At 38.4% G+C, this 125,583-nt stretch overlaps 2 protein-coding genes and 3 long non-coding RNA genes across 10 annotated transcripts; all 5 read left to right on the forward strand.

Moving 5' to 3' along the window:
* Window positions 1–9,935: 9,935 nt before the first annotated feature.
* LOC130255631 (uncharacterized) lies at window positions 9,936–23,134 on the forward strand. The gene is made up of 4 exons (XR_008840957.1): window positions 9,936–10,935; window positions 14,607–14,886; window positions 16,745–16,829; window positions 23,047–23,134. It is a non-coding gene; the product is annotated as an uncharacterized LOC130255631 (long non-coding RNA).
* Window positions 23,135–24,756: 1,622 nt separating this feature from the next.
* Window positions 24,757–41,824, forward strand: LOC130255634 (uncharacterized). Of its 2 annotated transcripts, XR_008840960.1 has the most exons (4): window positions 24,757–24,846; window positions 36,707–36,784; window positions 39,998–40,222; window positions 41,173–41,824. It is a non-coding gene; the product is annotated as an uncharacterized LOC130255634 (long non-coding RNA). The 2 variants fall into 2 exon arrangements; XR_008840961.1 differs by lacking the exons at window positions 24,757–24,846; window positions 36,707–36,784 and adding an exon at window positions 37,321–37,417.
* A 710-nt stretch (window positions 41,825–42,534) lies between these two features.
* On the forward strand, window positions 42,535–60,960 carry LOC130255354 (uncharacterized). Its single transcript, XR_008840918.1, has 4 exons — window positions 42,535–42,759; window positions 45,099–45,154; window positions 58,814–59,001; window positions 60,648–60,960. It is a non-coding gene; the product is annotated as an uncharacterized LOC130255354 (long non-coding RNA).
* A 651-nt stretch (window positions 60,961–61,611) lies between these two features.
* On the forward strand, window positions 61,612–65,657 carry ATP5MC3 (ATP synthase membrane subunit c locus 3). 2 transcript variants are annotated; one of them, XM_056495923.1, is made up of 5 exons: window positions 61,612–62,372; window positions 62,454–62,531; window positions 63,448–63,525; window positions 63,876–64,069; window positions 65,413–65,657. In XM_056495923.1, the coding sequence occupies exons 1-5, from the start codon at window positions 62,253–62,255 to the stop codon at window positions 65,525–65,527; spliced, it is 585 nt and encodes a 194-aa protein (XP_056351898.1). In that variant the 5' UTR covers window positions 61,612–62,252; the 3' UTR covers window positions 65,528–65,657. The 2 variants fall into 2 exon arrangements, with proteins under 2 accessions (XP_056351898.1, XP_056351897.1); XM_056495922.1 differs by having other exon boundaries at window positions 62,239–62,531.
* A 3,885-nt stretch (window positions 65,658–69,542) lies between these two features.
* Window positions 69,543–111,531, forward strand: ATF2 (activating transcription factor 2). 4 transcript variants are annotated; one of them, XM_056496838.1, is made up of 14 exons: window positions 69,543–69,631; window positions 73,200–73,230; window positions 78,524–78,598; window positions 79,234–79,303; window positions 81,672–81,768; window positions 83,335–83,453; window positions 84,683–84,811; window positions 89,482–89,660; window positions 89,975–90,089; window positions 90,268–90,354; window positions 99,196–99,345; window positions 101,085–101,291; window positions 105,370–105,475; window positions 108,881–111,531. In XM_056496838.1, the coding sequence occupies exons 4-14, from the start codon at window positions 79,256–79,258 to the stop codon at window positions 109,105–109,107; spliced, it is 1,464 nt and encodes a 487-aa protein (XP_056352813.1). In that variant the 5' UTR covers window positions 69,543–69,631; window positions 73,200–73,230; window positions 78,524–78,598; window positions 79,234–79,255; the 3' UTR covers window positions 109,108–111,531. The 4 variants fall into 4 exon arrangements, with proteins under 4 accessions (XP_056352813.1, XP_056352815.1, XP_056352814.1 ...); XM_056496837.1 differs by lacking the exon at window positions 69,543–69,631 and adding an exon at window positions 69,686–69,892; XM_056496840.1 differs by lacking the exon at window positions 90,268–90,354.
* Window positions 111,532–125,583: the final 14,052 nt, after the last annotated feature.

The raw sequence follows: 125,583 nt of genomic DNA on the forward strand, positions 1-125,583 counted from the left end.
GAAGTCAAAGTATTTGAATGGTAAGAGGAGCAAAGCTGACTAATTATTTTTTCAGGGGAGTTTTTTAATTTTAGTACAGTTTCATGTTTTTTTATTTTTCTCCAGCATTTTTAAAAGTTAATAATAGTTGATTGTTAAATAAAAATAGGTAATAAATGCAAGCCTTGGAAGCTAAATTTGCTTCTTCCAAAGAAGCAAAGAGAAAGACTCTAAAAACACATAAGTGATGGAGAATGTCATCAATATGCAGTAACATGCTCTCCAAATCATTCTTCAATATGTGTCACGAAGAAAACTAACAATCCACATCCAGTATTCCTCGATCAATGAACAGTTGAAGATGAAAATTAATATTATAGAGTAGAATAACCAATTATAAGCCAATTCCAATGTCTATTCATCATGGACTCATTTTTGCAATGGGTGGATGAGACTTGAAAGGGAGAGAAAGTGAGTGAGTAAGCAGCACTGAGCCAACTCACCAGCTTCCCAAAAGCACAGAGCTTTTGTCTCCCCAAAACAGAGTTTATGGCTGATGAACAGTGAAATATTTGGGCTCAGCCCATCTCCCCAACTCCAAGGAGTCAGCTAAGAGTCGCCTCTCATGCAGAGGTAGGCTCAGGTTCCCCATTAGATCAACAAAATTTTGTTCCAGCTTTAATTTTCTCCCAGAGTAGCTGCCAGGATATCCTTGAACACATAAACCCAATTAAGCCAAGCTAAACTGATCATTAGGCTTTCAAGTATGTGTCTGCTGAAATTTTATAAGGCTGTAGTCTGCTTAAAGTTTCACCTCCTGCAGCCACTCGCAGTTGACCCTGGGAGTCCACTGAAACAATAGACAGAGGCTCCTAAATTTCTGGGAGAGTCTTTGAGTTGTCTCAGAATTAGAGAGACTGCCCAGATCACTGTGGCTCACAGAATTGAACCAAGTTTCTCTTTTACTCCTTTACTCCTTCCAGTTGCTGAGGTGGCACCCACTCAGAATAGCTGGTGTGAATCTGACCTGACCTACTGCTGAGGGCAGCCTAAGAGTGTGCAAGTGGAAAACACATGAAGCAGATGTAGGAGACACGTATGTGCTTCTTCAGGCACCATTTGTCACCTTGTGGACTTGTTTAAATTTTATGATTTATTCTCCCTTTGCAGAAAAGATCATGACTAGGCTGTGACCATGGAGATTTCATTCAGCAAGCCCAGTACCCAGTGGAAAGTAAACAGAACTTAGTGCTTAGTGTCCCCCTTCATCTCCCCACCCCAGTTCCAGCTTATATAAGAAACTCAGTTCACACAAACACCTCTAGTTCTCCAGAACATGCTGGCCAAGTAACCAGTAACACCAATAAACTGAATTTGTTGAATGAAGAGGGTATGCATGGCTCCCTAATTCTGCTGCTTTCCACTGACCTTACTCAGCTTTATGATCATGTTGTCAGAAGCCAGTTTCACTGACCCCAGCTAAGAAATCAACATCAGTTCTGCTCCCTTTGTTTTTTGGCAAAGTTATTTTAATACTTAATAGGCGGCAGGGTTAGGTGAGCAGACATTCCAGAGAACACCTAGAGGGATTTTATACACAGCCAAGGGCCAACCCCAAGGCCACAACGAGTCTCTGTGCATCCTCATGTTCACTTTTCCCTGTCTTATTAGACCTTGTGAGCATCCTCTCTCTTTAAGTGCTGTGTTTCTTCATGCATGATGGTAAGTATCTCAAGTACAGTTTTGCTTTAGAGGTGTTTGCTACCCTTAATTCCCTTCTGAGAGTACTCAACAGCCATCTGGCTTAAGTCCTGTTTTCTTAAATTTGGGGATGTGCTAACTAAACTATGACGAGCCAAATGCAGTCAAAAACATGCAAGAACTTTATTTAACATATCTCACTAGGGGGAAAAAAAAAGATTTTTACATGCAAAAATTCATGTATTTATGGTAGAGGAACGTAATAACATAATCTTTTGTGGATCAGTAGGACTTTCAGGCCATCATTATCAATGCTATTGTGCTGTCATTGCTTAGGACTGTATGGCCTCTACAGCTTCATATGCTGAATAAGCAATTCCCAATATTTAAAGATATCCTTTGCCTATTTGGAATCCTTCTGCTTGTTCTATTTTTTTTCTGAAAGGCGCTGTCTCCTTTTTCCCTGCAATTTTGATTTTTGTATTTCTAAAAGAATCTCCTCTATGATTTCTGCAACATTGCAGACAACCCAACTGAACGGAACCCAAGGTCTGCTGCCAGTGACAGCTGAGAACACAGGAGGATGAAGGAGGACAAAACTCCAGCTAAATCTTGCATAATTCCAGCTGCTGAAAGAAATACATACAGAGGGCTGAAATCAGATAGTAGCGTAAGTCAGGGTAAGTACCTGTACCATAACTAGTCTGAATTAAACTATGAAAACTAAAGATGGGATCATGTTTAATGAAAAGGGAAATTATAGTAAAAAATAGATTCCTATTGCTTTTTGACTTTTAATTATCAGAAAATATGTACCTCAGAATGAACCTGACCAACCTCATATATACTAGGTGGTTACATTATGATTTCTGTCACTGCACCATGGCAGGGGTTGAAAAAACAGGAAGGAAGTTTTCCAAATGTATATTTTTGTATTTTAAAAACAATTCATAATGATCTTTACAAAAGTCTAAAATTTAAAGATAATTTTAAATAATTATATGGAGGTTATATGTGTATATTTATAATATGACTGTAGTTCATAACAATGCCTACAGTACTACACTTAGCTATTAATTCCTTGGCTTCCTTCCTTAAAGTGAAGCCAACTTGGTGGTTTGTACCATTCCAGCAGCCAACAGGAAAGAGCAGTGAACATCCCATCACAGTACTGGCACTAACTGCCTTTGCTGAAACCCTGCATGATTGCACTGTCCTGGTTGCATTGTCCAGAGGGCCACGACAAATTTCCCTTCTCAGTCTCTGTTCTCCAAACACTCCCAGGTCATGCTGGCAGGGAACAGTGACTTCCAGGAAAATCAGAATGTTGTGCCAGTGATGAATTTGGTCGTTTGTAGAAAGGGACTGATACCCTTCTTTTCCCTCCCTCTCTGGCAGGAAATTCTTCTTTCCAATCCAATGATTCATACAAATCTCTTCATCTTTTTGTGTGAAGCTCTCAGTCTCACAATGAAGAACAAAAGCTAAATCCTACAAAACAACATAAGGGAGATGCCAGTTATGATTAGGCTAAATTTAACACACTCTCCCATGTATGTTAATGTTCTGTTTATATCATGCATGCAGCTAAAGGGGTAGATAGAAAGATAGGCTGGGAAATGGAAGAAAATGAAGTTTATAGCAAAGACTGTTTCCTCAAACAGAAAGACTGGGAATTGCTTCTTCCTTTTAGTCTAAAAGAGTTGCCCTCCCCAACTCTATCTGACAACTTCCTGCTACCTCTCACTCTATTAGTTATCAGCTTGCTTTTGTCACCTGTTCATAGGAAAAGAAAGCAAGCAGATAAGACTGGAAAGCAGTTAGATGAGTATCTGGCAGTGTTTCATGAGAAGCATATCCTAGAGAGCAACAACAATCTAGATAAGGTTCAACTTTTCTTTGTGATTGTTTCAAGGACAGTTTGGTGGTTCCATACCTCCTGTGTATACTTTGCAGTTTATGCATAAATGTAAACTTCCTCCCCTGGGTATCATCCCAGAAAGAAACTAATAATAATGGAAAAAAAGTTTGAGGGAGATGCTTGTAAATTATAAAAATCATATGTGTATCAAATACACAGTGACATGTTTTATATAAAGCTTTTTGAAGCCGCCTTTTTACCCTCACGTGTGAGAAAGGCAAACTGCTCTTTTTCATAACCAGTAACTATACAGATAGTTATGCTGGAATGGGGAGGGACAAACAAACCTAACGATGACAGATCTGTACAGAAAGCTGTTAGTATGCCAGATCTTATTACAGAGCAGTGGGAGGCCTTGTACGCTACGTACCAGCTCTATAGGGACCTCCATATTTAAAATGATGAAAAAAATGTGATTTGAAAAACCCCTCATGGGCAGCCTTCAAAGGCACAGACAGGTTCTGACTGGATTAACATTTATTGACTGTTTAAGCCTGCTTTTTTGCTTCAGGACAGAGATACACGGGTTTAATTGCAAGGGCTGTTCTGCCAACTGATCACTAGAGTGGCAACCAAAGCTTTACTAATCGGTCCTTCATTAAAGAAAAGTCTCTATTACAAAACAAATTAAGCATGCTCTGATCCCAACCCGCAGGTCCAATGGCACTACAGCAAAGTTTAGGCTGCTAGAGCACTGAAAAACTTATTAAGGTTTAGCGCTGAGATAGCACTTTTGTATTGATTTTACAATACACAGGTATTATGATTTATGGAGTGCTAGTGTCACTCTAACAAGCTGAAGGACACACAATATCATCTCCAACATCATTAAAATTCAGAAGCCTCTAGAACTAACTCATCAACCACTGTGCATTGTCACAGGCTATAGAGCTGTATTCCAGTTGGAAAATGCTGTGAGTTTCCCGGACAGTTGTCTTCCGAAGTCATTAAATTTATAAAAAAGTGGGAGAAGAGAAGAGAGAGAATTCAACCGCCTGCGTGTGTTTTTAAACCCTTCCGTGAATGTGTAGTTCTGTAGCAGCAGTCTCTGTTCTTTACTATCTCCAGTTCGAACCGGGCTGCTCCGGCTCCTGCCGCCCGCTCTAAGGCCGCAGAGCGCCGTGGGCGATGCAAACCCAGCGGGGATCGCTCGGGGACAGCTGGCCGCTGTTCTGCCTCGGTCTGTATCCCGAATGTTTTATTTCCCCGAAGTTTGGGTGCGCACCGCATCCCAGCCTTCTCGCCCTTTTCACGGAAAAAGCCAAAACCCGGCGGTTCCGCATCGCGCTCCTTTCCGCCCGGTGTAAACAGAACGCAGCGCCGCCACCTGCAGCTGCTCAGCACCCCCAGCCCGTCACCGCCGGCCCGGCCGCGGCTGCAGCGGGAGCGGGAGCGGGATCGAGAGCGGCGGCTCCGGCCCGGCCCGGCCCGGCGGCCCCTCAGGCTCCTCAGCGCCGCCGTTCCGCGGTGCGCGCGCGCCCCCTGTCGGCGGCCGCGCGCCAGGGCGGGCCGGGGCTGCGGGCGCCGTCCTTGCCGGGCGCCATCCCCGCTGGGCGCCATCCCCGCTGGTCACCATCCCGGCCGAACACCATCCCCGCCGGGCGCCGTCCCGGCCGAACACCATCCCCGCCGGGCGCCGTCCCCGCCGGCCGGGCTGCCCCTCACACGGGCCGCCCCTCACACGGGCTCCGCTCCGCCGGGCGCTCCCGCCGCTCCCTGCCCCTGTGCCCCGCTCCTGAGCTCCTAACGCCAGCTTGGGGTGTCACAGCTGACGGGCAGCGCAGAAAAGGCACAATTCTGCCCCTCTTCTAGTGATTGCCAGCGCCCGCAGTTTTGTAACTGGGATGGCAATAGTACCTATAGCATTGAGCGTGACTGGGCTGGCTGAAGGAATTTGTCTTGGCAAAATCCCGTTTTCCTGTGCCACGCTGCACTAAGTAGTCACAGTTTGTGAATCCTCGAGCCCGGTTCTCTTATGTGCTGCTCTTCATACACCAGTGACATTTTACATCAGCGCTACCACATCACTTAAAAGTAGGAACAACCGTATGAACCACCTGGGTACAAAACCCAGTTGTTTTTAATGAGGCAGTGTACAGTGCCAGGTATCATATCATAAATATTTCCATTCTTTACTCAATGATCACTGGGTAGCTGTAATTTCCTACCTCAATTCATGAGAAGTGTTATATTGCTATTACATTTGCTATATGACTATAATCAAGTATAGAACATACATTGTACCACCACGTTTGTGCAGCTCCCCTTACAAGCTGTGTGAGTGTTTCATGTGAAAGGACTCCAAAGTCAGGCAATTGGGTAGCTAAACTTATTGGAAAGCAGCCTTATCTGAGGAGTTCCAAGGTTCTAAATTGACAGAGCCTCGAGACATGCCCCATGTCTCTGTTTGGCATATACTTACTGCTTTTCTCCCAAATTCTGAAATATCTAAGTATTTTTATCTTTCAATATGCTTGAAAATGTCATTTAAAGTTCTAAAACACTTCCTAAATTATTTTTATTGCTAACAGTAAACTGGAGCTTATTGCTCACTTTCATCTTAAATTATCCCTTAAGATCTTCATATTTGCATCTTATATCGATATGAGCCTTAGTTCAGTTGGGATAGTCTCTTGATCTCAAATTTCAGAAGTATCATCAGCATAAACAAGATCAGGATCAGCCCATAATACGTAAGTAATTAATGTAAATGACTGAATCAAAACCCACACAAAAGTATATATTAGCATTTCTGTCTGCTGAGAATTCAATACCCTCCTTTTTAGGATTGCTTACAAATCTATTAAAACTCAAGTAGTTCTGCAAAATGATACTCCAGTACAGCTGAGTAACAGCTAAAAGAATAAATTATTTTAAGTCTTCTTAAAATCATTATAATGTTTATATCAAAGATTAGATGTTTTCAAAACTTGTGTAAATATGTATTAGACAAAGACACATTAGTGTGGTATAAGTTGTTTCTGTTTTTGTTGCTTATGTTTTTAATAGCATATTATTTCTAAGGAAGCAAGAAAAGGCTTTTCTTTCCAGTATAGCCAAAGATGCCTGATTGCAAAATTCAATCAGTTCTAAAATTAAAATAAGGAGGCTGGATCAGCATGAAAGCAATTGTGTTATAAGTCAGTGTTAAGATGTTATTGATAGAAAAGCTAATGCAATACATTTTCTTCTGTCACACGTTTCTGGCCCAAAGCAATTTGCCAACCAGCAAACCACCTCAGCATAAACACCGGGGAGCCCCCGCTGAGTCCTGGAAATCCCTCTTGTCTGCAAGTGCACAATATACAAGGCAAATCTCCATAAAGCTCAGTGCCACAGTTGAATACAAACACTCCTCAGGTCCTGCTGTGACTTGGCATACCCCGCTGGACAGCTGGAAACTGAGAGGAAAGGAGCTGCTGCCAATAACGGGTTACAGGGGATTGTCGGTGCAAACTTTCCTGGAAGCAGGCAGTCACTGACATTATTATTTTGTTGGAGGATACCGATGTGATATATAAGATCTATTCTATGATACACAGTTGCATTTGATAAATATTTGATAGGATATACAGTAAAACAGTGCCTTTTTTATATGATCTGTGTGCTTCAGCTAGGAATTAAACCCTTAGAAAAACAAACAGGACTTGTCCCAACCTTATGTTTTACCTAGCATAATTCTGGATATCAGATATTGCCCTAAATGTCATTTTATTATGTGCATCAAAAAGATTTAGTATGCTAAGGGTCATGAATGTGTATCTAACACCTCTGCAGCTGCAGTTTACTGTAGATAGATTACATACAGTCACTCTTTCATTTTTTTTCCTTGGAGCCACTTGCAATGAATTGCTACCAGTGATCATAAAAAAAAGATTGCTCTTTTTATGTAGCTTGAATATGTGAAATGCTACTTATCTGCATTCTGATGGGAAGAATGCTTCAAAGAAAATTCAAAAATATAAATTAAACAGCTAAACTGGGGATTGGCATACATGATTATCTTTAGTCTGATGTAATATAATCTTTAACGTAAAGAAACTACATTTTCTAAACCTGAATAAAAACCCAGCATTTTCTACGTGTTATAATAAATTAATGCAATAAAAACAGGTACACTTATCCAGTAAAGAAGCTTATTAAGCAGACTGCTAGTGCTGCAAAATTCAGTATACGGTAAACAATACTTTTTTTGTTAGAATAATGACTTACGGTTTATTCTTTTATACTGTGCAGCACTTGGGGACCACATCCATTTACCAAAATAATACCAAATTAGTACTGCAAATATTGAAATCAGACCTTTCAGACTAACCAGTGGCCTAATTTTCTCTTCAATCTGCTCTTAATCTCAATTCATCAATAACACTGCCTTATTATAGGACTTTGACAGTGAGCTAGAGCTTTTGATAAATTATACATCTCAAGCCAGATTTAAAATTTGAAGCTCAAGTGCTAATTATCTGTACAGGCCTAGTTAATAACGAGATTTCTTGTTAAGTATCTGATCACAGCATGGGCATCATTTGTCAAGAACCTCAAGTCTACCTTGGAGACTAGCTCTTCGAATTCTCCCTTGCCTACCATATGTAAAATTGGGATCTTTGTTTCTATAATAACCTTTTATTAGGAAGCTGACATAATGATTAAGTTCGCTGTAGACACATACAATGAGTTAGACAATTACCCTTGCTGCTTTAAACTACTCAGGCTCCTAGCAAGACAAAATAATTAATATTGAATTTTAATTTGATGTGTTCCACATTTAAACCCCAATTTGCAAAGTACACCTGGAAGGCTGCCGCTGTTTCCTTGCAGTTTGTGCTGATGAAATAAAAGCTCCTGCAGTTTGAATGTAAAAGCACAGAAGGCATGATGCACCACAATCACTTCTCAGTGGAGCAAAGAATTTTCAAGCATTAATGGGAAAGGTAATTACCTAGGTCTAACTTTATAGCCTTTTCTCTAATGAAACTATAATCTCCCAGGCCTACATGGTTTAAGTATTTACATGATTTTAACGATTTCACTGCCATAACAGTTGTCACACATGGTAATTTAAAAACTCAGTGCCTTGAAACAAAGATGCTAATTATATTTCTATATTTTTATTATTGAAGTAAAGCTAGACTATGTGCAGTGACAGAACTGTAATAAAAACAGCCATGCTCTGTGTTGCCTAAGTGGGAGGGGGTGAGGGGATGTATTTGTTTGCCAAAAAAAGGTGCCTAAGAGCCTTCCCAACTGTACCTGTTAACTACTGAGCAGCTTAGCTCCCCTGAGCTTTGGCTATGGGGCAGAGCACACCCTGTGCTCTGAGGACCTTCGGTCTCTCAGACTTCAGGCAAACTCCCACTGTGCCAACTTGTGTAGCCCTTTCCTAATTAAAATACAGATGTTTCTTAACTGTAATCATCTAAAGACCTATCCCATCCAGGCAGTACTGGCCTTGTAGGGAGGGGTCCTGGAGCCCTTCCCCTATGTGAGCCCAGTGCTCCCATGCTAGCATTAGGCAGTCCTGATGGCAAGAACTTCCTCCCACATATAGATGAATTGAGCCTAAAACGTGGGGAAATGGGCTCTTTGCCTGAAGGACTGGACAGTGCAGCTGTTTGCAGAGTGTATCCTATAATGTGGTTCCAATTTTTCAGAATGGTGCCTGGAGTGTCTGCTGGACTGGGATGGGGCTCCCCCCAGCTCACACCATTCTGCTGTTCACAGCCTTTGCAGTCCCCACTGCATCTCTCTCTGGCCTCTGCTGTCACTGTGCTGGGTGGCTTGGCTGTCACCTCACCTCTGGGTCAGACGTGTAGGCAGGCAGGGCTGTTACTCAACAGCACTAGGAAAGTCAGCTTTCCCAATGATCTCAGCTCTGGGGTTGGGACCCCTGCCTTTACTCAGCTCTAGCTAGGCTGGATGACTTCCTCCAGCCTTGGCTTTTGTCTGTGCTTGAGAACCTTTAAACAAGCTGAAGTCATCACTGCTACAATTTCCAGGACAATCTAATTTGATGCTCATTGTTACAGCACTGCTTAATTTTCTAAAACTTGCTCACATTTCCTAGCTGTGGGCCTCAGGTGCAAAGTTTGGGTCCATATCAAAATATGAACTTCCCAAAAAGACATGTATGGAGATGCCTAATACAGATACCTTCTGATGATGATCATGAGGATGATGATGATTATTATTATTATTACTGTCAGTTTGTGACACAAAATGACACAAAGTGAGACACAAACAGAAAAGTCAAAAGCCACTTTGCTTATAGAAAATTTAGATATTTAACTTATTTTTTTTTTCAGTTCTTTACTGGAATGAGAAGATAAAAAAAAAAAAAATTATTTTTCTGGCTGATGGAAGCTACTGGTCTTCAGATGTCAAGCCTGTAAGTAGTGCCTGTTTGGTTATAAATTTAAGTGAAAGATGCTGTAAGAAGACATCAGAACAATCTCAGGTAAGCTCTGCAAACCCATGTGGAGTATCGGGTCTGAGGGGTGAAACCATGGACAAAAACAGATTAACAATTTAATATGGTGACCAAACACTGATTTCTGCTTTGGCCCCTGTAACAACTGTGTTGTAAGAAAGGTCAGACAAGACCCTTGGATGAAATGTGTGGATCCTCTTAGCCTGGGGGAACAAGTATCATTAGTTAACCTGGCACCAAACCAAGAAGCAAAGGCACTGCCAGGCTGGGGAGGGACAAGAGCACAGTGCTGGGCTGTGGCTTTCTCTTTTTTTCTTGAGAAAAATAAAGAATTGTAATCATCTTTTCTGCCTTAGCTCAAGGTGCACACTGCAGACCAGGAGGGAGATCATGTAGCATAACAATGTGTGATGACAGCAGCTAAAAGCTTCTTTTGACATGTTTCCAGCTCATAAACTGGGCTATATAATTCAGGGGAAAGACCTATTAGTCTTCTAATTTCTTGAGTCTTTGAAGGAATACACCAGGTTGCTGGATACTGAGGGAGAAGCTTTGTACCCCAGTTTTAAGGATATCAGCACTGGGAATATGAAATACTGTATCTGTTTCAACATTAGCTGAGATTTTACATAATAGGATTTCTTTTTCATTTGAAAGCATAGACTTACAGAAACAGACAGATGCTAGAAAAGATAAGAAGGTGCATTATTAAGACAGTTAAAAATGACAGACATCTTTTTTCAGCTACTCCAGTGTAGCCACTCAATAGCAAGGTTTCCTAATTAGCCTCCACCTCTTACCCCAGGGAGGGGAAGCTCTAAGAGCTGCTGCTTTCCTGCTCTTCCTCTTCATTGTGACAAACAAAAGCAGCCAAAGCAGCTGCTCTGAGCCACTGGCTCCTTCAAAGGTGAGAACAGAGTGAACACCTTCTACTGCTTGCTTACTCCTAGCTTGCATATAAAATAGTTTATATTTTATGATATATGTAATTTTGTCCTTTGTCTCTGAAACATCTCAATTACCATTGTTACTGAGTACTTTAAGGTACACATCCAGGCCTTTTGAAGAGGCTTTGGAAGCCTTATGTTTTATGGTATGAGAAATATGAAAACTTCATAGTAGATTAATGACCATTTCTTTCTAGAAGTTTTATAGAAAGAAGAAAATTATTATTCTACTACTAATTAATTTCTGAATGGGTTATTCAGATTAGGAAATTTCTAAAAAAAATTTCTCATTAGTTTTAGAAGGAGGTCCTTTCAGGGGTTCCCATCACAGGACAGATTTGCAGGACAGATTTTGCTGAACCATGAATTTTTAGGTATGTAAAAATGATGTAATACTCAAGATGTAATACAATGCTAGGATAAAGTTTGTTTTAACTATATGATAAAACATTATAATTCGAAAACACTTTGCAGCAATATAGAAAATTTACAAATATTTACAAATGCAAACAGGCAACACAAATCAGACATCCCCTTTTTAATTTAGACATACATTGGGTTTTTTTAGACATCATATTACCATGCACTAAAGCAGCCCAAATGACTCATCAAAAACAGTGCCAATGGAAAAAACCCAGGTTTGTCACTTTGCTGGTGGTCTTAGCAGATAAAGCAAAATTGCCACTATACATCATCCTTAAAAGAAAGACAATACCAAAGGGGAAGCTGCCAGAAGGTGCCATTTTCAGATGTCAAGATAAGGGATGGACATCTGGATTAATGCAAGACTTGTTGCATGTTTTCTGTAACAGACAACCTGGTGCTCTCCTAAAGCAGACAGTGATGCTTGTGCTTGGGTGCATTTCTAGGGTGTATAACTGAGGGAATCTAAAGGAACCTTAAGAAAACAAGTACTAGTCATAGTATTCCTGGAGGTAACTGCTATGGGTTCTTAATGGTGCTGTAAGCAATTATTTTAAAGCTGTATGGAGAAACAAAGCAGAGATTGAATTCTGGGGGTAACAATCCCTTGGAAAAAACCATTGAGAAGCCACCCTTGGCCCTTCTAGAACAAGGCCTTCTAGGAAAGCATAACTAGTGTCTGTGTTGTGCAGACTGTGTAAGTGCTGTGTGTCAGGTACTGAGGGTGGGAATGCTGGTGCCATTAGCAGAACAACCAGGTTAGCAGGCATTGCAAGAAGCAATGACAATATTGACAGTAATGTAAGAACTACAGTGAATCCTAGGGATGAGTAAGTGTTTTCTTGGCAAAACAAGTGCCCACTAGGGCTGAGGTGGGTTTCTGCACATCAGGAAGCACAGGTTTGGAGGTTTTGTTCTATGAGGCATAAATGTGGTAAGTGTCAAGATTACAAGCAGCAGTTTTCTACAAAACTACCTCTGCTCTTGGAAGTAAGGAAAGGACCTTTGTGGAAGCTGCAACGCAAACTTAGGTTTACCTGGGCTCGCAGGTAACATCTTTCTGAATCTTTCTGTATGTGGCTAGTGCTTGAGTTTGCTGAACTTAAATACATTAATCAAGACAGTATAAAACCTCAGCTGTGTTTGAGGGTAGATTTGCACCTATTATGAAGTTCTGAAAATGGATGGAGATCAATCAGTTTCATTTTGATGGGAAGATATGCTTCTCTGAGTGCCAGAGGAATTAGAGCTAATATCATTTTGGCCATGAACTTTTCAAAAAAGTTACTGTCCAACAGTCTAAAGCCTCTTGAATGTATAATTCTTAAACTGAAAAAGTCTGTCTGTACTACTTTGCTTTCCTATGTCTCTACCTTGTTATATTTTCAAATTGTTACTCTGTCTTTGGCTACCAGAATTTTATTTCTGGCACAAACAAAAACCTGATGCCAGCTAATCCTTTTTGCTGGAGTGTCCTCGTGGCAGAGCCATAGGAACATGGAGTCTCACAGATTTCTCTGTTAACTTCATCTTATTTAGAGAGATGAAGGGTCCAGGGGTATGTGTGAGCTCAGACCTGCTTCACCACAGCACTGCAGAGCCAGCAGCAATGGGACAGTCAGTCCTGTGACTCTCCTGCCAATGTTAAGGCTGGTATTTCTACAAAGCCATAATAATTAAAAAAAAAAAAAAATTAATCTAAAGAATTACCATCTATTCACTAAAACAAGTGTAAATCCTGAAAACTCCTCTGATACCAGGAGTTGTGGCTGAGTTTGTCTGTACTGAGAGAACTGAAAGCAGAATTTAAATGTTAGTCATATTCCTTCACCTATAACCATGCTTCAATTGGCCCTAGAGTCAGCTTCAAGAAAAGAGTGTTGTAGTGTTAAATATATTTAACTGCTGAATCTTTGAATTTCCACTGCTCATGTACAAAGCCAGAGTAATACCTGAATTACATTTCTACTGACTTACACTCTTCACAAATGAAAGCTGGTGAGATGACTTGCTAACTCATGCAGTAATTAATCTTCAAGAGGGTAGAAGTACAGCATTAAATTGGAGTTCAGGTTACAGAGATGAAATCAAATGAACAAGTTCAGTATCTCTAACATCTTACCACTTATTCCACAAGCTGTCTAAGTACATCAAGAGATTTAATTAATTCAGAGATTCCCTGATCAGTTGCAGGAAAAAAAGACAAAACACAGAATATGGCAAAAGAGTTCTAATCAGACCCTCTAAGTGGCACCAGAATTATCAGCATACCCTGTATACATGTTGCAGATGATAACACTGTCTCTGTATCAGACCGTGCTGAGATTCAGACCTTCTCCACAAGTTCCAGTATTCAGAAGGGTGTTTGGAAGAACTTGAGAACACCTTAACTGACCAATTTATTAAGTAAGAAAATATTTGCTGTGAGAGTTTAAATATAAACCAAGTTTCTCCCAAAATGCAAGACACTCCCAGCAAGTACAAGCTCTTTCTATGGATTAACTAAAATTTCTGTGCAGGCCACTCTTTTTCCCTGTATAAACCCTGTAAAAGCCAAGCCCTGCAGACCTCAGGCCTCTGTGGAGGAATGAGTGAGGCTTGAAACTGCCCCAAGTGGGAAGGGAAGACCTCCTCCCCACCATTGTCTCTGACTAGACAGAAGGGTTTGCCAAGAGCTCAGCAGAGAGCAGTGTCACCCGGGGTCTGTGCCTGTCCTGCCCCCGGGGAAGCTGCCTGAGCACCATGGGAGCAGCATGCCTGGCCTGGGCTGGTTCACCACCTTCAGGTTCTGGTCTAATTGCCTGCTCCTTTGACTTCTGCAAAAGAATGGAAGCCTTTTTTTGAAATGTGGCAGGTTCAGAGAGAAATCATAGTGTGCTAGGGGGTTTAAGTGGAGCATGGCTTATTTAATTTCCTTTTCTCCACATAGCAGCTGGGCTTTGTATTCCAACTAATTTAGGTAGGAAGCTTGTTTTTATTTCATTAACTTGCAACATGAATGTCACCAAGCATAGCTGATAACAGTGACCACTGCCAGAAAGTCACCAACACATTTATGTTTTTGGATTCACAGTACTCCTTATTATGCCTGTAAAACACATAGCAGTGAATCTATACTATTTATTCTAAACAGGAACTACCTAATGCTCAACTATGTTAAAAATGCAAAAGTGAAAGAAACCTGATCTTGCCTCCATCTCTCCAACAGCTGCCATCACTGGGGAAGAACCAGCTTCAGAGCCTGTGACAGTGTTTTCTGATGAGCTATTGGCACATTAGAGACCGACACGTTCACGTGGGGAGGAGCACACCTGTTCAGTCAGCCCGTGTGCATGATAACGTATGATAATTGTGCATCAGTGCTTCTGGGGGCTCTGTCATTGCACCCAGACTGCTGAGAGATCCTCCCATCTGTAATGTCAATGCAAGGTCCTACACACAGGATAATATTGGAGCTTGTTTGTTACTCTTTTCACATACTAGTTTTGGTAAGGAAAGTCAATAAGGTCAAAATCTAAACTCTCAATGGTCTTTTGATTTCAGAAGAGCTTTAGCAATCTACAGGAGCTGAGAATTTGGCTAGCTTTCTACATCATGTTGGTTGCTTAAGGACTACGCAGAATAATGTTTTTCTTTAGAGGCTGATAAGTTCAGTCTTCTGAAGAAGCTGTTGACTACCATTAGTGGTGGGTTCATTTGTTCTTCTGGACACTGTCGGCCAGCAGGGGTTTAGGCTGTTGTGCAGCTCCCAGCTCAATTATTTCTCAGGGCTCTTTGTTTAATATAATGGGGTCAAATTCAGACTGTAGGTGGCTGATGATTTCTTGTCCAATTTACAATAGCCTGTCTGCAAGCCCACCTTGAATCCAGTTAATCTCTTTCATAAAATGAAGTGAAAAACTCTGCAAAGTGTTCAGTGTTTTGGTCCAATATTTAGTTTTAATAATGTGAGCTGCTTATCCATTTTTCCCGTTCAGAGTGGTTCTGACATGTTTATACAGCTGTGTTGATAGAGGGATTACATTTATTTCCCATATGATAATGCACTGTAATGGGAAATTCTTCTGCTGAAAGATCAAGAAATAGGAAGAGGTTGACTACCAATATCTGTTTTGTAAACCTCAAGTTTACAATTAATCATATGCTCCTGATCACTGTTAAGAGTGCAATTTGATTTTTAGGAGGCCACAGTACTCTGGTTTGTGAGTATATAGGCATTGTACCAGGCCAGTTGGCTTTTTAGAAAAGGTATTAAGTTGCCACCTTGGCTGACTTACAAACATTGAAAAGGTCTGTGAGTCTTAGCTGCTCCAGCTCAGCCCAAGTCTTTAAGGCTGAAACATTACTGCAGGGAGTAGGTGTGATACTTACCCCAGGGATGATGCAGAAAGCTCTGGGAATTCAAGGATCTTTGCAGAATAAACTGCTCCATTTATTTCTGTGTTTTATGGAAGGGTTGAAACAAAAGGTCTCAATCTCACACTGTCTAAACAGAGCAGCAATGAGACTACTTATCATCTTCTGGATTCAGGCTCTAATCCAGACTGTAACTCAATGCACAGAGATGCAGAGAACACTTGACATTTCATGATTTTTGCAATGAGGCAGATGGATAAGACCTTCAGAAAGCTTTAGCGGTGGTGATCCAGAATGAAGGCTACCCTCCTGTATCAGGCTATTTCTACAAGGAGGTACAGAGTCTCACTTGGCCCTGATGCAGTGTGTTACAAATCTTCATTTTGCAAAAGCAGTGATATATAACTGCAGAGACAATTCAGACAGTGGCAGATTTTGTGTGTAGACCTAGTGATCGACATTACTGCCTGCTTGCAAAAGCAGTGTAAGGAAGGCTTTGCAGTTTTATGGCACATAACACCTTTTTCTCTTAAACAAGTCTTTTCTATAGCAGTCAAAGCAGTAGAAACAACACTGTATCACAGCAGCATTTTTGTTTAATCTGAACTAGGTGTCATGTTACCCACTCTCTTGCAATCACTTCAATCTATGGATGTTTATTTCTTTGATACATATGCAGGCCTGAGCACTTGCTATTCTTTGTTGGGCAGAAAAAAGAGGCAGATATTTTGCTTATATTGCAGTTACCTGGTTTTACTTGTTTACAAATAGAAAGGCTTAATTTTTACAGTTGTATCAAGAACCTGCAGCTTAGACATGCTTTCCAAATGTAGCAAAACAGTTACCAGAATGACTTAAAATGTAAACTAAAGTAAGTATAGAATTCTAAATATATTTGACTTTTTGATAAAATAAAGTAAGACCTATTTGCTGATTCCACAGCTGGTGAGAAAAGATAGAAAACCAATTCCCCTTTATTTCCTTTTGTAGGTAAACACATGAACGTTAATTCTCTGCCCATGAGATAAACCTGCATGGTGGCAGTAATGGATGCAGCTTGCAAACAGGAAAGGACGTAAGTAGGGAAAAACCCACAAAGCTTACATATTCAGAAGGAAAACTAAAACAGATATTTTATCTTTGAAAGTTATCTCAGTATTGAGTAAATAAGATGTCAAAACTAAATGTAATCTTGGCTCAGCTTCTGTTCAGTTCTTCCTTAGGAACATTGAATAAAAAGTTTGGAACTCATTAAAGCCTATAACGACATGAACAGAGGGAAACAATATTGGAAAGGCACTGAAGAGGTTTTTAGACGACTCAAGATTTAATACTTCTGTTTTACATTTCTTCATATCTTAATTGTTATTCCTTATTTCTACACTTTACTTTGAGCATTTGTATTCAAGTTAAGTTCTAAAAACTTTCAGAATTTTGAAGAAAGAGTAAATATTTCCTGACTTCTTTTTCCTAAATGAGTGTGCTTTTGTTGCCCTTTCACTCTCCTTCTAAGAAGCAGAATACAGTCTTATGAAAAGTTGAGAACACTGAAGGTAAAAAGTAGAATGTAGTATTATGAGTAAAAGGTGTTGAAGCAGCCGTTCATCTAAGGTTTTGGTGAAGTGTCTCAGAGATGTCAATAAAACATTGGAAAAATAATAAGATGAACAAGAAACTGGCTAAAGAGTAGATATTTAGCTGAGCTGAAAGAGGAAGTTCTTGGAAAGAGGGTATTGGTTCAAAGGCTGAAAGGACTGAAAAAATGTTTTGATAACTACCTTGACACAAAATAGATGTATTAATTTGCATCACATTTGCAAATGTTGAAGGTACTGATGGTTTGCAACATGTTTGGACTATTATATAGCCAGAACTTAGGGAAATAAAAGTTTGAAAAAAACCTAAATGCAGCATTAAAGAACTCTAGCTGTAATCTGGAATTCCATCAGAAACATCAGATGAAGTGAAAGGACCCTTTAATCAGTCAGCATGTACAAGTTTAAGCCACAAATGCAAGAGATATGTGAAGATGTAAATGTTTAGGGCTCCCTCTATGTTTCTGTATGTTGTTGTATTTCAGAACATGGGTGTGCTCCAGGTGTGCAAGGTTTCTCTAGTCTACTAACAATAAAGCTGAGGAGGATATATGATTCCAACTTTCCATACAGCAAAAAAATAAAAACAGAGAGAAATAAGATTCCATTAAAAATTATGCTAAATAGAAAAATATTAATTTCAGGCCAATTTAAAATTTTAATGGAAAATGAGAAGAAGGTCCATCCAGCTCACCAGAAACTTGAATTTTAAGGAAATCAGAATGTGTGGAATGTGATTGTTAAGGTGGATCACTTACAAAGACATGATTATTTAGGGCTTCAAAGCCCTCTGAGTGGTATTTTTTTCATCTGACAGTTTGGCTAAATTGCAGTAGCACCTTTGGATGCATCTTCAGCTCTTCTCAGAAATCAAAACTGGCCATTAAACTCAGTATCCAGAAAAGATTGTCAAAACCCTTTTGTCTGCACATTGTGTTGACAACTTTCTGCAAACTCACAGTCTTGCAAATGCAGTTCTTGATATCTTGAGATATCAGTTTTACCTTTTGAATCCTTTATTTGCATATCTGTGTGGTGAAAAGTGGTTTTTCTTGACTTCTAGACCTTGGGCATACTTTTCATGACTGTTTAGGCAAACCAACTGCAAGAATGACATGGTTGAGGAAGAGAGAGCACAAGCATCCCTGTGGAAGGGATGAGGTGTCACTGTTTTGCTGCTTTATCAGTAGATACCCACAGCTGCCAGACTTTCCTGCGGGGAGCTCTTCCTGGCAGGCACCCAAGAAAGGCATGCTGTGGCTGTACACCATGGTTTTCAGACTCAAGGGAGGAAGACATTCCCCTGAGATGTCACATGTTTTCTACAGATTTAATTCTAGCTGATTTTCCAGTGGCAATGCCAAACAGCCTGGGCTGCTCTTGATTCTCCAGGGTGACTGTGCAGTAGGCTGCACAAGGTGCCTTCTGCTCAGTAGAACCTTCATGCCACATAACTGCTGGGCATCCCCTTAGAGAAATATGCTTGGAAAGATGTTGTATCAACCTCTTTTCTTTCTCTTTCCAAATTGTCAGCTACCTCTGAAGTATTTTGTATGTGTGAGTCACCCTTTAGGCACTTGGTGGAGATAAACTTCCCAACTGTCAGAAAGTCAGAAAAACTGCTGGACCTTTTGGTACAGAAGATCATCCTCTTAAGGATATTTAATGGCTGTGTAGCAGTCTCCTGTGTGAGTGTACCCAAGCAATTATAGCTTAAAGTTGTGCTAATCACTCCTAATAGAGATGGACTCTTACCCCTGCTGTGTCCCTCACTGCTCCCAGATGAGAACTATCCCAACAACTTGGGATTAGCAAAAACACTTGTTATACTATTATCTTTATAACTTTATTAACATCTTTGATTATAGAACAGATGGATGAATGCTAATCATTCTATAATGGCAGATTAAATAGCTTACACTATATCAATCATGTTTAAGTCTTTGCTTAATAAAACAATAATTTAAGTTGGGTCATGCGTAGTGTTTGAACTCCAGGCCCTCAGATTAGCTGCCGACTTCTTCCATTAAAAGAGTAAACCCATTAGCTGCTTGCAGTTGTACACTTATGCCTGTGTACACTAGGCATTAAAATATATGACTCATGCTGTGCTGGTGGATTACACATTCAATTTTGAGATTAAGAATTCCTAGGCTCCTTTTGTGCCTCTCAGAAGGAGTTTTGCCCCCTGAAAAGAGTAGGCCATGAGAAATGGGTCAGCTAGTGATAGTGTTGTTATGTTTTTACATAAAACTGATATAAGCATGCAGGTATCAAAAGACTTTATAAAAATATCTGGTGTGGTTACCATTGGTTCAGAGATACTTAAGAGGCCATTGAGCGTATTTGGTGTGTGGACTTTGAAATCCAGACAAAAAGAGAGTTACTGAATTCCCATCCTGTCATTATGAGCAGAATATAACTATGAGACTACAGTAAAAACTGCAGGGAATTCTTGCAGTATACTTTTTATCATCTATTTCAGGTTAACTGGTTCACTGTAAACAAAAGTTCTTAGTGGTTTTTTTCCCCCTTTATGCCATTTTTTGCTGTGCTACTTAAACCTTAGGTAACCTTAGACACTCTTCATGACCTCCCCCAGTGTCTATTCTGGTTTGCACTGACTCAGAATTCTGAGTGCTGCTTATTAAAGCCCTTTATCTGCTGCTTTTCCAGAAACAGCTCATCAAACTTTACTGAAGGTGACAAATCACGCCACTGACTGGAGTTAAGTTGTGTAATTCTCTGAACATTGAATGGAAGAACCAGTGGGGAGAGGCTTAACAAATCTAATGTGAATAAGAGGTCTTCAATCTTCACTGTAAATTTGAATGCAGTGTGATTACAATGCCAGTCTTCAGCAAGCTTTGGTTTCATGGCTATGTGCAGAGAACTGACTAGCTCATTTTAGTAAATAAACAGACAATCTGTGACTGTTGCTTGACACTGTTAACACAGAGCTGCACTACCAAAACTGAAGGCAAAGTGTGGTAAATTAAAGATTAGCCACTAATACAGAGTTTGAGAATATCACCTTTGACAGCTAAAAGCTCAAAAGCACACTTAGTAGGAACAGAAACTACTAATTCTTCTAATTCTTCATAAAAAAAACCCCACTTCCTGTGGCATCATTTGGCTTCATTGGGAGGGGGGAGGATCTAAAAGCAGGTCAAACTCTTTAACTGTTAACTTTGGAAAGTTCGCAGTAAAAAGTACAATTGCATAGCAGCTCCATAGCTGTATATTAAGTCCTATAATTCTGCAAACTTTGCAAGTTTGCCCATCAGCCTTCCTCAAAACTCTACATACATACTTAAGATTAAAATTTTATTTGGAGATGTCATTTCACTTTACTGCGAATCAGTACATCAGCTCTTCTATAAGTGCACTCAGTTACTCCCTGAAGAGAGAAACTTAGCAGTGGTATATATATTTCCTGCTCATTACACTGTAAAAACCCTTGGAGAACTGATACATTGATTAGCACAAGTCAGAAGTGCATCTTTGCCTTGATCAATACATTTGTGTGTTGTGGGCTGGCTAATGGCAAGTGTCAGAGTGCCCACCTGTTTGGAATAATTGCAGGATACAAGCATTAGCCTATTGAAAGAATGCATTTATTGGGCACAAAGAAAAATTTATGATCTCCAACTATACAACCTGTGCAATAACAGTGACTGCCAAGTAGAGAAAAGATAGTTCAGCTATATTAAAATAGCAGGTAAATCTGGAGTCTGGGGTTTGCTCCAGGTATTTAAAGACCTGAGCAGAGCATAATGAAGGAACAGATGTATCACTTCAAGCCAGTCTGGTACATGAGTAGCCTCAGAGGAGCATTGGAACACAAAACGAGAAAAGAGACAACTCTGATCAAAAATATGTATCAAAAGGCTAGGAAATACTGATGCTTACAGAGCTCCTCTATAATATGGATCCTTCCAATTTGGATATAGATATGTTGTAACTGTAATTCATGTAATTCGTGTCACTCCCTCAGGGGAAGGTATTTTTTTATGGTCTTGTAAATTATTTTATTTCTTAAAGTAGATTTTCCAGGTGAACTGAAACACTCTGCTCTGTGGTGCTTTTAAGTCCTCTGATTCTTCCAACTGGCCATGTTTTTGAAACTCACAAAATGGAGGAGGAGCTTTTCTTTTTTTTTTTTTTTTTTTTGTTAATCCTATAAACCAGGAGATACAAAGTTCTCACTGGAGATTAAGTTAGGTTGTGTTGTTGGAATGCAAGAATTAAATATTTCCTGGGAAAGCATCAAACCACAACAGTAAGGTTATTCTAAGATGACCTGCTTTCAGTATTTTCTGCTGCTACTCCATTCCATACACAGCAGGAGATAACTATTGTCTGATTCCACATCTCACTTGGTATTCTAATTTTGAGTACTCCAAAGCACAAAGAGGCATGAATTTCCAAGCAGAGCAGCGGGGACTCACAGCAGCTGAGCTGCCAAGAGCCCTGGATCAGCCCAGCCCTCTTGTCTTTCTTGGAGTGTACAAGAGATGGCTCAACACATTCTGATGTAAAAGATAGAAAGTGATGAACTTCCAATGAGAGGCAGAATATATTGGACTGAGCTACCCTAGATATTTCACACAGTTCCAGGGATGAGCCCTGAAACTCCACAGCTGCCAAAGCTGAATTGTTATGCCCAGGGAAACATGAATTGCAGGAAACAGTCGTGAGGAAAGCACATGGTCAAGTGGTGGTACCCTAAGTGAGTGTCCTGACTTCCCTCAAAAGAGCCTGACACAGAAATGAAGAGTCATTTGATCTGAAAAATGTGTGTTGTTGCAAGAGGATCTCTTTCCAGGTTAGAGCAGCTAAACAAATACATTTTCCCAGTTTGTTTAATGCAAACTGTTTCCACTGCTCTGTCTCAGAGGCTGTAGCACTGTGGCCTTCTCCTGTCCAGTCACCTGGACCACCTCATCAGGTCAGAGCAAGAACACTGGGGCTTGTACATCCGTCTGGTTTTAGTGTGATTAGGGCTCAGGACCTGTACTAAGCATCAAGCATGGCTGTTTGAGATTGTTCTCTGAAACCAGATGCACTGAGATTTTGTACAAGTTCCATGGAGATAAAGATACAACCTTAATCCTTTTAATTACAGGTTGAGAGCTGACACCTGAAATCAGACTCAGCACCTTGGACTTAGTTCTTGAAATAAACCCAAATGGGTGCTACTAACTCAGGAAGCTCGTGTTTGAGAACTTAGTGGGGTAAATGCTCCGCATATTAAAGTAATAAAATAATTATTAGAAAGTGTAATGTCAGGCTTTTTCTGCTCCTTTAGTGCTAAGTTTGTAGGAGAGAAAATTTACACTTCTTGGGTATCTGGGAAGTGCTTTTAAGTGTATCTAACATGTCTGGGAGAGTCTGAGAATGCTTTACTTACAAAGAACTAAAACTGGTAAGGTTTTTGTTTTCTTGTTTTTTAAACTTCTGCTAGTAATCTGATACTTTTTTTTCCTGATCTTTTTAGTTCTGTCTAGCCACATTGAGGTTAGTTATATAGATAACAGAAATGTATGCTCATGTATGTCTGGACTTACTATATGAAATTGGAAGTTCACATTGCACTGCAAATGTGAGCCTTGTTCAGTCTATAACAGGTGATAGAGTCATCCATTATACTACATTTCATTACATTTTCTTACACGCCTTTAACACAACCCCCAGATTTCACTGGGTGGATGATTTCCAAGAAGCAAGAAAACTTCTCAGCATGGCTTTTAGTTCTCTTCACCATGTGAGTTCATGCCAGTCTGCCTGATGTTCACCTTTGAAAGGTAAGGAAACATTGCCATAGGGATTTTATAAAGTTATAACTTCTTACTGATAATTTATTCATATTCAAATCCCTTTTGGGATATGTATGTAACAGAATCTTCCATTACATTATCTTACCTAATTTTTACATGAAACTCCAATCCCACTGGATGTTTCCCAAGACCTGGGACAAGTGCTTAATGATGTAATTATTGCCATAAGGGTTTTTCAGAGTTACAGCTTGGTGTTGTTATCACATTCAGTTTGGAAATTGCCTTTATACTGTATAGACAGGCAAACTGAAAAAAGGAGATTAAATCTCAAGTAATTTTGGATGCTTCTAAAATACTGTGCTTTGGAAATGCAGAACACTTTTAGGAAATCTTTGGAAAGATTGAGACTGAGTTTATAGAACTGCTTGAGCATCAGTTGTTTAAGTTGCATGATGACTCTGAAGCACAGATTCATAAGCCTTATTTTCATCAATTTATACATGAAGAATATAAAGAAAAGAAAATTATATACTGAGAGGAGTACATAGTCCAAAAACCCCAAATCAAACTCAATTTTAAATTTGGGGCTTCCTGTTCTTGGCACACCATACCCTTCTTTTTACTAAATTTATTACTGCAATGGCATGTGTGTTTAATAAGTTTGAAATATGCATGGTTGTCAAACTGTGTTTAGCAAATAGACGATAGTGAATGTTCTCCAGGATAACCTTGGTCAGGGATGCAAGTTACCAGTGCTGTTCATGTGGATGGGTTTTCAGGTTGGTGCTAGCTTTTGCTGGATATTTCCTTCCCTGCCATATTCCAGATTTACACTTCATGCAGTGGTACAGCTCTCAGTTGCACTACTGTTTCCATTTCTCCTCAGCATGAGGGAAACAACTCGAATCCAGGCTTGCAATCTGTCTCACTAATGCTTAAGCTGGTGTTCACAGCCCTAAGGGCTTGTAGGCAATCTAATTACATTCATTTCATAATTTCAAGTGATGGTATTTTGTAAACATTTTTAATGTATCATCATTAATATGCTAAGGAAAGAAATCTATTTCTGCCAAGAAAGAGGAAATAAATCTTCACTATCTCTTTAGTCCACTAGTTTATGTTTAGAATAGAACACCTTTTCTGAAAAGCTGTTGGAGACATATGCTCCCATTATTATCTCACAGTGATTTATCACTAACTCTAAAATAAACATTATATCTAACTTACTTGCTTCCTACTGCCCTTGCTATGCCATTTCAGAATATCTTAAAGACCCAGCACATGAACACTGATACGGGTTTGTTGGGTTTGGGGGTTTTTTGCCTGCATTCTGTTTTAGTATTGTTGCCACATTTAATTTTTCAAGTTTTATGTTATTATGCCAGAGCTGAGTAAACCGACAATAATTAACTTACAACTTACCTTGAATTGATATTCAGGAAGAGAGCATAACAAGGGAGAGGGTGGGTTGGGGGAAGCTATACTTCTGTGGCTACATTTTTAAAGAGGAAGATGACTGGTAGCTACTGGAGTACTTCCTGGTGGTTAATATTTTTTATTTTGATTTTAAATGTTTTATCTACATTACAAATCTAATTCTCACACTCTGTACAGAATGAGAGATCAATTAAGGCATTGACCACAGGATGCATCATTGTTCCAACTTGAAAAACAAGGCAAAGGAGGGAGGAAGGTCACTACTCATCCCTTTGTTACTGTACCATTTTCTCCTTTGTTTTGGTGATCGTTGTTAATAGCTATGTGAGGGAAGCTAGCCAAGATGAAACATCTCTGCTCTTTCACTAAAATCTTCAGCCAGTGTCAGTAATTCTTCATTTAAGCCTTTTTGTTAAATGTTTTGGGCAGTTGGATTAAGCCTGAGCATTTAGGATATTTGTCTCCCTTTTGGAAAGGCTGGTTAAGGCTCATAAAGGTCTTTCACTGCAGGAAACATAGTGACCTGTGCTGTTCTCTGCTTCCAGTTTGTTCTGAGGTTGTGCAGTGGCAAAACTGCTCTGCAGAAATTCTGGTTATTTGAAAAAATAACAAATAATTGCCATTGGGTAGAAAACTGAGTGCAGTGGAGACTACTGCTTTAGGATTTCTAGAATATCACTTCATGGTTTTAAAGCATTGAGAAGAATTGTCTTGTTACCACATTTAAATGGTAAAAACTGATGTGTGCAAATTCGAAACCTGAAGGATTGCCAATCGCTATTTACAAGATACAGTGTAAATAATGCTATGAGGTCCTAGAGCAATGTTGCAACTTACCCTGTGGAGGCAAGCTCTGTGTTGCATCTTTTACTTCAAATGTTTCCTATTTTTCAACATCATCGCTCTAGTTATTTAATCGGGTAGGTCTTTAGTATAAAATACAGGCATACAGCACAGAATGCCACAGTGAGTTTTTCTGGCAAAAATGCATGTAGCCTCCTAGAAGACAGGAGCTGAGCTTAAAAATAGTTAGTATGTGGCAATGCAAGGTGGGGATTTGGGAGTTTAAGACACCCTAATTATTCACTAGCCCAGACTGCTGTCATCTTCACCAATTCAGAATAACACTTGGAAAAAACAAGTGACCCTCACTATCATACATAATGTGGCAGCTTAATTGGCAAGAAGAGGGTGAAAAGTAGGCTAGGAAAACCCTTTGAGACTGATAGAACATATTTCAGTGGCTTCATCAAGATAATGTCCCCCAGGTGATTGAAAGCAGCATATATTTCATCAGGAAAAAAATATAAAGGTGCTTCAACTGCAGAACCCCAAACATATTATTACAACTCCTTTTTTTTTTCCAGAGGCTTTTCATATCCTACATATCTAGAGGAAGAGTAGAATTAAATGATTAATACCCATAAATTATGGTGGTAGTGTACCTAAAGATACATTGCATTTGCAGTGAGATTTCACTCAGCTAGGCTCTGTGACCATGAAATTAAGGGTACTTCAGTGTTATTTCTGTTCTGGACATGTGTGCTAAAGGGCATGCTATGCAGAAATCTGCACAAAAATGAAAGCAAATATGTATTACAACTGGAAATCTATCAAGAGCCATTAGGCTTATGAAAGCTCACATTTCTTCAATATCCAGTTTACAGGCAGATTCTATAAATAGTCTTTAAAATGTAAATAATGTAGACCACAAATCACAATGTAAATGAAGACTTCTTTGTTGTTGTTATGACTTTCTAGATAGCACAATAAAACTACAGAGAAAGGAGCTTCTGGAATTTCCTGGACAAGTACCCTGGTTCTGTTAAACACAGATTTAAATGAATAGTCAACTTTAAATATCTATTTTAAACAAAATTCATAGTCCCATTATTAGAAGAGGTATATGTCCCCACATCAATGTAAAGCTAATATTTACTGTCAAAAATACACCATTATGTGATTTTGCTTCTTTAACGTTACTAACATGGCAACTACAATAAGCAACAGATTTGACCCAACAAAACGCACAGGAAAATGGAAAACATTCTTCTGTCATTACCTGTGCACTGGTGGAAGTTGCTACCACTGAAGGTGCCATGTTCATATGAGCAGACTTAGTGCTCTAGAAAGTCTGGATTAATTTGGGTACAGCTTTAAATCACTTAATCATGTTTGAAATGGAAATGTGTTAGCCAGTTGTTATTTGCCAGTTAAAATAATTCCTAAAAGTATTTGAGAGTAATAGTGTTAACCCCAGTTTTTTGGACTATGTGTTTGCATCCCAGGATCACACATCCACATATATGCTCTATGCAGAGGGAATGAGTCAAGTAGCTGGATGGGCCTGCCTGGAGCATCTTCTTGGCTTAAGATATGTTCACAGATGGTCTGAGCATGGATGTTGTTTATGCTACTGGAAAAAGAAAAAATGTATTTCACAACCAGAAAATATATGAAACGGGAATTTTGTCTGATACTGCAAGTACAGATATTTATGACCACCACACTCAGTGCTAAGATACAATCAGGGATATTATATTTATATTTTACTGGTTCACTGATACCTACAGCTTTGTCCTGAAAGCAGACAGTGTCTTTACAGACCATACAGAATCAGAGATGGCTCTTTCCAGCCCTATTTCTTATAGCAATTTTCAAGGCTGATAAAATTTTCATTCCTGAATCCAATAAGTAAAGAAAAAGTACAAAGGGATGTTTCAATTACACAAGTCTGTCAACTCATACAAAGAACTAAACATTTCTTAAATTGACTGATGTGTGGCATCGTAATTAGTCATCACCAGAGAATGAAGGACTCCATTAGCAGGCAGGTGCATGTGAGATGATGTTAAAGGAATATATATGCCTGAAGCCTCAAATCTAACCATCTTATTTGCAATCTGTTACTGAGCTAGAATTTAGTTAAACATCTTGAAGATGTACAAAATCTCTTGTAGAGGAGGCACTGGCCCTTAAGTAATTGGCAGCAGTGCTACTCATTAGAATAGCATCTCATCTGAGGTGCCAAATGTGCCCTGTGTTGAACTGTTCAATAATCAGCAACCAATTGTTTCTCTTCTCACATCACTCAGCATGACAAATCAGTGATATTAACCACATGGGTTAAGGCAAATGCCAGTCATTGTTTACATCTCAGGTTAGCCAGTTCTCTTTCAATCAATATAAGGTCTCTAAAAATACAATACAAATAGACTGGTGGTGTAGTCTTCATAAAAAATCACATTACTTCCCCACATTTCAAAAACAAAACAATAAATTGTGGAAGTGCAATAGAAATGGTGGTATGAAACTGGATATTTAACTTGAAGTATATAGGGACTGCACTCCTGAAAGGAATTGGTTGCTGCATTTGCCAGGTTGTAGGAGATACCAAAATCTGGAGTTTCAGAGTAAGACAGTTTAAAATGTCCATGTGGAGGAAGCCCCTTAGCTTTTCTCACAGAGTCAACCTGTCAGTGGTACATTCACCCAGACAGTGCCTAAGCCTTCCTCCAAAGCAATTGAAGTTAAAAGATGAGAAGTCTGGAATGTTCTTTCTTGCATGTGTTACTTCCCCTTGGTTGGCAGTGGATTTCCAACACTGTTGCACATCTTTTATTTTGCTTAGTTAAGTTCCTCTCAAGCTCACAGCCTTCCCTAAGATTTACGTAACCGAATAATTTAGTGTGTTTTGTCTGTGTAATCTGTGCCTTTTATCACCTCAGTGTCCAGCTGTGGTCGAAGATCACTGATAAATAAGGGAAGTGATAGAATTTGTAATTCAGCAGTACTATCTGCTGCCTTACTGTGCCAGCATTAGCCATGAGGGCAAGCGTCTGTTCACTCTTATCCCCAGCATATTGCTGACCATCCCTCAGTTCTGGCATAGAACAGCGCTGTGCTTTCCACTCTTTCACTTCCTGGCTGGAGCAACAGCGCCTCATGGAAATGAGCAATGAATCAGGGACTGAAATATTTACTTGACAACAATTAAATCCCATACTCTTCTTATCTCAGCACTAGTTTTGTAAGTAACAGTGATGGAAATCCACAAAGTACTGTGATTATTCCAAATTTAAAATGCAGATAATATGCTTGTGTATGCATACCAAATCTGGCTGATTCTGTCAGTTTGGAAAGAGCTGCAGGCTAAGTGGAGCAGGGTGATGTGCTCTGAAGTTAACTGAAAGGACATGGATCATAATTCTAAAGAGAGAGGCTGGAGAGAAGGACAATGAAAAGTAGCCAGTAATATCAGAAATTTCTTGAGCTCTCTGTTCCTAAACAATGTGTAAGGTCTGACAAAGAGACATTCCCCTTGTTCTGCACATGATGTTTTGCATCTGTTGTATCTTGTCCCTGCAGCCAAGGACACAGTAACATTTCAGCTCACTACTTCAGTCTCCAGCTGTCCACTTTCAGCCAAAGTCCTGCAGGTGGTTGCCTTCTGAAATGGCATCATCTTTTCTCCAGCTTTGCTTTCACTGATAACAATAAGAAAACAGCAACAGAGGGCTCCTCAAGTAGTGCCTGTCTTGGGGTCTGGCTGCAGGCTGAGCAGTAACACAGCACTAGTTACCTGGTGGTGATATCTCAGTGTGGCTCCTTGTTTCTCTCTTTTCCCCCTTCCCTCTCTTACTCCCTGCATTACGTATAAACACAGTCATTTGATTTCAAAAATTTTGATAACATTGGTTTTTGTCTGAATTTTGAATTTATTTCATTTCTGTTGCACAAAGATTTTGTTGTACTGCTTTTGGTTACTTTCTCTACATAAAGGGAGTAAAAATCTATATGCCACATTTAAGTATGTATTTCTTATTTCTGTTAAGTAATATAGATACTAGAGAAAATAAAAGGCAGAATGTGATGCTCAAAAACATTCAGCAAATATACATAGGGGCTGTTAGTAAAAGTACATTCATGCAGAATGACAGTGGTCTCCCTAGGCATAACTCCCTGGTGCAGTAAACGAAGCACTGCTCTGGGAAAATGCAATGTGGAGGGAATTTTTTTGCTTATGATGGGAATAACATAAGAAATACATTCTGAGATGATCAAGATAGCTATTACTGTGCTGTGGCAAGCTTGGGCCTTTAAATGCCTAGCCATTTTTCTTTTTTTAATGGCTGGTTTTATATACGGTTCGTCATTGTACCACTGACCTTTTCTCTTCTGACTTGCGCTGATGACATCATGGAAATGACAAGATTTCCAGGAGCGATGGAAATAGGTGCTTATCATTGTACAAATTAGCAAAGAGCTGGCAGCAACGGGAGCATGATAGGCTGCTACGTCTGCTCTGGTGCAGATGAGAAAGCCACGTCTCAACTATCTAAAATTGGCAGTCAGAAATCAGCTGGGGACAAAAGTTCCTGTTTGTCCAGGAGCTTCTTTCAGTGTAGGAGCATCCAGATGAAAATGCGTGATTATCATCTATTACAACATGAAGTTAAGCTATTTTTCAGCTTCTATAGATAAATAGCACAATTCCTTGTCAATGTCTTCTATTTAAATGTGGAGCTTAAACATATTTTCTGGGCAGGATTTCAGTAATTACTTCCATGTAAGTACCTCCCCACTCTTTTTAATTCCTTTATTCAGTTTTACAGTTACAGTAAGCACTGACATGCTTTACCTGTATTTCATGGTGGTTTTAAAGTTTTCATAAGAATATAGGATTCCTGTGCTATCATTTGAAATGCATTGACATTCCAAGACATTAGCCTAGACTCAGTACAGTAATATTATTAGGCTTGTAGCAGAGCTTTATTAGTAGATTCATACTCATGGTAAAAGTTAAGAATGGTCTTAGTACTATATTGAACTGGGGCCTTGGAAATATGACAGTTGATTTACTAGGATAGTGCTGCAGAATGGTTAAACAGATGTCAGCTAGGTAAGAGGATCACACAGAACCAAATTCTTGTGTACTCACACTCTGGCCATGATGGGAATGAAAATAACATTTTGAGTTGCATTACCTAACTGATCTGCTGTTCTAACAGACCTCCTCTGGCTTCTGTCCTTGTCACTACCATCCCTCCAAAAAATCCAAACAGAAGACAAGACAAACAAAACTGGATGCTGTTTTCTGTTTACAAGTTTGTTTTCTGTGCATTATCAGAAGTTGCAGGTAACTATGGAATAGATGAGGTGAGAATTAGGCTGCCGTGGGTTGTTCCAAGGCCATTCAGGTGCAGCCGGTATTGAGTGCAGTGATGACTGCAGGCATAAAAGGAGATTCCAGTTTTCTTAATAGCATTACAGTGTTTTTTGTGATGGTCTCAGCACCTCCTGAGAATGTTTGCTTTTTTATCATTCACAAACAGTCTTTTCCTTTATGCTCAGGAGTATAATAGTTTTACTATCCCAAGACCCAGACTAAGGGAGAAAGTGAAACCACAATCAAATATACAGGGAAAAGACTGTTTTCCTGGGAAGGTCATGAAGTAATAAGAAATGTCCTTCAATAGTTTTTGTGATTGTAAGGGAAATAATTATGTAGTACCTTCTGCCTTTGCTTTGTCAGAATTCCCCATAGCATTCTTCTGTCCCATGTTTGCACTGCTCCTGTGGATCCTGTGTGTGGTGTTAGTGAGATTGAATGAGCTGTACTGGGTAGCCCAGTGCTCTATGACTTTGTCAACAGAAAAAGGTGGCAGAACAGCACCTGTTTCCCTGACTGCAGGCGTTCTGTTACTTTATCCATATGTGCATAGCTGGAGGCTGTACTAGATCTCTTTGCTCTTGTGGTTTGGTAATTCCAGCAGCAGGTAGCTTTGGCAGCATTTCATATCCATAATTGTCTCTGTGACTGGCTCTCAGTGGAGTGGATGTGCTCATTTCTACCCATGATTCTGTTCTCCTAATTGAATAACTGGAGCTCACTGATATCCAGCATGACTCAAACTGCAGACTGGGTGATGGCCTTCATACCACTGTGCCATGTCATGGTTTTCCTTTGGCTTTTAGATCTCCCTGTGAATAGCAAAAGAAACCTCTGGGCTCCCTGCCTGGGTTGTCACCTCCCTGGGAAGTGGCTCTGTGCAGCTACTCAAATTAATTAGTATACATAGGGAGGGAGAAAGCAAGGAGTTTGGGGGAAAATAGGAGCTTTAATGTAGGCAGGCTCATCTTCCTCTGCAGTCAGTGAAATGGAAAAGGTCTCCTCCATAAACAGTTCCTGTTTTTCAAAATATTAAGTGACTGTGCCAGGCACCACAATTCCCCTTGAGTTTTCAAATTTTTTTTTAGCCAGCAGCTAAAAATTACCTATCACTGACTATGTGAACAATAATGAATATCAGCGGTCTTAGTTCAAATAAGGATTACCAAAAATAATCAGATTACAGTCATTAAATGCAAGGTAATCCTCAAATTCACCAATATATGAAAGTCAGTAACTTTCAGAAAATGTGTCCAAGTCCCTGGCCCACTCACAACTTTCTGAACTCAGTCAAATATGCTGTTGGTTGAAGTGCTTAGAATAGCACATGAGTAAAGTTTAATGTCGAGCCTTTCAGCCTTTCATTCTATGTGTGACAGGAGATGCTTCCATTGGGGGTCTTCATTTGTCTCACAGAAGTGTGGGTGGGAGTCTCTTCCCATCATACTCCATACAAGCAGTCTTGCTTCCCAGGATAGCATTAGGCTTTTGGAGATCCCTCAGTGTATTTATTTCTTGTAAAGATCCTATTGCACTGTCAGCACTTAGCACCAGGTAATAATTCTGGAGCCAGACGCTCCCATCACAGGCCACAAGTCACTTCTATTGATTTCAAATACAATGCTGCTTTTATCTCCATTCCATTCAGGAAGGAATGTGGTTGGGCCACCCTCACTATATACATAATAAGAGTAACACAAGGAACATGTTGGAGGAACCTAGAGGCAATGCTGCTTTATCTTAATTTCTAGGATGGGACACATACAAATCAGGTTTTTTCTTTTTTATTTGAAAGTGAGATATTAATTCAAATAAAATCATGGGAGTATTGTTTCTGCCTTCAATATACATGGGATATGATAAATTTTCCTCTCCAACTTGTAAGTCTTTTGAGAAGCTGGTTAATAGTTATTAGCCTTCATAAGTGGCAAGAAAGAAAAAGTTAGGTCTTAACCCCAAACTAACTGTGTAAAAGCCAAACCATTTCAGTGAACAAGATACTCTTTAAGAAGTCTAGTTTGATCATGTTCCTTCACTATAATCAGAAGAAGGAGAAAAATGTACATGAAATGAGCACAGGTACCACTCTACCACGTGAGTGAGGGGGGGTTGTTTCAGAACTTAGCATGTGTTTTGCTTTGCAGTCAATCTGAATGACTAATGGTGGGGAAGAGGGATTAGAAGGGAATCTTTATCTATGCACATTACCAAAAAAATAAAAGCTGTTATTAAGGCACCAGTAAAATCTGAAGTTACAGACAGTCATTAGACATGGCTGCTCATAGCAGGACCCAGGTGCCAAACTAGAAAAGATACATAATGCTTCCCATAGCAGCATCTGGCTTTTTGGCAGAGTCTACACACTTGGGCATTGATGACTCTGGATTTGCTTTGTAGTCTCTCAAACAGTTGCATTGCAGTGGCCCTGGGCAAAACTGCAGAACCTTTTCCTCCATAGCACATCATTTCACATAGCATTTCACAAAAGAATTAGCACTGAAAATGAACATAGTCTGTGCAATTAGTCTGATAATTAAGACTTAAGTACTGGACAGAGATCAAAGTGCTTGTAATCTGCAATAAAGTTCCCAGAGTTGTAAGGATTTTCAAAATGTTAGCTCGTGCTTTATTGCACCTTCCATTTATTGTGTACCCATGATAGCAGCAAACACATTTTCCCAGTGGATATCAGCATGTATAACTGCAACACCTGTTACTACAGCAGCCTGGTATTTCTCACAATATGATTACTCTGTCAACGACTGCCATAAAAGGTGGCATCTGTATTCATCAAAAAGAGTTATCAGTAAATGTAAAGCCATACCACAATTAGAGATCTCCAAGGAAGAACAAATCCAGCCAAAAAAAATGTCAACGACAGTATTTAATTACTACGATTGTTAATCAATAAAATGCCTTCATAACTTTTAATTAAATTTTTATTTGAACGGGATGTTTAGAAAATCTGATTCTTTGTTTTTGTTTCATTTAACAGTTGCACTACTAAAGTACTGGTGGCATCTGTGAACAACCTACCTCGAGGGGACACTTTATGTCTGTAACTGCATTTTGTCACCTACAGAGGGTGTTAAGAATCTTGTTAAAAATAAAGGAAATAGTTAGGAGACATCTCACTGTAGCCATTATTATAGTGCAAATTACCTGGTAGAGTAATCCAGAAGCTGTCACAAAAGGTTAGTAAGAAACAGTGTCAGGAAATCAACCATACAGCAATTCATCATGGCCTATCACTAGCTCTAAACTGAAAGCTTTTAAAAGGCATTGTTTTATGAAGTATAGGACATTATCTTTTTTTTTTTTTTTTTTTTTTTTTTTACAGCACTGAATAAAGATAACTAGGAGAGTGGTTCTCTCATGAAAGATATAAAGACATAATGATGAAAAATGTCAATTATTTTACTGCACAAATCTGCAGGCAAGGTAAAAAACAGAGAGAGGTTGCTACAAATGAAGAAGGCCATTGCAATATAATACCTCACCTTTATTTTCATTTTAATTTTGAAATATGCTGCCTGATTTTTGCAATCCTTATTCAGACAACAAATGACAGCTTTCTGGATTACCAGTCCACCCCCTAGAGGTTCTGTAAGATATCATGAAAACACAAAATTTGCCTTTCAGGAAGTTTTTACAAGTGCAGTCTTGATACAGACTATAACACAGATTGCCATTGTTCTATTAAGGGATATTAGAATAGTTTATTGCCAGTTGTCTTGTGGATAAATAAATGCTATCTGCCTCTTCCTTTAACTTTCAGGTTTAGCTCAGGAGAGAGTGCCTTCTGATGATGGTTAAGTCATGGCTCTCCACTGCTGCAGTGCCACTGAGGAGGCCACAGCTGCTCTCTTTGATGTGAGATGTCCATGGGACACTGGCTGAGGAATGCCATTGCTGCTGTTTAGGAGTTTGTTAGCTCACCTTCAGAATTATGTCAGAGCACTGGACACAAAACTTGGTCTTTTGTAAAGCACTACAATTGTACTTTGGGTTAGGGGTGGAGCCAAGCACAAAAACTCTCCAAACAGCCGAAGTACTGAACCAGTCAGAACCCAATAGTTTGTACTGACCAGTAGTGTTTTCCTGGTTAATCACGGCTGGGTGAAGTGTTAGGAAGGCAGTAGAGTTTGCTGGAGGTAGCCACGCTCAAAATTTCCCTTTTAAAAAGAGAAAAAGTAGACAAATATTTACAGAAAACCTGATGTTCAGAGGCTTGGTTAGTTGCCAGCACCTCCAGGGCTCTAATATAGCTTTGTAATACTTAAGAAGCAGAACTCTGTCAGAAAAGATGACCAAAACCCTCTTTTTATATTCCATATGAAAATGTCTTAAGAAGTACCAGTAACCAGGGATTGCACTGGCATTAATAAATATCTAAGTGTTAAAAGACAGTTGGCTCAGATTGAAAGCATCCTATAAGTTTAAGGGATAGCTGGAAGAGATGAGAAGATGATAAACAGAAATAGTAATGAGCAGAAGATTGTATAGGATGGCAAGTTTGATCATACCTCACTTTACTGAAGCCTCTGAAAGGTCTTGGTAATCTATACAGCTCTATGTAATACCATGGAGAAGAATAATGCAATTATCAATTAAGATTTCTTTTAATGGGGCTGACTGATGCTTAGATGGCAGAAAGTTTAATTACAAGCACAAACTTACATCAAGTTTGCATTGCTGGCAAAAGCTTATATTTATATCCAGCCCCAGTGTGCTACCAAAGACTAGCCTTCATTTGCAATGTTAGTGGTATTTTCTGAGTACTTGTCAGAATGGAGCACTCACTTCTCATGGATATAAAAATACCCTTATGAACAGATAATAGCATCAATCACTTTTAGTATTTGAATGTCAGATATGTATGAAAACCCTGCTAACTACCTTCAATAAAGAACTTTAAAAATTGCTCCTCAAAATACATATACATGTATTTTAATTCACAGGAGAACAGATTAAGAGAACTCTCCTTCCATGGCACATTGGATGAGAATCTGTCTTGTTGGAATGCTAAAAATTCTCAATCCATCAACTAAATGCAGATTCAGGGCACCATCTCGTATTTCCTTGTCAAATAAATTATGCCTTATATCAAAGACCACACAGATTCCTACTTAACAAAACAGGGGTATGTCGAATGTATCATAAATGTGAAATATGAAAGAAAGCAAAATGAGACAGCCAATAAAACGTAAGATTTGTAAGTCAGATAGCATATACCTTAGAAATAATGTTACCAATACTCAGAATCTGTGATTAAAGAAATATTCATAATCTGTCATTAATTTTCCACAGAGATTGAAATTTTTTATAATACTAACCTGAAAATGTCTGAGGGAAATTAAAAGAAGAAAAGTAGTAGTTGAAATTATGTTTAAATGTACATTTTTCTGTATTTGCATCTCTATAAAGATATTTCCCTTTATTTCTCTCTTTTTTTTTTTCAATTAACAACTAAGCTGGGAAAAGGATGCATATTATCCAAGGACAAAGTTTGAAGATATACAGTTATTGAGAATAGTCAAATGTAAAGCCATAAATAGAAATTGCCTACAGCTGTCATAATAACGGTGGGCAATAAAATGTAGCTAAAATTCAATAAGGGCAAAAAACCATGGTAAAGCATATGAAGTATATGAAGAAATCAGCTCTGAGAAAACAACTGCCACTCAAGGAAGACATCTTGGATTGGGTTGCTTCATAAAACCATGAACTCGTTATTCCTTAGTTTTCATAAAGCAAACTCTGTCAAGAAAAATTTGTAAAGGGCTTTCAAAGAAAATACTGAACTGATTAGACTTCTGATGTCCTTGTCTTGGATATAGCTTATTGTTCTGGTCATAGAATAATAAAAAGTTATAGCAGAACTGATCTCTAATCAATATAAAACTACATTTATAATGTGTGCTTTCCTGAAAGAATTAATGTTCTTCATTTTGTTTCCATTTATTAGGAGCTTTGCATACTGAAACAGCTTTTACAGATGAAGACTCTAAAGAAGCTCTGGCTAAACCAGAAAACCAGCTACAAGGTAGGAATTCTAAAGTATGTATATAATTAGGTAATTATTTTTTAGTGGTTTAGGTAATATGCTGTACTTTATGGACAATTGGCTCCTGTCAATAGACTTTCACACTGATATTGCAAAAAAATTATCATATACCTTTGTTTTCTGATTAAAAATGAAGTTTTTGTGGTATATAACTAAACAACAGCTCATTCAGCCAAAACAATAAACAACTTCAAAAATCTCTTATTTAATCTTTATATGACTAGGCAGACATACTCATTCTCCAAGAGCTCACACAGCAATGATCTGTATTGCTCTTTTTAATCCTTCATCAACCCTGCATTCATCTGATAGTACCTGGCCTCCTGCTTGGCAAGGTAGTCTGCCTCTTCAGACTGACGTTAAACTTCATATAAAATCTTCAGATGAAGATGAATCTGCCATGTGGAAATAGTTCCAGTGTTTAAGTACCCTTTGCACTTTATTCTTCCTTCATGCTTCACTGTCTTTTCTCCAGTCATTCAATTTTCCTGTACTTGTGTCTGTTTATTGTATCAGATGTCTTCATCTGTAGATAATTGTGGCCCATGATCAAATTATCTCTTAATTAACTGAACTAAGTAGACTGAGCTTATTCCAAATCTCTACAGAAAGGTAGGTTCCCACTTTTCAGGGTTTTTTTTTTCCCTCAGAGTTTTTCTGATATGCCAACATACTTCCCAAGGGTGGATACCTCCCATGCCAAACATGCTGCCTCAGAGATAGATTTGATGTCACATGTATCACTATTATTACCAGCCTCCACATGTTTCCCAGTATTTCCATCTACATCTTGAAGAACCACATTAGGTCCTTCTGTGACATGTGCTGCTTTTCAGCAATGACTTCCAAATTGCCACAGCCCCTACTTTCTAAGCATTGTTTTCTGTCCTTCTAACGACTCGAGCATCACCCACAGCTCTTCATTATTTACTTTGTTTCACTTTTCTATTACTCCTATACCCAGAAAATAATATATTAAAAAGCCAACCCCTCCTGAAAATTAAAATAAACCAATATATGAATATATATCTGCCCTAAGTTGTTGAAATGCAACCACTCACCACTACAACAAGATCTTCCAGTTGAGAAGGAAGTGCGATACAAGGAAAGTATGGGATGGAAAAAATACTTTGTTTCTTGATTACACTGTGAACATTTTCTGTTTTGACAATTTCCCTTACATTTCGTCCTAAGTAGATGAGCAAGTACAGCATACACATATTTTCCAACACAAAAGAAGCACATGAATTGTGCTAATGATAGGGGTGGTGGGAATAGAAAGGAGATGGCAGTTCATGACTTAGGTTCATTAATCAAAACTGTTTGAGCTCCCGTCCATGGGATCTTGCAGGTCTCTTTGGGCAACATGACCTGGCTTTACTACAAGGGTCTTGTAAGAAATGGGTGATTATTTTTTTCCCCTAATTTGAGATCAGACAACAGTGATAAGGATTGCACCAGCTTTGGATAATATTATTAAATTGATAGCAGTAATATCATGTCTCATATTCGTAAAAGTGAGTGAAATTGGCTAAATTGTTCAACAGTGTGCTCCACCATCTTGGTATTTTCAATGATATCAAGGTCAACAATTTTTGCTCAGAGAGGCAGCAATATATGCACCTACATGGTGGAGATGAAGGTGGTGGGTACATGGGTATGTAACTCCCAATTTAGTTTATGGTATAATGCACACGTACAGTTTTAGGAGCTGTCTGTCTGCTGTTCGGTCAGCTGCAGCCGATTACAGGAAGGAGGGAAGCACCATGCTCCTTCACAGAGGCTTCATTTTTGCTCTTTCACTTCAATCTGGAGTTACAGTGCTTTGGCTGACAGTGAGAGGTGTTTTGCCTCTGTGGGGAAAAGTATGACTGAGATCTTAAGAACCTTATTGTGACTCAGTGAAAGATCCATCTCATCAGCTCAAGTGAAGTTAAGCTGCTAAAGAACATGTATATAAAAGAAACTTTTCTCTGGCTACATAAAATATCACTTTAAATAATATCAGATTCTGTATTCAGCAGCTGCAGTAAAGCTCTGAAAGCATTTTCACTCTCTCCATCTTTGTGACCATTCCTACCAGAAGTAGGTCTTGCATCAAAAACAGCCATCTCCCCTCTTTCTGCTCATCCTTTTATTGCAAAATGTTATATTAATGCAGATCATTCCAATAAAGTCTTAACTACAGAAATAACAGAAAAATTAGAAAAGCAGGCCAAACGCTTTCTCTTTTATTTCATCCAATGTCTTCGTTCTTACAACATATGTTTCGTCATCTTAATATACGGGTGAAGAAATACCAATTTTCACAAAAATCTGCTGAAATTCTAGCCCAGAACTCTCCCAGTGGAGGACCTGTCTAAGTCAAAGACATGACTACAGTCTTCCATGGCATTCTCTCTTCCTCTCAATTATCTAAGTTCTCTGAAAAGCTAAGCATCTGATATAAACATGTGAAGGTGAGAAGTGATACCAAAAAAAGTGGGTATCTTTCTTGCTCAGTAAGCCTGTATAAAAGTGCACATTTAGATTTAGAAATCCTTTTATATTTGTTTGTTTTTCCTACTCTGTGTTTCTTTAAGATTGCAAGTGAAAATATGTAATAGGGACTTTCCCAAATATATTGCTGAATTTTAGAAGCAGGAATGGGAATGGAATATTTGGATCATCCCCGCTGTTACTTCTGAGTCTTGACTACTGCTGTTCACTTCCTTATCATTAATAAAAGATCACAGAGACTGTGGTGAGAAACAGCAAGTCTGTTTTGACATGAATTTCCCAGAATAATTCTCTTTCTGTACTGATGCTAGAGTCTCACACAGGGAGGTTTTCTATTGGTTGAGTATGCACCAAAAATATTAATAAGGGAGATGGTTGAGTTAGTAATTCTCTTCCAGAAGTGCTCTGGGAGTGTGCACCATTGGGGTTTTTTGGAGTGATATGTATAGTACAGGCATGATGGACACTGATTATCTGCATTTCTGCAAAGCAGCTGACATTATAGATCATATGCCACTGTGCCACATGCACAGTGAAGTATGAGTGCACCCAGTGTGCAAGATATCCATGTGCTCCCTTCGTCTCTACCAGTGGGTGGGAAACTAAAAATTGAAGAGAATAAGGAGTAACAACTATAGGACTGAGAATTTCCTGAGTATTAATAAAAGGAATCGGTATCCCATTTTCACCCAGAGATCTTGAAGGGACCTATATGATCCAGTGACTCTAAAATTTAGATGTACAAAGAACTTGAATGCCTAGCTCTTTGTGGCTGTTTGGAAAATTCAAGGAAAAGGTGCAGTGTCCATTTCTTGGTGTTTCTGTGAATTGCACATGCATGGTTCCTTACCTGATTGGATGATCTGGGAAATGCGGACATACACACACAGCACAGTGGAATGTTCATCAATAAAACAGGTAAGTGTTATTTAAATTTTAAGCAGCCATGAATAAAAATACAGCAGAAGGCTCTCACAGGCTATTGCAATCTACTGAACTAATCGCTTCCTAATTAAATTTTCCATAGATTGTCTTTGGACTACCCAGAAGCATCCTTCAGCATTTGCTCAAGGCACATTTTTTTGATAAGGGGTTTACATGGGATTTTAAGAAAATTAATATCAATTAATAAATAATAACATTATAAATTTAATATCAAGTGGAGAGTATGTACCAATTATATACCAATAATAGAAATTACAAAGGAGCTTTCTCATATTACTCAACCTTATTGTTACAGAGCTGTTTTCATAACATTTTGTGTTAGCTTTTTTCTGTTAGGATTTATCTGCATGTTGAGAATTGATGACAGCATGTTTGTTACCCAAGTAGAACATTTTAAGTAGTTTAGAATCTCTGACATTTTATCCATGTTAACCAGAAATGATGATACATTAAAGAAACTCCCTCACCTGTGGATTCACTGTAGATCACTGTCCCCACAGTCTAAGAGGACAGTGAGCCACAAAACCAATAATAATAATTAGGACTCCTAGCTGAGGTGAAAAGCTATTGCCTCATGGAACTATTTTCCAATCCTCCTCCTTCCAGCTGAGCTGGACTAGCAATGCTATAAAATAGCAATTAAAAGACTCAAGTTTAAAAATACCTTCAGCTTCCCAGGTCCCACAATGGCAAAGGTTAAGTGGATTATGTGGAGATAATTCACTCAGCTCCAGGGGGAGGGTGCTGATTGCCAGGCCTGTTGGTTACCTCCCTCTCCCCTCCTCACTTGCCAAAGCAGTGATTGTTACAGTAGTGTCAGTTTTGCCAACCTAAAAGAAGAAAAGGCCTGGAAAACTTTCCCAATGGGCCCTGCAGTTACTAATGGGCACTGAGTGGTACTTGCAAATTTCTCTTTGATACAGCCTTAAAAGCTGAGCATGGAAGTGGTCCCTTGTCCTCAGCTAACATCTTAATGCTATTGACCATTCATGCAAGTCTTCCAGTGAAAACACCCTGTTTCTTGAAGGGAAAATGAATATGAAAAAGATTGCTGGCCTTACATGAACAGCTACTCTCCATCGTGCTCCAACTGAATTAAAACCACCAATTACACCTCTAGTTGTGTGGCAACACCTACACTGTGTTTCCAATTAACTTTGTAAGTTTTTAATCAGTGACAAATGCATTTTTGTAAATTCAATTTGCCTTTTATTGCAGCACCTATAAAATGTCTTGCAGCATTCCGGAACTTTGTGAAGGTTTTACTTGCTACTGACATAACGCAGCTGTCGGACCTACAACAAAGGCTGAGGTTTATGGGCAACTTGAATTAGGATGTAGGTTAAGCAATTAAAGTTCAAGGAGGGGGAGGGGGAAATGGTTTCCCAAAATTTGCACTTGCCAATTTAGAAAAACACACCAAAAACTTGCTGTACACAAGGATGGGAGAAGCCAAAGCAGCTAAGGAGACCATACTCAGCTTTAGAATTGCTATTTTGAGAGTATTCCATATGTGAAAAGGTCACCCAGATTTCATTAATAAATCCGCTCTGCTGTTTGTTTTCTTTTTTAATCAAACTCAAATGCATCCTGTTAAAGGGCTGAGTGATTAGATCATAAATCTGGATGTCCTTGAAGATGATGAAGAAAATGCTTATCTGTAAAGCAATCATCATACTGCCAGTTCTATCATTTGCACATTTTTACATGTGCTGGAAAAATGGTTTAATTTTAAATAATTTGCTTGAATTTTTAGGTAAGAAAAGAGATGTTGCAGAATTTACAGTTAAAAGAGCAACTGGATTACTTGTGACATATGGAAAGAATCCATTACATCTAATCTTCTGTATCTAAATTCAGAGTATTAAAACGATCAACATTCATAATAAACATGAACTAATATTTCATCTTAGTAAAACTCAACTATCAGTACATTAATTTCTGGTTCCACTTATAGGATTCAATTCTTCTAAATTCAACAACTCTGACATTATTCAGTTTTAATGGGGCCTGAGTATAAATTTGCTTTGCTTTTATTTGGGCTAGTAGAGGCAATCCAAATGAAGTTACCAACTCTATTTTTGTTACATTAATGCATGGAAATCCTTATTCTGTGGGGTCCAGACAGTACACATTGTGCTAGATTTCTCATTTCTTCTTGTTTTCCCTAATTTTTATTTTCCTTGCATCTTGATTTTTCCTTTGTTTGCAAAGTATTTATTCAGTACTTCTGGCAGTATATTTTTCTGTTGTAAGCATAATTAGGATATTGCTGCAACTTCTTCTGTGTGTATTTGGATCTTACAACTTATTTGTCACTTTGCCTGAACCCAGCTGTGGACATGACTATGGCCAGCACCAGCAGCATATTTAGCTATTGCAGTGCTAGCAGGAAGTTGGGAAATGAATGTCTCTTTGGAACTTTATTAAAACAATGGATCTGGAAAATAATTCTTGTGGATTTATAAACATTCTTACAAAAAGAATGAGATATGGAGCGATATTTTGAGGTGGGTAAACACATGTTGCAATTTTTTAGCTGACTGCATGACCTTTTACTTTAATGTAAACCCCATCTAGTCTGATTCAGTGAAGCCATTTTGATTTCTGGAGACTTGATGCATAGAAGTAAAAGTTACAAGGTAAGCCTGTTTGGCACTGATGCTAGTGCCAAAATGTGGCTCTGTGGAATTTAGCACAGTGCACGTTATCTGATGACAGTGGAAGTGTTGCATTATTTAGAGCCCAGAATGTCCACCCTGCAAAGATTTATGTGTTTGTTTAACTTTGTTCTGTCTGGTTAATTACTCAGAGTCACAGAAGATCCTTACATGCATAGAGTGAAACATCAATGTGCTTTATTGTCAAAATATTTTTTAAATTACTTGCTTAATTGTTTACTAGTTGAAAAGGCACTATAGTAAAAGCTTATTGTACTTACCAAAGGTCTGAGTTTTCTAAATTGTATTTTCCTTGCAGATCATGGAGCAGAGGGAGTAAAAGCATCATTCTAAAATTTGTACGGATGCACTCATATGCACCTAACTTTACTTCACACAATTTTCTTTAACTGACATTTATAAACATTATTTTTATTTGGTTTGTTGTAGACCCTGCAATCCTCTCCTCATAAACGCAAACGCTAACTTAAATTGAGTTCAGCAAGCCAGTTTTGAGCTGCATGCAGAGAAGATTAAAAGAAATAGTACAAAATCCTCTCCTGGGAAAGATCAAATGGTTACTGAAATGAAAGCAGCCTAAAACTGTAGGGTTTAGCCCAGAGGGGGGGAGGGGAATTGGGCATTTAGCTATAATTAACACCTTCTACTTACACTCTCCAGTGTTTCAAACAGATTGTTTTTTATTATAGGTAGCTGCTCAGAAACCTGAAAACACTTTATTAAAAAAATAAAAATTGAATCAGAAAAAAATATTAGCAACTAAGGCTAAATTCGAGTGTTCACTTTTCATGCAATGGTTCTATAGTCCTCAGACTTCTATAGTCAGCCATAAAGTCATCAAGCATTAGTTACATATAAAAAGACACTATTTCTGTGTGAATATGTGATTGCAGAAAAAAATCACACTTTTTTTTCTGCTTTCTACAGAACTTGCATTGAAATGTTTCTTGGATGAGCATTGTATTAGTTTATTTGATGCTTAAGATTAGCAACTTTATCCAGGTTAAATGTCTTATGTATTCTTAATGCTGCTTCTTTGATCTTCCTTTGTTTCTGACAGTGTTTCTTAAAAATATCTCAGACAGGTACCTAGAAAATATTAAATGAAGATATTGTAACTCTTCTTTTTTTCAGTTTGTTTTGATAGATAAAGTGCCCAAAGAAACAGAAAAGCTGACAAGCTTCTTTACTTGGCTTTAGAAACCTTCCTCAGTGTTTTTGGTATGTTGCTTGCTGGAATCTGAGATACAACTTATTTTCTCTCCCTTTCTCCTATCATGAATCAATCATTGTCAGGTCACTGCCTACTGATGACTCAGTCCCCCAGTCTGCTGCCACAAAAGTACCTGTTTTTCCATAAACATAGTTATTTTGCTACCTTGCATCAGCTGATCTTAAAGTAAGATTTTCTGGCTTTCTGAACTTTGATTTACATGTTGCTACTACTACTACACTCCTTTGGCATTTATAAATTCATATCCTGTGTAGGTTCATATCCTGCCCCTGTAATGCTTTGCAGGCTTTTAGCATACTTCTTCAACTGGTGGAGATAAACGCCAGTAGTACATCGTAAAAATAAATTCTGGTTCACATGTGTATTAAAGAAAATATAATCTGTATATTCTGAGATAACAAGACAGTGGAATTTGTTGTGGAATTCTTCCATAACTGCAGAAGTGCCTCAAAATCATCACCTCTCCTTTTTCCCTCTCCTGCTGAGCTGTACAAGGAACCCAAGAAGTGTGAACAGAGTGCAGATGTGTCCTGCAGAGTTCACTGTTCACCACGGATCTACCCCTAAGCAACATACCTGGTGATTCTGATAAATTTATGCACATAGCCTTATTAAAAGACTAGCAATGTTTTCTCTGTGTGAAGCCAAGATCCCCAATACCAGGAGTTTTGGGGGGATACATTGGGTAGGGAGATGACAGATAGCAGTTATTGGTGTCAGTGACCCATAGTAGTGCATATTGAATTATTTCAGTGTGTAAGAGGAGATATGATGTTTAAGAAAGAAGCTCATAAAACTAAGATTGTAATGTTGGTTCCTTTCTTCTGTGGCTGAAGTCTATGAGATATGTAGATTTGTTCCCCATTTTTGTTTTGTTCCTTAAGAAAGACTATGTTGACTATTAACTTACTTGAAGTAATTTCTTCTTCTGCAGATAAAGCTAATGCTTTTGAGCTTGCTCTTCCATGCCTAGGGGGTGTAACACATATGGTAAGTAACAATAAAATACTGATCTGATTGTACAACTTTATGTAAGGCATGTGTGACTAAAACCCGAGGAATAAAATTTCCTTTCCTGCTCAGACAGAATTGTATATGCCTGTCATATTTTATGGGTTGTTAAATGGCATGTGCACTTATGGATCACAACTGAAACCAGACAGCCAATGGTATAATTGCATTTTGTCATCTTCAATGAAAACAGTGCAGCAGATTTCTGTATACTTGGGCAAATTAAGCTATAGGAAAGAAACAATCATGTTGCTGATGAATATGTATGCACTTAAAGCATACGTGGAAAGTTTAGCCATTCAGTACTAGTATGGCAATATTTTTTAAAGATAAATAGACACCTTTATCAGATGCAGACAAAAATAGCTTATAGATTCAACAAATTAGACCCATTTTAGCTGCATTGGTAATCATCATTAAATGCTTTTGATGTTTGGAGAAAATATGGGAGAATAAGCTTAAGTGACAATAGTATATAGGTGTTCATATTTGGTGACAACTGAAATGAGTAAAATGTCAAAGCCAACTAAAATATTCACTGGTATATTAGGACTCAATTAGGAGTTGTGTAACAGAGGGTCTCTCTACTGCTTTATCCCAGCAGAAATGTTCAAACTTAGAGCCTTCAAGATGGGCTCCACTGCATTAGATTCAATCTTCTCATATGTGTTTGTTTTTGGATTTTTTTTAACAGCTATGAATTTCCTTTTTTTTTTGCTAGATTAGTTGCATGAAAATGCTAAAACATCTGTTGAGGACTTATTTAAAGATTCTGACACTTTTAAACACTGTCTGAAAGTAAACTGCAACAACTGACAATTTTGAAATGCATTCCAACATCTTTCAACATCTTATGCTTTGAGTAACTATAGTTTTTGTATTTGAAACGTGTCTTCCCACAGAAATGAGGTTTAAGTTGCAAAATCAGAAGCAGAGTTTGCTAAACATTTTTGAAGCATGATTTTAGCTTATGAGAAGTGACAGCCATGGTCTGTGTATTAAGGTCTCAGTTATTCCAAATACCACTTGTATGCCATGTATTTTTCACTAAGCTGTAAATGTGATGCTACTCTTTTAATTGAGGGCTGCACAAGAGTTTATTTTGAAGAAAATAGAAATATTTATACATATTCAAGGATCACTCCTATCCTCAGACATTATTCCTCGGTTCCTGCTGGTAGCACTATTTTCAGAGTGTTTGCAGAGGGAATTTGGCTGGAGTGGATGAAACCCCCACGGTTTATGCAGCTCAGTCACTGCTGCTCCCTCTGCTGGTGGTGAAAGATGAAATTACATTTAACATCATGGAGTTGTAACTGTTCCAGAATACAAAACAAAATATTCACGGTTTATATGTGTAAATTAGATAATATCCACAATTTTTGTGTCAGACTGAGCTCTTTTTTTTATCTGATGTGTTCCATGTGGCATACCTACTGCAATATCATGTATTTTCAACCATGATTCTTCTTATAAAGTGATGAATTATCTCATGTAAAAAATCCTCATTTCAAAGCAGTCATTAGATAAAAATCAGGATGCAAGCTAGCATCAGGATGCAATCCAGAATGGATTCTGCCCAAAACTCTGTGAATGTATGGCCAATACCCCGTTGCCAACAGAAATTATTAAGAAGTACAGTAACTGAAACATTAAGCATTTTACTCAGGAGATGTATGTGCATAATAGTCACATGATTTCCCAGCCAAGCCACTCCTTCTACTAAATCTTTGTTTAACACTATGTGTATGAAAGGTATTCTTATTTTTATAATATGAACATGGTAAAGGGCTAAAGGACTAAATTACAGTAAGTTGATAATACTTTCAACCTAATTTCTCATCTGAGGTGAATAGATGCCACATCACTTTACTTTAGAATTTAATCTGTGTACCCAGTTTTCACTCACTGCTACAGAATTTGCACATGTGCACCTGTCAGAAGAATCTGAGCCTGACATTCGTGTTTAGCACACAGTTTGTACCCTCACACAAGCAGGAAAGCACATGGCAATGCAAGTGTTGATCAGTCAGACACAAGGCATGTATATTTCCCACGCATTATTCCCTAAACTGAAGGCAAGTGCCTTTAAGTCACAAGAAAATGTGTCTCCTCTCTTTATTTTTAATGAAAGGGAGCTTTCAAGGAATTGTAATAGCACAGCTAAAACTAAAGATCCAACTCTACTTAAGGCACCTTAGTGAAATAGGTTTGTTGGTCTCACATCAGTGCATATTGCAAAAACATTTCAACTCAGCTGATAGTTGAGCTTTTTGGACTGAAATAATAGGGAGATCTACATAACTAAGTTACTTTCACCTCAGGAGATATTTTTGTCTGTGAGGGTACACTTGGAAGCAGTGACATGATAATAGGAGTGCTGACCACACATTTGCATGCAGGTACACAAGGAGACAGGCTTAGCTTAGTGATCTGAGCTATTAACATTAAAATACAGTTTTATGATAAATACAGAAAAGCTTTTGAATTACTCATAATTCTTACACTGGCTGTCCAGCAAAAAAAGCACCACCAGTGGCAGCAACAGCATCTTTGAGAGGAATGCAATGAAAACTATAGATAGCTCCAATTTCTTGACTTAGTCTCTTATAGGAGTGAGTTACTTTAACCTAATTCCAATGCATGTTTCCATGTGGGCATCCAAGGAAGCACCACATTTTTCACAATCAAGAAAAATAACCGACATTCAAGGCAAAAAATGAGGTTTAAAACATGAGGTTTAAAATTTAGTATAATGAACATTACTCAACATGTTTTTCCAGATGAATATATTTATTCAAGACCATGACCCTGATACCAGTTTTAAAGAAAAATAAAAGCTAAAGGACTGTTAGCTTTCTACACAGTATTTATGAGTGGAATAAATGACATTCTTGTTCAGTTTGATTTCTTGTGAAACAGAAAGAAAGGATACTACAAAAATTATGTTTTTTCTAGTGCCCTCTGGACTAAGACACTCCTTTACTGCAATTCCTGCTAAGTAGAGTTTGTATTTTTGTCAATCCATTGTTTTATCTCACAAGGTAAGAAATTTCCATAGTATATTTAAAGCACCAAGAGAAAAAGCTCCCCAAACTTCTTCATGTCATGCAGCTTTGCATGCTTCAATTAGTGCCCTTTCTGGATATTTTTATTTTTTGTAAATAAGTAAATAAAAACAACTTCTTTTTCTCACCGCACTGAACAGTCCACTTCATGGTAGGAGACCATTTTTTCTTGTATCTCTGCATGTAGGTTATCACATCTTACAGGGAGGCCATAAATAACTGCATGGAATCTTCTTCCATAAAGACAAAAAGTGAAATATTTTGATATTGGAGACAGGATTTTGAAGTGTGTGTAGAGAAATTCCATTTTTCAATGAAAACTTAATTCCTTGGACTCTTAACCCTTACTTGATATAAAATTAGTATTTTACACAGTTCTTGAATAGCAAAATGACTCACAAGTAAATTGAAGTTTATGATATGCAGAAATATGAGTTATAAACAGAGAAGCTGTTCTAGGACTGGGAGGTACAGGATATTTTGCGCTCCAAGAATTATGTTTCTGAAGATGAATCCTTAAGGTTGAAAATGTTCCAGCTCTAATCCTACTGAGTAATGCTTCCTGAGTGAAGTCATGGTATTACTTCTGGGAATAATCCAGCCCTGGAACCTGGTCATTTTACTATCTTAGATTAGATGAGCCAATTTCTTTAACACAATTCTGCTATGACTGCTGATTACTTTTTTCCAAACTTTTTGTATCTCATTACCTCTGGCATTTACTGAATGCCTGGAATTAAAAACAAATTTTATGTTTACTCTGTGTCAAGTTATCATGGGAACACAAGGGAAAAATGAGAGAAAAACTCAAGAATGTAGACTCTGAGAAGAAAGAATAGTTGCATTCAATTGAAAAGGGAAGGCTGGCTCTTTCTAGCCCCTTCAGAAAGGCTGGCTTGCCTTGGCAGTGCTTCTCTGGTGCTGCTGGGCAGGGGAAGCCACCAGCTGTACCTGCTGCATGGTGACAGGTCTCCCTGCACAGCCCGTGCCTGGCTGTGCTCACACGTCCTGCATGCTGGGGGCTCCTGTGTCAACAGCAGCACTCTTCCTGCACACGGTGGAGACTCATTGCTCAAAATGAAGAAACACCCGGCTTCCCCTAGGCCAGCACTTGGTCCAAAGGTAGTAATTGCTTTAGAAATCTGGTCATTAAATGCAAGATGATTCTGTTGTATGATACTCGGTTTAACGACTTCAGCTCTTTCCATGATGCATGGATACTTTGGTGAAGATTTTTAAACACTAACAGCTTCTGCTAAGCATTAAAAATGCAAAGCGTAATATAACAGGTGCAAAAGCAGTTCTTTAATGTTCTTGTGCTTTCCTCATGAGTTAGGTGGATATAGTATATTTCAAAAGGATAATATACCAGCCTAACTTGCACTTAGGAATTCTGGAGCAGTGATATATTATACAGCTACTAATTTTTCTTTACATTGTTTCTTCTGAGAAAGATGAATTTTCAGCTATAATTTTGGTTTCTGTTTCTCAGAAAAGCCTTCTGCATTAAATCAGTTGTAAATGTCCTGTTAAGCTCTCTCTTACTGTTACCAAAAGATAAAAAGACAGTAGGTAATATGGAAGATTCTTTTATATTAGATTTGTCGGTCTATTTCCACTAGTAGCTAAAGTATAATTTAGTATTATCTCCTTTTTCTTCTTTCTTTATGGTGTTTTGGTTTTTTATTCTACCAATCTCCTTGTTTTGTACAATTCATAGGATGCCTTACTGATAAACTATGAAATGAACTATGTGATGCTCTTCAGCAGTTACAGACAGCCAGAGGGGAGGACTTTTCCATGATTTGAAATAGAAAAATAGAAATAGTGTTTTTAATGTTACTTAGTAAGCGTATGTCTTCCCAGTGAAAAATCAGCCGTAGCAAACAGAGGCCAGTTTACTTCATCCTTGCAGCTGTGTAATCAAGTGTAGTGCTTTTCCCAGTCTGGTTTTCAATGATCCAATTACAGGAGGTTTCCACTGTTTTCTATTTGCGGAAAAATCTACTGTTTTTAATTTTTTTCAGTTTCAAACTAATTTAACAGCTCCTCCCTTTCACTATAGTCCATCACTGAACTTCCAAAGGAAAAAAAAAAACTATCAGCAAACAACGTTGGTATTATAGTTTTCTGTAAACCTGCAGATTCTCTGCAGCTCCAATAATTATTTTGCTTATATTTCTGATTTTTCAGTTAAATAGTCAGTGCTTTCAGGTTTACTACTCTCTCTTTAAAAGTCTCTGGATGTTTTTCCCAAATGGACATTTCTGAAGGATGCTTCTGAATTCAGATATCCCATATGAATAGAATAAAAAAATAATTTGATTATGTAGGAACCACACAATTCCACCAGATCTCCTTTTAAAAGGAAAAGCAAGTCTTGGTCCTAGAGAGATTGTAACTGAAGTAAAAATGGATGAAGAGTGTGGAAGGCCAGGAAAGCCAAGTGACTGCTACATGCACTTCAATGAGATTGCCAAGTCAGTCTCTGATTTTTCAGTCTAACTATTTTCTCAAGTATAGATTATCCTTTAAAAATATTTAAAGGCTGGCAACTGAAGACATAGAAAGAAATTTTCAGCATCACAGTGTAGCTACCAGTTCCTTTAAATTCAATATTGTAGAGAAGGAACTCACTAAAAGCTAAAATCTGTTATCCAGGAATAAGATTACAGTGTCTATAATCACTCCTTGTCTATGAATACATTAGAATCTGGTTAAAGAAAAATAAATAGTGTATTGGTAAAATTGATGGAAAGTATAGACTAAGGGAGAATACTCCTGGAAGGCTATTATTTAATTTATTTTTTCCATACAGAAATATTTTTAAATGTATATTCTAATAAATGCAACAAAGATACTTCAATGTACATTTCATTATATGTTCTAATAACATAAATATGTAAACATACATACAGTTTTCTAGTCATCTTGGAGCACACATAAAAATCACTTTCGAAATTAAATCAAAATCTCACTTAGGAATTTCACTTTCTTTGAAAACTATTAAGAATACTCATGAGTCACATCCATGCTTGCTTCTAGCACAGAGCTATAATGTAAAGGAAGTTTCCTTTACTCTGTAGGGATTGATTCTCCCTTGGAGCCTGGATAAAATCCTTTCAATGCTACCTGAAGGATCAGTAGAGGATAGCACTTCAATTACAAGGAAGAGCCTGGGCCAAAAAGGAGCTCTTGGTAATTCTCACAGTGCTCATTACCTTTGGCTTTCTGCCTTCACAACTGGCATGTACTATACCAGGTGTATAAATGTTCTGCGTGGTTGTTGTGTGTTCTCCACACCTGACCTCACTTGGCAGAGCTCTGTCTCCTCCTCTGCTGCCTTTCACCTTGGGAAATCATTATATCTTTTACATTTCCGTGAGGCTGATCCAAACCACTTCTGAATTACAAGCCTTTAAATGGCACCCTCTTTGCAAAGGTGTGAGTGGCCCCACAAGGGATGAGGAAACAAAATGCCTTGCCCAGAATCCAGACTTCTGTGCTGTGCTTGCCTTGATTTTAATAGTAAGAATTCCTTAACAGAAGTTGTGTAGCTGAAACAAACCTGGAAATCTTTCCAATTCACTCTTTATATGAGCTCATAAAAATGACCTTTGTGTGAATTTGCCAGGGAAGAGTGTTTCTATCTATAAGAGGTACAGATCTGGAGATGTCGAGAATATAAACTCAAACAATTTTCTGGTTGTGCATCTGGCTTATATTAGTCAGTAGTATATGATGTGATAGTATAACAGAAGTAAAGAGCACATGGAGGGATTCGAACGCTCAGTTACCACATCTGTCTCTCTGCATTATCATCATTAGAGTGTTTAAATGCAATTTATCTCCCTTTCCATTTGGAAGATTCATGTTCCCTCCTATGAACCGGGCATCAGCCCAACCATGATGGGTTGTGTCCACAGGGGAATGCCTTCATTTTGACACCTGCTAGTAGCCATCATCTGCCCAGCAAGCTCTGCTTGGCTTGTTTATGTTTGCAATATTTAGCCAACCAGGGAACGAACCAGTGTCTGTTTGGCTGATATGAAAAGAGGAGAGGAAAGGAGAGGAAAGAAAGATAAAGGTATGTCCTCTCTTCCACAGCTGACAGATTTTACAACTCTGACATATCAAAATTAACAAAGCCGGGCTCTGCTTTTAATTAGTTAAGTAGAGAATTAGTTAATTAGTTTTAATTAGTTAAGTAGAGAAGAAGGATGCTGCTGGGTTTAAGGCTATTGGCTAAGGCACAAGAGATGAAGAAAGGGTCATTGGCAATGGCCACAATCTGACAAATCAACCTCTCCATCCCAAAGTTACCAAAGAACTTGATAATGCTCTTTTGCACAAGGATTGACTTTTACTGTTTCTGCCAGAATCCAGTACCCTGAGGCTCTGATCTCAGGTCATCTGGTTATTATCATAATGCAAACTGTCCCATCCATGTCTCTGCCCTCAGGCCTAGATCTTACCAAAAAAACCTGCATGTAGAAAGGAACTGAGGAAAAATACCTAGATGGGGGACAGAAAATTTTTCCTTTCAGTCAAAATTTCTACTATGTTAGAAGCAAATTGCTTATTGCTAGGCTTAATGCCTTAATTGGAGCTGGAGTGATTCCCTTTGTCCAGCTCCCTGGAATTGATGGTAAAAATCAAAAATCACTAAGTGATTAGAAGGTTCGGAGTACTGTTGTGGCACATGTTGTCATATCTGAAAACTTCTTCTGGAGATGGTTGTTAAAATATGCTTTCAAGGAAGGTACAAGTATCCCCATTTTCTCAGCCTTCCACTAGGGAGGAGAATGTAGGAGTGTCTGCATTTCTGCTAAATCTCATCTCACTGGATGTGTAAGTGGGTGTGATTCCTGCAGTCTGCGTAGGAGTTACCCTGCGAGCTTTAATCTGGAAGCTGGCCTGTGCAGGCTGTGATGACACAGCCAGTTGCAGCATACACAGATGTTAGATACAAAAGAAGTCTAATTTGAATCAGGAGATCTGGATTCTGTTAGTGACTCTGCCATATATTTCCTGTATTGCTCTAGGCAAGGCATTCAGAGCCTGATCAAGTCTCCATTTAATTCCACAGCACCCCTTTCTCTGGTAGTACTCTGAGCTGGATTAGACTCCTATCTTATCACTTTCCCAGGCTGTCCATATTCCTCAGGGGTATAATCTTACCTGCTCACTCCATAGGTGTCTGACATAGCTTAAACCATTTAAACTATATCCGAAGTGATTTGCTACTTAGGCATAGCATGAATATGCAATTGAATTAAATTCTCAATTCAGCCAAAGCCTAAATCTTTAATAAACTTCAATCAAGTAAACACATATTGGAGAATTTCAGGTTCTGCGTCATTAGGTGTCTATACATACTCTTAAAAATTCAAGAAGGTAAATTATTTCCTTGGAACTGCTTAGAGGCCTAAGATGAAGCATATGTCAAAGTACATTGCTCAAGGCCCTATTACCTGTCATTACTCATAGACAGGTACTTAAAGTTAAGCATATACTTAAGTGTATTGCTCAATTCATCCCTAAAAGCATAATACTGATATGATTTCTAGCACAGAAAATGCATTTGAGCCTAGAAAATACTAAAAATAATCTACCTTTGATTATATGAAATGTTACAAATTATTAGTTCAATTTTTTAAATAAATCTAAAGAAACAATGAAAATGCAAGGTCATGTAGCCCATACTACTTTCCAGGAATCTTGGTTACACTATAACCCTTCACTTTTACGTAATGCTGAAATCACAATATGGATGTGTATTTTGAAGTAATTGTGTTGGTGGTCCCTTCGTGCTTTCTGAACATCTAACAGTTAGCTAAGCAAACACACATGACTGATTAAAAGAAGAAAGGGAACTATTTTTACAGGGACCATTAAACTTTAACTGCCATCTGGCAGGGAATGATTAGAGAAGATCAAAATTAAGGCAGTCAACACAAATACTGTGTGGATACCTCAGGGAATTAATGTGGATAGAAGACGGTGGACTTGTGGCTGTGTTAAGAGACAGACAGAGAAGGAAGTGGTGAACACATCCTTTATGACTGCTGCCCTAATGGCCACATTCACAGCAACAGAAGCAGAGAAAGAAGAAATCAAAACCACCTGGGAATAATCAGACGCTTGCTGTCATAAAAAAAGAAAGTTAAAGCATTATACAAGAGCCACACCATCCTTGTTCCCCAACAAGCCAGGAAGGAAATTTTTATTGTGGAGGTGTGTTGCAGTTGGCAGGTTATCTACTATCTTTACATAGGCATTTTAAATAGAGTCTGTAATAAATCTTTTAATTGAAAGGCTTTGCAGAACACAGACCTGTGGTTGATCTAACTGAACACTGGATGTCACTATTTATACACACTATTAGTCATTTTAGAGGCATTAAAAACACAGTCCAGCCATAAACTAGAGCAATCCAGACATGTTTTTTTTTAAATCAGCTATCTTTAATTTTTGTTGTTCTAGAGATAGCAGTTTCCATGAGCCAAAGCTCCCAAGCTGCCTAGACATACACTCATCATTTTTTACAACTACTCAGCTGTGTGCCCCAGCAATGGTGCTGGTAGGTATTTCCTAACAAGTGTACCACATCTGATTTCATATGTTAGGGGAAAGATTTGAGGTTTGTATAGAGAGATAATGGACTGACTGTTCACTGCAACATCTCTGGCCTTTAGGTGGTTTTTGCTAGTAAAGAGGACAACTGAAAATACCTTTCCTGATTTGCAAAAAATACATTTCTATGCACAACATGTGTACCGGGGTCTTCCTAGTGCTATTCAGCCAAAACACTATGAGTGCCAAGGGGGTTGCATGTTTTGGTCTATTTTCCACAGATCCTGGCTGCACAATGGAATATGTAAGAGCCAGAAATTATGACTAGAAACACGTGGCTGGAAATTATGTACCCTGAATCTTATTTTATTCCAAATAGTATTTTCTGAGATACATGCTGGGCAAAATATTCTTTTGCTTAACTGCAACATTATATTTTAAAATTTGAGCATAGTGGGCTGTTTAGTTGAGGCTTATGAAAAGATTTTGCTTTTTCCTGAGCTATTTCTAGCCTTTATACAGTACAGTGGAATTCTGCTAGCACAAGTAATCTGTTCAGGGGGCAATACAGGAGTCAAGTGCAGTTACAATATACTACTATGATACTAATGTGATATGTATAATATAAAAATACAATATACCTTATATAGAGCATTATATAGACTAGTAACTTTAATAAGCAGCATTAATGTTGTTGTACTTATGTGCCATTTTACAAATGGGTAGGGGGAGATTATGCCCTATACAAAAATCTGTTAAGTACCTGGAAAGGAAAAAGCTGTGGACCAAAAGGCAATGCTCTATCATTCTCTCCTCAGAATATACTACAGACACAAAGCAGTGAAAAGGCACCTGAAAAAAAAGCAGCACAGCTCTGGTGAACTTCTGCAATTTGTTGTCCCAGCTTTGATGCAGTAACCTGTTAAGACTGCTCAGAATATTTAACAGTCTATGGCTCACTCCTGTGAACAAGGTGCAGAACATTAATTCTCCACGTGCAAAATTCCAAGCACTGAGCCAAACTGTAAGAGAAATACAGTAGACATTTGTTGATTTTTTTTTTTAATAATACCCATAAGCATCTACAGATGTGAGCCCATGTAATGAAGCATGTGGCCTTAAGCTGGAATTATTTGCAAACAGCAGGATCTCCTGGCAAAAGAGATGGCACTTGCTGTGTTATGAAAGCTGTCCCTCTAAAACCATGTTTGGTTAGCACCTATGCCCTGTTGAAATTGGCATCGATAATTCTGAGTGGGAACAGTGCCAGCACGACAGATGGGAATGAATACAGACATGCCAGAGAACCAGGATGTTCATTGAGTCTGAGTATTAGGGACAGAGTCCTTTCCAAGAATTTAGGAATGGCAGGCTGTCAAGAGTTTCTCTGCTTTAGGTATGACACGTGAGAATATATGATCTCCTTTGTAACTGTGAGCAAAATCAAGGATAGTAATTTAAAAATAGCTCATCTGAGCCACACAAAGCATGACAGTAGGCAGCTGAATTGGAGCAATTTTTTCTCTGGATTCAGACTAGCACCAGGTCCTAGAGGGCAGAACCTGTGCACTGGAGTCAAAAGGATTCCACAGGTTTTCTGCTAAGTGGTTCAGACTGAAAAGCTTTCGGATTATAATGAATATTGTCCCTTTGAACACTGCCTTTCAGGCTGTGAGCCCAAAGCAATTTGCAGGGGTATGAGAATCTAAACTCATAGCTGGGAGGTGTCATTTATAATTAAGCAGTTGAATCTTGCATGTATTAATGGGCTGTAGTCCTATCTCCCCTCCAAGCAGGGATCATCACCTGGAAGTACAGCCTCTGTGAAGAAGATGGAGGAAGGCAAAATCCTTCTGCCACAGTCCTGTGTACCCTGCTTTTGCTCTTTACATGGCACAAACAGCCATAACAGAGCAGTTATCCAAAAACTAACTTAGTGTCTAAACAAGATTTACTAATTCCTGTGGGGTTTTTTGAGCACTGAACAGCTACATTTCCTATTTCTCTTTTCAGATTATGAATGGCCAAAATGTATTGCCAAAAAGACTTGTCCAGCATCATTTCTGTAATTCTGGGAAACAGGAAAAAGAACAACAAATTTTAAGAAAAATGCTTATGTATATCTGTTTAAAAACTAAAAATCTGGTGCAGTTTTCCCTGCACAAAACCCCTGTATTTCCAGAAGTGCCCACTGGAAAACATTCATCCATTTTGGATTTCTTCAACTTCAGCTATGAAAATTTATGGATACTTCTGACAAAAAATGTCTCTAATTTGGGCAAAGTCTTGGCTGTCTGTACTGTGTATTATAAAATTGGATTGCTGATGTTGTGCCCTAACCAGTGCAGCCAATAGTGTCAGCTTAGAGCTGAACTTGGTTTTTGGTTCAAAAGGCATTTAGTACTGTTAGTAGCATAAAAAGCATTGCTGAATTTAATTTCATTTAATCCAGTGATATTTTGTAACCTAGAAATCCCCATGTGTGTTACCCAGTGAACTGACTGATCATTTCAGGTATTGGCTGTTTTTTGCAACACAGACTTGAGGAATATCATGAGTCATCTGAGTAAGAAAACTTAGTTAATCTTTAGTTAAAGGAGTTTATGTTCTAAAGTAATACATGAAGAGGTATGTTCATTCTAAATGTTCCGAATCTTCTGTGCATTTATAAAAAATAATTTGATTTAATATGAGTGGATTGTTTTATTACAGCTTTTCCTCAAAAATCAATTTCCAAAAAATATTGGGCAGATAGGCAATAATAGTAATAATAATTTTTACACACATGAGATTTCACCCAGAATGTGGCAATCCTGACATAAACAGTGTAATAGATATGAAGCATAAAGTGGAACAATTCATGAACCTGAGATTTCCTTCCACTATAAGTTACATTGCAAAGGTTCATGGTTGGACTCTATAATCTCTGAGGTATTTTCCAACTTTAAAGATTCTATTATTGTATGAAATACAAATAAAAGTTGCATTAAAATAGGGAATCATAATTTTATAGTCAAATTATGATTTTTGCTGACATATAAAATTAATTTTAGAAGTGCAGGATTGTCTCCCACCATGTAACATTCTGGATTTTACAAAAGGCTGGGTGTATTTTTAATGTTTATACTGTTGTACAGCATTGCAAAAATAACCTGTAGAACCTGAATGCTAGACAATAGGACTTGTTATCCAGGGGGAAAGCAGCTCTACCAGTCTTTTCTGGCAAGGTTCCTTGGAGCCCTGATGTCACTTGTCACCAGAATCCAACAGCTAGGATGAAGATGAGTATTCTGCTGAAGCAGAATATTTTTCCTCTTGACAACATCCCATTTCTATGGTGCAGCAGACCCTACTTATATAGTCATTGTGATATTTAAAGCAGATCTTAAAGACCCAAAAATTACATTATAAGGATTACAATGATTTCCCATTCAAATTGCATGAATGCTCTCAAGAGTATTAGCACACATTCCAAATCTTGCCTAGTATGAATATGGTATGATGTTTGTGGCTAATGTCTAGCACTCAGGTGTTAAAATGGTCTGTTGAGCAGAATTCTCTACAGCCTAAATTAGCTCTACTTTCTTAATTACCTCCTGCTCTCCACTGAAAGAAGCCGCTGAGACTATAAAAAACCAAATTTTTAAAAAAATTGCTTGAGTAAGTACTCTTGGGGACAAAGATCACTGAAGAGAGAGTTTCTCCCTTTCCCTTGTAAAGGAGAACTTTAGAATTTAGAGAAAAAACTTTTATTATCTGTATTCCTATGAAGAATCTCTTATGATCCAGCCAACTCTGCAATTAAAACAACATTACTTATGTCAAAATTGGAAAACTACTACTAATCAGTAAGCAGGTAAACAGGTATTAAGAGAGTGCTACCAAGAGAATTTCTACTTAGAGCCATCTAATAATGGCTTCTTCCCAGAGCAAACATGGTTTCAATACTCTGGAGCATATTAATTCTGCTCTCTAAATATCTTCTTTCCACAAGCCATTGCTCCAGCTCTGTAAGTCCTGAATGGGAAGATTCAACCCCACAGCTGTGAATGGAAGAGGTAGAACTGAAACATGGCCCAGGCTGTGGAAAACACTGAAAACCCCTGACTTTGTAAATCAATATCAATCAATGCCCTGCAAAGTACATCATAAATCTGGATGTTCAAGAGAGATAACCCTGAGGTAATACACCTTAAGTTTTAAAATATTTCACAAACATTAGGAGAATCTCAGGAGGCCTTTGATCCAATTTCATCCTTTGGGGGTCTTCCAACAATTAAGAGTTATTGGAATATATTGGTTTTCCAGACACATCTCCTCTTCAAAACAGATTTAAAAAAAAAGACTAGTGTGAATGTGTGACATGTTTTGAGTTAATAATCCTCTGCTGGGAGATAAAATTTAACCTGAAGGAATAGGTTTCGATCTAGCAGCAGAACATTTTGTTTAGGCTTTGGACAATGGGATTTCTCCTAACTAGCCAAGGTTTCTCCTTCAGCAAATAGAGAACATTCAGATATAGACATTCATCTTTTATAAGTTATTAATAATAAATGTTGAATTCTGGAAGACCCTCCAGTGCAAAGCACGCTGGTCATGCTCATTTATTCAGCATTGCACAGGATTGTACTTGTTCAACCTAACCAGTATGCAACTACCATCATTTGTCTGTACCTGAAGAAAAACCAAACCATGTCTATCAGGCAGGCATTCCAGTTTATGGGTACTGTGCCCAGTTGCCTTGTTACCTGCTTGATATAAGGCTTGATAGCACTCTAAGAAGTCACAAGAAATATGTCATTTGCAACATCCATTCTGCTGATACTTGCGTGTAGTATAACATTCAGAGCCTGATATGTGTAGGTATTTTCATTCATTTCATGGTTATAAAGTGAAAGTTCACATCACTGTAGGACTGATCCACGGCATAATGAACCTAGGAAATGAGCTGCTTGGCAGTGAGGGTGAAACAGATGTTGCTTTTCCAAAAACAAGGACAAAAAAGACTGGGAGAAGATTTACGGTTCCAGGAGAGGTTTTCAGAAAGCTTGGAAAATTTGGGATGACCTCCTCTCTTTCCTTTCTGAGAAAGGAGAAGGCCATACTGGTGGAACCACAGCTAGTGGTCACTTGTGGACACAAACCTGGCTAAGCAGCAGGGAATTGTGAAGCCACAGGAGCTGTGGGAGAGGACTGAACTGGCTCTTCAGGCGCCATGTACTGCTCAATCATCTGCACTCTATCTTCCTTGCCAGAGGCAAAATGGGGAGAAAACCTCCTCTGGCATCCTTGGCTACTGCCCATGTGCATAACTGGTCCCGACAGGGAGAGACAATTGGAAAACTGGGAACCTGCTCGAAAAGACTTTCAGAAATGTGGTGAGCAACTAGAAATTACATTGTCTTTACTGCACTGATGCCCTTCCTAGGGGACCTACCCGCAGGTCAGGCATAGGGTAGGAAACGGTGTGAGATTAACAAGTGTTCCTTTATGAAGATCTGCTTGAATTAAACTCAGCCTGGCCCCCAGAGAGCAGTAACAGCTCTTCAAAATCCTCCTGAAACGAATAGCTGAGTCACATTCAAAATACAGTATCAGATGTTATGCCTTAAAAGCAACAATAAAACAGTGTTTAATAGTGGTTTTGTTCACAACAAATGGCTTGTGAATGCATTTTTTGAAACATTCTGGGGAGGGAATTGTGAGAGAAGAGAGTACTTCTTTCGTGAAAGAAGAGAGATTCCATTTAATACAGTTTTGAATACACGGGACTTTGTGCTGTGTGTACACAGGAGTGTAATTTCCACTTATTTCTCCATTCTTGACAGCTGGGGGAAGATTTGTTTCATGGCTGGAGACCCAGACCTCCAGTTTCCCAAGGAGAAAGCAGGTCTCTAACTGCTGTGCTTCCTTCCATGAAGAAGTGAATTTCTTTGTTGCAGACACCCTGCTGCTGCTGCACTTCCTAAGGTGAAGTCCCCGTTCTCAGAAATGGGGTGCTCTGAATGCCACTGTACAGCAGCATTCACATTGAAGTCCTTCCAACACTACAGCATTCACCTTTGCTTTATGGTTTTATTCATGGTGATGGAAACACTTAATTCCACAATAGCATATGGATTGACTTTTTTTTTTTTTTTTTTTTTTTTTTTTTTTGAGTGAAAAGTTCTGCCTAACTATTAAAAGGTTTTGCCATTGATGCTTATTTCTTAGTGTTTGTCTATGGAAGAACCACGTTGCAGACACTGCAAATCTGCCCAGTTCTCAAAAAAATGTGTGTATGCTGTGAAAAGAAAAAAAAAAAAAATAAAAAAATTAAAACCACTGGCTTACAACATCTCTTGCTGCCCTTTCCAAACTGGCTTTTTACTGCTCTGTTACTTAGACTCTGGATGCACACTGGAACCAAATCGAGCTTGCTGCTGGATTGAGGCAGGGAGCAGAAAGCTGAGAAATTCGAATTGTACTGATGTCTCACCTTCAGACCTAACTGAGTACACCTCCCCTGTACCGAAGGATCAGAAGATACTCCGTTGTAAGTTGTAAAAGCAACATTACGATTAACATTGGTATGCAGCTGTCGAAAGCATCTGTTGATCATGTTTGTTGGGGTGTTCAAGCTGCTGATACGGAGCCTGTCTCAGCTTTGTGGCACCTGTGGTTTAACCAGTGACACAACAGCAATCGTCCTGGAAGTTTGCAGGAGCCCAGCACCCATCCTGAGACTGCTCCCATCCCTAAATACAGCACACACGGCCCCTCACTTGGTCCATTGGAGACCGTTTGAAGCACACGATTTTAGAATTTATTTTTATGGCACATATTCTATCAAATGAAAATCGTACAACTTCAATGAATGTTTCCCGGTGTTTTACTCACAACGTCGACTTTTCAGCATCTTTACTAGTTGCCACTAGTACCACTTACTACAGTAAATGACCATTAAAATAATGATCCCGTTATCAAATGAAAAACATGAAAGCACATGTAAGTGATTAAAGCGGGAATCTCGGGAACACATGCTCAGCTCAGTGAAGATAATCCTATTTCGGTTAATCTTGATTAAAAAGGATTCTTTCGTTACTTGGGTGTGAATCTGCTCATCGTGCAGAAATGACTAATTGAGCAGTACAGGCTTTCTGCACACAGCAGGGGTCCTCGGGCGCGCCCTTTTCCCCGCCGCGACCCGAGCTCTGGGGAGGGGGCGCAACACCGAGACTGCGACAGCGACATTGGCACCGCCCTTGGCAGCGCCACCCTTGCGGTGACCCCTCACGGGACAGACACCCTCACGGTGCCACCCTCTCGGTGACAGACACCCTCACGGTGCCACCCTCACGGCGGAACCGCCCCCGCGCGCAGCGGGCGCGCTGTGACTGTGACTGCGGCTGCGCGGGGAAGCGGCGCGCGCCCCACACCCCCCGCGGCCGCCAATGGCGCCGGCACAAAGTGACCTTGGCCGCGCCCCGCCCCTTCCGCCGCCCGGCCCCGCCGCGCCTGCGCACAGCCGGCCCAGCCCGCCCGCCCGTCGGCCCGAGCGCGGCACCGCAGCGGTGAGAGCCGCGCCACTCGCGCCATCCGCGCCCATCGCCGCCCCCTCCCGCCGCACCCTCACCCTCTCCCTCTCTCCGCAGAGACACCGCATCGTGACCCCCGGGACGCCGCCCGCTAAGATGTTCGCTTGCGCCAAGCTCGCCGCCTCGCCCTCCCTGGTGAGTGGGTGCGCGGGGGGCGCCTGCGCCTCCTCACGGGCCCCGTCCCCGTCGGCGGCGGGGTCGGTGGCGGCCGCGGGGCGATGGCGGGTTGGGCGGGTCTCCGAGCCCCGCGGCAGCGCCCTGGGCCGGGAGCGCGGCGCGGGGCGGGGGTCGGGCCGGGCCGCTGCGGCAGGGCCGCGGTCTCCTTGCCGCCTCCTTGGCGGGCCGGGCGCGCTGCCAGGTGAGGGGCCTTCGCACACGGCGGCGGAGAGGGGGAGGTCAGCGCAGCCGACGGCTCCTGGGCCTACTGCGCCCTGTCCCTCGCTGTAGGTCAAACTCCAGCCTGTTGCTTGTCCTCTGCAAGGCCGCGATTTTTTTGCCCTTGCAGAGATAAGAGGCCGTCCTGCATGAAAATGCCCTTTCTGGCCTGCAGAAAGTCTCGCTTTGCATGGCCCAGGCCTAGGTTTCCCCTGCAGGAAGAGCTTTGTGCAAGAGCCGATATGACCTTAGGCTGCTGAGAGCCCAAGGACACATGCAGGCCGCTTGTGAAAAAGGATTCATTCATTTGTGCCTCGCTAAATTCAAAAGTCTAAGTTACACCTGTGCATTTAACAACTTCGAAATTCATTTTAATGGCTTTTATTTATTAATTTCAAAATGTGTTTCACTTCGTCAGGCTTTTTTGTCGCTGTTTTGCTCTCATTTCTTTCGGCATAATGCATGTATATATTCACTGAATGATACGGCTGTTTGCAGTATATCTCCTAAAAACAGGGCTGTCAGATTGCATGGCAGTGCTTGCTTCTGTGTAATTTATTTTCTATCCAGCTGTTTAGAGATTGCTGTCTTTCAAGAAAGACAAGTGGCTTAGTAGCTGATAGTCTTATTATCTTTTAGACTATTGTGTGGAACAGTTTTTTTTCTCCTCTTACAGATCCGTGCTGGATCAAGAGTCTTGTACAGACCAATTTCGGCGTCTGTGTTGTCTAGGCCAGAGGTCAAGAATGGAGAGGTACCTTATAAACAAAATTCTGTATCTTCCTAAATTACCTGGTGAGCCTAAATGTCCTCAACCTAGAGTTCCCTTGTACTAACTCAAATACCTATAGTTTGCAACTTGCTTTAAGTCAAACACCTAATAATACTTGTTGCTGTCTTGCTGTTTCCCCTGAGAAGCCTTTCACATTTAAAGTTGATGCTTTCAGGTGGAACAGGTAACATTCTGAAGTTTGTGACTTACGGTCTCATCACTCTGAAGAATAAGTAGACATTGGATCTAATACAATTTTTAAAACTGCACAATAACACTGTCACATGATCTTTTGTCTGATTATAATGCTTTCTCATGTTTTGTTTTCTTAGGGCAAGTCAACAGTTAACGGGGCCCAAAATACTGTCTCCCAGCTAGCACTTAGAGAATTCCAGACTAGTGCTATCAGCAGGGACATTGACACTGCTGCCAAATTCATTGGTGCTGGTGCAGCCACAGTAGGTGTGGCTGGTTCTGGTGCTGGTATCGGAACAGTCTTCGGTAGTCTAATCATTGGTTATGCCAGGTAATCAGTCTCTCTCCTTTAAACCTTTTTAATTGTATTTAGATGTATCTTGAGACTGCTGAACTGTAGAAAAGAAAATGGCACTGTAATAAATTCTGTTAATGATTACTGTTACTGCTACACGTGGCTGAAGAGAATAGTATGAAACTGTACCATATTCATCAGGATGGCTCTGTTGTTAAATTCAGAACTTTGTACACTCTTCCTGGAGGAGAGCCATGAAAGAAGTTGCATCATTAGACTTGGTCCGTGTTTCAATCACTGAAGTCCAAGTGTTCGAGCATTCAGTTCCAGAGCTGAATTAAAAATCCAGCCTGTGTCTTTTCCCATGTAAGAGGAAAAGTCCCAATGAAAAACAGTCTGAGAACTGGTAATAAGGAATGAGAATCCAGATGCTTTAGTCTTCATAGTCAGAACTGTTTAATAATGGATGCCTGATTTTCTTTTCTAACACATTTCAGCTTTGCATCTCAGACTATGCAGTTATTTTAGCAAATGAGTTAATCATTCCTTCTAGAAATCTGAAGGGGGCAAGGGTGAGGATTTTGTAGTAGGGATGCATTTTCAGGTAATTTTATGACATTCCTGTAGTAGAAGTAGTTCACATGGTATCATGGAAGAGCAAAACTTGATACAGGCATAAAAGAGGTTTCATGTACTTCACTACTTTTTCAGCCAGTTAAGTCTTAGTTCTTAATAAAGATTTTTAAGCCTTATTGAAGACAAAGAAGTTCACTTTTCACTTGAAGAAACAAGTGTTTTCAGTACAAAATTAATACATCAGATTTTGAATTTGGCATGAACATGTCAATAAGAGGTTGTAGAACATTGATTCATAATTTTATGTAGGAGGTTTTCTCCTCTCACTTCTTAAAGGCATATTCATTACATTTTTGCAACAACTGCTGCATTTTTTTCTGGGTTTGTTTTTTTTTTCCTGATCTTAAGTAGTTTCAGTCCCCATATTTGCCTTGAGAGCTGCTTGAAACATGATACACAAGAAATTCCTTGGAGCACAGTTCTCATGTCACAGACTTGAAATAAATTTCCAAAGGCTAGTGCTGATAGTTTCTGCAAGGGAAGATGTAGAGAAGTCACATTCAAAAGTTACATGAGTGTAATCAGAAAAACTGTGCTCATTTGGAAAACTCTCACACCATCTACATAACCTGAGTATAGTATTTGCCAACTAATATGTCTTAAGTGAAATCCTTGCAAAAAATTGCTTGGATTTATTGGATTTTCTGTTACAGAATCTATAGCAAGGAAGTATGAGGTTACACTGAATGAAAAACATCTTAATTGTAAGAATAAAAAGGTCTTACACCTTCTCTTTTTTGTAGAAATCCTTCTCTGAAGCAGCAGCTGTTCTCATATGCTATCCTGGGATTCGCCCTGTCTGAAGCTATGGGTCTCTTCTGTCTGATGGTTGCTTTCTTGATCCTGTTTGCCATGTGAATGGAGATCTGCCTGTACTATTGGCATTGGAATGTAACTGCATTTTATGGGACTCCCAAAATGTTGGTGTCATGGAAATTGATGCTATTTCCAAAGTCATTTCATTAAAGATAACACCTTTAACTGTCAACTTGTTGCCTTTATTTATTGTGTTTCTCACTAGGATATCTAGCATTTTGTAATGTGGTCTCCATGGATTACTCCTGATAATGACATACTGCATAGAACCCTTCCAGTCCAACATTTTATTTATTAAAATTAATGTGGCACATACTTGAAAGATCAGAGGATGCAGGTATTAAGTGTGAAAGGCTGTACTGTTGGCCTTGTGGTTTTGTTTTATCTTAAGCTAGCTGACATACACATTCTGGCACCTCTCCATAGAAGGAGCCAAACACAAATCCCTGAAAGTGATAGGAAATTTCTCTTTGTATCAGTTCTCAGGTACACTACATAGTTTGATTACCATGGTAGGTTCTCCACTTGGATCTGACCAGTGTCCCCATTGAGTTAAATAACCAGCTGCTTTAGTGTGGTCCAAGGCATTTAGTTGTGATACATGGACATTATATTTTATATAGTTACTGCACTCTTGGCATCACCTAATTAAAAGAGCGCTTCCAGCTTTCCACTTTTGTAGTCTTGCGTTATCTCTTGCACATTCTTTTAAGAGCATCAGGATTAAAGCATTTTGGTTAAAAAAAAAACAAAAAAACCTACCTTTGCTCCTCTTGTAGCAGTCTAAATGCATTTATGGTGTCATCTATACTTTGAGGAAAACAGTGTGCTACTATACTTAACTGGTGGGGAAGTTGATAGCATCTCAAACTTTATCCAGAATATTAAATAATCTGATCATATAACAAATAAAAGCTGAACTTTGTAAGAATGTAAGCCAAGCTTGTTAAATGTTTTTGTCATCTTGGTGTTAATTACTGAATTAAATACACAAAACTTTCTTGGAGGAAATGAGAAATTAAGTGCAAGGAGTGGGTAAGATCTTGTTTTAATCTGAAATAAAAAGTACCAAGTGGGTATTCAAAGAGATACGGTTTAGTGGACTTTAGTTTATGGTGGACTTTGCAGTGTTAACAGTTGGACTTAATGATGTTAAAGGTCTAAAACACCTTTCCTTAAAGGTGTTTCCCAACCTAACTGATGGCAGAATTTGTATAGCAAAATTCTAGAACCTAGCATGACAAAGAACTTTCTTTATCCACATGTTCTTAGAAAACAGTAAACTAATACAGAGAATGTTCTTTTATGTACGTGGATTTTAGGAGTGTAGTGTATGAAGCATCTTAAATTAGTAGCTTTAGAACAATATTAGTAGTGTCTTACATTACTAGATCAGGAAGTGGAGGTTTTGAGGAGTTTGAGGGGGTAGGAGGTGAAGCAAGTACCTTCCATGTGGTCTATGCTTATGCAGAGATTTTAGGGACTTGCCATTACCCATTCTTGGAAGCTGTTGATTTGCAAAGCTGACAGTGCATTTGTCCTGGCTGAAAGGTATTCTACACTCTAAAGCTCATCTGAGTACTGCTGTCCTGGTAGATGGTGAACTTCCTTCTTTCAGTACAGCAGGGATCTATCTACAGGAATCTGAGATGGCAATCTGTATTTCCTAAAATCATGGACAGTCCAGTGGACTAGCTTAATTCAAGCTTCAGGTTTCCTTATCACTGGGATTTGGCCAAACAGGCATCTTCAGACTTTTCTTGGTCAAGTCCAGCTCCAACTCTGCTAATTCTACTTAAGAATTCATTTACATATAAAATGTTTCTGCTGAGTTGTAATGGTTTTTGGTGTAGATAGAAGACCTGGCTGAATTATTGACCCATAACTTCACTAAGAAAGCCACCTGAGTCACCTTGAGTTACTGGAATCAGGTTTGAATAATGATTTTTGGATTTACATCCCATCTTTTACCATGTGCACCACAACATGAACCCTTTTTCTTACGATCAGCCTGCCTGAAAGGCAGTGGACATCTTGGGTGATCCTATATGTGGATGTGAAGGTTGTTTTACTAGTAGCATCTCCCCAAGCTTATTGCCTTTTAACTTGCTCTTAGGCTGGTGAGCATGGGCCAAAGTCAGGCAAAGTGGCTGTTTAGTTATACCAGTCATGAAAGAATCATCTGGGTTCTACAGATAAAGATTAATCAAGGACTTTCAAAACAAGGCAACAAACCTTCACACACAGGATTATCCTCCTTACAGACAATAAGGGGCTTAGAGTTAATGAGCGATGGGCAAATACTGACAGGTGGACTATTACAGGGCACATGGAATCCCTTTCCAGAAGAGCTTAGTTGGTCAGTTTGAGTGGTCTGACAGTGTCCTCAGTTTTCCTAAAACACTCACAAAAGTAACAATTATAAATGTGTAAAATATTTCTTTTCTTACCAAAAAACCTGCAGTCTCTGCATTAATAGGGCAGCAACAGACTAAGGTCTCTTCATCTTCCTGTAAGAGGTTACATTAAGAAATCTCCCTGTAGGTCAGAGAAACCAAACTTAAGTTTCATGAGGTGTTACTGTAGGCTTTACTTCCCTGAAACCTTTTTCAGTTTCTTCTGACATGGACTATCCTGAACTTAGAGATGGTCAGCCCATGAAAATTTGTCTTGTAGGTTCTCCAGATTGAAAGACGCACTGTTCATGTTTCATTGTTGAAGCCAGCTAAAGCAGAGATCTTCATTGTCTCTGAATAACTGTTCTGTCTGCTGTTCCAGTAGATCAGACATCACACCACCTCTGAAATAGCCATATTATTTTAATGGAAAATGAAGGAAATGTTAAAGTTACCAATTATGCTCATAAGTTATTGCTGCAGGAAGAAGTGATTCATCCCTTGCTGCAGGTAAAATTGAACATCCAGCTGCTGGTTTTTTTCCTTTTTCCTGCTTTCTTTGATTTTTGCATCAATTTCACACTGAAGAAAGGCACCTGCAGTTCAGCTTTTTAGTCCAGGCTTAGAACTGCTGCTGCTATGTAACAGTGAAGTTAAACCATCAAAAAATACTTGTTTCTAATACAAGTCTTAGTTACTCTCTGAAGAAAGAAGTAAGATCTCTGTTCCTGTCTTCTCCATGTACAATTGAGTCCTTACAACATGCTACTTTAAAGAATAATTCTACCTTTGAGTAAACTACTTTTATGCAGTGCTTTCTATCCTACCATGTCTAAAACGACTTTGCAGAAGTGCTGTACAGTGCTCACCAAAACCATACACAACAAATGAAACATACCATACTGTCTTGTGTAAGTTCAGAGAAACTCAGCCAAAATGTATTTTACTGGAACTGATACTTTTAAGAAGTACTTTATTGTTATGGCCTTGCACTCTCAGATCAGTCGCAGAATAAGATCAAATGATACTCATGTACAGAATTAAAGCTTTATATGTGATGCAGAGTACGCACTAGCTAAACTGTGTTGCCATGTAGGGTTATGCTACTTTTTTAACGAATCCGAAATTCTTTTGGTCCCTTCTGTGTAAAATACAGGCGTTGACCATTATTCTATAGTGCTGCAGCATTCTTGATCCATTAACCAAGATGAATGTTTAGCACAACCATGGTTTCAGGCACACACCTCGCTCCTGCCCTGAGTCGGGGTGTGTTGAGAGATGGGGAATCTCGCCTGTACAGGGCTTTGGAGCGCGGACTATTCCAAAAGTTAGACGTGACAAGCGCATGAACAGCCGCCGCTGAGCGAAGCCTTGCGGTGGTTTAGTCCCTACGCGGTGCCTGCTATCCTCAGCAGCCGGCCCTCCTGCAGTCAGCCGCAGAGGGGGCACCTCATGCTCATCTCGCCCCGCCACGGCCGCACAAGCCCTGCTGGCCCCCGTGCGGGGTGCGGCGGGGGCGCTGCCCGGCCCGGCCCGGCGCGGAACGGGGAACGGGGGCCGCTGTGGAGAACGGGGAACGGGGAACGGGGAACGGGGAACGGGGAACGGCCCCGGCCCGGCCCCGCCCCGCGCCGCGTGACCGCCCCGCCCCGCCCCGCCCCGCCCCGCGGAGGTGTCAGCGCCTCTCGCGAGAGGTGACGGAAGCCCGCGGGGGACCCGGCCTTTAATGTGCGGTCCGGCCGCGTTCCGGGTGAGTTTGTAAACACGGCCCGGCCCGGCTCGGCCCGGCGCGGCGGCTGCTCCTCCCTCCGCGCTGCGGCGGCGGCGGGGGCGGCGGGGCGGGAGCGGCGCGGCGCGGCGGTGGGCGGGGGATGCCCGGGAGGCAGTAACATGGCGCCGCCGCTCCTCTCCGCGGCAGCCCCCTCCCCCAGCGCGGCCTGCGGCTCCCGCCGCCCCTAGAGCGGGGCGGGGCGGCCCGGCCGGCGCCGCGGACACCGGCACCCGCCCGCAGGTAGGGGCTGGCGGGCGGCCCGGGCGCAGGGCGGTGGGCGGGCGGTGAGGAGCGCGGCCGGGAGCGGCTGCCCCGCGGGGGCATCGCCGGGAGCTGCCCCGGGCCCGGCCCGCGGCGCGCAGCGCGGAGGAGCGGCAGCAGGCCTCGCCTTTCCGCCTCGCCTCTGCTCCGGGGAGCCTGCGGCTGTCCGCATCCATCCTCGGCTCCAAGGAGAGCTCGTCCTGGCGCGGGGAAGGGTACGGTGCGGGGATGCCGGGCGGGGGGCGAGAGCGGCTGTCGGCACCGCAGGGCGTGTTGGCCTGCCTGCTGGCTGCAGCCGAGCCGCCGGACCCGTTCCTCATTGACTTGGCCTGCTGTCCTGCATAACGCCTCTCGAATTATCAAATAAAAGCTCTCTGAAGCTTTCACGTGAAAAAACATGTCACAGACCCAAATTAGTGATAGCTGTACGGTGTTGTAGGCACAAATATTATAAGTCAGGATGTAACTTCGTGTTTTGAGTTAGGGGAAATGTGTGCTGCCATGTTGCTTCTGCAGCCTTACTCATTCTACAGCATCCCTGTTCTTGGAGGGAGATCCTTAGTGTGTTTTTATACCCTGTTCATGCACTCTGTGTTCCTCACTTGCTTTTCCTTCCGTTGCTTTCTCCCAGAGGTATTTATCTTCCAGTAGTGACACTGTCACCTGTTTTCTTGTGCTGAAATGAGAAATTTGAATAATCTGAACATTCTGAATCATCCCCTACTTTCCAAACTGTGACCACAAACATGGCTGAAATGTATTTTTTTTACCACCTCTTGAAACAGTGGTTTTGTTTTCGTTTTGACATATTCTACTCATGGCAGTGAATGTCACATCCCCTTCTTACTGAGCATAAAGCCAAATAGGAGGTAATAAATACGAATTTTCTGAAGTTTGGGTCCAAGCCTGCTAGGTCTGGTTAGATGCTAAATTCAGCACGAGCTGATAGGGTTGGACCAGTCCTTGTGGTTTTGGTCTTCCACAGGTGTTCCAGGTGGAATTTCTTCAGCCATCCACTGAAACAGGTTGCTGTGTGTTAATGGCCATAATTTCAGGGGGACAAACTGTAGTTCAGTTTGGCATTCACTTTAATTAACTCTGAAGTGTTTGTAATTATCCTATCCAGAATCAAAATTGTCGTCTTGTTAAAAAACGAAACAATAATTTTGTCAGGGACTGGTTGTTATATAATGCTTCAAAAGAATTGTCAAATAATAAGAAACCTTAATGTGTGCATAGAGTGAAGCAGCTCTTTTAAAAATCCATTGGGATTTTATGTTTCAATACTGACATTGCATGCTAATGTTTCATCAAGTAGTTGAGCTTTTGATCTTCTTCATGATCTTGTTGATATTTCTACCCAGACTTGAATTCTAGAAACATTAGTGTTTGTTAGGTCTTTTCCCAGAAACTTCTAGACTATGCAGTATCTAATATAAGGTGCTTTCAGATCTTCAATTTCAGCATACATACTTTTATTAATAATCTTGTTCTTCATTCCACTTTTCTTTTGTAACCACATTGAACAGCATGAACTATGGTATTATTTTCATTCTTATTTCATTAAATTTTGAATGTGCTAAAAATTCCTTTCAACAGCTTTTTTTTTCATCTACACTTAAGTTAAACTTACAAATTTACCTCTGAAGTTTTTGTAACCTAAAGTTATAATATCAACATTCTTAATGATTTCTTAACATAGTCTTGAGTTTCTTTATAAAAATGATGTATTTTCTATTTTCAAAGGGGAAAATGTGATTCAATACTTTTAACTTTTATTTTAATATTGAATAGATTTCAAGTTACCATTGTTTTGCATAACTGAACTGTATTTGTTTCACATATAATGTGGACTCTGAGGAGACTTTGGATATAGTTAGGGACAGAAGATTAGTCAATATTTAATAATTATGCAGTAAAGGCCCTTTTTTCACATTTATACTGTACTGTTTGCAGCTTTGTTCAGTGTCAGCTTCAGTTCAGCCTGAGAACTTTTCCATTAGCTTTGCTTCAGATAAGAGCTTCTCTTCAGCAAGGCATTCCAAGCAATATATTATGTTTCCTTACTAGATAACTTCAATGGTCATTTATTTAAGTGCTTACAGGAAAGAAAAAGATCATTCTGTTTTAATGAGAAAGAGGAATCCTGTAGTAAGATATTTGATATATTTAAAGTTTTTTGGAATTAAATTCTTAATTAATTAATTCAATTTTAAACTTAAGGGATGAAGCTAAGAAAATAAGAAAAGCAAGTAACTTTTTGTTAAACTTCTTTTTTTTTTAATTTGTTGAAACAGGTATAGTAAAATGAGGTTGGATTTCTAATGTTTGTTGGGTTGAAGATGTACAAACCTAGATAGATGAACTGGGGAAAGCAAGCCCTAGTATCTCTGTAAGCAAATTTTGAGAAGATGGGAGGGATATTAACCCCTCTGTATTTCTTTTTTTGAAGTTCATTGATGTTTTGCTTATCTACAAGAACTGTGTTCACATACCCTGAATTTTTAGTAAGTTAAAGAAAGATCGGGGTGTCTCTGAAAAGTACCCAAGCCAGAGGGTTGAATCAGAAGCCACCATGTTCAGCCAACAGCAAGTGTTAGGCATAAGGACCTTTCTTTATGCCATTAGTGCTTTCTGTCTGCCAGAAATGTATCTTCTTGTGGAACAAGCCACTCCTGCAGCTGAAGGAATTCAGTTGCTTTATTTCTGTATATGTGATTGTGTCCCACTGGCTGTCTTGTTCTTACTGAAACTTGTGAAGTTAATCATCCTTTATTTTTGTCTTTAAGCAACCATCTTTTCTCCTTGTCCAGATGCTCTACCCTTTATAGAATTTAGACAAATGGTGGAAGGTATGGAATTAACTTTAGACATCAGATTCTAGCAGTTGACTAATATATCAGCAAACAGTGCCTAACGTTTGACTTTTTAAAAGAAAAAAAATTGAGCCTTATGCTAGTAGCATAATGTGAAGAAGGAGCTCCTGTTTTCCTGTTTGCCAGCCATTCCTGTTTAAGAACTTTTAGTATTCTGGTCTATGGCTTATAGTTTTCTTGCAAAATCTACAAGGTTACTTTCTGCCAATCCCACTTTCATTATGAGGAGGAATATTTTAATTTTTCAAGTTTTGTCTCCTCTGTTTCCTTCACTGTTCAGTTTTAATTTTTAGGAATTCCAAATTTGACAGTGTTGCACAAATACAGTCAGATCTGTTCTGGAAGTGCTCTGCAATGGTCAAGTACTAATTACACAGTTTTTGCTTCACCTTTCTTCTTTTGCTTTATAGGAAACAGAAAATATAGCTCCAGTTCCTCCAGGTAAGTAAAGCAATGGCATTTTCTTCCTTTTAAAATACAAATTACTTTTTTTTTAAATTTACATTGCTTCTTAAGTGGCGTATTCTACTTTTGATTTTTACTGAAATCACAACTTGCAAATCTACCTGTATAGAAAATTGTGGAAATAAAGATAATCACTTCCCACATTTGAGCCTTAAATTTATGATGTGAATGCTGTATGCAAGTGTTGAAAGTATAAAGACACCGTGTTAATTTTCATTTTTGTTGCTATTTGTTTGCATGAAAAAGCATCCCTTAACTGTGAGGTGTTTAAATTTAGAAAACAAAAATAGCTACCTCTCCCCATCTAAAAGATATCTTGGAAGGAGCTAAACAAAACACTAAATTCAGCTCTCCAGGTAACCATTAAGAGAATGTTATTCTTTGCTGTGGCAAATATGTTTAGTTCTTTTTACTTTGAATAAGTATGTATTCTAAGTAAAACTCTTAAAAGTTGATAAAAGCTAAAAAATTTGACCTGGTTCTTTTATGCTTCAGTTTCCTATTATAAAATGAAGCTTTAAAGTTCTTACATTACTTGAAGTAGTTGTACACTATGATCAACAGAAAAGTTTAGTAAGAGTTAATAATTCTCTATACAGGAAGGCTTTGTATCTTGAGGTAAAAGGGGGCACAATCCCAGATCCAGTGTAATGAATAAAAGGAAATGTTGACTAGACATGGTTGGTCTTGAGGAAATGCAAACATCCGTAGGAAAATGCATTGCTGGTACTGTAACATAAGCACTTTGTAGTGTTTGGACTCAGAGGAGACTGAATGCTGATGGACTGTTATGATTCTGACCTGTCTCAATGGCCTGATACAGCTTCTGTCCAACTTTCATCTTTTTCAAACCAGAATGTACAGATGTTTCTTGGGTTGGAGCCACATGCAAGTGGTCAGGGTAGCTGCAAGGCTTGGGTATGCTCCTCATGTAAACAGTAGGAGATAAATCAGCTATTGCTGTAGCTGCAGACTGACAGATTGTCCTCTGTGGACTGTTTAGGAGGATGACACACTTGAGAGAATATGCATCTCTTCTTGCATGTTGGCCAGAGGAAGAATGCTGTCCTTCAAAAGTTGCACAGTTTTTGTTTGTTCGTAGGGTTATGTGTGTTCATAGCTGTCTTTTCTGTATTCAGTTCTGGCAGTTTTCTTCTGTGCTGTTTATATCAGCCCTGATGTTACAAGAGGGCAGTCCCTGTATTGCTGCAGTGCTTAAAATGAGCAGTCACAGGGTAAGACTGCACAGCCTGTGAGCAGCTCTGTGCATGGATGTCTTTTTGCACACACCCTGTTTGCTACAGGTAAAGTAGAGGCTTTAGTTGCAAGTCTGGTGAGTCTTTACTAGGTATGTGTGAAGAATTACTTTTCTCAGCAAATTTGAAGAAGTTTTTGCAAGGACTATTGATATATATACATTTTAAGCAGCTGCTTAAATGTTCAGTAGAAAAATTTTGAAACAAGGTGTCAGCTGTAGTTGCAGGCAATTAAGAGAAAACAATCTTTACTAGTTAAGTAAGCCAACAAGACATGGCTTAAGTCAGTGTAGGCTTCTATTCTTTGTAAAATTGTCTTCTGAAAGGTATTTTGGAAGCAAGCCTCAGACTATGTAGTAATAGTTTCCACCAAGTGTACCCAAGGTGTTTAATTAAAATCTTGTGGAAATATGCAGATAATTGTTGAAGCTATTTTTGTAGCGCATTTAGATACATATTAATGTGACATTTTATAGAGACGTTTTTATTTTTTAAATAAGGACACTGTCTTAAATATTAGTGAATTACTTGCAAACTAATTTTATTTCTCCATATTATATGTATTTTAAAGATGGATATATACTTATTTATATAGTTTACTGTACCATTTGCATTCCAAACATCATAAGAGAAGCTTGCTACATTTTAAACAGGCATGATGTGAATGTATTTTACTTTTGTGTTGAAAGCATGGAGCAAACACCAACTAAGTGAGATTATTAGCCTGATTTTAGTACTGAAGTTGATTGTACTGTCAAGATTATTTCAGGTTTTTCCTGTGTTCAGCTCTGATTCTGTTACTGTGTGCATGGAATTCTACATGTGGATTTCTTTATGCTGCTGAGAGGAATGTAGGGTTTGAAGCTTAGAGAAGAGAGTTGCGGTTCAGTGGACTGTAGTAAGAGTCATTCCACTGAATGTTCATTTCATCTGAAGAGTGAGTTGAGGCTGGAGTTTCACATTTGTGTTGGATTCCTTCAGGAGCAGTCTTTTTTTCTATGGGACAAGGTGTTAGCTGTTGGCTTGGTAACAGTCCAGGGTGACTGTAATTCCCCTCTAGTGACAGGGTTATCATTTCATGTATTACGTTTCTCATTTGGTTGGGTGAGTAACATTTTTGTCAAGATGGCATCTAAGTTGCTATTTTGTCTTTCAGGGGAAAGGTGTTTTCTAAATTCTTCTTTCTTACTGTGATATTCTCACTTTGATCAATCAGTCTACAACAGAGAGAGACTCCTTTACAAATTGGAGTGGCAATTACAAACTTTTTTTTCTGAAAATTTGCCTTCTCTGTGTTAGTTTTGTTAGTCCTGTCATGTGTATAGCAACAGGTTTTTGGCCATGCGGAGTCTTCTAAAGGTGTCAGAACATTACCCAAGTTTGGATTGTCCATTGCAGTTGTTCATCTCTGTTCCTTGTTATATCTATCATCTTTATGGTGTGCTTTAAATTTCAGAGTTATCTTGGATTGCTCAGAATTTTATACAGTCAAATTTTGAATTTCTGCAAGGCTGAGATCCCACAACCCTGCTTGGTAACCTGTTCCAGTGTTGTTCAGCAGGCCCTCATTGATTTTTTTTTAATTTTTTTTTTAATGCTGGGTTTTTTTCTCTTCCTGTCCACTTGCTCTTAACTTTCTTGGTGTGTCTCATGAGCATTGCACCTCATCCTTTTATTGAACTCTACCTAAAATCTGGATCTGACTTCTCTATATCAATACACTAGGTAGTTTAAGACAGCAAGCAGATCCTTAGCACTCCTCCATTCTGAATAAACTTTGCTTCCTCTTGTTGTGTAATAGCCAGACTCCTAACTATTTTGATGGGGCCCCAGATGTTTTCTCTCCAGTTCATCAGCTGTCTTGAGGGGCTCAACTCTACATATGGCACTTCAGCTTTAGTCCTTGACTGCCAGATAAAGGACCATAATCACTTCCCTTCCTCTCACTGCTGTGCTTTTGCTACTTCAACGCAGTAGCCTCTTGTCTTTCAGTGCTACAAGTGAAATGATGCTGGATCCTGTTGGTTTTGTTGTCCACCAGGAGTTACAGGTTCTGCCCCAAAGCTGACTGACAGCCAGTTGCCCCTCAGCCTCCACTGTTGCATGGAGTTATTTTGTTCTAAGTGCAAGCCTTGTATTTGTCTTTGTAGGTAAATATAGTTCTTACCAATTTGGCTGCACTAACACATGTGAGCTCTTTGTTTTCCCATACTTTCACATCCAGTTTCTGTTTAGATTTAAAATGTTCAAGGTCTTGTTTAGAACAAGAGTGAACTTCCTTTTTCTTTTAGGTGCAAAAGTTTCAGTGCTTCAGCATAATTTTTTTCCTCAGATGTTATCTGGAATCTCTTTACACGGGATTACCTCACAAAATTCCATGTGGCCTGCAGTCAAATAATATTACAAAGATGAGGAAATGAATTTATCTCCAACTTTTTGTTCCAGTAAGTTTGCCAGAAGGACAGTGCTGCTTTTCTTTTTCACAAGGATTGATTTTTTACTTGTATATCAGACATTTAAAATTCCAAGGATTTACAAACTTAGACATGGAACCAGCTAAGAACTTCACATGCAGATATGAGCTTTAGTAATATTCCTTGAAAAGAGAAAATGAATGGACCTAAAAATTTGCATCTTCTCACCTACGAAAAATCCTGAAGTGTGGAGGGAGTGTATTTTACAGCTGAAACTTCATCTCAGAGACTGACAGCAAGACATAGTAACAGAGTGGGGAAAAATGTCCTACATGCAATTTGCTTAATCAAAATCTTCGTGCAACCATAGTTGTCTCTTCCATCATTACACATTTCTGATATGGATATTACTTGTCTCATAATGCATATCCATATGTGCATATTGGCATCTGTAGCTAGCCATTAAATAAGTATACAGTGCCTATGATTACAGGTTTAAAAAATCAAATTCCCCTTGAGATCTAAAAAAGACTAACTCTGTTAGTTTGAGCCTGCATTTAAAAAAATGAGATTGCTGCAGTTCCACATATTGTAAGGACATACTCTTAAAGTGTCAGGGATAAGGACCTTGTTTCTTACCCTGAAGCCTTAGTCATGAGTATTCAGACTTGCCCACAATCTCGTTAATATTCCTTATTAGTGAAAGTATCAAGTTCACAGTTTGAGCAGTTCAAAAAATAACTTTATTCCTTCAGAAACTTGAGACAGGTTATGAACTCTTCACAAAGAACAGCGGAACAGTCTTCAACCCTGATTTGCTTTGGCATCCTTCCTTTGGGATGTAAATGTTTCCCTGAGCTGTCAGTGCCAAAGACTAAAGTTTCTGGCAGTAATTCATCTCTTCTCAACTTCTGATCTCAGCTCAGTATCCTCATTCCTTGAAATATATATATTTAGAAGTGACAGTTTAGAATCTCCTGCATGCCATGTTTTTCTTTCTTTGGTGTTGGGTGTTCATTACTGCGGACACTGGGATCTCCTCCTCTTTGAAGGAATAGCCAAAAAAGTCCATACACAGTATGTTTTTACTGTACAGGTGCATCCAGAAGGATCAGATACTGTGTTCTCTGCAGATCTCTGAGCTAATAAGTCTGAAATTATTTGCTTATGCATACTTGATATGTCATGTGTCTAGTGCCCAGATGTGTACCAGAAGTGTGCATTCTTAGGATGGTTAGACAGTTTGGGAATCCTTGCAACTCTACATGACTGGCACACTAGGGAAGAGATGGATTTATTCTGTCTATGATCTTTAATCATAAAAACATCTTTATTCATCTTTATTTGCTTCATCAATCTAAATAGTGTTCAGAACTAACACTGTTACTTCCCCATACAAATACTCATTTAAAGACAAATGTAATTCCTCCAGGGTAAAGTCACAGATGCCACAACTAATTAGAGGATGTATTGAAGTAAACCATTTCTTTGAAAAACTGTTAGTTTCATAGGTGAATAGTGGACATATTATCGTTTATCTTTACAAAATCATTCATCATTATAATTTTAGCATGCATAGTAATTAATATCTTCTTTTAGTTACAGTTCATTGCCATGAAAAGGAGGATATGATAGTTTGCCCTATGAAACAGGTTTATATGTGAAATCTGGCAGGTACGTGTATTAATATGTGGGGTGAGTATGCAAAACAGCACCAAATATAATTAATATCTTACTTCTTTTTGAAGTATTGTAGCCTGTCAGTAATTTAGTAGCTGAAACATTACTGAAGTACATGGCTTTGTAATTAAATTTGTTAACAGTTTACACAAAGAACTGTGTGCCAACTTATCTCCAATGATGAGCTTTAAATAAAGATTGTGAAAAGGCTAAGGAATGAGCACTTCTTCCTCCCCTGTTGGCAGCAGAACCTTGACTGCGTGGTATTGTCTGATGCTTTGATCTCTTTTTAACTGTGAGAATTGGATCATTATTACAATGTATTTGATTTCAGTGGCAGGTTGTTGTTACTGTGTTTTCAGATACTTTGTGCAATTAGTCACGTTACATGTGAACATGTGGATTTCTGATTGAAGTGTATGTTCAGAAACTGCTGTGGTGGCTAGTACGTACCTTCCTGACAGAGCTTGAAATCCATACTCCATTTGAATAATGGGTGTTTAGAATACTGCTGTAGTCAGAAGGCAGAAATTCTTGTCCATAGGATATTGAAATAGCCTGTGTATATTATTATATTTATAATTTTTTGCATTATTTGAAAAATTTGTTCCATTCTAATTTTAATACAGGTAGCACAACGACCTGTGGAATATGAGTGATGACAAACCCTTTTTATGTACTGCCCCTGGATGTGGCCAGGTAATGGTCTGGCATTGTTCAAATAAAAGTAAAACAGTGAAACCTATATTGCTACAAAGTACTTATGTTTTGCTGAAAAGCTAGAATTTGTAGTGTGTTACGTGTTTGTCCAAAATGCTATCCATAGAAGAAAAAACAAATTATCCTTTCTGTGCTTAAAACAATTCTGTTTGTTAGCTCTGCTTTGCTTCCTTTCATTAGAAAAATAATCAAGAAACAGCCTAATTTTTATCAAGTGACCTGCATTTTCTAGACTATTTCACTGTTGGTGGGGTGCTCATTGTGAATGTTGTTTGTCACTAGTCTTCATAGCTGTGGTGATTGCACATATTTAATGGTGATGCAGATATTTTATGTATGTTGTTCTGTATAGGAAGATTATAACAATATGCATGCTACAAAATATATTTCAATTCCTATAGTAGTTTTAATGTATTCTAGTAAATAGCATTAGTATATATATAGGTGAACGTGAGCAAAAAGATAAAAATATTATGGAGTGTTTTAGGAGATGGTTGCTTAAAAGGAAGCTGTCTTAACACTTATATTTAGCAACCTGAAAATAAGTGCATTTGCATTATCTGCTGCATGAGATAGACATCCCTGCATCCTTTGTGTAAAATTAATTTCATAAGCTGATTTTTTTCATAATATAATGGCTGCTGCCTTTATATAGAATTGATTTCTTAAACAAGATATTTTTCTTTACATTTGTGTATTTTGTTTTATTAGGATTTTGAATTCAAAATACTCTCATTTTTATCCTGAAAACTTAGTTTTTATGATGAATGACAGCATTAATGTTATATTAATGTAGTCTTCTGTATTTAAAGCAGAAGAGGACTGATTTCTTGTTTCTAAGATATCTAGTATGTTCAGAGACAAGAAAAGTAACAAAAGAGGACTGCTTTCTCCTAAGCAACCTTTTTCCCCATCCTGTTTGAATCTTACTGCAGTGTAGACTGTCAGAAGTTTTGGTAACTAAATCTCACAGAAGACACATCATGGGTCTACAGCAGCCTATGGTTCTAGGGAAGGTGAAGAGAGACATTCATGTCCCAACAAATGTGCAAGGCTTCTCCAGATGCCAGCTTTGTCCTGTAGAACAGGGAGAGGGAGTCAGGCTCTGGACATCCTCTTCCCTCTGGAGAGCTGCTCCTCCACTGAGTGAGGACAGAAAGATACATTTAAGTCTCTTAGCATGATAGAATGCAGAAATTTCTGGCTTATGCTGTATGCAGAGGTAACGCATGGGAGTTATGGAGAGTTGGGCATTTGCAACTCTGGGCATTAGAGTTCTAGGGAAAAAAGAAGTCCCTTGCCTGTTTCACCCTGTCTTACAGTGATCCTGCATTTTTAATTTCCCTCACAGTTCCACATGCACATGTCTTTCTTACGGAAATGTTCTGAATTACTGTACTCTGAGGTCAATTCTGTTTATGTGTAGTTCCTGAGAGGTGATTTTTGGCTTGGATCTGTTATAAGATATATGTGGAATAACTTAAATTAGTGAGGCATAACCAAAAACATAGTCTGGGGCTCAAATGTTCACAAAGAAAATTAAGAATGTCAGTGTTTTGTGTAAAATGTGTTCTTTTTAGGAAAGCTGCATCTTGGGAAACATTTTCTTCAATTATGTCAATTGAAATGCTAACTTCACCCACGATTACAGATGCATAGCAAATTGGTGGAAATAAACAAATAGTGGAAGTAGGAATATCTCTTCTACAGCACTTAGTTTGTCAGCTTTTATAGCATATATCCCAAATTTTGGGGCAAGTATGCATGAAACGAGCAAACTTGAGGGGTTTTTAAAATGCTAGTAGGTTTAGTTCATTCACAGCATTTCAGTTGTCTGCCAGTGTTTCCCATTCTACCTGCCCCTTGTTTTATGTAGTGAATGGTCAGGGGCAGGAGCTGCAGTATATTTTATCTTTATGCTGTTAAATGCAGTGAAGTTTGTGATTACAGATCAATTCTCATTAATGCGGTAATACACACAATACAGTAATCAAGTAGTGGTGATCAATTAATAGATGTTGTCAGGATCCATTAATACAGCAAATGGCTGTTTGCTCATGGTTGGTGGAGGCTGCAGCATTCTAGGATGTTATCTTGGACTTTTTATGAATGCAGGTACTTACACTGAAATTTCTCTGGTATATTTAGTTATTATGAATATAATTTGAGTTTTATAATATTTCTGCTTGGTACTGTTGACCAAGAAACAAGATATATCTGCCTTAGAGGGTTGACTTTTAACATAGTAATGATAGTTTTACTTGCTGTAAAAATTGTTTTCTGTGGAATGGCATTTGTTGTGGTCACACTCCCAGTTACAACTGTTTCTTAACACTTTGTGCTGCAGCGTTTTACCAATGAGGATCATTTGGCTGTCCATAAACACAAACATGAGATGACACTGAAATTTGGTCCAGCTCGTAATGATAGTGTCATTGTGGCTGGTAAGTATATACTTCTGTTAAGTTTGTTCACTTTTCTGCTGCAATGGGCACATGCTTTATGCATTTCTTGTACATAATGATAGATTTACATTAGGAAAATGTGATACATTTTCTTCTCTGTACTGGTCTGCCGTGTGTGCTTAGGCATTTTTTCCTTACATAATTCATGTCAGAATTTGAAGCCACTATTATTCTCCATAAGTTACTTTTATTTGTATCTGATTCATAATCCAAATACTTTAAAATTACCAATACTTAAATAATTGATTAAATTATACAAGCTAATAAAAGTTTTGCCAAAGAGGATCTGTAACTAAATTAAACTATTTCAGTTTTAATTCATTGATACTACTTATTTCTTAAATTTTAAAGTATGTATCATCTATTACATATCATGGTGATATTAGAAGAATGAATCAGTGATTATTCTTCTGATGGGATAGTAGAAGAAAGATCAAATCCTTTGTTTTCATTTTGGCTAAAATTCAAAATACTATTTTCCTACCTCTGAATTCATGTTATACTCTTAGAAATTACAACTTTTGTCCAGGATCAGAAGTAATCACCAATGGATGATTGATTGCTTTATAAATTTGAGAGTTTTTGAATGAAGATAGCATGTGCTAAGTATGCTGAAGTTACAGTCAGTCTGGGTTTTTTTCAGTGGTAGAGCAGCCTAAATGAATTTCAGAAAGACTTTCAGATATTTTCTGGATTCTTTAAAATTGTAAATATGCTCCTTGTCAATTTCACCACAAGAAAAGGGACCTTTCAAATCAGATACTTAAAATTGAAACCATGAGTGTCTCTGTGCAGCCACATTCCAGTGTAGGAACTGTTGTAGACAGCAGGCTTAAAAGTCCACACAGTCATACCACTTCACAATATTTTAAATGCAAGTAACTTCATGGCGTGTGTGGTTAATTTTGACCTGATAATAACAGTGAATAAGGCAAATTTATATACCAACAGGAATTTTATATAAAGATAGTTTTGAAACTTTTTCATGGAGTAGTCACCCAGATGCCAGAAGTCTTATGACTGCAGCTTGATGCAGAGACATCATAGCATTCAATATGATCTTGTGCACAAAGTCTCACTTTACTTTACAAGTTCCATGCTCTTGGAAGTAATCACTACTGTTGTCAAATTAGGAGAAGACAGAAGCAAACCGGCTTTGATCTGTGCACTTTCCTCATTTATTTTCTAATTAAAAGCCTTCATGTAGTCCGTATCTTTATTTGAAAATAGATTCTCCTTGCTCATTGGAGTGTTCTACTGTGCACTTGAGAATAGCTGCCTGTGGTTCATGGCCACAGAAGAAATGCTGTGGTTCCCTGCCAGGATTGTCAGGGGCTCTGTGGTTTGCAGGCTCCGGGTGCTTGTCTCCAGCAGGTGGAGTTTGGTGCCAGCTCCCTCCCTGCAGGGCAGAACGCAGCCCGAGGGCTCCCAGCCACCTCCTCCTCTCTTCCATTTGTTTGTATTCTGAAAATTATTTACATCAAGTAAGTTCGTTAATGGTATTGTAAAAATAAAATTGTGGGGGTTTTATACACTTCTTTTCAGATCAGACACCAACACCAACTCGATTCTTGAAGAACTGTGAAGAAGTGGGCTTATTCAATGAATTAGCAAGTCCTTTTGAAAATGAGTTTAAAAAGGCTTCTGAAGATGACATTAAGAAAGTATGTTCAAAACATTTTTTTCCTCAGAGCTTCTACTTTTTTATATCAGAAATTCCCTTAAAAAAGCGAACTTTGCCTTCTATTGTATATTGCCTTCTTACCTGTACCAACAATCATGTTAGCTGCTTATATGTGTTGTATGTAGAGAATACAAATCTGTGATTACTCTTCTGAAGGTTAGTTTTCCTGATTAATTTTGCATAGTTAGCACTGATAATGGGACACATTGTCCTGTATCTGTTGAAGTTAACCATTAGTTTTGATAGAAATTTCCTTAGGTCCTGAATAAGCAAAGAAGTCTGAAAAGTAAAGATTTTTTAGCAAAGAGAAAAAAACCCATGTGAAAACAATAGTATGTGAATGCTGATCATTTTGATTAGTTTTGAAATACTGATGTCACTGTAAGAATCAGTAATGAGAATTAAGTACTGTCTAAATTTAAGAAAGTGTCAGAAATTTGGTTATGATTATATTGATTAAGTGTTTAAATCACTTTTGCCTAGAAATTAGTAATTATAAAATAAAGATCTACTTATTTTCTTTAATGTACAGATTGAAATATAAGAAACTTGCTTAGCAACTTCATGTTTTTGTGAGGAACTTCCATACATTTAAGTGTTACTCTTGTTATTTATTTCAGTGCTTCCCAGTCATAACTGGTTAGGAGTCTAAACATTTAAATACTTGTGCAAGTAAAAAAATTTGTTCAATGTCCCCTTTGAATAATTTTGTCTTTAGTTGATTATCTGGTTGACTTCTATAGGTAGTGATTACAAATGGTTTTATACTGATTTATATAGGTTTTGCATGATCAGTAGTTTCATTTTCTTTATTTCAATAAAAGTTTTGAGAGGTACTTTTAAATAGGATGGATAATACCTTAATTTAGCTGTGATTTTTTTCTTTTTTTAACTATAACACAGTCCTTCTGCAGCTGTACTTTTCTTAGGACCCTAGGAAATGGAAAACTTTAGGAATGTTCTTAATTCTCAGGAAGAAGCTATTTAGTCTGACATTGATGTTGAAAGGAATTTGTGTTATTGAAGATTGGTGTTCATGTAGGTGCTGGTAAAAAAGCCTTCACTGGTAATGCATGTTCATCAAGATCTTTCAAACATCAGGACCTCTGTCTTGTAATGGGCTGATCTTTCTCTTCAGTTATTTATATTTTCTTGCTTGGTTTAATTTTTTAAACATTGACTAATTTTGTTTTACATTGTTTCTGATAGATGCCTCTAGATCTGTCTCCTCTTGCAACACCAATTATAAGAAATAAAATTGAAGAACCTTCAGTTGTAGAGACAACTCATCAAGATAGTCCTTTACCTCATCCAGAGTCTACTACCAATGATGAAAAGGTCAGAACCTTTATTTTTCTCTTATTTTTCGACTGATGATCTGTAAATTTATTGTATGTGGTGATAGCCATGCTACTTAGCTAGTTGAAAGGAAGAGTTTTCATTTGCCACATTTTGGTGGATATATAGGTAACTTGTTCAGTTCTTCAGTTAGAATAATTTCTTTGCTTCCAGTAAAGCTGGCCATCCAGTAAAGCCAGAAAAGAAATAAGATTAAAGATTTATGCTGTCTTAGAAAATACTAAAAGAGCTCTTTATTCTTGTTTATGCATCATTATTAGTAATAATCACTTCAGTATGTGACTTGCAGTGTTTTCATCTTGTGGAGTTCTCTTGAAGTACAGAAAATGAAGCAAATCAGTGAATTAATTATTTCTAGTCTTTGATAAATACAAACATTAGGAGCAGACCATTATAAAGCACAGAGATTGCACTAGTCAATCTCTATGTGCATCTTCAGGGGGCAGTCTGTGCATGAGGGGCTTAGGTGCCTTGCTCCCAAAATCAGCAAGACTTTTTAGGGTCACAGGTAATTTGGGTTGGAAGGGACTGCTGATTTCCTGATGCAACTTTCTATTCAAAGCAGGGATTACTTCTGAGATCAGACCAAGGTACTCAGCACTTTGCACAGTCTGGTCTTTAAACATCTGTAGGAGAGAGGCTGCACAGCCTCAGTGCCACCTGCTCCAGTACCAGGCTGTTCTGTTGGCAGAATGTTTTTCTTTGCATCCATTCTTAACCTCTCTGGTTTCAACTCTTTCTCCTCTATTGCCAGAGGAACTAATGTGAGAACAACCTTAAGTGTGTGACAGCAGTTTAAAAGAGTTTCAGTTAAGATTTGTCCTTACTAAGATTTTCTGAGTTTCATTAGTTAGCATGGATGAGTCATCGTGAGTAATCAAGGCTATCATGCAGTATCAAAAATAGTAAAAGCATTTTAAAAGAATGTATGTGAAGAGCTACCTAGATTAAGTGAATCATAGTCCAGATCTTTATTTCAGAGGTTAGTTTATTTATTTTGCTGCAAATACCTATTCCAAGTAATAATCTTAAAATTGGTAGAAGACAATATTGCCATATTCATATAATAGTGGTTCAGTATCTCATTAGCATCATTACAAGTGAAAATTCTGTCTCAATGCTTGCCAGTATTTATAAACTTGTCTCAGTGATGATGCAGTTCTGGTGTGTCACTGTGACAGTGCTGCTGCTCAGTGCCTTTCTCATGCCTGATTGAAGAGATGGACTGAGCAAGGCTGAGGGTGCTACTTGAGGTGTACAGCTCAACATGACCTGCAGATGTGGAGAAATGTGAGCAGAGTGTTGCTCAGTTACATTTTTGTGTTCTCCTGCAGATGTATTGAAGGAGAGAAGGGATTTTTTCAGGGCATAGCTGGTGTTAAATACAGGTGCCAGTGTAACCCTTTTGTAGTATTTTAGTAGCCTTAAATGGTTACAGCCTATTAATGTATGTGCAAGGCAGTTCTGATTGTCCTTGTAGTTGTCAAAATAATTCTTAAAAGTCTTTAAAAAAGTATGCTTGAATATTTTCCTAGTTTTCTGGGAGTTCCATGAGTAAGAGTCGATACTTTGCTTTGAACAGACTGAGATATCATTAGAAGTGTATAAAGTATTTAAACCCTAAAGTAATAAGAGCTTTCAAACATTAGTTATTAACAGTACTTTAAAAGGGCAACCCTCAAGAGAGTTTTAAAAGTTGCTTAATTGTTGCTAAGTAGCTAATTGCCTAATTTAATTACTTTAAAACCAGTTGTTTTCTTACAATGATAATCAAATACAGTATTAGTTCTGGCCCTCTACATTTCTGTATAAAGAATTCTATGCACTTTTGATAGCACTGGAAAGTTACTGCATGAAATTTGCTTTTAGATAGAAGACACTTGTAAATATGCACATCTGAGAACACTTAAAGTAACGATCCTGTTCTGTAATTTCCTATTCAGTGGGTTTTAGTTTCAATAATAGGAATTACAGGAGCTGGAGAAGTCCTTTTAATAAGTCTAGTACCTTTGGGTGGGCTTAAACTTCTGTCCTGTAAGGAAAGGTAGGTAAAGGTAAGGTCACTTCCATTTAATCTTATGATTTCAAATTCAACTTTATTTTTCTTGTTCTTTAGTGGAATATATTTACAATGTATTTTATTCCAGACAAAATTTATACTTGCGTTAGTGATCAATTAGAATCTTCCATCAGTCTGTTTGGCCTATGGTTTTGTTTTTATTTGCTTATAAAATGTCAGTTTCCTTAAAGCCAGACTTCTTAAATCTGCAGTTTGTTTTTGCCACGTTGTTGCAGTAACAGGCACCTACATGCATTTTTCAGTGTAGCAAAGAGTAAGTTAGTGCTAAGAGGAAGTTAAATACTTTTTCAGCTGTATAAACACACTCGTGAATAAACATGTTCTTTTTTAATGGCTGACGGTTGTTTCTGATCTTATAAACAAAGCATAAGTGCTATCTTTAATACTGAAACAATCGTATGTAAGATTTCAGTTTTCAGAATTTTACAGATTTATTTTAGAGTTTTGTAGTTTAACCTTTGACTATTGCTGAAATCTGGTTTCCATAGAACACTAAAATTTCTAAAAAACTTTTAAATTGTCTACAAATTTCAGGTTGTCCTTTTCCTGATAGGTGTTCAAGCCAGGGAGAAACCAGTTTTACAGTCAGGATTTATTAGAACATGCATTAATTAGATTCCTGTTGTGAACAGCAAAGAAATATTCACAGAATGCCATCACTTGTATGTAGTTACCTGCAGCAGCAGTTGGGAGACCAATCCCAGCTGCTTGCCCAGAGGTAGGAGGTGGTACTGACACACCAGTGACTTCTAGACAGAGTTCAGAAAATGCTCAGAGTCAGGCTGACTGGGACTCTGAGGAACCTGATCTCATGAATGATGTTCTTAGCTATGGCAGAAGGGATGGACTGGAATGGTCTCTAAAGGTCACTTCCAGCTCCAAGCAATCTGTGATTCTGTGAAAGTCCTTCCAAGGATCCATTCTTTATAAAGTATACATACAGTCTCGGAGTCTTTTTTCACATGAAAGAACCACCATGATTTTGCATGTTACCTGAATTGTGCAGCTTGTTCATACTAGTATACAGATCCAGCTGGTGTTCTGAACTCTGAATTTCCAACAGTTAAGCAGTTCAGTCTTACTTGTTTTCCCTGTGGCTTGAATAAGATCTGTAAGATGTTATACCAGATTCCTTATTTGCAAAGAAGTGTTTCATCCTGTCCTAACAATATGATTGGGCTTTTTTTTTTCTTTCTGTTTCCACAATTCTGTACTGGTTGTCGTCTTTTTACTGAATGCTCATCTTTAGTGCTGAGTGCAGTGTTCAAATATTATACCCCAGATTGATAATAAAACAATTTTGCTTTCCTCAACACAGCTCACTATTATGCTCCAAAAATTCTCATTTTCTCTAAACAGTCTTTTAGATCCTTTGGGAAAAAGTGTGAATGAACTAGTGAACCCTGATGGCAAATCTAACCTCTGAGCTTTTGGAGGGAGAAAATTTCATCGTCTAAGGTCTTTTCTTTTGTAAAGCCCACAGTTTGCCAGTAAGCTTGCTATGATGATTGCTCAGAGGATCTCACATATTTGTGCATTAATATATAAAAAGACAAGCAATCTGCTAAGAGAGCTCAGACTTTACTACTTAAAGCTTTTTGTATGAATTTTCAAAACTCAAGCTTCCTTCAAAGGAAATACTAATCAATGCAGTCTGTATGAGACAGGTATTGAGATGTTCTCTTTGAATTAAAGTTTTCCAGTAGAGCAACTGAAGTTTGCTGGTCCTAAGAATGTGATTTTATGTGTCATTGATTGCAGTAGCCATTGTCAAAAGAATAACTTGGAAAAAAGCCTATATGAAGGTAAGTTTGAAGTCTGGCAATATCAAGGGTTTCCTGAGAAGGAAAGCATTGGTTACAGTAAGGCCTTTCTGGGTTTTCAGAAACAACAAATGCAGGTACAGTGTTCAGTTGATAATGTGCTTTACCTGATTGCTAAGCTAAGAGCTATAGGGATTTTTGTCTACTCTTTATTTGCACCTAGGAAAGTTTAATTTCTGTGCTCAAATAATTTTTTTCTGCATCTGGACATGCATATATTTTGCAGAGCTCTGAATATAACATTCCAAATACTTTTTTCACTCTAGTTAGAGAGCTAGAGATAAAGGCTCAAAAAATTGTTTTTGTTGTTTTTACTTAACAATAAATACTTGTTTCTCTTGTTTAAATCCAGAACAATGGACTGAAACTGAAATGTACATAAGGACACCATAAAACATTTTCCTAATTCGGAATGTGGGTAAACATGATGGTGCTGGTAGTACCATGGGTCTCTTGGGAAAAAAAATTAAAATCTGATCAAAACTGAATTAGAAGTAATAGTAGCCTTAGCATAAATTTAGCCAGGTTTGTCATAAAACTAAATCACTGTTGAAACAATTTTACTTTGGTGGTTTAAATGATTAATCCAGAGGGGGTTTTTTCAATGTTTTTTAATTGTATAACTGATTTTATTTGCATAATGTTACAGAAATTCTGATTTGTTCCATCAAACTGCATTAATTTAACAGTTGGAATTAGTGGTCTGTAATTGCATTTTACAAACTGATGAAGCTTTGTTTCCTCAGGAAGTGTCACTGCAGCAGACTGCACAGCCTACATCAACAATAGTTCGTCCAGCATCGCTACAGGTTCCTAATGTACTGCTTACAAGTTCTGACTCAAGTGTTATTATTCAGCAGGCAATACCCTCACCAACTTCTAGTACTGTTATCACCCAAGCTCCATCATCTAACAGACCAATAGTGTAAGTTACATAAATCTTAGTAAAACGTTTTCTTGCAGAATTTGAAAATCTGACTTACTTTGTTACTGTTTTTGCAGTTAATATATGAATTTGAGATGCTTTGGTGTAATGTGGTGCTTTACTACACATGAAACATTGGACTTTCACTACATGTGAGATATAATGCCATGTTCTCCACATCACTAAGTTCATTTTTTTGATCTCCAAATAAATATTACATTACACCTGTAAAGAAACAAACCAATTTAAAATAATGTGTAAACTTGTTCTCTTTCTGGATAAGTTTTCTTTTATATAGTTCATTCCTTTTTCAGTCCAGTTCCAGGTCCTTTTCCTCTGCTGTTACATCTTCCTAATGGACAAACCATGCCTGTTGCTATTCCTGCATCTATCACAAATTCTAATGTGCATGTCCCTGCTGCAGTTCCAGTAAGTAAGCATGATGCTATATTAATTTGAAAGTGGAGCAGATTTGCATAAGTGCAGCATAGAACTTAGTTTTAAGCACCTTGATAGCTGTTTTGGCTTCAGAGGGTAGTGCTGTCAAATGCTCTCTATTATGATAACATACTCAGGTTTTCTTCATTTTTATACTTTATCTGGTCAGCTTGTTAGACCTGTCACCATGGTGCCTAGTATCCCAGGAATCCCAGGGCCTTCCTCCCCACAGCCAGTGCAGTCTGAGGCTAAATTGGTAAGTGAAAAACTCCATTATTCCTCAAGAAGAATAACTTGAGAAATTAATTAAATTCTATTGCTTTTTGAAACAGGTTTAGTTTTCTTTTATTAGTCTAAATTCTGCAAGTACAAATTTAATAAAAACAGAAAAATAACAGCTGTATTTATTTTGCAGTTTTTTCCAATTCCAGCCTATGTTAGTTCCGTTCTTAATGGCCATTTTGATCTTATTTTTAGTCATTCTTTTAAATAAATTAAATTTCTAACTAAACTCCTTCTTACTTCTTGCATCAGAGGATCAGAAATGCTAGCTGGGAGAAAGACAGACAAGATTAGTAGCATGTGAACATTTCCTTCAGAGAAGCAGAATGTTTCCTCCCAAAAGAATGATATTTCTTAAAAAATTAAGGAAAATATGTTTTTTTTAAAAATGTTCTTGGAATCTCAACTTAATATAGTCCATTTGGCAAGTTTTGCAATTAGATGTGTAGTACTTATGTAGTTAACAAATTACTTTGTATGGAGATTGTTTCTGTTGTGTTGGGTGTTTTTGGGGGGAGTTGAGGATTATTTTGAAAATGTCTAAAACAAGCAAAAAATTGTTCTGATTTTTGTTTAATGGGGGGGGCTATTCCTTTTATTTAATATTAGTCACCATTTATGGTGGTAGTTTGAATTAATGAATTTAATGAAATATTTTATGCAGCATTAGGCAGTTGCTTTTTTTTCTGTCTTGTTTGTTCCAAGTGTTCTAAAGCAGTAGAAAATCTATTATTGAACAATAATTAACCCATTTATATATTTACAAAATGCCTCCATAAACAGTATCTATCCTATGAAATAATGTTCCTCTTCCTTCAGCTCTTACTTTGTGCTAAAAGATAAATCAGGAACACCTGCTAGATAAAATATATTTTTCTGCATTGATATTGGTAAGTTGGAGGATGCCCTTAACATTCTTAGATATCTCATTTCTCTTGATCTAAACCTTTCTTTCCTTACCTGTTTTCTCTTCTCAAGCCACAGTATGAAAACCAGTGAGTCTGGTTTTTCTGGAGGTAAGGGATTCCAGTAGAGTGAGCACACCTGTACCACATTCAGCAAATACTGAAACTGCAGTGGAGAGGGGAACTGACTCTGCCTAATGCTCTCACATCTTCCTTCATTTCCCTGCTCTGTTGAGCACCATGACTTTTGAAATAGTGTAGAGGAGGACATAAGGGAAGAAGGTCTGTTTCTGTGCATCCTTGCCCCCTTAGGAGGGGAAAATGAATCTTTAATACCTCAGAAAATACTTAAATGTAACCAGCTCTTACAAAATTAATTTACCTTAAATCCAGGAGAGAAGAATGTAAAAAAGTGAAAACAAGAGCTGTTTTCTTAGAAGCTGAACATGTTTTAGAGTCAGGAGACTCACACTCTTAATTCTTTAGAATTCAGGAGGAATTGGTTCCAAAAGATTTTTTGGATGGGCAAGAAATTAGGATTTTAAGCATATTACTGAGTGATTTGCTCTTAGAATGTTTTAAAGGCAGAAAGGAAATACGTGTGGTGAAGACTTTGATCTCACATGGGAAGAAGCAATCACTCAAATGCAAAGGAAAACAAAGATCATTAGACTTAAAATTTAACTGTCTCATTAGCCTTCTCGTTACAATTTAGCTAATATATGCACTTCAGTGATTGCTTGTCTTTTCTTTAAGTGAGACTGTAAAAAGGGCATTTGCAATATTTCCTTTCCTTGTTGCTTAATATGAAGCATGAGCAGAATTCAAGAATATCAGAATTATGTATATTTTTATGCTCATTTACTTTTATATAGTGCCTACTCACAAAAATAAAAAACCTAATTTCTTATCCCTCTGAAAGTAAAAGCAATTTAATGAGAAACTTAATGTTTATGTAGAAAAGCCTCCAAGAGTAAGACTAATTCACTGTGCCATGGGATGCAATGGCAGATACGTGATGGTTTATTAACTGAAAAGTTCAATTTAATTTTTTTAATTTAAATCTTTGTTTTACCAAACCCTTTCTTTTCATGTCTCTCTTAAAAATAATTTTGCTTGCTGCATACTAAATTCTGTGAAGGTCTACTAACCAGGTTTATTTTTCACTTGTGTTCCTGGTTATGCCAACAGGAGACAACATTTAGTTTTACAGCTTGCTTTTTGTTTTGTTCATAGTTCACATTTAATGTTGAAATATAAGCTCTTACACTGAAATTTAATACACAAACAGTGTATGTTTCATGTATTAACATAACATACATAACAAGTATGTTTCATGCATGGTATACTGCAATTTGTGGATTTGTTGGGATGCTTAAGTTAGCTGAAGACTGGGAGCATGTCCTGGATCCTTTTGCCTATTGCGGCCACGTTTCTTCTTCATGTTGGGAGGCAGTTCTGAAGGGCAGAGGAGTCCAGGACATCCTTTAAGAAGCAAATCTTAAAGGTGCAGGAGCAGGCTGTCTCCACTGCTGAAAGCCAGCAGTGAAGATTGGCCTGGCTGAGCAGAGAGCCTTGGCTGGAACACAGGAGAAGTAGGGAAGTGTGTGACCTGTGGAAGGAGGGGCAGGCAACTCAGGAGGACTACATGGATGTTGTGAAGTTATGCAGGGCCAAAGCCCAGCTAAAACTTCATCTGGTTACTGCTTTGAAAGACAGCTAAATATATTTGTGCAGGTGCATCAGCAACAAAAGGAGGTCCAAGGAGAATCTCCATCCTTTATTGGATGTGGGCAAAACATAGTGACAAAGTGTGAGGAAAAGCAGAAATGCTTAATGCCTTTTTTTACTTCAGTCTTGATTAGTAAGCCTAGTTCCTCTCTGGGTACCCAGCCCCTTGAGGTGGAAGACAGGCATGTGGAGAAGAGCAAAGCCTCTGTAATCCAACCTGCTACAGCACTCAGACACACAGAAGGTTATGGGGCTGGATGGGATCCCAAGGGTACTGAGGGGGCTAGGGAAGAAGCTGAGCAAAGCCACTTCAAATCATTTACCAGCACCCCTGGCTAACTGGGGAGGTCTTGTGACTGGAGGTCAGTAAATGTGATTCTCATCTTCAGGAGGGGCTGGAAGGAGGATCCAGGGAACTGCAGGCCTGTCAGCTTGACCTCTGTGCTGAGGAAGGTCATGGAGCAAATGATTGTGATTGTCATAACACACACAGAACAACCAGGACCAGGTCCAGCCAGCACGGATCCATGACAGGCAGACTGGAGAAAAAGCAACTCAGGGGGGACCTCCTTGTTCTCTACAGCTACCTGAAAGGAGGGTGTAGCCAGGTGGGATTCAGCCTCTTCTATATAGCAACTGATAGAATGAGAGAAAACAGTCTCAGGTTGCACCAGGTGAGGAAAAATTTCTTCTCGGAAAGGGATGTCACATATTGGAACAGGCTGCCCAGGGAAGTGGTGAAGTCACCATCCCTGGAGGTGTTTAAATGACATGGAGATGTGACCCTTAGGGCCATGGTTTAGTGGTGGACTTGGCAGTTCTGGGTTAATGGTCAGACTTGATCTTAAAGGTCTTAAAGCCTAAACAATTCTATGAACCTATGAAATCTGTCAGCATAGTATTCTTAGTGTATTTTGGACAAAAAGCCAGATGAAGGGGTAAAGCTGTGATGTTTGCTTCACAACATTCCCAGGGGTATAGATATTTGGAATTTTTTTGGCTGTTGCTTTATTTCTTACTTATTATTTGAGGAAAGTATTTGTTGTTCTTTACAGATGGACCTTGCAATATCGTGGGGCTTTTTGTATTGCATTATAAAATGTAAGAATAGAATATGTAGAAGATACAAAAAATATGCAGGAATAGATTCCTAACTAACTTCCCTAAATACCTAATTCCCTAAATACCCTTCTTTGGGTATTTAAGTAAGCGTGATACTGTATGGGATGCAGAGTTTGGAAGGTTAGCACGGTTTATTTGTGTCTCTGAAGGGTTTTATCATATCTAGTTTTAGCAGTTGTTGAACCTCTCCTGTAATGAAAGACTGTACTTGCTATGGTATTCTGCATTTTCTACTATCATACCAAAATACTATTTCAAGGTATTCTAAGTTGACATAAATCTAATAACTTCAGAGGTTGAGTAAAATTCCTGAAGAACTGGTTGTAGTAAATTTAATGTGAAGTAGAACCAAGTTGTTGCATTGTTACCAGATCTAGAGCTGTCCTGTGTAGAAGGTACAGCTCTTTGTTACAGATGTAATACCTGGCACGAACCAGGCACTTTCTTTTGAGCTTTGTGCTTTTCTTTGCAGAGGCTATTTCTGCATATTTCACAGAGCTAACGCATTTTAGAGATTTATAGTAAGAAAATAACTTTGTGCTCTGATTTCATTCCTCATTGCAATCATTCATTTCACTCTTACTTGCTTACAAAAGGCTACTGTTGTGTAGACTTTTAAAGTGAACATGAGAAGTAGTTAGATAAAAGTCAAATTAGAGACTGTAGTGCTTATTTCCTAATGCTCTGAAATTTAAATATGAATTTAGATAACTTCATTTCAATACTTTTATTAACATGAGAGCAACACATTTTTGTTTTGATGAATACCTGCTGTTTCCTTACGAGTTGCCAAATTGTACAAAGAAGAAATGTATTTCTTTATAAGTTCATGAGTGAACTTTAGTGAAACAAATTGATATTTTCGTTTCTAAAATCTAAAACTTAACTGGGAGGAGATGTCTGCTGATGGATGTAGGATGCCTTCCTATAGCATATCTTCATCTGTCCTAGTAAGTCATAAAACTGTTTAAGGTTAAAGGAACTAAGGTACTTGCTGAGAATTTTTTCCCACAATGGACAGCTTTTGGAGACTTTTTACCTTTGCAAATGGTCTCAGCATTTGAAAGGTTTTTTTATTATGGTGCCCAAGTTTAATTCATAGTAATGAAAACTGTATTTATTTCTATGTTTGATAAAGTTTTCAGTCTGAAGTGTCAAACTCCATCAGCATGGCAGTTTTGGTTGTTGATGTGAAGCAAGTTACTGAGATGTCACCTCCAGAACTCTGTTCGTTCTTTGGTGAAATGGCCTTTTCTCTGGTTACTGCTCAAGTTACCTGACATTAAATGGTTGTGTGAATTCCAGAGAGGAACAGTTGTGGGAACAAGTTCACTTAGTGAAATAGCAGATACAAAAGTGTATACCAACTGCAAGGACTAATAACCAGGAGGAAAAGATAGGCATAAAATAAGGAATACATAAAAGCAATGACAGCCAAAAATTTAAAAATTGTCTCTGCAGTGACCCAAATCCTTATGATTGGTGGCATTATAGCAAGAGGCTCTCAACTGAAACAGTTGAGATTAAGTGAAAGAGTGCATTAAGCACAGTCTTAGGGTCTTTTTCACCACAGAAACATACACAGTGCTTTATGTGTTTCAGTGCTGTGGAAGAATTGAATGACATCAGATTGCATTTTTAATTTTATTTCCCCAGTATTGAATTATTGTAGTGAACAGAGCTGGTCCATTCACAGCAATGAAAGGCACTGTTACTATAGTTTTGAATGTTCTTGGATGCTTTTTCTCTACTACTTGTAGAACTGAAGCAAAAAATTACTAGAGATTTTGTTCAGCTTGTCCTTTACTGCCATTGTTTGGGAAATATTCTTACATCTTATACCAAGAATGACATTCAGCAGGAGTAAAAATGAGTTTCACATTTCTGTGGCACACTTATTACGAATTGTCAGTTTTTCTGACATGATTCCATCTTTGTTGGTATTCTAAAGAAACTACATACTTTACTTTAGTAAAATCACTTATATGTTAGTTTTGTGGTATTTTAGAGAGGCTTAGAAGTAGATGCAATAACTGTATTTAAAACAAAACAAAACAAAAATCTCAAAACCCCCAAAAAACTTCCTTACTAAGATAAGGATGCGTGATTCTAAATAACTGTAGAATTGCTTCTGATGTTCTTATGAGAAGATCTGTAATTGTATGCTTTTTGTGTATGAAGCATGAGCCTTCAGTTGCAGCTGTAAAACATCATTTTTGAGTATGCAGCTTGTGGTGGGTACAAACTTAGCATTCAGACTCTTCAGCATGGATTGCAGAAGTTTCTGAAGAATTTCAAAATTGCTTTAATATGGAATGTTTCCCTCTGTCTCCTCCTTCTCATGCACAACAATTTGAAAAATACCTTGGTCTCAGTAGGCAACCAGTAGATTTTTGCAGGAGGTTTCTACTGAGAAGTGACAGAGGGCAGCCTGGCAAATGTTCAGAAAGCGATATTAACGTGCTGGAGCCCGGCATGGGACCTTGTGTTCAGCAGAATTCTTCTGACCTGTCTCTCTGCATGCCGAGCTAATCAGCAAACACCTAATGAGCCACTCTCAAGAAACAGACCCTCTCACAACCTACTTCATTTTCATATGTTCTCTGGGGGTGGAGAGACAAGACTTCATAAGGACTGATGATGCTGCAAAGACCACAATAATGATAATTAACTTGCTGAATTTAGAAGATTATGCTGTTAATTAGTTGCAAAATAAAGATAAGTAATAGAGGAGCAGATGGTAGGATAACACCCAGGAGAAGGAGGGTTATTACTCTGATGAGCTTTTGTGGCAGATATGAAATATGGATCTGAGTTTTTCACAAATTGTTTCTGGAGTATATTATCTTGTTTCTGTGAGCTCTTGATGGAATGATCTAGTCCTACCAAATTTTGACAGATGTGGTGAGGATTTGTTTTCAAGGATATACATGAATGATAAAACCTTGCTAATCAACATTTTAAAAGCTATTAATCTATCTCAAAATACCAATTTCAGTTTGCCTATAACCATAATATCAAAAACCTCAGTTGTCATCAAGTTTCCCCACATAAAAATGCTTATATACATTTATTCTAATTTAAGTTTCTCTATTCTTGATTGTTAAAAATGAGATTCTCACTGAATTTGGGGTAACTGTCTCCATATTCACAAACAGCACAACATCTGTATAAGTATTTTACTCCAGCATTACCTTTTAAAATATGAAACCTTCTAAACACATGAGCTGGAAATCTTGTGAAAATCAGTAAATATTCCTCAGATTTTCACAGTATGTCAACATTTGTGGATAATTTAATCCTAACTACTTTAATTTCAACTTTTAAACTTTTTAATATGAAATTAAATCTAATTATTTCCTATTCCTGTTTTCATAGTACATTACGTTTAACAATGTAATTCTCAAAAGGAGTTTAAATTACTTATGAATGTACAGGCTATAATGTTTAAATGTTGGCAATACAGTAAAGTCAAGTCCAGCTTTGTCTGCATGTCCCAGTGCAAACACATCAGTTACCATCGTGGGCAAAACAGACTCATCTTGAGGAAATCAGTTTCATTTATGACCAGTCACATCTGAGTAGGACAAAACTTAAAAACACCTTCCCCCCTTTCTTCCTGGGCTTAACTCTACCTGCTGCTCCTCAGCAGCACAGGGGAAAGGGGAATGGTGGTTGTGGTCAGTTGCTCAGACATCTCTGCTGCTGCTTCCTCTGCCTGGGGAGGAGTCCTCTCACTCTTCACAGAATTACAGCATGGGCCAAGTTGGGAGGGACCACAGAGGTCACATGTCCAACCCCCTGTTCCAGCACATGACACAGGATTGCATCCAGAGTTCTTGCCTATCTCCAGTGAGGGAAGCCTCCCATCCCCTCTGGGCAATCTGTTCCAGTGCTCACTCACCTCTCCTACTATGACAGCTTGAAATAAAAGAGAGCATACCCTTTAAATTTCACTACTCTCTTGATTAGGACTGGTGAAAATCTGTCATGTTCTGCCTAACAGCAAGTATAATAAAAGAAATACTTCTAAAGTAATTCAAATCATAAATGAAAATGCACTATAACAAATCTTATGTTAATAATGTATAGAAAGACTATCGTCCTATTGGTGTTAAATACTTGCTAGTTTTTTTAAAAAATATTTTTTTAAAAACTGGCTTGGATTGATGTCTTTCCCTGATAGTCCTGGTAGTGGCTGTGTAGAAAATTTTACAGTTTAGACACCGTGATTAGTTAAAGAGATAGAGGAATCATCAACTTTGCAGTTGTTGCAGGTAGATCATAGAACTTGGTTTAAGTAATTTTAGACAGAAAACACTTAGGCCTGCTGGAGTCAGGGACTGAAATTGTTTTGTAAACTTGTTTTTCTGAGGAGAATTAGGAAGGTACAGGTCAATTCTTGAGTTTTAACTACCTAAGGGCTTTCAGAGTGCTGTACATATACTAAAAATTATGGATGTATTATCTTAAAAAAATTTGTCATCCTGCCCTAATGCTTGCAGCTATCCTAAATTTTTGTTGTTGAAGTTGAGCACCTAATTACCCATAGAAAGGATTGCAGAGGTGAGTATTTGTAAAGACCATGAATTAGTGGAGACATAACAAGCTATTTAAAAATGAATAGAGTTAGAGAGCACCAGAATTTTTAAAATGGAAAGATGCTTATGTTCTGGTTGCTACCTGTTTTCCTTCATGTCATTGTTATTCTTCTGGTACTACCAGATTCAGCAACTGCTTATGGCCTTCCACTCGTGTTTGTTGGCACAGTTCACTACAGATGAGGCTTTCTGTTTACTTCTCCACATGGTTTACCATTCTTCCCTTTCTGGGATCTTATGTAAACCTCATTGCTAATGTCATGCTGGCAGAAATTTACCCCTTATTTTTATGTATATGCCTAGGTCACTGTTGAAAGCCTGTAAAAAGAAACACCTGTTTAAGAGTTGGAGTTCCTGTGTCCAGAGTGGAAGTAACTGATTATATAAATGATTAATAATTCAAGTTAGCATGATAGAATATTTCTTTTCTTTGTCTTCTTTATTTTCTGCTTTCAGAGATTGAAAGCAGCCTTGACCCAGCAGCACCCTCAGGTAACAAATGGAGATACTGCCAAGGGACATGCAAGTGGGTTGGTTAGGAGTCAGTCAGAGGAGCCACGACCACAGTCACTACAACAGCCTGCAACTTCCACAACTGAAACCCCGGTATGACAGCAGTGGGCATGTGCCTCCCTCCTCCTTCTTTTATGTTGCAAATACATACATTTTTTCTATACTCTGAGTTTGTAAAATAGAGGTGAACAGACTCCTCTTTTAGTCAACAGCTCTATAACTGTAAAATGTTTGCAGATCTTACATGTTCTTAAATGCTTCTAAAATCTATTGTCCAATATGCTGATTTCAAAACAGGTAGTATCTATCTGTGCAAATTTAGAACTAAGTCCTGGTTTCTGGAGTTCATTGAAAGAGATTCTGTAGAAGCTGAAATTTTTACAGCAGGTCAATATATATATTTGAAAAAATAAGTGCTTTTATTTCTGTTGCATCTGTTTTATGTTTAATTTATTGTCATAAACGTGCTTAGAAATTTTTTTATTGCATTAGGTATCATGTTTATGTTAATGTGCTTGAGGGATCTTTTCTGGGCTGCCACAGGAAGAGTTTCAGCTGTGTCATTAAGTGTACTTCATCATCTCAGGCTCTCAGGTGTGATTTGTTGTCCTTTTGGGACGATAGATCACAACAGGGGAGTAAAAGAAACTGAGTCAGCCTGGAAGTCACTTCCTAGTGAATCCTGGAGGGTTGCAGCTGTTTTATTTCTAAAAACCTCTTGGAATGTGTTTTCAAAATGCTCTTAAAAATCTCAGAGTTATTTTCAGAATTCGTAGCATAATATTAATTTTATAAAAGCTACATACCTGCCCAGAACCGACAGGACTTACATCTGCAATGAAAGCCTCACATTTTTACACTGGCCAGTGAAATCAAGTAATTTATCAAAACAAATATGTTTGGAACAGAAGAGGGGAAAAAAGTGACCCATCATAAAAGGATCTCTTTCTTAAGGCTGCTGTTACCCCATACTGCCTTGAGGTTTTTTAGAAGAAGATTTTCATAATATCACATAACAGAATTTTCAAGGTTAAAGCTGCTGTTTTATTGTTTTAGGGTTATTTTACAATTAGTATTAATCAAAAATAGCAAGTGTTTCATTCTTAAAACACTGATTTGAGTTCCCAAGATCTTTTTATTCTTAGCCCTTTACAATTAATTGATATGCTAGCTGATACTTGTTTGGGGTTTTTAGTTTAAAAATAAAACTTTATTGCTGGCTAGACTGAATGTGGAGATGCACCTGTGAATGTCACGTGGACAGTTCTTTCTATCTTGTCTCTTTAAAGGATTTTAAGATCCATTATGTTGTTAGTATCTTTCATTAAATCTTTGTCTAGAGTCTGTATACAACTGTGAAATTAATATAGTATATAATTTAAAGTATAGAAGTATTTTGTGTACTGTTACTGTTGTGTAATGTGGGTAGAGGTGGGGAACACATCAATGAGTAGGAGATTGCTGTCTGGAGATCCAGGGATCAGGGAGTCTCAGCACTGCTAGCATTTGTCAAACAGCTTCTGTGTAGTGGGCATAAGCGACTGTGTCATTTTTCCAGTTGTGACTAGGTGTGTGGGAAGAGTCAAAAATAGAAAATTCATTTCCCAGTAAATGTAGCTTGAAAGCTATTTTGGATGTAATACATTATTGTGAGATGATCAGGAGTGTAAATATGGGTAAAAGTTTTTAAAACATCTCTGTAGAGTTAAATGGATGCAGCTTTCAAAAAAAAGTGTGTAACCTGAACATATTTGGAAATGCCCTGAATGCTTTTCTCAAGACATGATGGCTGTTGATACCAGTGCTGTAGGTTAAGTCACGACTGTTTGCAGGCATCACCAGCTCAGCCTACGCCACAAACACCAAATCCAGGCGGTCGGCGAAGAAGAGCTGCCAACGAGGACCCTGACGAGAAAAGGAGAAAGTTCCTGGAGAGAAACAGGGCTGCTGCTTCCAGGTGCCGACAGAAACGGAAAGTCTGGGTGCAGTCATTGGAGAAAAAAGCTGAGGACCTGAGCTCACTAAACGGCCAGTTACAGGTATACTTTTTATTTCAAGGAAAAATCAGTAAGTTTTTTGTTCTTACACAGTGATCATTGATCAGTGGAGCTTAAAACTTTGCATGAAATCTGAAACAGAAATGGTTTTATAAATGGTGGCTTAGCTCAGGCTTAAAATTCAGAACTAGTTGCATATAGCAGTAAAATTAGAGGATAAGAGCATACTCATGTTTCAAGATGTGTAAATTTAAGGATCATACCCTTCTATCCTTTGTTCCATTTGAAGGACCTGTCAGACTTTGATACTAAACTAAGATGACAAGATGTGTTGGAATAAACTCTTAGGAGCAAAGTAATAGTCTTACCTTGAACACATCTTGCTCTTGATTTGTATCACAGCCTGGTTTATTTGAGCAAGTTTTGGACTTCCTTCCTTTGATTCTTTTAAACTTCACTTTTTTCCTTTAAAGTGAATGTAATGCTTATGGGAAGTGCCAGGTTGACATCAGTGGATACTGAGGGCTTCTTTTGTCCACAGAATGGGTAGGACAGTGGCAGTGCAAGCTTTTACCACTGCCACCTAAATCCTATAGAGATGAAGTATGCTGTAAGAGGGTAGGGCAGGTCACTTTTCCACCTCATCTGATCTCAGGAAGTTGTCACGTGAATGTACTTTTCCCCTGTAGAACAGTCCATGATCCTTTTGTTTACACTACTATTAAATGTTAAAGCATACTTTTCTAATGTTTTCCAGCAGCACATTAAAAATTGGCACAAATTACTGTTTTGAAAATAAAAGTCTAAAAGCTTCGTTTTGAAAGTTGCTGAAAGGAAAAACAATGTAATTCCTAAATGAAGCATTAATTTAGAAAATGCAGTGAGATGTATTTTGATCTGTTAAAAAGTCACTTGTTTTTCATCAGAGCTGTTCACTGAGTCAGATTCACAGATCATTATCTACCTATGAGAACTCGCCTCTCATGCTGTTTGGTATAGAAAACATCACAATTTGATCAACAGGAAAGTAGGGCATGTTGAGGTTATCATTATCATGTAATCAAAATTACAGTGTATCAGTCATCATATTCATGTCTTTAACAATACTCAGCATCCCAGACCCTGAAATGTACAAGATTCCTGCCTAAGCACACATCATGAAATGGTTTCCTGTGTTCCAAGAATCATGGTACTCTGCACAAGCATTAGTTAAATTTCTTGCAGATATGTATTCTTCTCAAAGCTGTTCACAGTATCATTTAATGCACAGTCCTCAATGAAGTCCATTAATTACATAATTATATGTAGCACTGTAGCTTAAATAATCAAAGAAGGGAGTGACGAAGAATGAGAAAAATCATCTGTAATTCAGTTCTTTAGTGAAAGTAATGTTTGGTATAATGTGAACTGCTTTTCACATTTACATATCAAGTTTTAGAACATAAAAATCATGTAAGTACCATAAACAAAAGGTTTCCAAGTGTTAATTCAGTAATAGTGAATTCAAGAGAGATTTTCTTAAAGTCTACCAAAAGCAAAATTGTTGACTGTAAAGAACAGAATAACTTGAAAAGAAAATTTGATACCAGAGAAATAATTACACTGTACTTTATGTGAAGACATTAATCAACCCTGTATTTCCGTAATAATAACTTGACAGGCTAACACCACTGATCAGCAGAGTGGGCAGTAATGGCCTATGATTACTTACTTTATATTTAATAGAAAATGTAATAATTTTTAATAAGTTTTAACTTTTTAATAAGTTTTGCCTTAATGCAGTTCTTACTGGTAATACATAAATGGCAACCATAGATTGCCTTTCTGTGACATTCCCCATCCCTGTGTCTAGCAGACAGAACTCTGTTCTAGTGTCAAGAGCGATGTGTGCATTGTATGTAGTACTGTTGGCACAAGTGTTCTTGTCATGGAATATACAGCTACCATATTGTTCTAGAGATTACCTTAGTCTCTTTTATATGGGAATGCTGATCCATGGTTTTCAAGTTTGCTTTAATGTAAAATAATGTACTTGCCTTTTGTATTTATGCTAGCAGCTGTTTTAATATTTTTAAGACAGCTGACATTGATCTTTAAACTGTCTTATAGACATGTTTCATAAACATATAATCTTACTTCCAGAGATGAGCAGCAACTTCATACTTACATGAGCTGTTTGTATATAAAATTCTTCCTTAAAATGTGGAAGACAAGATAGAAAATTTCTGCAAACTTTTTCCTGATTGCCAGAGTTCCTTTGAACTAACAGAACTGTATTTCATAGTCTTGGACACTGTTGCTTCTGTAGGTTATCAAGTGTCTCAAAACTACATCAGTGTGATTTTTTTTCTACCCAACCTGTGTCAATTCTGTTCATCTGCCTGCGTGGTATCAAGATTTGTGGCTCCTCAGTAAATTACATGGTGAACTAAGGGCAGACAGAGCTGGAGGCAGTAGTCCTGTGCTTTCTTAACAGCCTAAGGTTTCAGGACATGTAGTGCCACCTGGTAGAGAATTTTTGGAGTTTTTGGTTGGGTTTCTTTTGTTGCAAACCTTTTTGTTTGCAGTCATGTCTTTCTTTCATTATAAATGTCTGTGAAGTCAGATTTTTGGCATCTTTCAGCTTTTGTTTTTATTAAGAAGTTTCCAAAGGGTATTCTACACATAAAAGGACTGACTAGAAAAGGAGACCTTAAGAGGATTTTGCAGGTATAAAGGCTTGAAATTTGTTGTCTTCTAGATGGAGAGAGAAGACACAAAACAGCAGTCTTCTTCAAGCAGTCTGATATTTTAGTTACTTTGTGTAATTAAACCTAGTAAGTTCTGTTCTGGAAGAATTGTTTTCTTTTGGAATGCTTTAACTTGTAATTCATCTCATCTCTGACTGCATTGCCTTATTTTTTGCTTGCAAGTAAATAGGTTTATTTTCTTGTAGTTTATTTTGCAGATAATTTCAGATGCAATCCAGTTTTCCTCTATTGTTTTTTTTTTTAACTTGCTCTTAGGTGCATAAGCCTAAGCATTTACTAAATAATTATGTCACAAGTGTGGTATATTACAATAATATGCAAAGGTTCTTATACTTGAAGTAACTTCAAGTGTTAATAGAAAAGATTTAGATTCAAAATAAAATAACCCATGAAAAACACATATTGTGTCCAGATATGGGGATCACAAAGCATTACAGATAATTTGATTCATAAATATTTTTCTACTCTACAAAATAAAAATGGGTCTATCAAAATGCCATATCATTCTTAATTTGGATTGTCACGTGTAACGCAGTAACCTCATGTCTAGACACCACGCTGCTTTCCAGGGAAGGTAAGTGTTGCTGTCCTCCAGTTTACAAATGGGGAAGGTGAAGCACAAAGTAGTGAAATGACCTTGCTGAAGGTCAGCCAGCAGTGGAAAGGCACAGTCTGGAAATGAAGCCAGGCACTGGATTGTGCAGGTGCTGCCTCTTCGATTGCACTCTGCTTTAGCGACACAAGCTGGCATCTCCGGATTTTGTCATCATTAACAATGATTCCTTCAGAGAACATGTTTATGTATGGCTGCCAAAATAAGAATCAGTCTGGAGATCAACCAATGTTTGCTACATTATTTTACAGTACATAAGATTTTCTTTTTTGAAGTCCAAATATAAATAGAGTCACTAAAAAATTATTCTGCATTGGCTTTTTGAATTTTATTTTATATTTTTCCCTTTTTTAATGTTGGCTGTGACATCTAGTAAAATGTGTGTAGCTAAATGTAGGTTTACTATGATTAGAATTCATCACAAAACCTTCCAGAAGAGTCTCATAGCAGCTGGATCATGTGAATGAGACTATATGTAGACTCTGCATCTGCAAACTGAATAACTTAAGTTCTATTTTTTTAAAAAAGATTCAAGCATTTCCCAGTTAATATAACAAAGCTAGCCAAGTTTCAGCTAATATTTGCATTTTCTAAGACAAAATAAATATATACATATTTGCAAAATATACTGAATGGAAACTTACTGTATTTCAGCCACCCCTAAATGAACAACTGAAAATCCTGTAAAACTTAATGCTTACCTTCAAAACGTGTGTAGTTTGAGCCTGGTAAAGTACATAACTTTCTTTTCCTTTAGAACGAAGTCACCCTGCTGAGAAATGAAGTGGCACAGCTGAAACAGCTTCTTCTGGCTCATAAAGATTGCCCTGTAACTGCCATGCAGAAGAAATCTGGCTATCATAGTGAGTAATGTTCCATTACCTGTAGCCTGAGGCTGCATCAATGAAATACTGCCAAAATGCACTGAATGAGCATTAAAATTGAGAAGTGCAGTTCTAATATTACATATATTGCATTAAAGATCTTTTTTATATCATCTTGAAGTTATTGGAAGACAGGAATTAATACATGATATTTAAAAATACATGTTTAAGTCAAAATGGAATTGTTGCATAACATTGGAAGGTTTATGTTGGTTTGATGAATGTATATGATAATTACCATTTAAGGACTAGCGATTGCTGCACTTGCTTTGGAAAATATAATTAAAGTATTAAGAGAGCACATGATAAACAATTTTTTATACTTTATCGCAGCCTAATACAGTGAAAGGTCCTTGTGGGTGTTTTCCCTTCATTGTAATGAGATTTCAGTAGAGGTGCTATAACAGCTGTCCTCATTTACCATAACATTCAGGATCAGCCAAGCCATTAAAATAATCAGATGCAGGTTCATGGCTCCTACTGTACAATGTCTTCTAGATTGTTTTGATATCCACATTAAGTGACTGTTTTTCTATGGAGAGGGTGTTTTTAAAAACAGTTCTAATATTGAGGGGAATAGTGACACTGTCAATACCAATATTTTCTAATCCATATTTTTATTTTAAGTTGTTCTATTGACTTTTCATCCTTCCAGCATTTTAAAGGTTAATTATGCTTTCCTGACTTGTAGCTTCCTTTTTGGCTGTGATACACAGTGCCAGAACCAGCTGCTGCTGCTGTAGAATAAATGGCCAATTTTGTCCATTGTACACAAATTTGTTACAAATAACTGAGCTGGGAATGCATTAGGCAACATTCATAATATATAACCCACAGCTTTCGTTTTTATGATTTAGTGATATTTCAAGATATTTGTAAATGTGAAGATTGTTTCTGCCATATGTAGCCACTTCATTTTAATTTGCCAGTGTCAGTAATTCAGGAGAATAAAGGAACATTTTGTACTGCATGCAAACAGATCCTCAGGTGCTTGCGATAAAACTTAATAGCCACCATCTTTACTTGTAGTCATTGTAAGCAATTTCATCAGAATGGGCAATATTTTTTAATTTAAAAGATTCAGGAGATTTAGCAACTCTGTATTGCCATATATATTTAGAATACTGATTTTGTCAGTTTTGAGCTTATAAATCTTGGTCCTTTGATCTCCAGTCATTTTGACAAGACAGAAAATAGCATCTTGGAGTAAATTGGAACAGTATAGAAATACGTTTGGGATTTATATAAACAATGATTGCTGCAGGGATGAGGCCATTATGGCTCCCATCTGACAGAACAACATAATTTCATACAGAAGCTACTAGGGGATAGCATTATGCATGCAAGGTTTTTAACAAAAAAAAAACCCCAAAAAACAAAACACTGTAGGTTTCTTGAATTTTGATGTTTGAGGATTCGTGTTCCTGAATTGGGATGTAAAATATTTCATTTTAAGTTATAAACTGTCAAAGTGATTCCATGCCAAGGATTTCTTTGTTGAAGGATTAGTGAATGGCCTGTCTAGTAGTGCTTGTTTTCAGCCCTCAGTAAAGGACTATAATGCTTCTGATTTAGTGAAGAATACAAAATGGATCAGACCTAAAAGAAAAAGAAATTGAAGATCCCAGCTTAAAGAGCTCCTGTAGTGCTGAATATTGTGCACTGCATAGTCCACATTTTAACAGCCAAGTCCACAATTTGATTTCATATATTGTGTTCTTAAACAGGAAAAAATAATCTGTCCCTTGGCCCTTACTTTTACATATCTTTTAAGATCTTTTGTATTTCTCAGGCACATTTTTTTCTCAGCCCTTTCTTCTCAAATTGTTTCTTTATTTCGAGTCTTGTGCCTGCTTCAAAAGAGCAGGACCCTTCAGGACAGAGAAACCAGAAAAATGTATAGTGTACTTCGAGTCAGCCTCAAAAACGCTCAGCCAGCTTAAACTTTCTTAGAGGCAGTCAATAGCAGAACAGTTGTTCTCAAGCTTTGAAGAGAAATTTTTTCTTAGAATGCATAGGGCTATTCAAAGATCTTTGTATTGGAGTCTTGACTTGCTAAGTTAGTAAATTTTCTTTCTAGCATGTCATAAAAACCTCAGTAAAACATAAACTTGAATTCATTATTGGTTTTTGACACTTAATGTTCCTTTTAGTTGCTGCTGTTAGCCTGGCTTTCTGTGGAAATGATGACATGATAGCACAGCATTAATTGTCTCCTCATTTTAGTGCTAACCTTTCCCATCATTTCTCTGAGACACTTCTGAACTTGTGGGCCAATCTCAAGCAAATCTGAAAGGGGTTGCAAAGACAGGACTAGAGAAGATCGAGCTTGGTTCTATTGCTTTGTCCCAAGCAATAGTTCATGCCTGCTTCTGGCTATGTTTGTATCACAATAGTCAGTAGTAGTTTTAAAAAGACTTCCAATATTCCACATGGGTACTGGTTTTGGTCAGTTTATAAAACCGGTGTGAAAAGTATTTGCAAACATTTAAGTAGCACAAAGTGATACAAAAAAGTTATAATGAAATTCTACATTAATATTTTTAATTTTGAGTGAAAAACAGTAGGATAGTTTTCTGTTCTTAATTTTTCAGTTTCGAACTCAGCTTTTAGTTTGGCAGTGTTTGCGTAATACCTTGGCTAACTTCTGCAGCTCTGAAAAAAAGGATGATTTTAGCATGATTAGAATGTCTATGCAAGATGGACATTTTAAATCATTATCATTTTGGAAATTCTAGTTTTGCTCAGTGACAACTTTCTTTAACCTGCTTACCCTCTGTCATGGGAAAAAATGATGCAATTCTGTGGCTAATTCACTTTGGTTTTGTGGAGAACACCTGAAATACTCCAAAAGTATTTTTAAAACCAGTTTTAACAATTTTAAAAACCTGTTGAGAGGCATTTGTAAAGTTAGAGAACTTCATTCTGTTAAAAGAATGGGGCCTGAAAACTTATGTAAATATTGTCCAGCAAATATAGCAGTGTAAGTAATATTTTTTCAGATGTCTTATTCATGATCACAAATATTTATTACTGAGTGTAGGATTATTCTTGTTTGATTACTAAGCAGACACAATAAATAGCATTTTTTAGTCTGTGAATAATGCTTACTGATGTGGACATGCATCATTAGAATTAGGCATAGTACCACTGGCTGATTTACTAGGCAGGAAATTTTAATCATGGCTTTGAAGATGTGAAAATTATCTAATTTCCTGAATAGTCTCTACTGCAGTCCGGTTTTTCTGCTTACCAAGTAGTATTTTCTTTTAAAAACTGGAAAAGAGCTTGTTTTGCAGTTGTGCAGCAGGGATTTGGGGGGGCTGCTGTCAGCGGGATGAGGAGGCGTGCCCTCCAGGCCAGTAACGCCGTGTTGTGGTTCAGCCGCAGACAAGGACGACAGCTCGGAGGACATCTCGGTGCCCAGCAGCCCGCACGCGGAGGCGATCCAGCACAGCTCCGTCAGCACCTCCAACGGCGTCAGCTCCACCTCCAAGGCCGAGGCCGTGGCCACCTCGGTGCTCACGCAGATGGCGGACCAGAGCACGGAGCCCGTGCTGGCGCAGATCGTGCTGGCGCCTCCCTCCCAGGCACAGCCGTCGGGAAGTTGATTAAAAACTTGCGGCGCAGCGGTTCCTTAGATACGCATCTGTGACTTTAAAGGGAAACCAACAACACACCAGTCTCCATCTAGGAGAAATTGTAGCTTCAAATTATTGATTTTTAAAAATCCAACTTAAATTTGGCTTTAACGATTGGCAGGTGGAGAAAAGACAGAACACCAGTTCTAGTCTCTTTGCAAAAGACTTTTTTTTTTAAGTATTAGTTTTACTAGTTATTTTTTGTGCTTAATGTGTAAAGTGTGTGTACAGTACGATGTGGTTTATTTCATTTTTAATTTGGTATTATTTTAACAAACATTGGGGTGAATTACTGAAGGTCATCCCCAAGACTGTGATAGGAATATTATGTGACATTTTTATACCAAAGTTCTGCATAGTCCCTATTGACTTTGTAAAGCTAGCAAGGTCATAAAGCACTAGGCAAGAGAGACAGTAACAGTAAATTTGCTTTTAGTCTTTTTGCCTTTTTGTTGTTTTGCACATTATGAGAGGAAGAACATTGGAAGAAAAACGTTTGGGTTTTTTATGTATAGCATTTTGGTTGGCTTTTAACTGTTGGGGTTTTTAATTTGTTTAATAGGGCCAGTACAGTATATGAGATACAGTACTTATGCACATACCAATCCTAGATGAGGATCATTACTAAATAGATTTGATTTTTTTTTTTTAATTGATATCAGGTGGGTTTTTTCCCACTCCAACACTTGATTCTGGTGGGAGGAGAGCTTTAATTCTCCAGTCAGAATAGATATCTATAACCACCCCTTGTTGCAAGGCTGAAACCAGTAAGCATATTGTAAAATACAGGGTTATCAGATATGGAATACTTGGTATTCCAAAGTAAGTTGATATTTTGTGGATTTTTGAGTCGCAGACTAAGGAGTTTACTCATGGTTTTGGATGCCAGAAAAGCCTAAAATCCTTCTTCAGACAACTCGACTTTTTTTTGTCATTGTCTTGTATTTGCAAGCTAACTTGTACTTAATTCTTGTGTAAGCACTGTCATCTTTTAGTAGCAAAAATTTTGATACCTTTCTTGTGGAAAAAAAAAAAAATCAGTATCTACCGTATCTTGGAAACAATGTAATTATAATGTGGTGTGTGTGGTGTGTGTGTGAGAATGGTTCAGTAGTTAATGCCAGCAGTCTTTTGCTTGAATGTTTAAAGATGCCTTCAATGTGATGCTGGCTGATAGGTGATTGCAGTTTTAAAATGTTATTTACTGTGCGAACTTGGATAACTAACATTCCATGATGTAGTTTGTTTCTGATGAGATGATTGTAGGTACACTTTTTCTCATTATCCAATCATCTGTAGGATATTGAGTTTTTTAAATGTGCCATTATCTATTTTGATTCTGTACTCATGTTCAAAATACAGTACAATATTTTACAATAGATTAAGTTGTTTTAAAAAAAGTAGATGTGTGCTTTCAGGTCGGAAAACTTTGTATAATAGCAAAAACAGATGCATAGTAGCAACTGGCAGTAAAACAGGATTCCATTATGTATATAACAAAGATTTAATGCATTTATAATGGGTTGTGTAGCTCATTTGCTCTTCCTTCTCCACACTATACCATGCGTTTTTAAGTGTCAGTGCCATCAAATTTCTATTTGGTTCAGTTTTAAATCTAAAAATGTAATTGATCCACAGGAAAATATAATTTCTGCAATATATATACAACCATACTGTAATGAAAACTGGACAAAGAAGTATCTAAGTCATATATGTATCATTGCAGGGCTTTAAGCATGAAAATATTAGGGATTCTAAATATTTTGTATTTTAAAACTGAGAAAGTTGTGTTGATAACCTCATGTGTTTAAAAGTCTTACTTTCCCAATTTCAAGATAAAAAGCTGTAACAGTTACTGAACGTTTCCAGGATGGTTAAATACAATGGACCTCTTGCGAGAAAGAAATGAATTGCAAAGGCACAAAATACGAATTCTGCAAGAAAGCTCTACAGTCACTTTTCATTGTAGTTTTGGTGGACTAGATGCTGCCTCATTGATTATGCTATAATTTGCTCTCCTAAACACCAAGGCTTTTAAATCATATAAGTGGAGTTTTTTTTATAACAAAACTGTTGCGCTTGTAAAATAAGTCTACATAAGTGTATAGGAGATGTGTAAACAGTTAATTTAACAGTGGGGCTGGAAAAAGAACCATTAAAATCTGTGTTCAGCAAATAGAGAAAAGGTATTAGCCGTACTACCATGGATTCCGTTTTGAGACGTTGTCACACTACTTCTGTACTTAGCACTCTGGGTCTTTACATTTGACATGTTTCACAAACTGTACTGTTTTCTTTTATGTGCAGTTTGCATGAGTAAATCATCAAAGAGAATAAAATCTATCTTTAAGTTATGTTCCTATTTTAATGAAATTATAACTGTTCTAAAAGGCAGCACTGTCTTCAGACTTATTTCTTCATCCTTGCAATTATCAGCTTTTTTCTGGAAGTCATTACTGTAATGTCAAAGTAATGTTATGTAAACGAGAACACGTATGTTTCTTGAGAAAATAAGTCAAATACCATTGCTCTGCAGCTGAGCTCCAGCAGCTCCTGAGGAACAAGCATTGTATCATTAGTTCCAGGACCCCAAGGTAATCCGCAGATAAATGAGTTCATAAACATAGCTTGGTGATCCCAGATGTTGCTCAGCCATTCCTGGTTGCCCTGAGTTTCACAGCAAAAGCACAGTGTGTAATCAGAATTTCCACCTAACTTCCAGTCATTTTAATCTTATTTCAGTATACATGAAGCCAGAAATAACAGCTGTAATCAAATGAATGGCTCACAGTTGTGTTGTCAGAGGTTCAGAAAAAATCATGCCCTCATTCCTGATATTTAGAGTAGTAAAAATCATTTGAGCTTATTTATGGATGTTGGAAACGTATGGAATGGCACATTCTGTTATCATTTTAAAAGCTCCCCAATACAGAGGTTTTGGAGGAAACAAAAGGGTAAAATTGCTGTGTGTGTGCATTTGTTCCATGTATGGACCAAACAAAGTGAAGCTGCACACAACCCAGTATGAGAAAAATGTGTGAGGCCTCCTTGCTTCATTCTGTTCTTTTTCTGAGTTGTGCTTGTGACTCCAAGGGAACAAAAGGCTGTATACCAGGAGTACTTGGGATAAGGGGTGTGAGGGCTGGAGAACCAACCCACTTCTTAATGTCTGTCTTGTAAAAAGACTCAGGTTTATATCTTAACTAGTCAGTCTAAGTAAGGGTTTTTTTCTGTTTATAATGGTAAGAGAGGCTGGGCAAAGGAAGATACTGCACCAAGAAAAGGAGATGACAGAAGTGCTTTTAGCTACCTGAATTACAGGAGTAATTTGCTTAGAGACAGACACAAACATTTTAATTGGTCATCATAAATGATAATGAGGAGAAAGCATAGTGAAATTAAGTGCATCCTAATAAAGGAAGGTGTGTTAAATTATACTGAAGGAAACTTGAGCAGTGCTTCTTGACATGATTAATACACTCATGACAATGTGTCTAATGAAGGCTGTTTGCATTTATATGCTGCCTGTTGCTTCTCTCAGTAGAGACATAATTGGAACTGTGCTCATTTACACTGCAGAACAGTCAGTGTAAGATTGGCTTGCAGTAGACTTTACATTTGTTTTTAACCATTGTATCAAAAGTAACACAGGTATGATTTATTTAACTATGTTGTGTAACACTGTGTAGGGTTGGTTTGGACAATTTTATCATGAAATTTTCAAATTGGTACTTCTTTCAATTTTAGGGTTTAATGTGACCTTTTTTTTCCCTCCCTTCCTTTATGGAATGTGGGATCATGACCTTTCTTTTTCTTTACTTTGTTCCTCTTCAAAATATTTTTCTTTGTGTGATGAGCCCCAGAAAGCACTTATATATTCAGTGTGGAATTCTTTTCTTTTTCATATTGCTTCCTTCTTGGATGTGTTGACCCCTACAGTAAACTTCCATTTCTAGAAGTTGGAAGTCAGAAAAGGAATTTCTACACACTCTGTACCTTGTCTTTAGCTAAAATAGATAGGAGAAGTTTATGTTATCTTGATATTTACATCTTCCTAAGCTAAGATACATCATAAGATACGTATTTAGGTGTGGAAGGACTTCTGAGTGTCACAAAATATTTCATTACAGATGCTGTGCACTACTAATGAGTGCAGGTTGTATGCTGATGGCTTCATAACTCTGCAAATTGCAAACCTCTCCAAAAAAGGAGTTTTTAACTTTCTAAGTGTGAGGTGAGTTATCATCTATTCACATGGCTGTCAGTAGAACAAGAAGACACATAAACTTGATCCAGTTTCTGTAATTACTGTATTTTAACCCTTGCTCAAAATCTTTTTCCCTCCTCTATTACCATTTTCTATAATTATGTGTATTGTTATAAGCACTTTATCCTACTCATTTTTTGGGGGAAGAGGAGGAGCAGGAGGTTTTTAGATAAACTGCCTGTAACTTAATCAGGGATGAATTGTTAATCAGAAAAGTGTTGTAAAATCATTATGCAAGGACCTTATTATTTTTAATCTATAGGTAAAGGAATAGTAGCTTAAGCTGCATAGACTGACTAGAAATGATAACAAGCATAGAAGGTGCAGAACAGCTTGAAGCAAAGAAAAGGAGTCGTTCTTCTAGGAATTCTTTGGTTTTCATACCAGTAACAGGAACACAGCAAGGCAGAGAGTGGGAAGTATTTGCAACCACCCAGGGCAGCAGAGCCTGGTGATACTCAGTTTGCAATTAAGGAGCTTGAAGGAGAGTACTCTGGCTTAGGGGGGAGTGTCAGTGCTGGGCTGGGATGAGCTTCAGGGATGAGGACACTGCCAGGGAGAGCTTTCAGAGAAACAGGATTGCAGGTGGCCATGCTTCCCTCACCTCACTCTTGCCTGTGGCTATCTCAATGCATCAGAGTACAAACAGGAGCTATTACAACTCCATTTCCCACCATCTGTGCCCAGGTGGATGGAATGTGCTGGAAGCTGGTCTGATGGCTGTGTTCAGCTACCCAAAAGATGAAAGTTAAGGTCTATTTCCTACTGCCTAAAATGTGCTTTTGTTTTGCTGCAAGCTAGTGCTGGTCCATGAATAGTATTTCCCTCCCTTTAGCTGAATCACTTGTTCTACATCATTATGGGAGGCAAAAATACTGCCTTTGAGAAACAACTGGGCTGCATTTTATTAACTGAATGATTTCAAAAAACTTACTCATTTGCTTATGTTTATAAAGAAGATGGGAAAACATATCTGTCCTACATATGGTATTCTAATCAGGAGAAAAAGGAGATGAGCAGGGAGAGAAGGAGCCCTCTGCCTTAGCAGCAAACAAAATAAACTGCCCTGAATAAACTGAGAAAACGAAACTGAGGGGGAAAACGTCTGCACCAAGAAAGTGCTGCATTTCACTGCTCAATTATAGCAGCCCTTGCCTCTGACACAAAGATGTATTCTGTGAAGATCTGTTACTTCCAGATGTTTACAGTGATGTTGGAAATGTTTTGACCTCGTGAGGTAAGTAGTATAAACATCCTGTTATTCATAATGCTGTGTTGAGAAAGATGCTCTTAAAGGTGATATAATGTATAGTACAGTCATCCTGGCTGCCTGTAAAATGCCAAGAGACTTTATAGTCAGACTGGCTATGATTTGAAAACAAGCAAAAAGCTAATATTTCAGTTTTCTTGTTTTCTGTCCTTTTTCTCAGCAGAGTTGCTGCAGAGCGCTAATGAATTTTGCTGGAAAAAAATAACATATAATCCTTGTAAATACCAAAGAGATGCTGTATATTTCACTGAATGACATTTTGAGCACTTGCTCATTTTTTTGACTATTTAGTATTCTTAAGCTGTTAAGTTTGCAAGTTATGACTTCAATATATGTATGAATATGTAAACCATTTCTTAATCCTGTATCTAACTATTTACTTTTTAGAGTCCTGATTGTAACAGGGCTTTTTTCTTCTCTGGATTATGCAGCACTCTCTTGAACGCTGTGTGGGAAGGTTGCTGGCCATAGAGCCTTGAGCTCTGTTCCCAGTCACCTTACAACCAGAATGCTGTTTCTGAGTTGATAGCAGGGTTATATTTGTCACATATGGCACATCATTTGCTTCTTGGGATGGAAACACATTATATTTTAAGTAGCAGTTTATTATATAAATTGTGTACTTCTGCTTGTTACACAGGTCTGGCAAGAAAGAAGCTCATTATCTTTATCCGCTCTTGCAATTTCATGTCTAGTTTAGGTTTTGTTGTTGTTACCACAATTGGATCAGGGCACACACCCCTCCTTTATGGAACTGTACTTTATAATGTGTCAGGCACTTAGGCATGTTCTTGAGGGTGCGTAATTCCTTCAGGTTTTGTTTGTTGAAGAAAATGTCACCCCTTTGTCAGAGTTGTTACAAACTTTCACAGATTGAAAACTTTCAGTTTGACATGTCTACTGATTTATTCTAGTCCAGTTTTTGTTGCTAGAGAATAGTACTAAGGTAAATTTAAACTACAAAAAAGTGCAGGTATATAATTACTAAAATAACATAAAGCTGTATCAAGTGTTGCAGCACACAATTTCTCAAAGTATTTGACTTAAAGCAGCTTTTCTGCGTTAACTACTTCAAAGAAGCTAGTGCTTGTTTTATGAAGAGGTGAGGATTAATTTTATCTTATTGAAGTAAAGTTTCTTCTATAATGACTCTTTTCCAGGCAGGTATGAGAGCAGGATCTGATTTAGCCATTGCTAATGACCATCAATGCTTCTGTCACTAAGCATAATTTACTCAAAGAAAATTTGAGCAGTGCATCATCATGTACAGTCTCCTTACTCCTGCTGCAGAGTAAGGGAAATACTCCTGCTTGGTTTAATCTGGCACAGAGGTTTACAGATGCCAAACAATATTGTGTTAAACAATGCCACCTACGTGTCACACACGTGTCACACTTCATTGCACCTCTGGGTATGATACGTTGTACCCTGCACAGATTAAAAACTTATATAATGACAGCTTGTACAAGCTGCAACTAAAATGAAACACAGAAAAATATAATATTAATAAGTGAATATTATTAAATTATTATTTCATAATAAGAAAACTGTAATGGCTCTCTTCCTGAATGGAAACTATTTTTTATGCTGCAATCTGTTTTAAGGATTTATCCAAAAATAACACAGGAAATACTGTATATAGTTACTGGAGCAAGGCATTTCTGGCAGATTTCCATGGCATGCTCAAGGTCTGTGACCTGGCCTACATTTGTCTTTAATTTAAAGTGTGGAAGAGCTTTTTGGTAAGTGCTGACAACACTCAAACCCCTACCTACTGAGCAGAGGGTAAGCTATAGTTAAATAAAAGAGATTTATCAATCTGCAAATGAACTATCTTCTGTTAGTAATGTTTTGCTTATACAAGACAATGGATAATAAATTATTAACCGAATGAAGTCATTCAATTTTGCACTGTTTCCTGCTTTGTGTAACAATCCCAAATCCATGAGTTTCTAATTTCTCAGGAGTAAAATGCCATCTAGTGGTAACTGCTGGATATTTTGAGCAAATACTTTTTTTATATTGACATCAAGTTTTCACATTCTTTTCCTTGGTATTCTACACTTTACAGTACATTAAGGTTTTAGAGAAGAAGATGAAGAGTTTGAGGGAAGGTACAATCCCCCCAAGTTGGGCCAGCAGTGGCAGGGACACCACGCTGCCCAGCTACTTGGGAGCTCTTTTTCTGCCTCTGCAGCTGGCCCAAGGTCAGGGAGGTTCCCCCTGCCGAGGGAAAGGGTTGGATAAAGTTTCCTACCTAGTTGGTAGCCACACGTTTCTCCTTCTTGGTACTAAAATACGATTTAGCAATCGCTTTATGAAAAGAGCTGAAAGCCACCTCTGCTTCCTTGGCTGCTCATTTGTCTCTCCTGGTAGAAGGCTTTTCCCTCTGGGTTGTCATTTCCAAGGAGGTTGGGGAATCAAAGAGCTTCTGCTCTTCTAATGAACTATCAGGGAATGGTATCAGCTTCTCCATGACATAGTTTGCCTACTTGACTTCTCAGAGTAGAATATAAACTCTAAAAAATATTAGTACAATTAAAATTTGGCTTCTAGAATAGACTCCTGAAAAAGTAACTGCCATGAACTGGTTTTTAAAGTTGAATAACAAATGTTATCTGTACAGCAAGAATAAATAATAAAAATAAAACCTTATGGTTCTATGTAAATATTTTCATAAATGTAAATGGGGCATAGAAGCCTGCATGTGATATGAGCCCAGTGATGAAGATAGTCTGACTTTATACATGGAGCCGACCCAAGAGAGCTCTGCAGCGTTTCATCTTTCCTTGGGTTTGCCCTTCATTGAGATAGGAGTTGAGTTGTTGTTTATGGATCTGCTTTCTCCATGCATTGTTTGAATTCCTGCATCTGCTGGTCCATGTTGCCCTATTCCATTGCACAGTGCTGGCAGCAGCAGTTGCCAGGGCTGTAATCAGACTGAGGGTTCCTGAGATGTGTTCTGCAGGCTGGTGCAGAAATCTAATCTGTCCCACTGACGTCACTGTAGAAATCTCAGGATAGCACGGTATCATTTTGGTGTTGGGGAGGAGTTTGTGGATGGCTAAAGAAATCCTTAACCTTGACTCTTGTTTTGTCATTTGTATTTGAAGTATTTGTCTTGTATTTGAAGTAAACTGCAGCAGACTAAAGTGTCTGATTAACAAGGGCACGCACAGCACAGGTCATTAAAAGGGTTATCTGAGAGTTTGGGCTGCTCTGTGGTCACTGCTGTTGCTGTGGTGCAGCACTCGTGCACTCATCTGTCCCTCTTGAGTGCTGCTGGTTATTTTCCTAGGCACTGGCATTGGCCAACAGCCAGTGCAGCTGCAGAGAAAGAGGAGGGAACAGAAACAGGACTAGAGCAGCACTGATTTAGTGGGAGTAAATTGTCATGGAAGCACGTTTAGGTAGGCAGAACAAGAAGAGCTTGGGGAGCACTGGCAAATACTGTCTGAAAAGCACCAAGAAATCTGTCTCGTTTGTGCTTTCTAAAAATAGATGAGGAAATCCCTAGATCTGGGACAATTTCTTAAAGCCAGAATAGTGGCTTTCTCTGAGAAACAACTGCAGTCTTGCAGCTGTTGCAGCTGCATCTGCCCTTCACTCTGAAGTTTTCAGAGCAGCAGGATGCTTTAAGGAGGTTATGATTCTCCACAATCAGAAAGAAGGCATTCTGTTGTGCACACACTAAAGAAATCTTAAGAGCAATCAAACCTTGAAACAAAGGAGAAAGAATAGAGAAAACAACTGCTCAGTAACAATCTGTTCAAACTTTGTATCTGTTTTTGAAGTTGTTTAGCTTCATACAAAAACAAGTGAAATAGAATGTAGTGCCTACACAATTATTTTCTTTCCTTTAAAGAACTGGGCAGAATGCAGACAATTTCCAGTGTTCTAGTGGGGGTTTTTGTCTTTATATGGCTAGTGGTTATATGCTGTAAGGAAAAAATTAATGTTGTATAACATAATCTGGATTATTGCTTTTGATTTGAGCAGTCAGACAATAAAATAATAGGATTTTTGTGGCCCTTGTTACCCTAGAACAGTTTAAGACACATTTGTCATGAAAATGCATCCATGTGGGAGCAGAAAGGAGAGCAGTTTTCCTGTGGGGGCCCAAGAAGCTGTTTTCTGACAACAAGCAGCAAAGTGGCAGCTGAAACCTTTCTGCATTGCCCACAGAAATGGTGAGGGCCTGGGTCCCTCTGCTCCTGCACAGGGTCTGCCAAAGAGCTTTGCTTGGTTGTGGCTTTTCAAAATGCATTTTCTTGACTTATTGGCCTTTAAGAAAAAAAGGAAAAAACAAACCAAACCCTCTTTGGAAGGTGCTTCCCTTATCAGTGGCTTGTTGGTGCAAATAAACTCTGAATTCTGAAGTCATTGTGTTTGCATGGAAAGCATTGGTATCATATCTCTGTGTGGAAAACTCCTAGAAACTGAGTGTTGGAAGGACTCAACCAGGAATTTGTTTCCTGTATGTGTGCTTGATTGAGGATTTCATGATTTTGCAATTCAATACATCAGGTTGAATTCCAGGTCTGAATTTGGTGTGGTGATGTGCAAGTCAGGTTGCAAGATCAACTATCTCTGATTTTGTTTAAAATAAAACTTGTACTTGCACAGGTGAAAAGTTGCCAAGTCTTAGTAATAGTCTGATTTAGTTTTGATTTGCTAAGGGGCTTTCTACATGTCTTGGCTTACAATAAGAAAAATGTGCACCACATTTTACCATGGGATGTAATTATTTTATTATTAAAGAAAGGGGAAGTAATGTGGGTTTTTTCTGCCTTTTTCCTTTCTTCCTCCCCCAGAAAAAAAACCATTGACATTAGGTACAGAAAAGAGAAAATTCTCTCTATGTGGGTGACACAGTAAATAACATATTTTGGCACAGTTAAGGGCTCAGAAGGAATCAGGTAATTCTCTCCTTTCATAAGGAATCTTACTGTTGTAAACATACAGTTCACTAAAACTATTGTGAAACTGGCAGATAAATTAATGCATAGTGAAAAGTCTCAAATCCTAATTAAATCCCACTATTACTTCCAGGACTGGTTTATCTCCTCTCCAAGAATACTTGATTTGAACAGCTTGTTTAACAGGAAGAGCTATTGATCCCTTCAATAACACTTTAGAATCATTAAGAGGAAAACTTTAATCTCCTTCAGCTCTTTGAAGTTGCTTTGGTTAATGTCATCTCTCTGTGATGCTGAAGAGCTAATGATGTTCTTGAAAGATATTTTCAGCATTATTCTCTCTTGCCTTTTGTGCCCTGCTGCCATTACCTGGCTGCTCACAGAGTCAGCTGTGCAGGAAAGCAGGAAGGTACCAGCAGTGCATGTGCTTGCCTGCTCAGTTTGGAAGGTTTTTTATTCTCCTTCAACAGTCTTCCTGGTGGAACCAAACATATGTGTCAGAGATTTTTTGAACTTCAAATTAGTTATCCTGTGCTTCTGCTATCTCAACATTTTGAGGCTTGGACCTAGAAGTATCTTCAAGTCATTAAATTTCATTCTGCAAAAGCCCTTGATAACATGATTGCATATGTCTATACAGCAGGAAATTCTCACTGTCATTTCTTATTTATTTTTCTAAACTATTACATGAACCTCAAATCTGATACAGTTTGCCTTACCCGGGCCCACACACCCTTGTTCATGTATCAGTCTTAAAATACCTTTAGGTGTTTAAAGTGATCTGAATCATGGACATTATCTCAAAGAACCCTAAATATTCTAGAAGGTGCAACTCTGTCTGAGAAGCAAATTGCATGGGATAGCAAATCCCCTCATTAAAAACATTATTTTTAATTGGCTTCAGTAACACATACATTGGCTTCTCTAGGAATGTAGAAATTACTTTGAGGGACTGATACTAGAAAATCAAATAATTGCACCAAGAGTGTGTTGGTTCTATACAGCACTTCAGAATTGCTGAATTGTCATGAGAAGGTTCAATTTCTTTAAAAGTCCTCAGATCCGTCCTGGGGATCTAAAAGTGGGTCCAGTAGTTCTAGAAGCCTCAACTGATTGCATGCAGAGCCACTGGCAGTTCTGTGACACAGTTATGGCTTCATGTAGGAGATCATCACTCAGGGTTAAAGACATTTTGAAAGATGGGACTAGAAATATCTTGCAGAGTTTAATATTTTTTGATGGCTAGCTTGTTCTTAGTTTTTAGTGTTTCTGCATGAAATTATAGTCATAACAGTTGCCAGTGGCTTGCCTTCTGTTTTTTAACTTGCAATTACCATGGTTTTTTCCAAATATATACAAGCACTACTTCAACTACTGCTTATTATTAATTTCTAAGTATGGTATAAAAACAAATTATTATGAAAGTTAAATAGAAGGTATAAGCTGCATTTTATAGCCAGTATAAACACACTTGGGTGTTTTATAGCCATCAGTATTATCTCCTTTGACACTTGAGGCTTGTCCCTGGGAGACAGAAAGCAGAAACTTCCTGGAATTTCTTTAATTAGCCTGTTCATTTCACTTAATAAAACAAGAAATCAAAACCACATTGTGTTTCTTACAGAGGACTCTTAGAGTATGTAGCTCTTATATCTGAGCAAAAGTGCAAGCAATTTTGAGATTTCCTAGTATTTTTTTACTAGCTTATTTCACATTAGAAGTCTATGCTTATGGGATATGCCAGTAAGTCTGCACATGAGCATTAAGAAAGCTCATTAAAAGTCTGGTGTTAAAGTGCATTCAGAGAAGCTGCAAATTAAAAAAAACAAAACAACAACAAAAAAAGCCCTTTTGCAATGATACAATTATAAATAGTTTTGATACTGTAAGTTCTAAATATCACCTGGAACCTGCTTCCTGAGAAATGCTATGGATGTCAGCATCAAAGTTTAAGATCATATGATTTTGCCAATACACTAGCAGCATCAACTAAATCCTATGCACAGTACCTGTTTATGATGTAATTCTCACCACATTTATGCACATCTTGGAAATCCAATTAAGCCCAGTCATGATGTAAAATTCCTTAAGAATTCTTTCATGAAGGACTTTGTTCAGGAAACACAGGCAAGAGGGAGCTTTTTTCCTTTGATGCAGTTCCATTCAAAAATGGCATAATTTTTCATAACATCAGTCTAAACACAGCACATTCTTTAGATTTCAAGTAAACAGCATTAGTTTAGCTTTAAAATTAGGACTGTGCTCATGTGTTCTTCCCATTAGATCTTATGGGATTCACTTCTACTGTAACCAGGAAAAAAATCCAACTTTAAATGTTGTCACTGTCACCCATTTCTATCAAGCATTTTTTTCATGACCCAGAGAGCCAAAAGCAAGTATGTTAAGGCCATTTTTCATTTCACTGATGTACACCATGCACTGTGTACCAAACTGCTCTAAGCTGTTGTGGGACATACTGCAAGTCCTGTGGATCAGGATAGGATGCCAAATATTATTTTATCTGATTTGCAAAGATTGTTCATAGCTGCTGAAGTTGATGCAGGATTCTCTCTCTCTCTGTGCCTGCACAGTGTTTAGTAATATTTGGCTTAAATGACTTTGCAATTAATAATGAACAGCAGCATCCAAAAGAAAGACTCAAATGGCAGTCCTCTCTTCAAAGGGAGAAAGATTATCCAAAATGCTGGTAATGTGCAATGGCTCTTCTGGGTTTGGTAATAGGCTTGATGTTATATTCAAATAGCTGTCATCTATATAAATATTAATTGTAACTAGCAAGCTAGCTGGTCAGCCTTCAAACTTTTTATTGATGACTTTTAAATTAGCTAAAATAATTGAATTTATCTTACTGAACAACAGGTAGAAATCTGCCTTGCTGTTTTCCAAGGAGGAAATGTTCCATTGCAAATACTGTGAACTACAAACCTGCTTGGTAAGGCAGCCCTTGGTCATTTCCCTGCCTGCCCCACAAACTTCCAGCAATTACACATTACAAGCTAAATTAAATTCTGCACATGACAAGGCTTCTACAAATGCTGCTTTCCTGCTGTCAAGGGATCTGTAGCAGGAAGACACTAACTGTGATGCTACCCCTATTCATCAGGTAACATCTCACCATGTCTTCACTTTTACTGCTTCCCATTAATACAGGACAGCTTTAATTTATGGTGGGTTGGGGGTTTATTTCCTTCACACAACATTATATTTACTAGCTGGGAACCTGTTTTTACAGTTATGTATAAATCTTTAAAAATGTCAGTGATTAATTTTAAAATCCCATTTATCACTATATGATTAGTGAATTAGTTAAGGTTTGAATAATAAATGTCAAGTAATTGGAAGCAATTTTGTACCAGACTCTCAGACAAGGTGATGGATCACAGAAAAGCCACTGGAAAATGGGCCAGTGGTCCCAGGGTGCTCAGCACCCAGAGCAAGACAGAAAAAGGAGAGGAGACAAAATTAAAAAAACTCAAAACAGTAGAAACCAACCCCAAACCCCAGTGATGATATTTTACATTAATAATGAAGCTGTAGTAACAGACTGCAGTTTCTAAAGAACTTTGAGGTTTGAAAGATGAGGCAAGAAACCTCTGAAGGACAATGAGAAGGCCAGAAAATAGCATGTTACACATGTATTTCTCTTCTGGAGCCTTTAGCCTTGAGGTACACTTGGTAAATACACCTACAAATATTTTTGACACCTACAAGGTGTCAAACACAACAGCACCTTTGCTACATAATGTGATGCTAACGAGCCAGTTCTGCAGGGGAGGGCTTTTCAAGGGCTAAAGCTCCAGGGGGAACAAAACACCAAGCTCATCCTTGCTGCCACTTAACCCAAGGTCGTGCACAGAGGGGTTCTCTTTTGTTCTCTCCCCTGCGAAGGAGCAAACCTAGAGCAGGGCAGGTGGGAGCTGTGTGCCGGCTGCTCCCGAGCATCCGGGTTTCCTCCTTGGTCCCTGTGCACGGCCATGGGGCTGGTGCTCGGGGAGCTCCAGCTCTTTCCTAATGAGATTCCCAGAGTTGTAGTTAAATCATTGTTATGGCTTGTGCATAAGATGTGCTGGCTTGATAAGGCATTACGTAATTTTAAGATAATGTTGTTATTAAAGAGAAATCTCCGTGAGGATTTCAGGTCCATTCAAAAGCAGGATGTGGTGGCAGGGACCTTTGCCTGGTGAATTTCGGGCTGATGTTTTTTTCTGCTTTGCACGTTTGATTTGTTCCCGCTGTGCTGGGGCTGTCAGCCCGTGTGAAGCCAGAGCTGCCGTGGGTAGGATGGCACAGATGTGTCCGGGCACACTCCGTGCCAGCACCCCTGAGGGCTCTGTTTATCAGCCGGATGGACAAGTCCTTCCAAAAGCTGCTGCTGTTCCCTGAGCACTGCTGGAGCCGGGGCCAAAACATCCTCCTAAGCCAAGCAAAGGATCTGATGAGAAATAACGATTGAGCTGTGTTTTCAAAACTCTGATCAGCTCTGATCCAGGCACAGTAAAACCCAGTAACTAACTGAAATGACAGCACGCTTCCCTAGGTTTTAGCACTAACTGCACTAACAGAAAAGGCATTATTAGACAATTGAAATGGCTAATCAAATCACTCAGGCTGATCTTAACTGTAGTATTGATACTGCCTATTACGAAAAATAGTTTTACACTCTGAACAGGAAAGCATTTTTAATGTAAACATGCAGTTGAATAGTTAGCAAAAAAAGGTTTGGGAGCAGTGGAAGAGTAAAAGCTGGCCATTTAATTGAAGGAAGTTGAAATGAAAGCTCAAGATTTAATTCCAGGAAACATAAGGGGAAAAAAAAATCAGAAGATCCAACTTATTTCCAAAAAGCCAAGGAAAACACTCCATGCACTCAAAGGTCAAATCATGCAGGCAGAACTGCATAGATTTTTTTGCACAGCTTTTTTATAAACCAGTTCTCATCTATTTTTAACCTTCTTTTAGCCCTGCAATTAAAATATTATATCTTGGTAGTCCATCTGCTCAGTAAATGTTTGCACTTTATACATGCAAAATGAAAATGTTTTGTAAAATCAGGTCCATCACACTAGAATTTATTTGGGAAGGAATAAAAAGAAGGAAACAATCACTCTGACATTTACTTTTTTAACTTTGCACACTAAGTGAAGTATATAAATATTAAAAAAGTATGTTTTGATATATATATAACAGGCATAACAAATGCCATGTTTTTGATTTGAAGGATATTTAGATATATTGAAAACTCCCCACGATGTTTTCCTCTGGTTCTCTACAACAAAGATTAGGCAGAATTCTGAGGATGAAAACCTGAGTGCAGCTAAGTGCATAAACCACCTGTTTTTCAGACAGAGCTTCATGCGTTAGCTGCCTCGTGGAAGGAAAGGTGTTTTATTCGCTTGCTGACCCTGAGCTGCATTCACAGAACTGAAACCATTAATTGCAGCCTATGCACATGCTTTTCCTCCTTCAGGCTCTTCCTGAAGCCTTGTCTCGCGGGCAGCCTTCCGGGCGCGGAGTGTCCCGGGAGAAGGTGGGCAGGCTCGGTGCGCAAGGTGCGGAGCGCGCTGCCGGCTGCGGCGGGGCCGGCACTGCCGGAGCGGCCGGAGCTGCCGGAGCTGCCGGAGCTGCCGGAGCTGCCGGAGCCGGGGCGGTGCCGCGGCGGGCGGGATGCTCAGCCCGGGAGCGGCGCGGAGGGCCGGGCACACATCGCCCGGGCACACATCGCCTGCCCGCAGCTCCGTCCGAGGGCCGGCTCCCAGAACAGCACCTGCGCAAGCCGCTCACACCTGAGCGGGGCTCCCTTCCCAGTTCAGCGCTGAAATTTACAGTCCTGCGCAGCGAGAAACGATGACAGCTGGGTTGGCTGAAATTTCTCGCACCAAATATTTCGCGGGGAAATCGGTGTGTTTGCTCTACTCATGCTTGCTGGCATAGAAGTGGAAATTTTTAGAGTCATGTTTTTCTGGGCACCG

Source organism: Oenanthe melanoleuca, chromosome 7 (assembly GCF_029582105.1).
Source record: "Oenanthe melanoleuca isolate GR-GAL-2019-014 chromosome 7, OMel1.0, whole genome shotgun sequence".
NCBI lineage: Eukaryota > Metazoa > Chordata > Aves > Passeriformes > Muscicapidae > Oenanthe > Oenanthe melanoleuca.

Coding starts and splice junctions, on each gene's coding strand:
- ATP5MC3 (XM_056495922.1), top strand. CDS start 62,253: ATGGCGCCGGCACAAAGTGACCTTGGCCGCGCCCCGCCCCTTCCGCCG. Junction 62,532..63,447: donor TCGCCGCCTCGCCCTCCCTG/GTGAGTGGGTGC, acceptor CTCCTCTTACAG/ATCCGTGCTGGATCAAGAGT. Junction 63,526..63,875: donor CAGAGGTCAAGAATGGAGAG/GTACCTTATAAA, acceptor TTGTTTTCTTAG/GGCAAGTCAACAGTTAACGG.
- ATF2 (XM_056496838.1), top strand. CDS start 79,256: ATGAGTGATGACAAACCCTTTTTATGTACTGCCCCTGGATGTGGCCAG. Junction 90,090..90,267: donor ATGTCCCTGCTGCAGTTCCA/GTAAGTAAGCAT, acceptor TTATCTGGTCAG/CTTGTTAGACCTGTCACCAT. Junction 101,292..105,369: donor CACTAAACGGCCAGTTACAG/GTATACTTTTTA, acceptor CTTTTCCTTTAG/AACGAAGTCACCCTGCTGAG.